Below are 121,896 nucleotides of genomic sequence, written 5' to 3' on the forward strand. Positions count from 1 at the left end.
TCCAAAGCCTGTGATGCAGCCCTGGTTCCCACTGCATGCAGGGTTATGTCCCAGAAGTGTTCTATAATTAGAACTGACCACACAGATGTGCTTCAAGAGACTATGCAGCTGAAAAGCCGAAAATACTCATTAAAAAAAAAAAAAGTTGGTCTCAACTTGCATCATTGCTGCTTTCTGTTGGCAGCTTTCCTCCACGGTATTGCACATCACTCTGCCTCCATTAATTTGAGCAGAGATAATTAATACCTTTTCCATTATTAAAGCCTTGGGAACAGAAGATGAAATCCTGCCTTCGTTAAAGTCAATGGTAGAACTCCTGTGAACTTCAGTTTCTTGAGTACCACGCCAAAAGGGATCATTACATCGTCCTGCATATCATTGATATTGATGTTGTGTTGGACTACTGCCTATCCTCCAGATGGCATCCGAGCTGTGAATCCAAAGGGACAGAAAATCCACCGCTATCCTTGGCGGTGGCATGTTCCCATGATTAGTTACCATCCCACTAAAAAAAAATCCTATCTTTCATCCTATTAAGCTTGCCCAGTTTAAAATTCCAGGCACTGATTTTTTTATAGCTTTCCTTCCCAAATTGAAGAGACTTATCCTACCTATCACATTTTCTCCAGAAAGATGCTGATCCACTGTAATTTAATCTCTTCTTAAAATTCTAGCACCTTTAACTACCTCAAGTAATGACTGCAATTTCTGGCTCTTTGCCAGAAATTCTCTCGTTTCTGTGTCTTTTGCCTGCATTTTTTTCATTCTCCCCTGTCTTCTAAAGATGTTTACAAATGACTCTGTGTTGTGTTTCAATATCCATCTCACCAGCTCCACCTACAGCATTATCTTCCCACACTTCTGCAGGTTGCAACCCCATCCAAGAACATCGTGTGTGGTGCTGGGTTCTCACGGTGAGCTGCTTGTCTGCTGTGGTCCTTACATCCTCTCCTGGACACATCTCCCTTATATAGACACAGTTTGAGTACATTCTTTCCAGATGTGTAAAGACTGCTTTGGGCTATATTAAAATATATTTTGGTGTGGTTAACCAAATAGTGCAGGTCAATGTGTACGATAGCCCAGTCCTCATCATTACCATATTGCCAGTCCTTGTCCTCTGCAGACCAGGAGTGTTATAGATCTCTTACAGATCAGAAAGAGCATTGCATACGCTGCAGCCATGCAGCCCGTGTAAAGCTGCATTAGAAATATTCACATTTGATAGTATTCCCCAAGAATAACTCTGAAATGTTCATTTAGCTTGTTCTCAGTTCTGTTTAAATATTCTTTATTGGTATTTTGCACTGCTTAACTATACTTGGAAAGCCAGGTGAATGTCCTTACAAAAGTCTCTCAGGTGGCAATCACATAGCTACATTTATAAACCAAAGTTAGAGTCTCATAGAAAAATAGAATATGTGGGGCCAGGCTCCTGTAGCCAAGACTCCTACAAAGCTGACGAAGTTAAGGCTATAGCAGTAAATGGAAAAGGTAAAGAATTTGCCAGAACCAGGATATTAAATACCTAAAACTACAACGAAATTCTGTTTGGACTCCGAGTCATCCCAATTAAAGGCAAGCTGTATGTATTTACTTGGTGTTCTGGGTAAATACAGCTCTGAAGCCAGGCAGCGGTGCTGGACATTTTATACTAGCCATCAGAGCCTTGGTACCTAATCATCACGGTCAGGATAAGGAGATATAGTGATATTAATAAAGATATCTTGTACAGCAGGGAAACAATTTATAAAGGCTTTTCTCCTAATACAATTAAACCATTGTTAGTATTTCATAACACCACTTTGTGTTTGACACTTCTATTGCAGCATGCTGTTGTATAATACTTAACACTTTCATAGCACATTCCACCTGAGAATCTGACCCTCTACGAAGAATAATGAGTCGAGCTCCACAAAACTGCCCTGAAGCGGACCTTGTGCTAGTCCCAACCTCAAGATGATGAAAGGGAATGACAGCAAGGATAAGGAGTGCCCAAGGTCACTAAGAAAGTCTATGGCAGAACCAGTTCTGGAACTAAGTTTCCTACTTCCTTGCTTTAGGCTTTCACCACAAGACCGTTCCTCTCCAGAGCATAACACTAACAAAAAAAAAAAAAAAAGGCCTTTTATTAAGAAATAATTTCAATATTTTGCATGGAGATGCCCCCAGGATGTTGGTGCATTGAGGTACTAGAGAAGGCTTAGGTAGCATGCAGTAAAAGAATGTAAAGTTTGCAAAGTCAGGCTCTGAATAGTTGGGAAATGCTAGAATGAAGGTTCATGTGCAACTTGGTCTGTTTGCATTATGGTATTTTTCTGAAGATTGTTCTTTCCCTGTACTGAATAATTGGAAATAACTGGAAAAAAAATCATATACAATCATATAATTAAAGAAGGTTTCAGGGTCATGTAGCTGGTCTAGCTGTTGTCAGTGTGACTCCTGCTTCACTAGCTCCAGAAGTTATAAAATGTGCAGCGAATGAGGCAGGGGACTGCAGGCAATTGAATGCTGCCCTGGAGAGATTGATGCTATCCCTGCCTCTGTCATTTTTCATTTTCTTGTGGCCCGATGGGAGACATCTGGGTCTAAATTAGAAAAGGGCTGAACGTTCACAGCTGCACTTAAAATTGCTAGCTGCAATTTGAACACATGGAAAAAATCAGGCTCTGAGCTTCTAAAATTGGGCACCCAAATTTAGACAATACTTGATAATTCTGGGTTTAACATCTGTTCTTCAGGTCTCTCTGTCTCAGGTCCCTGGGCATAAAATTGAGGGAAGAGTAATCTCAAAACAGAGCTGTAGGGATACATTAATTAATGTTGGTAAACAGTGATGATATTGTAAAGAGATCATCGTAGTAAATCTCATGAGGAGATTAATAATTCAATAGAGGATTTGAATAATTGTGTTAATAATGTGTAAGTAAGGCTTGAGCTTACTGAAAGTGGAATATTTGATTAGCTTGCCCCTCAGTGAGGTCTGTCCATCCTTCAGACAAAACGAGGACGGAGTGCTGTGGGGAAAGGATGTGACTATGTCATTAGGCACAGTATTATTAACTGTATTCACAAGTGAGCTAAATTCGAGTTACTCTCCTAATTTTGATACTCCCTAACTTTTAAGAGGCTGAATAGCTCTTTAAAAACATTAACATTCTTTTATTACATGCCTCTGCATACTGAATTCTATGTATACTGATTTTTTAGTGTAATTTGGGTGTAATTGCCATACACTGCCATACAGTGGCAAATAGCAGCTCCCATGAACTTGCAATTTATGTGACAAGTACAGGGAATTATGTATAGAGAAGGCAAGCCAGATTGCTGTTGTGAGCACACTGAAATATCATGTACAGAAATAATCACTAACGCCCCTTTGTTTTAAATACGTACTTTTTGCACTGCCTTCCTCTGCTCAGGCTTATTTACTATGAAAATCATGTTTCTGCTGCTCCTGAGAAGCCGATACACTTTCCATATGGAAAAATCTTTGGTCTCACAGTGGGAACACAGGCAGTTACACACAACATACAACCTGCTGCCTTCAATTACAGAATCTCCATCAGGTCCTTGACATCCACCAGTGAGTTTTGGCAGACCGCAGCCCAGGAGTGCCATACCAGGCAAAACCAGGACATGCTGATTTTAACGGGATTTTCACTAACCGATGCATGGATATTGTGTTTCAAAATGCACGTGGCGGAGGGATGCTAACAACCGCTGCGCTGCTGTTCCTCCGCCCCAGGAAAAGTCATCGAAAGGCTTTGCCACTGCTGGCTTTGTTTTGCCTCTCCCACGGGCCCTCCCCATCACCAGAGGGAGTTCCCTGGCAGTTTAGGGATGCAGAAACCCTGTCCCACTGTCAGAAAGCACCAATATAATAACGTTGGAATTTTTTTCGCTGATAGTCATCAACCTACCTACCGCATCGCTCTTCAGCTGCTGCTGGAAAACCAGGCTATGCAGACCTGTGGCCACGACAGACCGTGGGGTAATATATCAAAGGGACGATGCAGCTCGATGAAACACCACGTTTCAGGTTTATCTGCTCTCTAGGTGGCAAAATAATCCAAGCTCCATTCGATTCTTTTGATGCCACCAGACAGCTCTCTTCAACTCCTTCGAGGTATCAGCAGCCCCCCTTTCAGTTTGGGGCCAGACCTTGCAGACTGACTTCCACATCACTAGGAAACTGCAGTGGTACTGGTACTGATTTACGTCTAACCAAATAAGAACAGGACTTTTTGCTTCTAAAAATCAGGTTTTTATCCATATGCAAAATTACTCACTGAGAAAACTTAGAACCCTGTTATCTATTCCAACAGCAAAATATATACATAATATAGCTTAATTCTGATGCCAACTTGTAATGAAATAATCTGTTTTATATTATTTCTGGTCTAACTTCATACAACAGATTTTAATAGGTTGTTTGATTTTTTTTGCAGTATGTGTTTTAATTTGGAGAGGAAGGACTTTTTCTTCTAGCTTCAGAGAACTTTTAAGGCAATCAGCCAATACAGAAGGTGTATTTGGAAACTTTCCCTTTGTTCAATTAAGACAGCTGGAAGCAATCCAGATTCAATGCAATGCTTTCTTTAACCAGCTCTCATCGAATTTATTATTCATTTTTTTAGCCTAGCTTTCAAGTAAAACTGATGAGGATATTAAACTATGAAATAACCATTCAGATGAAGGGCTGACTTCATCTCTCAAAAAGCAAGAGAGCTGAGGTTATAACTGTCACTACTAGGAGACCTCTATAATATTAAAGAGACACAATGAGAGCAAGCTAAAAAGGGTATTTCAGGATTAACACCATTTTTTTGTGTGTGTTTGCAGATTTGTTACAGAACCAACTCCTACTTATGTTGGGTGACTAATGTCATTGCAATGTAGTAACTCACATAAGCAAGGCAAATAGGACTTAGATTTAGCGACTGTTAGCCCGCTGAATTAAATTATAGTTTATTTTAATAACTCTTTAAATATATATAACCTTATCTTACCAACTGCACTGATTTATATTTTTGATATTTGGTCCTACCAATGACAGAATGAGTTGGATTTTAGAGGAAAAAAATCAGGAAGAATAACTATGTAAATCATGTTAAACAAGCATTGGTTGGCATGCTCTGAGCGCTGCCATCACAAGTGAGCCAGAAAGCAAGCATATAAAATCAATGTCGTATTTAACTCTGTTCCTTGGTCTTACAGATTTTTACAAAAAAAAAAAGGAAAAAAAAAGATTAGTATCTCCCAAGTGTGCACAGATTGGGCTGAACTCAAGGTTTAGAGTGGTGAATTGTTCCATTATTGTTTTTTGATAGTAGAATTAGTATTATGTCTAGCTGTGACTTCAAAACCTGTAGCAAGAATGCTGGCTAGCTGGTGATCAAATACCAGTTTGTTTTATTGTAGAAACATGACACAGTAATCTGGAATGAAATATGCACCTTATTGGTAACCTGTTAGTATAAAAAAAAAAAGAAAAGGATTTGTCATAAGGTAGGATAATATTTATTACAGTTTATGTCCTGGCAGTGAAAGCATTGCTTTTTTAAACTAAAGAACTAAATACAAGTAGTATATGTATATTTGTCAGCAATCAAATGCATCTTGAAGTCACAGAAAGTACTGGATTGTAGAGAGAAACATTAAATGAAATGAAGACTATTTTCATTTCTGAAAGATTATGCATTAGCTATTTGTTGCAAGAGTGTTGGAGCAGTGTATGTTGTGATGATGTATGTCTGGCACTTCTATGCAAGTTCAAAAATTGGGGAAGGGAAATTAAACATATTCAGGATGCTCACTTAGATTCAAATTCTAAAACTTTTATTCACATCAAAGAATAACTTATTCCCTTTGTAGTCCCATAGTCAGCGCTCACCTTCCACAATGAAGGACTTTTCAGTAGATACACACAGTGACCTGTATCATTCCTGCTAGTTGCTTCCTTGGTGCTTACATATATGCAAATTAAATTCTATTCTCCTTCAAGGAAGGATTTTTTTCCTAAGTTTATATGAGCTTAGAAAAAGCACTGAGGGCTACTGTGTGGGCACATCTTCATATACTTCCCATGTGTTGTGGTGCCTTCTTGGTCTGTGTGGTCGTGATCTCTAAAATCTCCATCGCGTTATGTGTGCATGTTTGCACACTTGTGCACATTCACGCGCGCGCACACACACGTGCAGAATCAGTCAAGAAATTTTCTTCTGACACCCCTGCCAGCTAAAAGGCTCTAGAGCTGCCACCAGGTCTAAGTGTCACTGAACTGGGACAAGGGTACACAGCGTCTTTTCTAAATTTCACAGACACTTCCTTCTCCTAGGATAAAATAACTCTTAATAGCATTGTGCTGATTTACACTGGATGAAGATCTTAGTGTTGTATTTCTAGTAAAATCTGTCATATTGAAGTCAACTTGCTGAAGGAATGGGATGGTAATATTAAGGTTAAACCCTTTTACCCAGCCTATACAGCTGCATGGACAGCGTGGGGATTAGTCTGGGGGGTGCCTAAGCAGTGCGAGAGGGGAGTCCCTGAAACAGGTATGTAGACAGCTGAATAAATCACAGCAACTTTCTCTGCTCTAGTATTACTGGGTCATGTAAGTAGCAGGTGATAAAAGGACATGGCACAAATAGGTCAGAAACCCTCCTGATGGTCTCTTCCAGGGAAGCTGCCACTACTGCTGCCCGCTGGAGGAGCAGATGTCCTGTTCCTCCTCCATCTGCGTCTGCGAAACAGAGGGAATTTCCTTTCCCCTCTCTTTCCTCACCTCTCCCACTCAATTTCAAGGAAGAATATTAAAGCCCATTTACTCAGGATTTCTGGCTCTAATTTCCGCCCCGCTAAAATCTCTTTTCCTTTTAAAAGAGGACTGCAAAGAAGGATGATCTGAAGTATTTCCAGCATCTCAGCAGGTCTCAGGTTTTGTGACCTTTGATACAGCCTGGAGCCTTTATTATTGCTGAAGACCAGGTGTTCAACCAGCACTTCAGCAGCCTCTGAAATTGTCAGCTATAAGGAATTGGTGACACTCTTCAAATCCCTGGCAGAAGCATGCGAAGACACTGGAGAGGTTCCAATATGTTATGTGCTTTCCAGAGCTAATATTCGTCATGTGTCCTATCCCATCGTCTCTGCTTCACATCATTCATTCAGGGATAACAACAGTGTTAACAGGGAAGTAAAGGCCACAGAGTTTAAATTAAATTGGTGAAACTGGGACTAAAATTCATCTTAGGTCACTTTTGATGCCCACACCATGGGTATTTGTGTGTGAGCTCATTACCTGTCTTTCCTTTATTGTCAACAGAGAGAAACACGTGGGATTCATCTGATCTTTATGAAGGCATCTATTTTATAAGATGGATTGTACCTCAGGATTGCCGCTTCTTGGCTAGAAAGCAGATAAATAGCTCAGATAGATGTCCACATTTTAACAAATGAATCACGTTCCTAGAGCTAGACCTCCATCTCTTCAAACTTGTGGTATTGCCAGCGCAATGTACTCTGCTGTAATGATGACAGGAGTGTAAATGAGAACTAAACCCACACATAACTTTGAAGAAGGTTATAGAATATAGAAGCAGCCAAGGACAAGGACATCACCCTTCTGAGTTAGAACTGGACAGCAATGTTTCTGCAATGATTTTGTGCTTCTCCAGTTACAAGTGTCTAGCTTCTTCTCATTTTTTTACCCATTCTGGTCCCCCCCCCCCCCCCCCCCGTGATTATTTTTCTAAGGAAATTTCACATTATTTACTCTTTTCAAGACAATACTTACATGTTAGGTACTGTAAAAAACAACGTGAAAGTATTCCTTGTTTAGGTAACCTCCTCTCAAGAAACTATCCCCAAAGTGTCCTCAGCTGATTTCAAGCTGAGTATGACACATCTTTTTTAGATCATGAAATGTTAAGTAGCAGGTTTTTTACTTGTCCCTTGAGTGGGTGCTTGAAGAAGGTTCACTGCAGTTTTTATTATTGTTTTAAGAATACCTTATTTTATTTTCTCTTTGCTGTGAATTTTTGTAATTTAGTATTGTCCTTTTGGGAGAACAGAAATATAATGACCCAAGCTGGAATACATCCAAAGCCACTAAAAAATATTATCTAATTCTTTTTTTGCTATGTATGTTATGTGGAGAAGAAATGCTTAATTATCCTTGGTTTAAAGAAAACACAACCTGAAGATGTATATGCACTTGAACAGATATCTCAGCTGTATAATTTTCCCCTAAAATACCACAAGAAGTTTCTTCTTGTTGTGGATTGAACATGAGCCAGAACCAAGTTTATGGACTCTCAGTGCTTAGCAGTTGTGAAGAATCCACCTCATCCGATTGTCCAAAATCACGAAACTTCAATGCAAAACTTAAAGATGGCTCAGTGATTTTCAGAGAGAGTTTTTATTTGTATATACCTTTGTGTGCCAGGGTTGACAGCAAAGGTTATAATTAAACCTGACTTCCAGACCCATGAATAGAGAAATTTCTGAAAGTTTTGAGAAACCTCTGCAGCAATGCGAATGACAAAACGGTAATAAAAAAACCATTATTGTATCCAGGTTCTTCAGATTCCTGCATTTGTGAGGGATTTTGAATCATAATGTGCTTGATTTTCATGAAGACTTCTGTCTTCCTTAACCCCACTCTGTCTCAGAAGAATCAGGTCATTCGTACAGAGCCTCTGTGCAAGGTCTTACACTTGTAATTCAGACCATTGGTTGTGAATGAAGCCTGTAAGACCGAGGTTCTTCTTTTACATCTGCATCAAACACATACAGAAAATCTGTCAAATTTTAACATTTTGTATTTTGTATTTTTATACACCCTCCTCTTACATTTCATGCTCTCATAAAGCATCTATATGAAAACTTTCTACAGGAATACTGGGCCAGAGCAGGGCTGAATTGTAAAACAAGGCAATCAGACATTAACTCTTCAAGGCAACTAGTGCAGAGAATTGTAGGTGTGCGAGGGATTCATGGGCAAGGCTGCCTGCATCTGATTTATTTGGGTAAAGAGGTGTTACTTCATCATCTTTTGCTGCTAGCACACAAGAGAAAAGTAAGCTTGAAGAGTTCTGGTTCTGTTTTTCCCAGTTTGTGAGCCAGTGATGCAGGAGCAAAGTTCTTTTTCTTCCTTCAGAATTTTTTGAGGCAGTTCAGTAACATTTCAAGGATGTCTGGGTGCAGTGAAGAACCAACACACTGAAAATCAGAGCATGCAGGGCCACTCCTGCGTTGTCTCATATCATCTAAACAGTCTAAATGCTGTAGTCAGCTCTAAGAGTTTGAATTAACTCTACAAACTGCTTTGGCATTTTAAATAAAGGCTTACGACATAATTTAGGCCTAGCTTCATCAATACGGCTGAGCTATGGTCTATTTGATGCATTGCAGTGACCACTAAAATTCTCTTTGGTGCCTGATATAGGTTAGAAAAACCATGATGAAGGGCTGCAGTGTCTCCATTACTGTCATTCACGGTTGAGATCAGCCATCTTTCCTACCCGAGGGCTGGAAAGAGAGAGTGTGCCATTTATATATTGGTTTTTTGCCAATGGAAATACTTGCAGGATGATCCTGGTAGGTTTCCAGATCCTTTATGGGGCAGGAGTGGCATGAAAGGGTGGCTGCAGACTGGAAATCCAGCCCCACTATTCCTCTCAGTTCTTTGCCAATGTAGATCGTCAACAGCTACTTTTAATCTTCAAAAATGGGTGGTTTAAATTAATAATGATGTTGACAAGATGCAGTCTAAATGAGTTATTCCACTTCATTACATCTATTCCAAAGTCATTATCGGAGATCAGAATTACTATCAAGCATTCTGGATATCAAACTTTCATAACAGATTCAGGGAACCCTCCAACATCAGCCTTGAGAGAGAAAGAACAGTTCATCCCTATCAAAAAATCAATTTCTTTAACGATGATATTACTATTAATGTACATAAAATGCATACATTCCAGGTTTAAAGTAATGGTATGCACCTATTGTCTTTTTCATGAGTAGTTATCAAATAGCTTTATAATCCCAGTGAAATTCAGTGTAAGTAAAAGGCAGTGTCTAATCCAGACATACAGAATAGGCTGTTTATTGCTATGAATGCTTACTAAAGAGACATAAATGCATACCATTAACCATTGAAAAGGCATATAAATATAAATGTTAGCATTATGCAGTGGGTTAGCCTCCCTCTACAATAGTCCCACTCAAACTCATCAAGATGAAACACCCACAAATACTGTGTTCTGCCCTGATCTGCCAAGTCTGACGCTGTAAAAGCAAAAAAGATGCAAAAGCATAAACTTCCATATTCTCCACTGTTAAGTACAGCCGTAAGACTCATTAACTGCCATTTACACAGCTGAAAGCTGCACATATGCATCCATGTGCTTATTCATACTGTTTGTACACCAAAATATAAATGGGGTATAACATGGCATATGTATTTTCTGTATGACATCATTGCTGTGTCTTTTTTAATTCATTTTTTCACTGAGCTGCATTTTCCTGCCCATTTTTAAACTTACTGCTTAGAGATTTACTAGCAGAATTTTTCACACTGAACAAAGATGGCCCTTTAGTGGTTTTTCTCCTTAGTTAGGTCTCTAGCGCTGCAAACAGCTTATTATAGAAGGTCTCTAGCAGTGCCAGCAATGTGGTAAGCACTTCCTCGACATAAAGAGAAGGCAGTCGCTGGGGGTAATAATACTTACCTTCCACACAGTGAAGTCAGGAGGTTAAATTAGCATTTGTGAAGTATTTGGAGTTCTTTGAATGGAGGAAGCCATAGAAATGAAGGCTAAAGCAAAGTACATTGTGATGCAAAAATGTCAACAATCAATGCTATTCGATAACGGCCATAATTTTTCTATTAGCAACACACAGAAATGAGACTCATGCTAGATCTGGATCAGCTATTATTTTAGACTGAAGTCTTCCATATAAGCACTTAATTATATACCCAGGGATATAAGTAGCCCGGTAAACACGGTCAGACAGGCAATCCCTGTCCACACGGTCTTGATCCATATTTGCTTCTAGAGGCTGTTCCTCTCTTTCAGGCATCAGAATTTGTAATCGTCTTTAGCCTCCTGCTCCTGTAGGCTCTACTATGCTTTCTTTTTCTCACCTCACTCTGGGAGAATCTGATTATCAAGCCCCTTGCCTTATTACAGGTCCTCCTAGAGATCATTTTCACCATTCTGCCCATTGGAAGCAGCATTTCTTGATTAAACCATGTATGCTACATATGTAAGTGTGCATGCTTAACAGCATCGCATTTTCTAGTTCTAGTCTTGAATTCCCTACTTCACCCCAAATTTAGCACAATATTAGCTCCCACATATGTCATTTCTAATCTGAGGCAGGGTCAATAACTTGCTCCTGTCAATCTTTGGATCTTAAAAAACCAACACTTTCCAGAGCTGCAAGATACTCATAGTACCACCAGTTCCAAGGAGAGCGCTGCCACTCAGCACTTCTAGAAAACAGGCTGTCTCATCAGATAGCTAAACAAAGGTTGAAAAAACTCAGTAATGTTGGGCTGCTTCTTCTCATAGGCTGAACTCAATGTGGCGTCAGGAAATGTTTGGCTCTCTTTCTGAACACAAAATAATTAATAGGTAATTGTTTTCTTCTTAGAGTGAGTATTCTACAGCAGCAGGATAAACACCGTTTAGCTTAGTTAAAGACGATGTTTAAACACCTCTTTTCATATTTTGTATATTTTTGTATATTTTGAGCAGTCAATATTGTTCTTACCCAACTGGAAAAAACTCGAGGAGAAATTAACTTTGATGCATTTTCTTTAAGTAATATTTTAGTTTACTAACAAAAGTCAGGTCCTGCACCTGCTGTGGAAATTATGCTTTCTTGTGATAGTCTAACAGTGTAGCCTACAAGGAAACATTCCTACCATGGTCTTAAGAATAAAATGAACTCACCTGTCTACCCAGTGGCAAATCCATGCCTCTGTTTTTTATAGTCCTGATTTTCAAGGACTGCTTTTCTGGATTTCTATTCAAGTATAAGCAGCCTTGATGAAATGAAAAAATCATGCCACAACCAGAAGATACAAGAAAAGAAATGGAGAATGCCCCATAGGCAAGCAAACACGGCCGCATTATGTGCACTGGATAGAACTGCTGAAGGAAGAGCAGCAATGAGCATCAGGGTTGCACTGGGCGATCCCTATGCCAAATACTCACCTGCATGGGGTGTGTGCCAACATAGGAGTGGCCAGTTTTCCTCCTGTGCTGGAATATACATTTTTTTCCAAGTAAGTGGTCATTATCAGACTGCACAGTGAGCTAAGGCATGGGCAGGAGAACTTATATTTGTCACCGTTCATTACAGTTCTCTGTGTCAGGACTGGCGACTGCAAACAGCCTGAGTACAGTCCTGCCCCCGTGAAAGCCAGTGGAAAAATCTCTCTTTTGGCTTGGAGGCAGCTTGAACCAACCATCCTGTGCAAAAGGATGTATCTCTCTCTACAGAAATAGTAGCAACCTCTACAGCTGGGCAGAAAAAAACCACCAGAAATAAAATCCTGCCTTTTATAGATGCTCCTGACAAAGAAAAGTATTTGTCCCTTTCTGCTTCCTCTTTTATCAAATGATTTAGCTAATTTGGAGAAGTAGAAAAATTCTTCCCCTTTATGGAAAGCAGCCTACAGCCATGGTCCATATGTCTATCATGAGGGGATATGTGGACCTCTCTATCAAGAGGACAGAAAGAGCCTCCTAACACTCTAGTCCATTTTCTCAAAATTCTTTAAAGGGGACATGAAAATCATAACTTAAGCAGTCTTGTAGTGCCAGTGTCATCCGTGCCATACATAGAAATAAAAATCACACCCTGGTCCTGTTGGTGGTAACTGATTATAAAGTTGTAAGTCTGACCAGGTCTTTCCACCGAGCATCACACTGGAAGTTCAAACATGTTGTTTGCCTGCTATGACCCCTAATCCTTTTTCAGAGTAAAAGCTCTCCAGCAAGTAATCTTATAGGATTTGCTTCTAGATATATGCACTTGACTATATTAAACTGTTGGTAATGATCCCAGTTTACCAAGCAATCCAAAATCAGAAGGGCTTAGTCCTTCATATGGTTGTGACACAGTCAACACTGTGCAAGACCAATTAAATGTATAATGCATAAAGTCAAGAAGAAGGAGTTGACTGACTACGTCCCACCACCAAAATGGCCCTTAGGTTGCCACTGGAGCCCAGTACAATCAAAAGTGTCATCTTGTGGGTGGACAGATTCGGTTAAAGAGCAACTTCAAGCTTGGAAGAGTAGGAAGTGAGAACATACCAAGCCATACCAGTCACACTACTGCTTCAAAAGCATAGCTGGAGAATTTGGTCTTGCATTAGCAGTCTGAGCTTTATGCTCAGAGGCCTTAGCAAAATTATAATGTGCACTAAAAATACCAGAACTATTAAAAGGCTAGGGATTAAGTATTGCTAAAAACATAGAAAGAAATCACTATGATATACATATCTGCATATATAAGTTTTAGCATATATTCATGTGTCTAATTGTCTAATCCAGCTTCTTTTCAAGTGAACAGAGGCTGCATTTGGTCATAAGGTATTACAATTCATAATCTCCCTCCCCTACGAAATACGTGCTTATCTTGTTTTGCTTAAAACTTATTCTACCCTCTGGGTTGAAAATTTTACTCTTATTTGACATGTAACTGACATCTATTGAACCTCTACTGAACAAATCTGTCACTGAAATGATAACTTCAGAGATTTCTTAGCAGACTTTGACAATACTTTGCTGTCACTTTACTGTACAGCTGTGTATTTCTGAGCCTAGAGCAGCAGCAGACGGGACATGGGGTATGTAGTCAAAAGCTCAGTCCTGAGGTTTGGATGGTAACACACTTCTACTGACTGTGAGGAAAATGCATTATGCCGAAGCCCAGCAACCTCCTCCTTGTAGTTCAGCTTCTTTCTACAATACACCCAGTTCTTGTTTGGCTAAAACCTGCTTCCAGGATGCTGAAAAGCTCAAATAAGTGGTTCACATCACCTGGCAGAGCTCTTGAACAGGAGGTGGGTCGTCCTCCCTGGCCTTGACTGAAGGCCCACTGTCTTAATAGCTTTTGCCTAACATTCTCTGTCAGTCAGCTCCTGCAGATACTGGACAACATGTAAAATAAAAACATGCTGTAAATGCACATAATTTACCAAAAAGTATTCAGCACGTTAAAGTTACCATTTAATGGCAGCCCCCCTTCTACAGAAATGGAGAGTTTGCCACCTAGATTTGCGGCCAAGAGCCAGACGAGTAGGTGAGAGACCACCGTTAGGCTTCAGGGCAGCAGCTATGCTTTACTGATTTGGCACAGCAAAGAAACAAAATTGCCTTCTCTTGACAGGCTTTTCTTCTTGCAGGAGTATAGAGAAGCTTTCTCATTTGCAGATTATGGCTAACTGCTTCTCAGCCGTAGTTTCAGCCGCTCGTGCTGCTTGCCCTCGGTGTAAGCTACAGCAGCATAAGGCTTGCACTGGCAGAGCAGACAGAAGCTGGACAAGTGACAGTCAATGAAGCACCCCTGGCCATGATGCCTATAGCCAGAATACAACTGCAATTGTATTAAAATATAATTATTACAATTGTGAAAGTATCGCAACTATTAATACAACAGCAATTCACCACTGACAGCAAAATGTTGGCACCTTGTCCGGATAAATAACAAAATAGCGCACCTTTACCAAAAAAAAGTTACTTTGGCTTGAACAAAAAAATTCAGTGACGACAAAGCCAAGGCAGGTTAAAGGTCTGTTGTCTGCTCCATGGATCATGATTTCTTGTCAAATATGGCACATGGAGAAATGAAATTTGGACTTTATTTTAGGCAGCATCCTTCCCTCTTTGAGGAAATGATGCAGCTGTCATCAATGCCTTCAGAGCTACTTTGTGTTCAAAGACAGGACCGTCAATTAGTCAATGAGTAATAAATTTTAAAAGTTAATTAGTAGTAAATTATCTGTTTCTATATACTCCTGCAAATCTGTTTCACGCTAATGTCTGTGAAGCCTAGCATGACTTCACCTAAATTATTTGACAGATGTTCCCCTTCCCGCTATCAGCAGCTTCAATGGAATATTAAATATTTGCATTTAAGCTGACCTGCGGAGTTTCTTAAATTAGTTCTCACATCTGTCTAATATCAATATAAAGCTGCTATTTCTACACTGAATATATTAGAATACACATTACCTATAAAAGCAGCAAGTTAAGTAGCTTTTGGTACACAGACTTTTTAAATAAATCCGTAGAATAAGACTAGTGTTCAGTATAAAAGTAAAAAAAAATAAAAATTAAGCCTAGCTTGAGTCTGTTGTGTAGAAGTGCAATATACTTCATAGCTCCAGACTTTTGCACTGGAGGCTCTATCAGGATTGTAAAATTAATGACCAAAATCAATACCAAATAGTGAGGAGTTTCATGGGTACTGACTTTCATGATTATAGGACTTTTGTCCCATTTCTGATACATGTGTCCATCTGTCCCACTTCTGGTCTATTGTCCTGGTTTCAGCTGGGATAGAGTTAACTGTCTTCCTAGTAGCTGGTACAGTGCTATGTTTTGAGTTCAGTATGTGAAGAATGTTGGTAACACTGATGTTTTCAGTTGTTGCTCAGTAGTGTTTAGACTAATGTCAAGGATTTTTCAGCTTCTCATGCCCAGCCAGTGAGAAAGCTGGAGGGGCACAAGAAGTTGGCACAGGACACAGCCAGGGCACCTGACCCAAACTGGCCAACGGTGTATTCCATACCATGGGACGTCCCATCTAGTATAGGAACGGGGAAGTGGGGGCAGGGATTCGCTGCTCAGGGACTGGCTGGGTGTCGGTCGGCGGGTGGTGAGCAATTGCACTGCGCATCATTTGTACATGCCAATCCTTTCATTATTGCTGTTGTCATTTTATTAGTGTTATCATTATCATTATTAGTTTCTTCTTTTCTGTTCTATTAAACCGTTCTTATCTCAACCCACGGGTTTTGCTTCTTTTCCCGATTTTCTCCCCCATCCCACTGGGTGGGGGGGAGTGAGTGAGCGGCTGCGTGGTGTTTAGTTGCTGGCTGGGGTTAAACCACAACATCTATTAACCTTGGCATTATTGCCAGACCCAATCCAAAAGCTACTCCAGCAGCAAATGTTATCCTTGTGATGTGGATGACCAGGTCCAGTAATGCATCAGACAAAAGAGGTCTCTAAGATTATACAGATTTTAAGGTTGTCCTTGTGCAAACCAGCATGCTGGAGAAGGGGAAGGGACATAGCTGGTTGCTCCGTACAGAACTGCACAACACATGCCAATTATCACCTTTCTGTAATCATCAACTCTGCAACACTCCAATCGCTCCATGTTCTGCAGAACATGACCTCGGTTTGACATGACTCAGCAACCCATAAAAGAGCCTGTTAGCTATTCTTTGGGTAACTTTCTCTCTCATATTAATTCTCTGCCTTATCTAAATTTTCTTTTTAATTTTTGAAGTTCTTCAAACACCCGAAAAAGGCATTTCCTGTGGGATGTAGAAGATGTACTCACACCTCCTAGCCTGTATCCTTACCACTGTGTATTTTTATTCTCTTAGATTCAGTAATTCAGGTGGTTCCCCAATACTTAATTAATAGCCTACTTGGGATGTATGAACACATTCAGGCTATGTCCTTCTCGGGCCATCATTCTGACTTGAAAATTGACAACCTGCTTTAATTTCTCATTGGTGTTTTTTATCACAGTAACCAAAGGAACTACTGGAACAACTGCCATTGAGGAGGGTGAGTACAGAGGCTGAATGAATTGTCATGGATGGAAACCGCACAAGATCAAGCAATGAGGTTATATTTAACAGCAGAAGCATAGAAACTCCTGGGTATTGAATGATTTGGGTACTTCCTGGTGTTTTGCAACTTCTGCTGCATGTGCCGTAGGAGGAGAACACTGCAGGAGAACCTACCTGGCTCCATCAACCTGATACAAAGTCAGGAGGATGCTCCTCCTTTGAAAAGTCCTTTTCTCCCCCTTCCAAGAGCTAAACAGATCTGTTCAGGACTGCCACTATCACTATGGTTACAGCCAGCCTCTCCAGGAGCTCTGTTTGTACCACTGGCCCTAAGAGCAAGAGGCAGAAGCAAAGCAGCAGCGCTGGGCCTGAAGCTGGCCTGGGCATAGACAGGACGGGGTCTGAACCTCTGCCTGGGCTGGGAGGGCAGGAGGAAAGGGCATCAAAGCTGGCTGAAGAACTGGAAGACCTGGGAGGAAAAACTGGGAAACAAACAAAAAAAGCACAACTATGGTGAGAAAAGCCTAACTTAAAGTGCACGAAATAGTCCTCATCACCTGAGACATGGGCATCTCTGGTACAGAATTCAGGTGTGAGGTGTGATGAATCAGCCTTTAGACATGCCCTCTTCCCTCCACGTGGGTGCCTGAACGTGAGATTAACACAGACCAACTCTTTGTTCTCATTTCAAACTCAGTTAAGAAGTATCTTTCAGCATTTATCTCAAAATGGCTGTTCAGCTTGTCCTTAATACATCTTCTCTCCTTTAGGGTCTTCATTATGAAGTTGAAAGCCCAGTTACTAACAGTCAAGAAAAAACCCCACAATTCTGGGTTATTCTTAACAGCAAGAACCCTTTCCAGCTGCTTATATGGCCCTCTCTAGACGTCCTGGTGCATCCCCACCAGCCAAGCTGTGAACCTGGGTTTCACAGAGCCAGCACACCAAGTGACTTCTCAGGAGCTGAGTCTAAAACTACCTTATCAAATGGTAACCCCAAGCCCCTATCTATTTAGGCCCAGGCAGCTCCCTCCATGGTCTCCCCTTATTCAAGATGGTTCCTATTTCCTGTGTCGCTTTTATTACAAACCTGAATTCCTGTTTTGTGGGGTTGGGTTATTTTTTGGGGAGGTGGTGGTTGTTTTTAAATCCAAAAGCAATACAGCTTCGGTAGATCACATCCCTCCACACTGAATTTTAAGAGTACTGATGTCTTCTTCTTGTCTCACTTGCTTAAAGCATCTTAGGTTTTCAGAAAGATCATCATGCGTCAAAAATTCAGACGACATGCTTCTCGAGAATGAGATTTGTCTGAAATACCTCTTGAACTTCTCATGGTCAAGTGATCCTGGTTTTGCTCAACAAAATCTTTGCAGCAGTCAATGAAAGTCCACCCACTAACTTTAAGAAGAAATAGAGGAGTCCTGTGTAGAGCAGTATTGCCCAAACGTGATACAGATGTAAATAAGACAAATTTTCATAGTGGTTTTTATTCATGACACTGGCTATTTGTTGCTGAATATGCAAGTAATGGCAGATAAATTAACATCTTAAAAATGCTTCTGTAATTGCAATCTTGCAGTTTGGTCCTTTGCCTACTCCAGATCACGACTTGGCCACCTGCTGGCTTATAACCAAAATACTGGAGGATCTCTTTATTCCTTGCATTTAAATTCAGTTTGCAATGCATAAATTTTAAGGCAATAGTACAAAGTGTCCGGCTTATCTTTTGCTTAAATATATTGACAATATGAAGATATAAAATGAGCTGAGCATTAACGATCATAGATTTTGGTGACACAGCCGAGAATCTCAGTGGTAGAAACTGCTGATAACAATGCAGACTAGTTCAGAAAGAATCCAGACCTTCACACTGAAGATGGACACTAGACATTAATAAAAATTTGCATCACCAATTAAATACTTTGCCTAGCGTAAAGTTGAAAACTGTCTTGCTTGTGGCAAGTAAAGCTACTCTAAATTTCTGCTGGGCGGAATCAGCAAACTCCAAAATGGCTTCTGTATTTTTTTTTCTTCTATAATATACCAGTTAAAAAGCAACCTTCTGTCTTTTTTAAAGTGAAGCCATTCTAAACTCCTGTCAGTATTACCAAGAAGAGTTCAGAGTTACTGTTAATGCCAGTAATGGAACATGAAGTATCTGTAGATCCCAACTGTTTCTTTCCTCTGAAATCAATTGGCACTATGACCCCAATAACTGACTGTGAAGTACAGTGGAAAACCTGTGTGTGTGCCTCTGCTAAGACATGCTTCTAGCTGCCCCAAGTCACTCCATTAATGACGAATTTCTAGGAATGGAAGTTAACATTTCTGTGGTAAATGAAACACGATTTCTAAATATTACTCAAATTTGTCTGTACTCAAACAGTAGACTATAGTAATGCTAAAGAACACATATTATGTTATATTACCTTTCTGCGCAACTCCAGCATTTATTCATTTGCTACTCATTACTGAATAGAACTGAGAAGCACGGACACTTTCTCACTACTGGAATACGAGAGTCTTACTTATGGGAACATTCAAAGTTTGCAGACCCCTAACGCTTATTGCTAGCAGTTAGCGACATATGCTTTACATGTTTTTTGAAAAGAAATCCCTCTCTGTATTGAAACACTGCATTTGAGAAAACATTTGAACCTTGACACCCAAACGTCCCTGTCTGCTCTACAAAAACAAAGATTTAACCAATATCAAAAGCCTGAAAATTTGAACACCTTTCTTCAATGGACACAGGCACCATTTGAACAGTTATTGTGGAAGAGATTTTCTGTAGAAATGGTAACCTGAACTTTGGAGCACTGCTTTGACAGGATTCCCAAGCTTTCAAGGTACCTGGGACTTTAAAAGCTCTTGGTTGTTAGGTACAAAAACCAAGAAGTAGTAAAAAAGCTGCTGTTTCATGCTGTCACAGACCACAATCCCTTGTGAGTATTCTGCTCCTGGCGTAACAAATGAAAATGGTGCCGCGCGTCTTTGTATGCAACACAACCTAATTATCACTTCATAAGCACAAATCTTCAATACTGACTGCACATACTGTTTTCTTCAGCTAATTAATAACACTCGCTTACATCGTCTTCTGAAATTTGTTCTAACAGCAGCTCGAAGTAATTGCTACCAGTGCCATTTCATTTAGACCCCACCCACTTAAACCACTTTACTCCAAAACTAAGTTTGGCCAATTTACGGTAATACATGTACGCCACACTTCTCAGGACTCCACAGATCACTCTGTTAGGCTTCAGTTACACAATAAAATTGTGGCGATATATCCTCCCTAGCGTAGCGCTGCATCGTAACCAGGACCTTTAGGATATCTTAGATAACAGAAAAAAACCCCTCCTGGGGAGGCGTTTCGGATATCTTTGATAACAACACCACCATCACAAAAAGGTTCTGGAGAGATCCAGCGCGCGTGCGGTTTTGGGATCCCTGGGTGCGTTATTATTTTAAGCGCTAACAACAGGACCACACCGCAGGCAGGCGAAGAAGCATCAGCAGCTTGGGCTCCCCCGCAACCTCCGGGCCCCGCGGATCCCCACGGGCTGCACCCGCGTGGGAAGCAGCCCCTTCCCCGGGAAGAGGGAGGCGAGGCAGAGGATGGCACGGGCGGCCCGGGCCGCGCCTCACCCCACGCGGCGGCTCCTTTAAGAGGGGCGGCGGGGCCGGCCGCGGGGGGGCTTTTGCCCCTCGGTACCGGTGTGGCCCGGCCGTACCGCACCGCACCGCGTCACCTGACTGCGCCGGGCCACCGACCTGCGGCGGCGGCAGCGCCGGTCCGCTCGGCTCCGTCCCGCCCTCCGCAAGCGGGGTGGGGGGCGGCGCTGCTGCGGCAGTAGCGCGGGGATTAGGCTGCGGGAGGATTAAGCCGCCGGCTGGAAATAGCAGCGGCGGCTGCCGGGCGTGGACGCCCAGCCAGCGCATCCCCTAAGCGGCGGCGGCGGCGGCGGCGGCAGCGGCGGGAGGGGGCAGCCCGCCCCGCACCTGGGGCTACCGGGGCCGGGGGGAGGGAGGGAGGGAGGAAGGAGGGGAGCGGGGGGGTTGCTTGCTGCTGCTGCTGCTGCTGCCGCTGCTGCCGCGCCGCGGGGCGCCTCGCCAGCGGGCAGCGCGGAGGGCCGGGCCGGGGAGCGGTCGAGGCGGGAGGCGGCGGTGCCCTCCCCGGAGCGGCGGCAGGAGGACGGGAGGGAAGGACGCACTGACAGGTCGGCCGCCGCTCGCTTCATCCTCTTCTCTCCGCGCAGCCCCGGCGTTGCTGCGTGGATGGATGGCGCTGGGCACCGCCGCAGCCCGCGGAGCCCACTTTCCCATGCGCGGGGGGTCGGGGGGTTCTCCATCGGGGACGGGGGGGTGGCGGTGGAGGGGGGGGGGGGGCGCACCGGGAGGGCATAACATGGCGCAACGGTGCCATAATCTCCCACCGGGGAGGCGGCGGGGCGGGCGCTGCGGCGGGGCCGGGGCGCGGCGGCGGCTCCTCCGCGGGCCGGAGCGGGGGGCGGGCGCTGCCGGGGCAGGTGGGGGGGGGGGGTGTCCTTTCTCCCCCCTCCCGGGGGCTCGTACGTTATTTGTGTGCAGGCTCCTTCTGCTACCATCGTTATTTCCCCTTCATCCTTTCCCTGCAGCGTCTAAAATACCTTTTTTTTTTTTTTAATTTTTTTTTTTTGCCCCAGGCGGCTTCTAGTGAGGCAAAGGCTTACACAACGGGGCGGGGGGGGGGGGGGGGCTGCGCCTCGGGAGGGGCCGGGCTGCCTGAAGGACCATTGTGCGTGTGGCGTGGCTGTGTGTGTCCGTGTGCGTGTGTCCGTGCGTGTCTCTGCCGTGCCCCCCCTCCCGCCTCCCCTCGACGATAAACCCGGAATCTCCCCTTCCCCTCCCGTGTTTTCCGCCTCTGCAGAGCAGGCAGCAGCAGGCACGCCAGTCGAAGATGTCGGGTCAGACGCTGACAGATCGCATCGCAGCTGCTCAGTACAGCGTTACGGGATCAGCCGTAGCCAGAGCCGTCTGCAAAGCCACCACGCATGAAGTGATGGGGCCCAAGAAAAAGCACCTGGACTGTGAGCATCCCTTTTTGTATCCCCAGCAAAGACCCGGGGCTGAGGAGGCTGCCCGCCGGGCTCTTTAGTGTGCCTTTGGGCTGTCTGGCTGTCACGCTTGCTGTAATCCAGCTTGCCAACCGTAAGGGTTAGGAGAAGTCTCCAGGAGAGGATGACTTATTATTGCATTTCTTCTCTTATTGCATAATACTGGTCTTTCGGCCATTTTTTTTCTTTTTCTTTTTTCCCCTCATGACCTCTTGCATTTTATCCGGGAAGGCAGGGCGAAGCGTGCCTTGGGGAGCATGGGCTCAGAAAGCGGGGAGGGAATTGGGCACAGGGCAAAAGGGACACATGCTGGTCACTACCTGCTTTGGTCAGGATTAAGCTAGGCAGAGACGTAAATGCTGCGCCAGGAGCTGGCCGAGCACCGGTAGGAGTGTGGCCATCTCCACAGAAGAATTCTGAAGAGGTTTAGATGATGGTGTGCTTAAATGGCAAAGGTGCTTGGATGATGCTATGCTGTAGATTGGGACAGCCTTTGGAGAGTTTAAGGGCTGTTGCAGAGGTCCCAAACATCTGACAGCAACTTCACGAGCTGTCCATTAGTTTGCATCATGTTTTCCTGAAGGTGGCTGGTGGCTTTGTCTCATAAATTTACGATCTCTTCTGGACTGGCATTAGCTAGTTAGTGTACGAACAAGGTTGAAGTCAAAACATTTCTTAAAAAACAATGGAGCTAGCGATGTTTTGTCTTGACAATTTTTTTGCTTTTCAACCCACTCAACTGTCAGTCCCTGCTTAGAGACATCAAGGATAGAATGGTGAAAGAATTTAATTACGTGATGTTAATTGGCCTTGTTTACCAGTAGTAACTGTCCGGCATGGAACTCAGAAGATTAACAGCAGGTTTTAATGTCTAAAATAAAGTGGTTTTTCCCTTTTTTTTTTTTTTGGACATGGTAAGAAATACTTTCAAGTAAAGATCGGTAGGCTTTATACCAAGCAGTCTCTTGGCTGCTGGCTGTTACTAAGTAATGCTGGTGCAAGTGCGTGTAAGTACAACTCTGATTATGTTGTATTTCTTAAAAGGAGGTAGTATTAATTCTGGAAAATAATTCCAGATTTCAGTTCTAATGACTTCATAGCTAACCCTTAAAGTGGCAAACAGCATGCCAGTCTTCCGGTGTATCTAAATACTCTCATATATATGCCTAAGAGATGCTGACGTAAGCAACATTGATTGCAGACTAACTTGAGTCTAAACCGTTGTTAAAATAGATCAGCAGTCTTGATATCATGTATTCTCTCTTGTTTTCTTGTATATTTTAAAAAATCATCTTGGTTATTGATGTCTCCTATGTTGCTGTTTGGTAGCTGGTGACACTTTGTAATCTGTAGGTGCTCTCTGGACTGTCCTACTCTATCTGTTACTAGATAGCTTTAAGCTATCTTACGTTTAAGCTTTAGCTTAAAAAAAAGAAAAGAAATCATAACTCGTGTATTTGAAAGCATGCTGTGTCTCTGTGTGCATGTATGTGTATATATGTATGCACACACACATATATGTATATGTGTGTGTGTGTATATATATCAAAAGAAAAGTACTGTCTGGAATAGGCAGGATTAAAGCCAGGTAGAAATAATTTACCAGTGCTATATTAAGGTCTGGAGAGGGTCTGTGTTTGGATATTGGTGCTAATATTACTGCTTCAGAAAATGAGCGTGGGGGAGACTGAAGCCAGTAGCATTTCATGCAATTTCATACCCACCTACATGTAAGACACACAAGAGGAAAAGAAATTATCATTTCCTGGGAAGGTCTATCGCAGTTCATTTTTCCTTCTATTTTCCAAGCTGCATACAACAGTTGAGAGTTTAACTATCTGGTACCATTAAAGACAGAATCTTGTCAGTGGCAGATGCACACATTCAAAATTGTGGACTATGAGTGAAAATCAATTTCATGTTTTAAAAGAAAAAATACTTTCAGGCTCTTAAACCTGAAGCATCTCCCCATAACTATGAATTGATGGGCAGTTCCTTGAACTCTGGTGCATATCTCGTGAATAAGTGTTAAAATGGGCTTGATACGTTCTGATGAGAGAGTACATTACAAGTTCATCCTCTAAAAGAGCAATGCCCCCATGCATGCAGGAGGTACTGCTAGGTGGAGGTAGATCTCAGTCATGTGGCTGACTGCATTTCAAGTTGGATAAGTAGCATCTGGAGACGTGGAGAAGGGAATGAAAGGTAAAACTTGCCAATGCCTTAAAATAAGATAAGTCAAGGTGTGAAGGATTTAGATGATTAAAACTTCAGGTACCAGAGAGAAATGGTTGGAGCGATGCTTTATAAAGAGCTGTAATTCTAGTATTGGTGTGGGGGTTCTGTGTCCTTAGAGAACTCCATAATTTTATTTAGTGTCTTAGTGGCCAGGTGTCATGTCACACAGCCTATCTTCCACTGCCCTGCTTAGCAACTGGGCTTTGTAAATTAAATGGAGAGATCAACTATTTAACATGAGTTAAGTAGCCCTGTGAGGATGGGGCACAATGATGCCTGTCCTCATATGTTTTCTGCAGAAGATATTAGTTCCAGAGGGTTATAGAAAGATGATAGATGACAAGGTGTGGGGTGGGTTTTTTTGTTTGGTTGAGGTTTTTTTTAGTGAGTACTACTTAGAGGGAATTTGCTCTGAGGAATAAAAAGCATGATTTGGGTATGAGTGTATGTGTGTGACGAAGAGAGGAGAGAACAGAATGAATGTCTTCTGTTAACAAAGGCCGAGCTGCTAAGTGTTTACCTTTGTGTGGTTTTCTGTACTTGCATAGCTTTCAAATACAGGCTTTAATACGGACGCCGTGTAGTGGCTATCCTTTGGCATGGACTCCGGGTGCTGCACAGGCTTGTCATGTAAAGAAGTACTGAAGTATGATTAGGTTGCTATCATATACTCATTAGTGAGATTTACCGTTTTCTTGAATTCCAGCTCTTGTACTAGTGAATTTCCAGCAACTGCTGGAAGTAGTGCCAGATGGCATTAAATGAGTTTCCCAAGTCCCCGTGGGGAGAAAAGGAATGTAAATCTAGGATGCTCTGATGGTTTGGGGCAAGCTGTTGCAGTTGGCATGTTAGAGCTCTGACCCTTTCAGACTTACCAAACTGTCGTCATCTTCAAGTTGTCTTAAATTCACTATAATGATATGGATTCATCTCCCTCAGCTAACCATGTTGTGTTAAATAAATTGTGATTAGATACAGCAAATGAGGAAAGTACTCCCATGAAGAAGTGGGGATTAGCAACTTGATTTTGATGCAGTGAGAAGGGCCATTGCAGAGTGGGTGAATGAGATATATGGGCTGTGTTAAGGATATATAAGCTGTGGTAATTCAACTGGGAGGGCAATCTTAGTGCATGGCATTGAAGTTTCATTCTCAGAGTTGTTCTGAAAGATGTGTTAAGGCGTCACTGAGGGTTTAATTAATGTGGGGCAAGTAAAAGGCAGCTTCCAGCCTTGAATGGAGGTGACTGATGGTATCAACAGTGAGAAGCTTTCAGAGAAGGGAAATAACTTGACTTTGAAATGTGAAAACACACAATAGATGAGGGAAAAATAGGTAGATCTGAACTCAGCTTCTTTTATAAAGGATCTCGCTCAGAAACAGACCATCAAGCTTTCATTTAGGGAAGTGAATTGGAGACCAGTGAGGTTGTTGCGTCTGCAGTTGGTTGTAACAAGTTCCTATTTCTGAAAATGATCAAGACGGTTGGGATTTTCCTTGACTTATTTTGTTGAGTGAATTGTTTTGCAGCAGGAGGAAGTTCTGGAGTGTGCATTCGAAAAAGACCACATGGTGCTTCCTTACTTCTTCAAAGTAATTCTCATAAGGTAGAAGGCCTTTCCAGAGGCCTGATCAAGAGCTGGGAGATTTCCATGAAACATGGAAGCAAAGCAGATGATCAGGACTTGATTTTCTGTGGCTGTGGAGGTGACCTGTGTATCTGTAGTAACATCTTTCCATCCCAAGTCTAATTTTGCATATTTGTATGTGGCTGGCAAACAAAGGCTCCAAAAGGAAATTTATAGTTTAATTCATGCTGGTAACTGAACTGCAGGGCTGGTGTCAGTATTTTGCTTATACAGACACTTTTGTTCCTGCAGTGTTTTGCCTTTCTCCTGCAAACTGTGGGGATGACCTAATAAGTTTGAGTCCCTGTGGTCTCTAGTATTGAAACAGAAGTGGCTGTTGACCAAAAGCAATGGGTTAAACTTTTTTCAAAGGCTCAGTAAAGACAAAGTTGCTAGATCCCACAGGTTAGTCTTACAAACCTCTATCTTATTCCTGAGGAATATGTTTGTCTCTATTTTTTGGGAGAGGTGGGGGTGAGTGGAGCTATCTTGAGTCACTAGACCTCAGTGACTGTTAAGGTTAACTTGGATGTGTATTTCAGAAGTTGTTTGCTGTTGAAGTGATTTGGGGAGTGTTCCAAGTCTGTTGGCACTTGGGGCCCTTTCCTAGCAGGAGTAGCGCAGACGTAGGAGTACCGCATTGCTCTGCAGTCCAGGTGACACTTTGTCTTTATGGCCATGGAAGTACTTCAAGAAAACTGCCAAGAATGGAGTCCCTGTACAAACTGGTCTTAATCCTTCACACTTCACTAATTAAACTACTTCTGTATGTCTCGCTCTATCTTGTGTTGCCGTAATTTGTCACAGTTTCCGTGTAGGAGAGAACTGACTTTGTTTAAGTTAGCATTGAAGATCAGCTGCAATACAGTGTCTTGGTTTTTGTTGTCACAGCTGGGCTGTATTCTAAATTGTGAACTCCTCCTTGTCACCCCAATGAATGTCTTTCACACCTGAAAAGAAAAAAATCCAAGCAAGCAATGCTTTTGTTTAATTCACTAATGGATATTGGATTAGCACATTTTTTTTGTGTGTGTGTGTAAGGACTTGTCATCAGTCTCTATTTCTGTGAGCTTCTCCTATGTCCTTTCTCAACACAGTATTGAAGGCTCACTTCATTTGGAGGCATGTAGATCTCTGAATAGGAGCAGAAATGTCTGTCATGGGTAAGGGAGCTAATAAGAAGGCTTTTTGGATTATTTGATCTTGAGTATTACAATGGCATTAACTTTCAATTCCCCCCCGGCCCCATACTGTTTTTAAGGCATGTGTAGTACCAAGAGAAGGCTGCTCTTTTAATTAAGCTAAGACTTGGCGAACTAATAATTTTTCAAAATATGTTTGAAGCTGGGTAGAAGTTTGAATTGATGTTAAGATACAAAGGTCGAAACGTGGGCCCAATCACTTGATCTTGTGCATCTGAACTGTTCTGTGTTTAACTCGTCTTATGGTACAATGCCTAAGGAAAGGAGAGGGAGGATGAGGAAACAGAAGAGTGGGTAGACAGTGTAATATTAAACTTCCTTTCATCCAAACAGTGTAACTTGATAAAGCTAGGTTGACTAGTCCTACCCTCCCTCCCCTTGGCTTTTCCCCAGCTGAAGGCATGTATTCTTAGTCTGTTTTCAGAAGTCACCAAGACCCTTCTGTTAAACATGCTTTGTCAAGGTCATGGATGACAAATTCTGGGACAAGTCAGGTCTTTCTGCTGTACTGACTTCCGTTAGTAGACCTTGATAATGGAGTAGCTATGTCTGTCTTTGAGGCCCCTTGTTCATGAGATGGTCAATATGACAGTGACCAGTCCATAGTTTTAATCGCTTCTATTTAGTAGTTGAATATGTTTCATAATAGTCTCACAGTGTTACTCCCTTAGATCCTGGGTGGCAGCAACTGAATGTCTTTTAAACAAACAAAAAAATTAATCTGAAGTTTGATTTCCTGTGGTTTGATTTGATCTGTGCCTCTGATTTCCCAGCCTGGCTCTCAAACCCTCCATCTTCTGTGTGTGCCTTACCTGGGCCTCTCCCACTAGTGAGGAATTCCGTGAAGTCTCCAAGAAAGTGCTCTGTTGGTGTGGTTGGTCTATGTTTCTGTGTCTCTGCCCCATGAAGGAGCCTTTGAAGTGCTTAAAAGTAGATGACAGTCAGGATAACTCTGAATGGCATAGAGCATTTTGGATGCTATTCATCTTCTCTGCTTCTTGCTGGATGGAGAAATTGGTAGCCAAAGAGGAGAATTTGCTGCCCTCTTAGTCCCCACTTCCGAAGAAATGGTAATATAGCGGAGGCACACCTGCTTCTAGTATTTTTCTGCCTATGCTCAAGATACTCGAGACTACTTCGCTCTTCCTACCCTACTTACCTTTTCCCCTGTACTGGCCGTCCGTGGCAAGGTGCTGGCTGCAGGGGTGGCCTCTGTGAGAAGAGACTAGGGCATGTTCCGTGCCAAACACAGCCGGCTCCACAATAGACCCACCGCAGGACGCAGCTGGCCCCATCCACCAAGCTTGTGGCACCTCCACGAAAACATAGTTAAAGGGCAGAAAACACTGGACAGGCAGAGGAGGAGGAGGGAAAAAGTGAGAAATGGCAGAGGGAACACCAAGGTCGGAGGTGGAGCAGGAGGTACTCCATGGTGCTGGAGCAGATATCCCCCGCAGACTGTGGAAGAGACCCCTATTCTCAGAGGTCACAGCTGCAGCATCCCCCCCTGCTGCCAAAACCTTGCCATGTGCACCCAATATACCCCCTGTCCCTGAAGAAAAGAAAGGGAGAGGTCTTCCTCAGTCAGCTGTGGACACGTGGTATTGCTGAAGGAGCCAGCTCCAGTGTTTTTTGGAGGTGGGGAAAAATTGGGGGTGGGGGGAATGACATTATATCCCTTCCATTAGTCTTACTGTAGTCTAAAGATGAGTCAGTGGTACCAAACAGTATTATTAAGTTAACATGCCCTGTTCCTTTTTGGCACAGGTTCTTTTCAAGGCACAGATCAGGATGCGGGTAAGGGTGGAAAAGCACAAATTCTGATGTGTGCCCAGGGGAAATACAGTAGTCTCAACAATGAGTGTCTGATGAAACTTGAACCTCCAAACTTCAACATGTGGCATGCAGATTAGGAACAATATTCTGCCTGGCTTGGAGAGAGGGGTTTCAAATACCATGAAAACTGAAAAGCAAGGAATAAAGGAAGCCAGGAAATCAGGGTTTGAATCTCAGCGCAGGACGTCTAGTGTGCCGAAAGAACAGGTCATCTAGCACGGGGCTTAACCCTGAACTCCAACTAAATGGTATGATAGAAGAAGCCTTCCTAGTAGATTTGCAGGCAGTGATCTGTAGCAGAGGGTTTGCAGCAGTACTTTTGTTCCCCTGAGTCAGCAGTACCAGCAAGATTGCAGTGTGAAGCTTCATTGGTAAGCTTATTAGAGTATCCCGTCCTGTCAGACTCGGCACGGTTGCTTGATTTTCCTACTGGCCAAAATTTTGCTTGGATGAGAGCTTGGTGGCTTAAATAAAACCTGAATAAACCAGATGTTGGCAATTGCTAGAAGGCAGTTGGAATACTTGGCAGAGGCTAGCTTGTCACTTTGTGGAGTATGGTTAAGTCTGCTTTTTCTGGAGTCTTGCGAACTGCATGCTAGACCCTTAAAACTGTTTTTAATACTTACAATCTTGCCATTTTAATCATGTTTACTTCTGCAGAGCTGCTTGAAAACACTGAAAATCAATACAAAGCAAGTTTTGCAAGGGTGGGCTCAGAGGTGTATTCAACAGTCATAGCTGGTAGCCAGTAAGCTGCTTGGGCTCATAAAAAATTCTTCTCTTGAGGTTGCGAAACACATTTGCTGAAGCAGTTGAGAGTTGTAGCCCACTAGGAGAGGGAATATACCAGCAATCTGGACTAGTGCCACGAATGGTATTGGACATCAGCCTTGAAATGTCACCATGAATGTAGGTGGAATACTGGAACAGTGTTTTCTAGGCTGCTGGCAAATGGTAGCATCCACTGGGCATCTGAGATTGGCAGCTTAGTTGTAGGCATAGTATGGGAAATGGCAGTGCACTGTATTACCACCGACTTCTGGTCGAACCAAGTCTAAATACTCTTCTGTTCCTCCTCCCTGCCCAGGATAATGTGATCCCCTGCTTTGTTCTAGATTATATCTGTATCTTAACTTAGTTTAATGAAAGGGATTGGATGCTGAAAAGTCCTGGTGTCATGCTAATGTTGTGTATTTATGTAATCTGTACTCTGGCCATTTGAGCTTAGGCAGTGTGTCAGTCGGTTGCCTTTCCTAGAGTCTGTTTTTTCTAGCTATTGATAAAACTCAAATGTGTTATGATATTTCTTGTAGAGGAGATTTTGCGAGTACATAGGTGTGATCATGCTTGAAGGCCACCAAGAAAGTACACCCTGCCTCTCGTATGTAGCAAGAACTGCAAGTTGCTGACAGGACACGTCTGCAGCTTGGGTCTGACTCATGGCAATCAACTCTTTTCTTGGTTGTAAGCCAATATGCAAAATTACCACAGGTAGAAAGCAAGTTGGCAGGAACTTCTGTGTTGTAGTTGGGCCATAGGGCTCTAACAAAACAGTTGAGCTGTGTGCTTTGCCAAGGTGGCTTTACTTTCTCAAAGAAAGAATGAAAAAGAAAGCAATGTTCTTTGCTAGTTGTTTCTAGGTATTTAGGTGACTAGGTTATGGCTGAGATGTGAAACACTGGTAAGGGTAGATTGGAGAGTTTAGTGTCCACTTGAGCTAAGATTGTTCTACCATATATTTAAAGGACCAAAGAATATGTCTTGTCAAGAAAGTGTCTTAAACTTTGCTGTCCTAAAGAGGTGGGATGAGACTGTGGCTTGACTACTGACAGTATAGTCGATCACTTCAAACTGAGTCTTAGCTTGGCACGAGCACGGATGACACAATGGCAGCGGGTGCTTCCATAGCAGATGGTCAGCAGTTAGCCTGCAGAGGCTGGCAGGCTCCTAGTGCCTCTGGCATAGTTTTGTTATATCTCTTAAGTCTCTCTGATAGTTTACAGAATGTTCTAAAATGGTCCTCCATAGCAGTGAGAGGAGGACAAGACTGCTCAAAGCATGAATAAAACATGCTGACTTGTCGCCCACATTCTTAAAATGTATGCAAGTTTACAAGTTTAGAGGAAGGTCTTCAAAAAAAGGCAGTGATCGTTATCTTGCCACAGTGCAGGACTGCACTAGCTAGAGCATACATGTTACACATAATTGAAGAGCCCACATAGATGCACTTAAGTGGGAGTTCAAACTGTTTTTGAAAGGACTCTTCCTTTCACTTCTCGTTCAGAGAGTGTAGGACTTGTATGAAAGAGGGAAGCCAGCTGGCCTGTTTCCTGGCTCTGAAGGCTGCTGTTTCTCATTATGTAGAGGTCGAATATAGACAAAAGCTTTAACGTATCATTGCATCAGTTCTTTAGCAACCCTGGAGTTTTAAAACCCAACCTTTTCAAATGGAGGCTTGGGTTTGGATCTTGCTGCATGACTCTGGAATCCAAAGTATGGTTATTGAGCCTGTAGCTCTTAATCTAAGTTTTATTGCTGCATCTAAACCTACTTATAGGAGAACGTACGTTCTGCTAAGGGGCAGCAAGCCAGAGGAAGTCAGCATATCTAGTGTGCCAGTGTTCTGAAAACATGTATATTTTATCATGAGTGATGTTTCGTTACTTCCATCTTTCAGAACACTATTTTTATATGTGAGCCTTGCCTGTGACTTTCTGATCTAATCTTTCATTCTAAGCCACGTAGAGTCTTTCTAGTTTTGCTAAGCTTGATTTAAACTTCAAATTCCTCTGTTATTTGTGAACTGCAAGAGTATTAACAGGCAAAGTTTGCTGTGTTTGGAATAGGTGAGTTTGAAGAACCTCCTCATGTTTATCAGGAAGCTGGAAATTGCTTAGGCAGTATTATGAGAAGCTACCTTTCAAAACTCACCTCCGTATCGTGCTTAGGAGTTTAATTGACACTTCTGGGTGTTCCAGTCTAGAGATCTGACTCTTTGTTAAAGACTCTTTGTGAAGCTTTGCTGCCTGGATATGAGCCTGAGTGATGGATTCCAACTTCCCCACTCATCAATAACTTGATAGGAGACTTCCTCTGCCAGTGGCAAACCCATCTTCCAAAGGTATTGGTGACTTTGATCTGTTAGATAGCAACTTACTACTGTCAGGTTTTTTTAAATGTTAGTAGTCCTAACTGCATCTTCAATGTCTCAGGTGGATGTTCCATTGGATTTAACACAATTTTTTTGCAGTATATGAAAGCCTACAGGCTCATGTTGAAGAATAAAGTCTACTGGTAGTTGATGTTAGTTTCTTCAAAATTTCTGAGACTTAAACTCACCTGTCCGTGTGGCAGAAGCAAAAGGATCTTGTTTAACTGGTGCAGTACAGGGGAATGAACATAAAGGAATGGCACGTTTGGTTTCATTATTTTTTTTTTAGCAACGAGAGAGTAAAGCTCTGTCTAATTGTGAAGGACATCAGTCAGTTTATTAAAAAAACCCAACAAACTAAACCAAAAAAACCCTTTTTTATGGCACAGCATTCATGTATGAGGCAGCAGTCTGGTTTTAGGAACTCTTATGGTCTTTCTGTTGCTTTATAGATACATAGATACAAGACAAAATAGATTGAAATGATTGCACCCATGTTATAAAGTACTTGCTGTTTAGCTGCAACTGCTTCAGTATGCCTCTAGGCATACTGTCCATACTGTTGCACTGACTGCATGGACAGGTTTGCATTACGCTTGGTTTCTTTTTCCTACAGATACGTCCATGTTTTCAACAAGACTGTCTGCATAGCTGTGGGCATTTCGTTCCCAGTTAAGAATTTCAACCCATGCTAAGCTTCCTGTGGCTTGTCAGCTCAACAGAGTGCCTGGGCTCTCTGGCCTTGTTTGCTTATTTTTCAGGCTGACCGTACTGAAGGTTGTGTCATCATGTGGTGTCTACTGACAAAATAGCTGGACTCGCAGAAGAATCCCGCTGAGAGGGTAGGAAAAACATGGACCGGGGTCTGGATATTGGAAGTTAGATGTGTCAGCTGCTGAGCCTGCCTGCTCGACTGACCTGTTTCTAGCATACAGTCTGTAGCTAATTAACATGTCACTGAAATTGCTTGCACATTGTCTCATCCCCACCCTATTTTTTTTTGATGTATTCCCAACGTGTAACTGCTAAGTAGCGCAGGTGAAACATCAGGCTGCTTCCAATATATTTTCGGTCTCATTCAGATTGTAGTGGATTACAAATTGCCCTTCTGGGCAGAGTTGATAGGCTAGTGACAGTTTCACTTCTACAGGTTTATTAAAAAAAAATGGTTTTCTGAGGAAAGTAGATCATTTGAGAGTGGAAAGCACTAACCAGGGTTCATTCTTAGAATAAAAATGACAGCAGCACGGCAAGTCAAATAGTTCATGTACCATGCCTCAGTTGATTACCACTTTGCCAGATGTGGTTGGAGTGTAAGATCAGCCCAACATGTAAAGGCTGATTAGAAAATACTCTAATGCAGAGATTACAGTAAATGACCCCACACTGCTGTGGCAAACATGAAATCCTTACTTTTCTAGTGTAGCTGTGCTGCTCTGGATAAAAGCCACCGTTGATCCTGTTACTGATATTCCAGTAAACAGCCAAGTGATAAGAGTTACGAATTGATATAACCAACAGGTAACGTTAGGGGTTGTTCACCCTCGTGGATGGATAACCACAGGCCACAGCTGGAATCCTGGTATCCAGTTACAGTAGTCAATTAAATAGATCTTATTGACTGTTATCCTCCTAAGCAATAATCTTGGAACAATATGCTCCCTTTAAACTAGTTCTGTTGTTTGCAGCAAGACCTAGGATGCGATGGGACTGTTGCTTTAGTGCTTGCATGGGCGGAGAGAACAATTCTACCTGTTAGAGGAAATTGAATAAATGCTTTGAAGGCTTGGCAGAAGATTCATATTTCTTCCCTAAATTGAAGCGTATGTTGGTTAAGGCAGGTTTGAACTGCTGAAGCAAATGGCTTGTAGCATGAGGTCTGAGATTTGCCATGTGGGATAGAAGTTCCTTTTTATGCAAAGTTATTGGTCAAATGCTTAACACAAATGCTACTTGTAATGTTAGGGTTTTTTCCATGTCCTACTCTCCCCGAGAGTTTGGCATCTAAGATGCTGTATTACAATAAGCTGAGGAATAGCATTTCTCCAAGACAATTGCTTTTAACCTTATAACCATCAGTTGGTGTCCACCAAATGCAAATGGCATTTTGTGTATCTTAAACTATTGAGAACTGTGCAAAAAAGGTAGTACAATGAGGATTTGTGGCGTGGCTGCTATTTGCAGTAAATCAATAAAGTAGAGAAGTGGCTCATCTAGCTCCAGAATTACTTGATGTTTCGTATCGACATAAACAGAACTGCTCAATTCTTCTCTTTGAGCAGAAAAATACATGTTTCTGTTGAGCTAGTTGTGGAGCAGGATTTGGGTAGAGAGAGGGTCTGGAATGGGGTGTCTGGGTGAGAGGAAGGGATCATTTGAGCAGTGATTTCTCCTCTTTCCCCTGCTTTGCTGAACTTGTATTCTTGCCTGAGACAAATTCTTTGGTATTCAAAGTGAGTGAATTCTGTACAAATGAGGTTCCAGACTGAGCTTCTTACTACTTTGGACAGGGGAAAGATTCCATGCCTAATAACTAGGGTTTTTCCTACAGTGAACCTGCTTGGCTGTGGTCAGGAAGAAACCAGCAAGATTCTTTGACCATGGGGCCTTTTCCCCTTTGCTTAGTGTTCTGGCTTCACGTGTGTGAGGCTAAAAAGCTGCTTTCCTTAGTACGTTTGTACTAGGGAGTTTGTGTAGCCCATCTTCTGGGTGACAGCTCTATTGTTCCAGATATTTAATTCCTGAGTAAAACTGAAGCTTTTATTCTTCTGAATAGTTGGATCATGGGTGTCAGTAAGGTCTCAGACTTTGTCCATAAAATATATTCATCACTAAGTAATTAGCAGTCTTAAAGACCGTACTTAAAACCCTAATGGCTGCTGCTTAAACTTGAGCTTCTGCAGCTGGCCTGAATGTCATCTTTCAGTTGTGCTACTCTCAAGGAGAGAACTCCAGTGTAAACACTAAAGGTAATGCACATTATTCTCCCCCTCAGAGGCAGTGGAGCTATAAGTTCTGGGAACTTTTAAGTAAAAAGTATTCATAGTTCATGGAACTTGAGGGAGTTGCTTATGGCAAGAATTTTTTTTAACACAGTATAATCACACTTTTTCCTTATTATTAGTACTTGGGGAGACAGCTGCTTTGGTCGCATCCTTTCGGATCCAGTAGAAGACCACCTGACAGTTGGCTTTTATTTTGCCCTTTCCAAGAGAGCTGCATCTGAACCTCTGAGGAGGAGAAGCCGTATGTATAAATGATTAAGGACCAAAAGGGACACAAACCCAACATAACTAGTTTAATACTGGTAATGAGCTGGGGTGGTTTTTGCAGATGACTGAAAGCCAAATGTCTTGCCTTGATATATGGTGGGGAAGGAGGGGTGCAAACCATATGAAAGTGCACTGGAATAAAATCCAGCAATGTATATGGGCAGTAGATTTTTCAGCTTTGTTTTCAAAACAGGTGTTTGGTGATATAGGAAGTGATACACTGTTGTATTTATAAAGGAGTAGTGTGATAATAAGATGTTTCTAAGGCTAATTAAACTCTCAGTTTGAGAAATTGGAGGAAGCTCCAAGAGAAATTTGCTGGTACTTGAAGTCATCTGCCCTGTCTCTCCGCAGACTCTGCATGTGATTGATAGGGAAGAAGAAACTCTTCTTCTCTTCTGAAAAACACTTAATACTATGGGTGGTATGAGTATGCCTATGAGTAGGCAGAAGGAAGAAATTGTCTATAAAAGGTGGTCTTGGTGTGGGATGCAGTTGTGTGGTTCAAAGACTGACTGCCATGACCTCTCAAACTTCAGGATCTGCAGCAAATATTTATCCTCACAAGAGTCTGAGATGCGTTTGGGAAAAAGCAGGTCCGTGAAGTAAGGCTGGAGAGAGGAGGTAGCAGTTCCCCTAGTTATTTGTAGTCACAAGGCCTATAGCTGCATTACTGGGAAAGTCTGTAGTATCTGGAGAGCATGCGTTCTGTGGAAGATGATTGTGTTTAGGTTTGTTGAATTGACATAGGCATGAAAGTGCATAGGCAGTATCTGGAAGATGCTGGGTTTTGATAAAGGGTAGGCTTGCTGGGGTCAAGAGGTAGTAACTCTTGAGATGATAGATAGACTTTTGGGGAGGGAGGAGGAGACAGCATGAATTGCTGTTCTGCTTGGGGAGATTATTACAAGCCAGATTATGGTGTATGTTTGGAGACGGGGCAAGCTGGGGGTCGAAAGAGTAGATGGTAAACTTTAAGCCCACAGAAAAAATTCCCAACTTTTGTTTGTGGAATTTTTTGATAGTCAAAGCCAACAACATTAAGATCATCTAATGTTCTCATAAGCAATTGTCATAGAAGCAGAAACTGGTAACTTTGTTCTGCTTCCTATTAGTCTTTTGTGGTCTTCAGTAGACCTGGAAGTTCAGCTCTTGCATTGGTTAGCACAGTGATATAGTAGCTTCCTGATATAGTTCTGTGTCTTGCAAGGGAGGACTTGTACTGTTACTTGCCTATTTCACTTTTTTGGTTGAAGCTTGTAAACTCTTACTTTAAGGCGCTTCTTTCTGTTCTTGACTAGCCTGGATTTGGAACAATCCTGCATTTCCCTTTCTATAGGTTCAAGGCATTATTTAAATATAAGCAAGAAAGAAAACTTGTGAAGACTACTGTAGCGTTCAATGTAATAGTGAGGAAGGTCTGTAAGGGAGTTACTGTCAGAGAGATTTGGCAAAGTTTAGGAACTGAGTGTATAACACAGCTCAGATGCTGAGGCAGCTCGCATGTTAATTCAACCTGGAATGACAGCTGCTCTTAAGTTGGCACCAATAATATTCCTCTGAACAGAGAGGTCTTGTGCTCTGCTGCTGGTTCTCTGCATACTGAGATGTAAATTGTGAATAATTAACTTTGAACTGGGGAATCCCAGGTCTGTTTATTAAAGTATTGAGTAAAAAAACAAAACAAACAAAAACAAACAAAATGGGCTAAAACCCCTGCCCAGATCCAGAATACAACCTGAAAAGGTAAAGGAATAAGAGAGATTCATTAAAGTGTTGTATAATCTCTCTCATTTAAAACAAAACAACCTCCCAAACCCAAACCAACCTCAAAACTAGGAAGTAGTTTTTAATGAGACTGAAAAAGTCTGAAGTTCTGAAGATTTTGAAACTTTCTTGCTGTTCTCTTTTTTGCCTTATAAGCTTAACAAACACCAAAACTAGTCACATCTTTTAGTGGTCTCTTTAAAAGGTCATGAAGACCTAAGGTGTCTTAACTTACTTCAGTCTTCCTCACTGAAGCCTCTACCAATCTTCCTCAATTTGGCAGGTTTGCCTTTTTATTCGTGAAGGTGTTGATCATAGTTTAGCTTTGCTTCTCTTCCCTAATTAAGTTGCAGATGTTGTAAGGCTGGGTCAAAAAGTTGGCTAGTCAAAGAGTTCAAAGACTGGTGTTTAGATTTAAGTTATGGTGTCAAAGAACTGACAACTGTTTATTTCTTCTGTGTGCATTGGTTTTGCATCTCAAAACTTAACTAGAAAAAGTGTATGAAAGTCCAAATTATGATTTAAACAAGGATCTCTAGACTGAATAAGTGTTCAGAACAGCAGCTACCAAAATGTGAAGAGAGGAAATAGGAGAAATCATGAACCATGATTTGGCAATTATAATTTAGTCCCACAGTGAACAAATCGATTCAAGTGAAGGGTATGTAGGTCTTCATTCTCCAGCTACTTCATTTCTGTGAAAGTCACGATGAAAGCACTTGCTGCTACTGCCATATGATTCCTCATTTCTCACTCTGCTTGGAATTTGTATTTGAGCTCAGTTTCTGGGTTTGGGCATTAGCTGTCAGTGTACTTGACAGGGATGCCTGCAATAGCAGAAACTTCATCAGTAAGGTACCTTAAATCCTTGTTTGTCCTACTTGTGTGTACCCCAAATGGAATAAACTTTGTAAGGTTGCTTCGTGTGGCTTCTGATGGGCTGTTTTTCATCTGGTACTTCTTAGTATTATCTATTTTGTATTAATAAGTCACCTGTGACTTGCTTGGAACACTGAACTTCATTGTCTCTTTTGAAAACTAAGTTTCTCTCCCACCAGTAAATCATAGAATCTGTATCTTCTGAAAATGTAGTTTCTACATTTTCTTTTTTCTTGTATGTGTTTTCTTTTTCCCTGTACCTATTCTTCCATACCACACTGACGTAAAATTAATTTTGCCAAATCTTATTTTAAAATTTAGCTTAGCCACCAAACTCTGCTGCTCAGGGTTTGTTAAAGTTAGCTAAGCTTGTGAGTTGTTCCAGAAGCTGACAATTGTTGGTTAAGCTGAGACTCTATGGTATTGGGGAAAGAAACCCAGGAAGCTTAAATTCCTTAACTTTGTTGTGTGACTTAACAGGAAACAACTCTGCAAGAATTAAACCCCCATGTCCTTTTTTTTCCCTCAGATGAAGAATAAAATCTTCATGTGTGGTTTAATTCTTTTCTGTGCACTGAAAGTAGTAGGCTTAAATTTAATCATACCTCTCTACTCAGCACACTATAATTACTCGTGTCCTAAAACATTCAGAGCTGCAGACTGAGATGCTGTACCCTCCAGCATTTTGGAGAGGAGGCAGAAATGACTGAGTGACTTTAGAAGCAGTGCTGTGGTAGCGTATAGGAGTAGTGCCTTGTAGCCTCCGTTGCCAGCGTTGCTGTGGGTGGACTCCTCTGAGGTTTCATTATCTAACATCCGCCGATGGAATACACAATTTATAGCACCTCTCTTCCATAGTGAGCTACGTACTGAAATTTAGGACTGAAGGCTTGCAAGTTTGATGCATGTTTCCTTATACTAAGGACAAATGCTTTCATCTGCAGTAAAACCTCTGAACAGGGTAAATGGTGAGGAAGCCATTTGTGACTTGCTTCTAGGCTTTTACAAACCACTGTCTTCTATAAGCATTAATCAGCAGTACAGAATAAAAGATTATTGGCCTGTTTGTACAACAAGATCAAGGAGAATTATTGGAGCTCTGAGCTTGAACTGCTGTCATTCAATAGTATGGCTTTAGTACTGTAATACTTTGTCTGCAGAACTGCCTCCTTCAGGGGTAGTATAACTGACATTATAGAAGTTAAGTTTACATTTCAGAAGGTGTTCTGCAAAAAAAACCCCAACCCAACACCCGTAACCAAACCAAAAAACACCATGACAACAAACATTTTAAAATCAAACTTGGCGAACAGATCACATAATTTTTTGTCTTCTGTCTCATTACAGAAAATCATTCCACTGCCCTGAGACTGAAGACAACTTGCAGTTTTAAGCCCATACAAAAGACAATTTTAAACACAAGCACTGCAGTTTTCACAGGCTTCTGACTCAGAGCTACAGATTTCTTGTATCTTTAAATGAGTCTGTTTACTAGAAGTAAAAAAACCCCATAAAAATCACTTGCCATGCATTAAAAAAAAAACAACTTTGCTAAACTTCTGAATGCTTCTGGTACAGCAGTGTAGGTTTCTGAACACACCAGGTAGTTCTCAATAGCTGATGCAACTCATTGGTCTGTTTAGCCAGACTTGTCCTCTGGACTTGTTCTGCCCTGCAGAGGCAGAATCAGTAGTTTCACAGCAATCTGAACCTTGACTTCCTGCTCTCAGCAGCATTAATGCCCTCCATTACATGGGGCTGTGCTGGGGAGGGAAAGCAAGTCTGTAAGTGGTGACCCTGCTGCCCAGGTGAACTGAACTCCTGTAGAGTGTTTACAGCAGACTCGCATAGTTAAGGTGTGCAAGGATCAGTCACAGAATAGCCTGTCTGCTTCTAGGGTAGAAAAGCTGTCATCACGGAATGTCTTGAATAGTTGGATGAACATTTCTAGTCTGGGGGCGAGGTAGAAAGAAATATGTGGAAAATCATTAACAGTGATTACTGTCCTCTCAGGGAAAGTAAAACATGAGTATTTTCATTAGTAACACAGATAACGCTTAGTCTGTCAGTTTAGCTTTTTAATTTTTAACTTTTTCTACTTAGGTCTTCAAACTTTAAGCCTCAGCCCTACAATTAGGTCTGTATCCTGTGCTCTTTGTGTTGCATGAAGTTGTCTCCTGAAGTCTTGCTAGGGCCCTGTCTGGCATCACGTGTGTTTTGGTCATGCAGCTGCAGTATGCGGTTTCCAGCTGTGTCTCCAAAATAGGTAATGGCTTGTAGAAGGTCATTGCTGGCTGCCTAGCAAGAGTCTGTAGGTAACAGGTGATGTAGTAAATCAGAGATCCTATCAGTAGATGTGGGATATAGATGCTAGTGGAAAGCTTGCTGCCCTATTGTTTATGATTTAAGCACGCACTTACCTTAATTTCATGTACTCTCCTGTGCAAGTCTACACCTTCCTAATGTATAGGACACAAAGCTGTATTTTATTCTTGTTCCCTAAGACAGTCTAATCTCTTATTTCTTCTATGTAAGGTGCAGTTGCTTGCAGAAGACTATTATTCTTCAGTGTAAACTAATGTCTATCCTTGCCTTCTTTCCTACTGTTGAAGAGGTCTTAATGCATGCCTGAATGCACTCTTCTGCTGTCTAGGTCTGCAGAGACTCTAGGAGGTGTGCTGTAGCATGCTGACGAAACTCTAACCTCTCCCATGAGTAGAGTATCTGTTTCTGGTGATACCTCTTTTTGCTGACGTGACTGTGTTCAGTGTGCTTGATGTATTACCTGTAAGTGAAGAATTTCATAATACTCATTCATCTAACCCAGAGGTAGTGAGCTGCCATGATTAATTTGAAAACCCGCAAGCAGTAAAGTCATGTGATGTTGTGCACCCTAACTTCATCTGGGATGAAGATGGAGAAAGGTTGGGACATAGTTCAGGACAGAATTGTTGGAAAGCTAGTACTGTCGGACAAAAGAGTCAAACCAGTGTTGCTGTCAGAATGTACTAATATAATCTCAGGGTTTTGGTTTTTGTTTGTTTTGGTTTTTAAATGTAGAACATAAGCACTGAACTTGCTGTTCGTCACAACCATGGCCTGCAGCCTGGTGGGTTGAGGGCCTGGCCATGCTGCAAACTTTTTTGTCTTATTTGTAGCACCTAACACCTTCCTTTTCTCTCTCTTATAGACTTGATCCAAGCAACTAATGAAACAAATGTGAATATTCCTCAGATGGCCGATACACTTTTTGAGCGAGCAACAAATAGTAGCTGGGTGGTCGTATTCAAAGCCTTAGTTACCACACATCATCTAATGGTTCATGGCAATGAGGTAAGCGTAACCGGCTTTCTCTCGAGACCACATTGGCACTGAGCAGACTGCAAGCCAAAAACATTAGTAGTGCAAAGGCGTCTCTTCTGAACCAGTAAAGACCTGAGAACAAAGGGCAAGAACGATTCTTGATAAGGAGCAAACTTACCTTTAACAGCATGGTTGGAAGCATGCCGATTATTTGTCTCTTCGTTTAAAAAACTGTAGCATAAGAGCAAGCAGCAGCCTGTTCCAGGATGTTGACAATTTATGTGCTGTCTGAAAACAGAGCTATGCAGGATTAAAGACTACCTGGGACTTTTTGACTAGAGTCAAAGTTGATGTTCCGCCACTTGTGTAATGCCATCCAAATAGCTGCCCTTTCCGCATGACAGTTAAAATCTTCCTAGAGCTGTAAATTCAACCTGATAGCCTTTTGGATTGCATTTTCCTTGCCCTTGCTTGTTATTGACCTGTTTAGACTGATATGTCTGCGTGAAAACAAAAGCATGCTTAAAGAGCTTTAGTATGACTGTGAAACAATTCGTCCCTGGCTGTATATAAAGTGTTTTCATGCAATGAACTTCTCCAATGTCACAGTGTAAATTTTTACTCCTGTCCTACTTTTCCATTCCAAGTTTTGGCCAATATTCTGATTTGTGTTCTGTAACTGTTTCAGGCTGTTGGTCCCTGTATTTGATGTGGGGCCTGCTTGTTATTAAAACAGGCTTTCGGCTTGGCTGAAACTGGGGACTGCTGGATTGAAAAGTCTGGGACTAGCCTGGATACGCTGCTTTGTAATCTCTTTGAGAATTAACCATTTTTATTGCTCCTTCCACAATCTGGTTTCTGTTTTGCACAGATTCTATTTTTATGTATACAGTAGGATATTTAGTAGAGATTGAGGCTAAATGTAGTTGATCTGAATGGATGAAAAAAGGTTTGAGGAAGTTATAGCAGACTAAGACAAAACTCTGGGTTTTCACATGTGTATGCTGGAACTAGACTGGTAATCTTCCTGCTAGGAGGTACAAAGCCTTCAGATCCAGCCTGTGATAAGAAAATAACTTTGTGTTGCAGAGATTTATTCAGTACCTGGCATCTAGAAACACATTGTTCAATCTCAGCAATTTTCTGGACAAAAGTGGATCTCATGGTAAGCCTACTCATGTCTATAATCTTAACAAGATTCTAAATAAGATACTATTGTTAATTTGCTCCTTCATTCATAAGATGAAAATAATATAAAAATGTGCTACTGGGGCCTTTTTATAAGTACTTAATGAATACAGGAACTCAAGTGAACTGGGGGACAATTTCAGTACAATGTTTCTTAGTTCCTGCAGAATTTTTACTCACAAGGTGAAGCTATACAACTCCCTTAAAGTGCTGGTTAAAATCAGAACCCAGTCAGCAATCTCCTTAACTATTATGGGAGTTAAGGATGAAATTGATAACTTTCCATTTAGTTTTTTGGTTTTTACTGTCTTAAACAGTAATTTAATTGCTTGGGGACACTGCACTTTTTATGAATTGTCTGTAAGTGTTTAATTGAGTGGGGGGAGGCACCAGAAGAACTACCTGCTTTTGATTTGAGTAGTGAATTTAGAAAAGTCTAGGCAGAAATTAAAGAGTTCTCTCTAAAGCTTACAAAGTCTGTTTTTCTACTTTAACTCTGGAATTATTAGTGTATTTTCCTGTTCCTTCACTTAGCGGAGGAAAAGCTTGTTTCATGGTAGCTCTACTAGAGAAGAGAGAAACCTTATAATTCTGCAGCTGTCAGAGATATTTGTAGACTGTATGCAGAGTGCAGGAATGCTACACTAATGGGCAAGATTGAAGCAATGCCATGTTACTTCACCTCTGGATGGAGACATGTGACACCAAGAATTGAGCATCTTTTAGAAATGGTAACACAGGGCAGGAACAAAGCCAAACAAATATTAAAACTGTATTTGTCTAAGCAAAACATGCTATCCGTGTTCAAAGATACTGGTATTTGGCAACAAGGAATTCTGTTAAATGCATGCTTTTGTGTTCTTTGCCACTTTCTTTAAACTTAAATTGCCATTTCATAGATAATACAACAGTGTGTCAGAGATAATAAGCCATCAGAGTTGGTAGTGTTAAGCCTGAGTTGGCAGAGATACTTAATGTTGAGGGATATTAAGGAAAAATACAGTCAATGACTAAGTCGAGGGGTGTGGATTTTAACAATGGTAGCAAAAAGGGACTTGTACTGAAAAGGAGGAGGAGTTGCCTTCTGCACACATTTCTGTAGCTTAGAAGAAGAAACGTTGAAAGAAATACCTGAAGGATAGACTGTAATACTAACTGTGTAGAAGTCTTATAGGCTTGAAGGTCACTGAAGTTTGAGGCTGCTTCTACAGTATTGTGTGCCGTGAAGATCCCTGGTGTAACAGTTCAAAGAAGGCACTAATCTCGGAACGCCATCATACTTTCTTTGTTCTGGTAAACCTAGTCAGGGGAATTTTGAAGGTCCATGTAAGAGTTGGAGTGATTGACATATGTAAAATAGCAAGAGTGTTTAAGTTGAAATAAGTCTTTATCCCGGAAGTCATGTACCAGTTAAGTATAAACTTTTTGTTAAATTGGAATTTTTCCCTGTTAATAGAAGGGTAACCAATTTCCCCATCAAATAGTGTTACCACATAACTGTGTAGGAGCCACTAGCAGGTTTCCCCAGGAACTCTGCCACTGGTATGTTGGATGAATCTGTTGGAGGAGAGGACGGTGGTAGATTGTTTTGGTGCAGCACTACTGCTTTTTCTTCAGAAGCTGGAAGATGTCTTGTAATGCCTGTTCTGTATGTGGAGTTTAGTGCAACAGAGATCACATAACCTTAGGATCTATTGACTGTATATTATTGTTTACTAAAGAACCTCCAAACAAGCATGAAAATTAAGTGTAAAACATGTAACTGTTTTTTGCAGGTTATGATATGTCCACCTTTATACGGCGTTATAGTAGATACTTGAATGAAAAAGCGTTTTCCTACAGACAAATGGCATTTGACTTTGCAAGAGTGAAGAAAGGGTAAGCAAAGTTTAGATATGTAAACTGATAGGGTTGTCGGACCCATGAAAATCTTGTTTGTGGCATTACACTTAATTTTAGTGTCTCAATGACTTCATTCTTACATTCTTTGTTTAGCCACAATGAAACACCAAAATGGTTGGAGTTCTTAAGTACTTGTAATTGGTTAAAAATTGCACAAGGAGGAGAGGAAAGACTGTAGGTAGTAAGGCAAATACTGAAGACTAAAGCAAGGTGCCTTGCAGAGCTGGGAGCTTTTAGTGCTAGATGTTAAATCTGACTCTTATTAAATAGTGCTGCAGTGAGACCGTGTTTAGGATTTGGAGAAGGAAACACTCTGAACTATATTTAGGATGTTTCATTACACTCCAGACAATTTCCATAAGAAAGATGTCTGAGTACAAAGGAAAACCGAAGTGAACGCCCAAAGTTCTTAGCAGGCAACACAGCCAACGGTTATAAACTGTTCCTGGACAGGCTTTCTATGCATGTTATTTCTGGTACTCAAAACAAGGCACTGCCTCAGAGTATAGCATAAAATAAGAATAGTGGTATGTATTTCCAGAGAGGAGATGCTATACCTGTAAGTGGCCAGAACAGGGCAATACCTAATGGTGGTTGTGCAGGTTGGTGATATTCAGAGATGAAAACAGGCACACGTGAAGACTGCTATAAGGCTACGGGTGGCAATTAAGGAATGCCACACATCCGTCACCGCTGCGTGATCCTGTTGGAGTAATGGTTCAAGACTGATAAGGCAGGTCAAAGTCAGTGGAAGTGCTATGAAGGAGTAGTGGAATTTAGTATGCAGGAATACTGAGGAAAGAAGCTCTAAGCAAAGATTGCCCTGATTTAAATCGTCACTGAATTGGCATGCATATATTGTGGCACCTGAGGGGGGGGGCGGAACAAAACAACCAACCTGTAGCGTTTTTTTGCCTTCAGTGACCACAGACACGTCAGCAATGAGTTGTCATTAGTTATTCATAACAAACTTAGAGAACTGATAGTCTTTGTATATTAAGTACTTCTGTGGCAGTATTTCTGGTCAAGTTATTTAAACTCTCAGTGTTTTATTTACATAAAAGATCAATCTCTTGCATTCGTAACTCTAACACAAAACCTCTCCTCACCTGCTGTCGGGGAGAATGGCTGGATGAAGTATTTTTCAGGCCAGCTCTATTGATGATATGAGAAGCAGGAGAATCAGACAGTGCTTCAAACGTTTGAAATGGATTATAGCTGCTTTAAGCTTAAATTTAGACAACAAATCAGTTTGGGGGAAGGGAGAGAGAAAATGCCATGGCTTCTAATCTGTATTCCCTCTTGCAGAGCTGACGGTGTAATGAGAACAATGGCTCCTGAAAAGCTGCTGAAGAGTATGCCAATATTACAGGAACAAATTGATGCACTACTTGAATTCGATGTATGTATTGTAGCTGACCCAGCATTAATGCTGGGCAGTGACTTATAAATGCTGCGGTGTAATGAACACGTTTCACCTTGTAGGTAATGCTTTACTGATCATCCCATCATGTGGGCCAAAAAATCCCCTTTTCAGTGTCCCACTGAGGTAGTGTGGTGAAGGATGGCCCTTTCCTATATGTATGAAATGTGCAGATTGCACTTATTTTTGTGGACAGGGTAGAGGAACAGCATGGGAAATGGGGGGCATTGAGGAATGCTGATGCAGAGTTTGGAGTTTCATCTCCTGCATCAGTGAGGGGAAGGAATGGACAAAACAAGGAGACTGAAGAATCTTTTTTCTGTCTATTGGCAACTGACTTCTTTTGCAGGGAGGGAAAAAGCCATTAAAATACTACATGTACGTTGTTTGCCTTCCTCCAAATCTTCATCCTGTTTTCAGCTGTAAACTGAATTGGCTAAACTTTAATCTAGACTGTTCATAGAAATAAGAGTCTACAATATATTTATAATGTTTTGAATGTTGGTAGGATTGTTTATCTGCCTTAAGAATAAAAACAGGAGTCAATTGTTGTAGGAGGTACATTGCAAAGAGGACTTTGAAGGAATCAGTCTTGAAGTTCTTCTGTTCTTGGTGGGCAGAAGGACATGCTCTCAGGTGGAAGGCAGGGCCCACTACAGCTTTCAGAGGAAAGCCTTAGAAGTACATGTCTCGCTAATGTGTTTTTCATTCCATAAATGGCATAGGAATTGTGGTCTCAGAAGAGGAGGTATTTATATTAAAAGAAAGAACTTTTAATAAATGAGAACTTATTTTCTGCCCAAGTTAACGTGAGAACTGGAAGGGTCTTGACATCATTAACCCAACTGTATTATCTAGTAGACTACTGAGGTTTTGTCAAACTCTGCTGTGAACTGACATCTTTTGTCCAGTTTCATTAAAGCTTTGTTAATAGCATCTCTGCCTTCCTCCTCTTTGTGATAGGTGAAGGAGTCAAGACTAAGATGTTTACTGTTGATGGGGATATTCCTCTGCTGTAGTGGATTGTTTTGGAGCGGTGAAGAAAGCAATCCTTGATGGGCTAACCGAAACCTTTGTTTGGTTTCCTTGTGTGAAAGCTTGTATTCAGTGCTTGATTCTATCTATAACAGTATCAGATACCTGGTGCAAGCTGAAACTTCTGATTGCATTCAAAACATCTGTTGTAAATAACTGGTATTTTATTTGTAGGTTCATCCAAATGAATTGACAAATGGTGTCATAAATGCTGCATTCATGCTTCTATTTAAAGATCTTATCAAACTTTTTGCTTGCTACAATGATGGGGTTATTAACTTACTAGGTAAGTAACCTGGTGTCTATATCTCACATACCATAAGCGAGTGAAAAACGAGTTTCAGATCTACTTCAGTTTTTTTATTTAACCTTCATTAAAACTACATTTTTCTTGACTGTTCTATTCTGAAGTGAGAGAAAACTTTAAGCCATAACCTCTTACATTAGTGTTCATCTGAGGCTGGATTGTCATATGCCCTTAAAATTGTACAGATGTCTACATAGAGACACTGAGCATCTCTGTGCTTAAAGAAGTGTACAGTGCTGTGTGAGCTTGCATAATATGTCCTGCAAGGTTAGCAAAGCAACTTTTGCTCTTTGATTGCATTTTTAAGATGCCCAGATTCTTCTGTTATATATCCTATGTGGTAGCCTTATATGAAGTAATATACTCCTGAATAACATTCCTGATCTGTCTGAAAGCGTGACTGCCAAAGCTGGATCCCCTCCAGAACCCTTCCTACTATCAGCCTACAAAGTCTATAGGAGGCTGTGAGCATGTTCTGAAGCTCAGACAGCTTGGTGTGATCACCAGCATAACACACCCTAAGCTGTCCCTGCAAAAGGCTTTGTTATGAAGTCTAAAACGAGGAGTTGCCATAAACTGCAGGAAACATAACTGACCCTGTAGAAAATGAGCTTCAACTATTAAAACTTGTGAGCACTTCAGCTGATCTATAGAGACAGCTAAAAACTGAGATTGCTTGGCCAGTACGACTGACCTAAAACTCTGGCTGCAACTAGAACAAGAAGAAACAGAGAGGTTACAGACACTGAACAGGTAAAAAGATGTTCCTGAGCTGTAAAGCTCAGACAATTTTTTTGTACCCATGTTGCAACGCTTTCTGGCAGTTTCATAAAAGTAAGTCCAAGGTGTTTTGACTGAAACTATAGGCATGGGAAGCTTATGCAGCAGATACAAATGTGTTGGGCATAACAATTGGATGTAAATTTCACTGTCTACTTCTACTTAAAGTGTAAGTTCAGGTTGAAATATGTGGCAGTAGTGCTTGCTAATGGACATGAACCAACTTTAGAGAGCTATTCAAGTGGAAAAAGTACTCTTCTTTGGAGAGAAGACAACTTGGGAGAGGACATATATTAATATATGTTTAAGTATCCTTAGTTACTTTGAATTTTAAGTTTGGTAGCTACTTCACCTGCTTACTTTTTATCTTTAAAAACCTGGTTCATATCACACACAATGCTATGGCTGGTTGGGGTGCAATTTTCTGGTGTATATAATTCTTTAGCAGCTCAGCAAGCCCAACTTCTAAATTCTACTACGGACTAGGAACGCCACTAGATTAGTGTCTAAGTAGAAAAATGTTAATAGAGTGCAATACTCTTGAAATGTGATTTTCCTGAAAACTAGAGTTTCTGATGAATGCAGACCTAATGTAAGACATCTTAACTGAAACTTGCCAAATTATTTCTCTAGAGAAATTTTTTGAAATGAAAAAGGGACAATGTAAAGATGCTCTTGAAATCTACAAACGATTTCTTACTCGAATGACCAGAGTATCAGAGTTTCTTAAAGTTGCAGAGGTAAGTGACTTCTAGTCATCTGGAGTCTGGCACTTAAGTATTTTGTGAATTTTTTAGCACCGATATAAAAATATTAATTGCACTTGTTAAGCATCTGACTCACTATGTATAAATGTGAGGCAGTATAGAAGTTCCTGGATCTGCTTGTTCAGCTCTTCTTGAAGTAGTTAAGCCCTGCTTAGGACTTCCACATCTCTACTGTGCAGCCAGCCTCAACTTTCCTGGTAACTTAACAGATGACATGACTTCAACCATATCTATATTTCTTGGAAATGCTGTAACAAATGCATGCTTCTAGGACAGGTTTGAACATTAGAGGAAGATACAGCAATTAGGAATAAAAGCACAATGATTTTGTAAGTCTGCTTTGTAAGTCTTTGCAGCCAACTACAAGTTAACTGGGATGTGAGATTTTCCTGGTTTTGATCCTTGTTATCATCCTCTTATGTGGATAATACAAATATTACATGGTTAGTTAACTCTTTTGCTGGGCCTTCATTTGTGGTAGTTGGTTTCTTGGCACAAGATGCACATTTTCCATGTTTTATGTTTTATTATAATGGACAGCAGTAATGAGCTGAATAAAAAGTTTGTTTCTTTGCTAATTCACTGAACTATTTATGAAGGACTCTGCTAGACTGCTGAATGGCACGTAATGTCTGATATGAATGTTGAGCTTGAGCTTGAGGGAGTGAAGTACTTTATAGACACCTGTAGGTCAGCTTTGCAGGACAGGGATTATGGTGACTATACCTCAGGATTACTAGGTGCAGTGGAGCTTGTTCTTCTGCAAAAGCTAAACCAACAGGCACTCTGAAGAGCCATAGCGAAGCAACAGGACAACTAATAGAAGATTGCAGACTTGGACCTCATCTTGCTGTATTTGAAATGCTAGGAGAGAAGGGTGGAACAACAAAGTGACTTGAGCTTTAGCGTTTTTTTAAGTGATGTCTTCTAGGATTTGCTCACTGGCTGAATTTCAGAGAACTTCATTAGGATAGTCAGGTATCTGTATAATATGTGTTTGGCAGTTCACTAATGCTACCCTCTGAGACAACAGTGTATGACCAAAAAGCCCCACCTGACCTGCAGTATGAAGTTTACCTGGGTGGAATGTAACTCCCCTTTTTTTTTTCCTTTTTTTTTTAAAATGGATATTTAGTTCAAAAAAAAAAAGACTACTGCAGGTTGTTGAAGGTAGCTAGTGGAAAGATGGGCATCTGGACTTGCTAACTTTGTGCTCTTTTTCTAAAGATGAAGCACATTATATGTTGAAGAGTATACCACAGTTCTAGTCAAAATTAGTGCCTGCTGCAGTGGAATAATGCACTTATGCTTTACCTCTTTTATATCCACAGCAAGTTGGAATTGACAAAGGTGATATTCCTGATCTTACACAGGTAAGCTTCTCTTGTAGTCTTTTTGGATCTGTGTAATAACTAAGAGTTATGTAATTAGGAAGCACACCAGGAATGTAAATGTTGGTAGGCAGTCACACCACTTAACGTTTTAAAGCCCTCCCAACTTGCAAATGAGAACTGCCCAAAGCTATTTTTGAAGACTGATATAACTAAAACAACATCTTTCATGATGACTTCTGACCTGTAGTTGAAGGGTAGACTGTTCTGCTCTTTCAGAGCAGCACTAGCACTAGTGCCATGGACTTGAAGTTTAAATGCAGAAGCTGTGATTTGATTGCTGAACTTCTCTGTCAGTATGCATGAAAACTTTTAACATCAAAATTCACTTATGCTGTAGCTGCTTAAATTCTGTTGTGCTGGTCCACTTTCAATATCACTTGCAAATTGGCCTGGGTGCCTGGCTTTGTGTTTAATGTGGAAAGGATATTTACTTGGAGGAAGAGATCTGTGCTGAAGAGTTCACTCGTGGCAGTTTTGATGCCAGTAAAATTGGAACAGAAGAGCAGCCCAAACTGCTTAACAGTTGTAAATCCTATGCGTTCATAACCTATGAATATGTAGTTATTGAAAGCCTCTTGAAAGGCTGGTTTAAATCAGCATCAAAATAGTGGTTCTCTTGGTTAAAAAGCCAGTTAAGTCTGAAAGTGAGATACAATGTGAAGGTGGAGAGTTTTAATCTTTATGGGTTTCAGATGCTACAGGGCTATGAAGTCTGGCCTCTCTTTTAGCAGAGGAAAACTTAGACTTCTAGCAGCGTGTGGAATACCGAGCCTAATTCTGAAATAGCTGAAGCAGTGTGTTAACCTAACTCTGTACCTCAGGAGCTCTTTTTTAACACGGTCCAGTCAGTCATGAACTAAGTCCTTGAACCAGAAGAACTCGCCTTAAACTTAGTTAATGAAATATGCTGTATAAATTCCTGTGGGTTTTATCTCTTTCTGCTTGTGTCGTGTCAGCCTGCAGGAAAGGCTGCCTGCTGGGACTGCACAAGCCCTGTTCTGCATCGTCAGTCAGTGCCGCGCTTGCTCAGCGGCACCTTAGTTACTGCTACCGGAGTGCTGCCTCATGAACCAATGCTTTCGAATATAATAGAATAGTTCCTTGGGAAGGCAGGGATCTACAGTGATCATCTAGTCCAACTGCCTGACCACTTCAGTGGTCTTCTCATGTAGTCCCTCATGGCTGCGTTCTCCCAAAGGCTGCTTGGGACTCACTTGCTAAAGCTCATCTGCAACGTGCTGTAGATTATGTATAAGACCTAAGCAGTGTGTTTCAGTGAGAAATAAATAAAAGGTGAATAATAAAACTGAATTTCAGCTAATAAGTAATATATAATTGTATATAATATCAATGGTATACCTAAATTCCTAAAGCAAGCCATGGCAATAGTCAGCAGTAGTCCACAAGAAGTTGGCTGTGTTGACACTTGATGTGTGTACATACTCTGTAAATACAAACAGGTGGTCACAGTACTGAAATACAAGTTGATAGCTGTCATCTTTGGACTTTCTAGTTTGGCTGCAAGGTTTTGGAGGCTGAAGAGGCATCTTGGCAGCTGAAGAGCTTGGCTTATTTTTATTTATTAGCAATTCCAAAGTACAGCAGTTTTGCCCCAAATAGCTAGTGGGGAAGCCATATCTAAGGTTCCACCACAATGCTGACTGATAGATTAGTCTAATGTTGAAGCAGTATCTAGAAGAAATTAAGCAATGTTCGGTGTTGCAAATTGGATACCAGACAGTATTTAATTTCCAAATCGTTGCATCTGGGTAGAAACTCTTTGAAGCTTTCTCTGTGAATTCTGTTTGATAGATGAGTTTCGTATTAGCTTGTTGGCTTTTAAGAAACCTGTGAATAATGTATTGGAAAGCTATTTAAAGTGTGTAGAAGTAACAGGAGATAATGTGGGGTTTTTTGTTTGTTTTTTTTTTTTTTCCAAAAGTGAGCCTTTACTCATCTTTTTGTTGCTGCTGGAGAATTCTTGTAACTAAGTCACTTGTGTTTAATCAAATTCGTTTCTGTGCTCAAATTAGTTGAAAATGAATAAATATGCCTATAAAAGCAGCAGTAGTTAAGATGTTTCTGCATTGCGTACGTACATGGGACATACTTAAACTCAAGCCATCGTTTAAGGATTTTTTAAGCATTTTAAATTTCTCCATGTGTTAAGTTACCTTACTGCTCAGTTTTAATGCCAAAATTAATATGCGGACACTGTAAGTACACTTAGCTGTGCGTTGGTACTAGCAGGTACTAAGCATTCTGAAACATCTGATTTAGCCAGCCAGCTGGTTTTCAGCATACTGTATGTAGAAGCAGTAGGTAGTCTGTTTTCAAGCATTGCAAACTGACTTTTTTGATGCATATGTGTATCCTGAAATTAAAGACACTATTTATGAAAAACACCATAGGTATCGCTGTCAGGAATTGTGGTTGATTTGAAAAAGACTGATAAAGAGAATTTCCCGTTTAGAGACCGTACCACTGATGAACTGGTAACCCTGATGAAATCCTTGACTATGATATCCTACTGTATCTCTGAAGGGCTTCCTTATAGGAATCAACTTACCTGGACTCTATTTTTATACTGGAGTAGCTAAGCACACTGTTGTTTGCATTTACGACTACTTTTCCTACCTACCATTGTCACAGCAAATGCATGCCTGGGGGTATCGCCTGACCACAAAAAGGTTGCTTCAAATAAAACCTAAGATCAGGGAGGCTTGAAAAAGCTTAGTTTTTGTAGATGTCTAAAATAGTAATCTTTCCAAATTTTGAGTTAGCTGCTGGGCTCAGTAACCTGTGCCTGGCTACCATTTGGAGAAGAAGCAGCTACAAGGTTTTGTGGTGTTGGGAGTCTTGAACCAAAGGTAGCTGCTTTTCGGGGCATTAGAAAGGACTTTCAGTTTGTTTTATTTAGACTGCAAATATTATCTAAGCCCCTGGTCATGAAAGAGCTGTTGGAGGTCTGACTAAAAGCAAAACGGAAAGATGACCTTGAACTTATTACTCTTAAAATTAACCCTGTGGATGCCTGTGCTGTTGTCAATGTTTAATACTGACTCAAAGCATGATGAGCAGCACATCCTGGATTTAGGTTTCAGGCACTGTTTAGTAGAGGTAAAAGTTTTCTCTCTGCAGATTTGGACACAGTATTATCTTTCAAAAGCTGTCTTAATCTGAATACTTCTAGCACGGAAATCCACTATTTTCACAGTGGTGTTAAATAAAATAGCAGCATGAGCATACACATGGTGGATTTCAGGGAAATCGGTGCTGGATTTCAAAGTAGGTCAATGCAATGTGTTTAGAAATGTGTCTTTCTCTTTGCTTTCAAGGCTCCTAGCAGTCTCATGGAGACCCTTGAGCAACATCTAAACTCACTGGAAGGAAAAAAACCTGGCAACAAGTAGGTATATATGTTGTACCATGTATCAGGGCATAATAGTAACAATGTGAGACAAGCTGATGTTTAGGTTTGCCTCCCCCAACCTCCTTTTGTCACTTAGTTGTACAATAAGCTGTGGTAAGACTAGGCTTTTCCTTTCCCTTACAAAGTTGTCTTAATGGCAACTTTTTTTTCTTAGTGGGGGGTGGGGGGAAACAACACACTGAACAGCTAGACACTTTCCAAAATGAAGCAAAATTAACTGTGGAAAACTCCTAGAAGGAACTGTTTTTCCCTGCTGCTGAGGCTTTTATCATCAAAATTTGTTTTCTAATGGCTTTGCATCTTCTTACTAGATACTTGTCATGGCTAAGTCTAGGAAGGATTAAGCTAAACCTGTGTTTTCTCTTTTACTGTTGCTTTCCTTGCAATTTAGCGAAGGGTAAGTGCATATGTTTACATATCGCTTGCATGCAAGCATGGTTATGGTTTTTTTAAGATGGCTTGAACAGTTAGAAATAGATGTCGTCTTGAAATTGTACCTAAACTGTTGCTTTCTTTTGTATATAGTCATTGAGTTATTTTTGGTCATTTCTGTCATAGCTCCAGATCTTTTAATCAGGTCTACAGCTCCTAGGACTCATCTAATTCAAGTAGCCTATAGGATGGATGCTAGTTCAATACTGGTGCAGTTTTAAGTTCAACTCCTCCTTTCATCTCTTAGATCAAAGCAGCTCTAAAAATATGTAGCAGTATTTTCATACCTCATAATGATGAAAGTAAACAAATGTACTGACGTACATTTTAACTTAAGATTAAGGCTCTGCCAGTTAGTTTCAGTGTGATTTTTCTTGCATGTGGGAAAACTTTCAGCTTGGACTTTCCAACCAACTGTTTCCATGCTTTTAAATATCATTATTTTAAAGTAACTCTGACTTTCTTTAAAAGAACAGTAGACTTTGAAAATTTGCTGACACATTCTCAGAAGACTTATGTTAGATAACTGCTTCCATATTGGTGTTATTCTGCTGCTATTGCATGACTTCATAATATGGTGACATCTTGCCCCGGTAACTCTTTCCTACTGGCTCCTGTAGGCCCAAAAGCAAGATATTTGCATGCATCTCTGCCTTTTCTCCATTTAGTAGAGCTTATTTAAAAGGCAGAATAATCTTGTGGTACCAATTAGCTTAAAAGATGCATTTAAGATTTGAAGTAAAAACTTGCATTCCTTGTCTAAAGTGGCACGTGAAAGTTTGAGAAAGGGGGGGGCATGTGATTGTAGAGATCTTCAGAAAGCTGTCATGCTTAGTTTTTGGTCTTTTTGCAGGAGTTTTGATGACCGGAAACATAGTTTCCAAAAGTGTACTTATCTGAAAACCCCCTTTTTTTTCTAGATCTGGGGCTCCTTCTCCTCTGAGCAAGGTAAATACTGCCAATTGCTGTACTAGTTAATTCTTGTTCAGGTGATATGCTTTAGAACATCTTAAGTGCATAAAGAGTTAAATTTCCATCTCCTAATCTGCTTTTTAGACTTTGCCACCTAGGCCCTACCTAAGTGACAAAATTACATCTTTTAATGGCCCCATAAAAGTGCTTCACTGATCTGAAGGGCTATAGTGGTTATACCAGTGCAGGATGCTAAGCAGCTTTGCCAGGATCTGATGATTACACTTTGTGAAAGCATAAAAGATACACATACCTTTATCTCAACTTTTTTTTTTTTTTTCCCTCTTTTTCTTAATCCTCCTGTTAGTGAGAAACTTACTCCATACTGTTCCTCCTCTAAATTCGTCACTCCATTTGCAGCTTTTTAGGAGGAAGTTCTGACTCTTTTAAAACTATGTTCATGTGAAAAGCCAGGAAGAAAACTTTCATCTGATATACCTAGTTTCAGAATTGACCTTTATTAGAGAGACTGCTCACCTTAATTTAAAGCAAGAGTTGCCAGTGAAACTGTCTTGGTTTGAGTGTCAGATAAACTAATGAGCTTTATGGTGTTAGTAACAGCAGTTCCTGTTATCCCTGAAGCATTGCCAGGTGCCATAGTTCTGTGTCTAGTAATGGATGTTGTGCAGGAAAAACTCAAAGAAAACTTCAGAATCTGAGGGAGGTAGTTCAATGGTTGATTCTAGTGAAAGCTCTTAAATTTCCCTCCAAAAAGCCCTTAAAAAAAACCCAAAAAACCACAACCAAAAAACTCTCTTGTTCAATACGTAGCAGTTGGTGAGAACTACATGATGGCTCAGAAAGTGTTCTTACAACTTTAAGTAACCTCATCTTCCATGATTTACATGAAGAATTTGGACCATTCTAGTCTCAAACCTTAGTAAAGTCTTGAGGAGAGTCTAGAAAGCTTATATCCATCTCCTGCTAGAGTTGTGACGATGGGATGGCAGTAACAGAACTCAGAAGAGAATCACTTCAAATTTGCCATTCTTTCTTGGAAGTGGTCAGAACAGCAAACAGTACTAAACATAGTACTTGTTTTCGTTCATTAGAAAAAGGATCTCTCTAGCATGTGAGATGCTGTAACAAAGCTCATAGTACCTTTTAGAATTAAATTGACACTCCTCAAGGTAACTTGAGTCTTCAAGCACACCGAAGAATTGCAATATCCTCTCCTGGGTGTCTGTCTTTGCCGTACTTAAAGTATCTTATCCAGAATCAGAGGAGCTAATGAAGCAAAATCATAGACTGAGCTGTCTTTTATATCTTCCCAAGGACTTAACCGTTAGCACTGTTGATAGCTCTTTAAACTCTCTTCAGTCTGAAGGTTTACAGACACACTTTTAACTTAGTTTCTAACCATTTCTTTTCTCCTATCATTTCTATGGTTAGAGTACTATGGTGCTGTTGTGGATGAACGGATATTTCACTCTGGATGAAATGAAGGGTTTGACACATGTAGAAACAAACCTACAAAAATACTTTGCTCCTCCTATCCTCAGGGTGGTCTTAAAACTGAGAGGAGGGAGTTTGCTGGGGAGCAAACTATTTTCTTGGAACTTGCTGAGAATCCTTTGACACATAGGAACTGTTAGTTACCCTAATTGGGATTTTAAAAGGCAGGTAAGGTAACTCCAGGTCACAAGTCTCTGAGTTAGTTGCCTAGATGTTGGGTGAGTCTTGAACCCAAGGGACTAAAGCTCATACGAGACTGGCTGCTGATGTCTGCAGGCGCTCTGAATGCGGGCAAGAGGCATTTCCTCTTGAGCCAGGCATTGCGAGGTAGAGTAACCTTGGAGCTTCTCAACTCTACCACCCTCTGCAAACTTAGCCCAGTCTTCTTTAAATTCTTTCAAAGGGGGGAACAGCTCATGATAAGAAGACCTGATGTCAAAATTGGGTTTTTAAAGTATGTGAATCTGTGCATGAGTTGTTTGCGGAGAAATGCTGGTATATTGAATTTGTATATTTAAAATATTTCTCCAGTCTTCTCCAGCCACAACTGTTACATCTCCTAGTTCTACTCCAGCAAAAACTATTGATACATCTCCTCCAGTTGATCTTTTTGCAACTTCATCTACAGCTGCTCCAGTCAGGTAAGTTAAAAAGCATATTTGCGCTACTGAGCTTGATGTAGATGCCAAAGTCATGCTTGTAACGGGAGGCTTGCCTGCAGGATTTTGCTTACTTTACAGGTAGTGTACATCAGTACTGAATGGGCTACATTATTCTACCAGTATAGATCACAAACGAGGTCTAACAAAAAAAAAAAAAATTGTGGCTACTCTGATTTGCTTTTGGTGTAGTAGTGATGTTGTACCATTCCCAACATACACTTTTAATTGAATAGACTGAAGTAATGTGCAAATCCAAAGTGGTCTTTGCTGACCTTCAGCATTCTGTTTCTAAAACTGCTGAATTAAGATTCCTTTTTCTTGCTGTTCAAATCAGCTAATGAGGCACAAAAATAATGAACTTCTGGAGGTTAAAATAAAAAAATAAACATTTGACCAATGAGAAAATCTAAACCTTGCTTTCAAGTCAAAACCAGAACAAACTGCTGTTGCTAGTTGTAATGAGCAGAAATGAAAGAACTCTAGACGTGTAAAAGCTCTCAGCTTGAACCAAAAGTCTGAAGACGTGACTAACTTCAGTTGAATGTCAGATGAAGTACTTCACTGAAGAAAGAGCTTCTATTGTTTATTATTTAAATGTTCTAAATGAACAAGACCTTGTTTCCTAAGCAAGTATCTGGCTGGCTTAAGCCACAGAAGTTTTACCAACTGTCATCTACCTAATGCCTATTTATTGCCTGGAAATGTGGGGTTTTTGCTTTCTGACATGGCGCAGTGAAATATTGAAGTAGAATAGAGCTGTTTTCAGTCGCAGCAGTTATTTGCTCTGTTCTTAGGGTCCACCTGGGATTTTGGGTTTTGGTTTGGGGGGTTTTTGTTTGGTTTTTTGTTTTGTTTGTTTGGGGTTTTTAGGACTGTAAAAGTTTCATGGATCTGTTACAATGTCATTATCAAGTAATGGAAGTAAGTTAAGGTCCAGTCCTGGGGTGTACTGTATTCTTGGCACCTACTGCGGTAGAGGTGTTTATGGCCACTGCTCTAATCCTAAGGCCTGAAAAAAATGTGTCTCTCAATCGTTTCATCAGTCATCCAAACTAAGAGTAATTCCTACAATCCAGTCATGATTTTTCTTTTTTTTTTTTTCAAACTTGATTGAAATGGACAAATGCCTCCAGTATTTAATATCTCTCTTCCTTTCCTTGGCAGCTCTTCCAAACCATCCAGCGATCTTCTGGATCTTCAGCCAGATTTTGCTGCTGCTGGGCAGGCGGCTCCAGCCGCCCCTGCCGGAGCCACTTCATGGGGAGGTAGCGAAACCTCACTGTCAGCATCTCTTCTTCCAGTCTCCGTTGTCTTGCCTGGCTGAACTGAAACCTGGCTCTTTCTCTGCTAGCACAGGATGTTCCCAGCTTCTCCCAGGCTTCTGCTGACCTGACAGTCAGGCATCCCTTCGCAGCACAGGCTACTCCTTTTTCCAGGCATATGCATAACAGTATAAGCTGCTTATAAGGGCCTGACTGCAAAGCTGGGGGGAGCCAGGATTAGGTGACTAAAAGTGAGCAGGAGGGGGATGGCTGAAGGTGAACAGGTAGGGTAGGCCCTTTAAAACAGAAGAACGAGAACTGCTCGTGTGCTTATTGGCAAGGCGAGGGCAGAAATCAACCCTTCTGTTCATAAAGCAAAGCTCACAGATCAGTAGGGGGAGGATCGAAAATATCTTTTACAATGAAAATGCATCTAAAGCCAATGGTGGCGAAGTAGTTCTGCTGCAAGTGTGATTACCTCTGACAACTCTTAACATATTTTATTAAAATCTTCCTTGTCTGCTTAGAATAATAATATGAAAATAGAAGTAGAGGGCTAACTGCTTTCAAATAGGAATACCTAACCAGCTCTCTGAAATTTGAGCTGGGTGGTGAGCTGAGCCTGTTCCAGGCAGCGCTAGCAGCTGGTGATCTGAAGAGGACTGAGGTAAATGTAGGCAATGTTCACTCCTGTCCTGTGAAGACAAGGAATTAGGCCAGTAAATGTGATTTAACTTACATAGTTGTAAACCCACTGTGGTGTAATCTTAGAAGATCTTGTGTGGCAGCTTAATGAACTCATCAGCCCTCTCACGGCAGGAATGCTACAGAGTCACGCTGATTCTGCTATGAATGCTAATACTGGGTACTAGTGGCTTCTGCATTCCCTGTTTCTGTCTTAGCTTTAGTTTGTTAAAGATGACATTGTATCTCAGCCACTTCATTATGAGAGGATCATGATGGCTGTCATGTAGACCATGATTTGCATCTTCCTATTTAATCTGTTGAATTGAGTATATATTTTTTTTTTCAGAAGTGTCAATTTTATTAACTGAAATGTAATCTTACCCAGAAAGCAAGACTAGAGTCGTCTATTCTAGGATGCCTGGGACTAATTATTCTGCAATTTTTGATTGCATCCTATTTGTCTTGCTTTGTCATTACCAAGTACTGGAACTCAAGCTTTTGAGATGTTCGAAAGAGCTCAGGCCTCTTAGCTGACTTTTTTAAGCAGTTGCTCATTTATGCAGAGTAAAGAGCCATTAATATTGTAAAATACTGATTCGCATTGCAATTGAAAGCTGATTTACTTGGTCTTTTCTTTGCTCTTTTGGACAAAGCACCTGTAGTTTGGAACTTAAGTGTTTTTATTCTTCTGAATTACTGAAAACTTTAAAAGTTACTAGTAATGCACCTAGTTCTGTTATTCCACAATGGAAAAGGACAGCTAATTTTTTTCCTTTGGCCAGGATTACCTCTAACCTCATCAAATATACTTCAGCCTCATCTTTCAGAATAGCATTTTGGTAACTTAGTAAGCTTCAAGTTTGTCTGCTTTACTGCTGGCAGGAGTCCAGGTATAATGACCTCTTACTGCACTGGAATCTTGCTTTTTTTTTTTTTCTTTCTTAAACTCTCTTACATAATCGCCAAACACCGTGTCAGACATGCATAGATTGAGAACTGGAATGGCTTTGTTGTGAAAATACTGAAGTTTCCATTAATGTTTCATCTGGTAATGAGAAAATCTTTGAGCCTGTGTTAAGGGTTGTTTTTCTATTTACTTATTTAAACTAAATCTGCAGGATGAAGCCAGTAGTCATTATAAATTGTATGATCTCATAGGTAGTATAGAGCCTTCTAATTAATGCAGGTGAGGCCACATTGGGAATACTACATCCAGTTCTGGGCTTCCCTGTTTAAGGGAGAGGGGGTTGGCAGAGGACTACCAGGACTCCAATGATCTCTGATCAGGACTCCACATCTCTTTGGAGAGAAATTGAGGGAGCTGGGCCTCTGTCATCTGGCAAAGAGGAGGCTAAAGGGGACTCTTAGTAGTGGCCTGGAACTACCTGAAGGGGAGTTACAGAGCAGAGCCAAAATTTTCTTGGAAACGATAGTTGATTATAGTGAAGAGTAATAACTACAGGTTGCAGCTTCAGAGGTTGATTGGATATGAGGAAAAATCTTATTTCACCTGGAGGTTAGGGCGGTATTGGAGCAGATCCCCCATTTGAGTTAGTGGACTCTCCATTCCTGGAGATTTTTCAGGACCTGACTAGACAAAGCCGTGACTGCTCTGGTCTGGTGTTGGGCGTAATCTTGTTCTGAGCAGGAGGCTGGACCTTCCTTCCACCCAGGACTTCTGGGAGGATGTGTAACAGATGTGTAACCCTGCTACTTGAGCTTCTTCCACATCTGCAAAACTCTTCTGGCCCACAGCAAGTTAACGTGGGAGCTCATGAGAAAGAAGTAGTAGTAGTAGTAGTAAGCTGGAAGAATTGCTGCAGTTCAGAATAGCTAGGAAAACGTGAATATCAAATACTTCAAGACGCAGCATCAAACTGGCACTTTAAATGTCACATGAACCTCAGGAATACGTCACCAACAAATGACCCTGCTTTCTTAGTCTCACTGGCAGTGTAGATTCTATGCATCCTGGCATATACTGTATATTCAGTATAGTACACTATAGTGGTATATACAGTACATTGTATATTTTGTTGTATACCTAGTATATTCTTGAATACAACATCGGTTATCTAGCAAATGAATTACAACTTGTGAAAACGTACACTTCTGTGCTAACAGGAGATGATCAAGGTAGGGTCATAAGTTGCCTGCAGCATACCGCAAGGTGAATCGATAGGCATTTGGCAGGCAAACTAGACTGTGGTATTACAAAGAATACAGTAGGTCAAATTCTGCATCCTTGCAAGGTCTGGCTCTTGGATATAAAACCAAATTGACTTGAATTTCTGCTCTGAACTACCTTGCAGTGTGCCTTAGAACATGGATTTGCTATTAGTATTGTTACTTTAATATTACTATACAGTAAAGCATTGGTTTGAGTCCTTCCCATATTAAGAGTAAGTATAGATTGCCATGCTGGATAATTGTAATTTCACTGTATTGTGATCTATAACATAACTGGATAACAAAAGTGCGTTGTAGAATAAGCTAGTAGAAGGTAAAAGTTTGCCAACAGTTGCTTATTTCAGGTCTAGCTGTGAGAAGTCTACCTGCTGTGCAGTAATGAGATACCAGAGTGCTGCATTTTTAATATACTGTTACGTTCTTTCAGAATGGTGCTTTGACTTACCTCAGCTTGTGCAGTCAGTCTCAAGGAGAGCTCTTCCAAGGAACCAATTACGAAAATACCTACATGTGGTTTCTTGGTGCCTTTTAACAAGTGTTGTAAAATAAAGACAAACTTGTGAAGATTGAGCTGGGCTTGCTCCAAGCATTTTGCTTCCTACATACTGAACCCATAGCAAAGCATCTGGACTCTCTGCTTGCTGTTCAGTGTGGATCAGATGAACCCATGACCCTGTTACATGTACAATGAATCTAGGAGCAACACTGAGCTACTGGTTAGTAAATAGGTAGTTGCGGAGCTCAGACTATTGTAACTGCAGTATAAAAATGTAATAGGCCAAACTGGTTAGTTTTCACAGGTTTTTATAGCTTATAGTTGTTTTTTGTGTAGGCAAAGCTTCCTCTGTCTTTGAGCGCAATCTGACTGATCTCAGAGGACATCAAATTGTAGGAAAGTCTGTCATTAAAGATGCTTCATTGGCTTCCAGAAAGAGTTGACTAAGGAACCGAAGTTGGAACAGAGCCAGCCTGCTTAGGCTGGCAATCATTCATACTCCTCATAGCAAGTGTTGACAGAGGTGGTTGTTTCTGCATAGTATGCTTTATGCATAGTATTCCTCTATCACAAATGCAGGAAAAGTTTTCAAGGAGGAGCTGCTCACCTCTTTTTTTTTTCTTTTTTTTTTTTTTTTTTTTTTTTTTGTAAACAGTTGTACCAGTTGTCTTAAGTACAACAACCACAGCCTGTCTGTCTCAGAATATGCTTGGGGCAGTAGGGATGCCATGTATTGTATTCTGAAGTAACTTAACACTATATTTGCAAGCTGCTCTCTGCTAGAGTACCCTGGCTTTAGTGTCAGTTTTGTGAAGGGTTCTAGGGCTGATGGGTGGATCACAACAGCTCCCTTTGGCAGAACAGTAAGCTAAATTCTGTCTACTTTTAATGACTCTAATGTTGATTTTGACTGCTTTCTGACTACATTGGTTTAGAAAATATGTGCAACTAAGCAGAATAATCTTGAGATTCTCTTTGGGATCTGAGTATGTTCTGCTAATAGCTCATTGATTTTAAATAAGCTTCAACTATGCCTGTTTACTGTACTTATATGTGAGCATTGGGGTTCATTGGGGCTCACTCCTCCCGTGTATGCTTTTACTTGGTGAAAGTCTTGAATCTGTGTGCTGTTAGGCCCAGGAACTTGCATTTAAAATTTTCAATGTTCTTGGGGGATGTTAGCTGTTCATAAACTTCAAAGAAGTCTACCTACTGCTGGTCTCACTTTCACACTGCTAAGCCAAATGCAAGAGAGAATTAGTATAGTAGTGAATTGAACTTCTAAAGAAGTGATTCTTGGCTTTACCCTGGGGTAGTGAAAGGTAGGAGACCTTCCTGTCAGTGCTTACAGGCCACTACTTGGTTCTCTCTGTTACAGTTTAAGAAAAGAAAATCAGCTGTATAAGACAGAAGTGGTAAATACTACCAGTGTCTGAACATCTTGCTGATTAGATATTAAGGAACTTATCAAATACGTGAAACTTACGTACTGGTTCTGTTTTAAATAGAGCTATTAAACGGAATGAGCTTTGTCACGTAACAATAACTTCTTGAATGTTGGAAAATCGAGTGCAGAAATTATGTTAACATAGATGTGTCACTTAGAGAATGAACATATGGCTAATGAACATCTTCAATCTGGCAGTTCTACTAATTGATCTGTTTCTTTATTCTGCGGTCATTTTAATGGACAATCACTAGACCTCTTGGGAGAGGGTGAGTAATATTTTTGATTTCTAAGACTTTTGAATGTTAAGACTCCTTATTAAAAGCTCCAACCTTCTGGAGTGAAGTGATTGTGGTCTCTCTCCCTCTTCCCCTTACTTTTCCTGTTTGATCTTCATTATATGGTTGCATATAGATAATCTGGCTGCACTTTCCGGTGTTACCTCTGAGCCACAGATTTCAGATCCATTTGCCCCAGAGCCTAGTGCAACTACTGCTGCAACTACTGATACTACAACTACTTCAGCTGCTGCTGCTACAACTACAACTATTACTGCTGCCACTGCTGAAGTGGATCTCTTTGGAGGTTAGTTTGGTTGCTCTAGTGCTCTACACCAGCTCATAAGGTAGATGAAGCAATGTTGCGTTCAGTGTTGTAATAAGGCTTCTGATTTAATCAACTGTACCAGAGGTGCCTGTGTGTTGGATGCTAGATGGAACAGGAAATGTAAACTGTCCAACTACCTCTTTGTTTGCTGTGCTTTTAGCTAATGGCCTCCTCTGCATATATATGGAAATGGAAAACTGTACGCACTTAAGACTGACTTACCTTATGGTTGAACAGCTCAGAACATTAGTTTTCAGGTCCACACTGGGGTGAGCAGGTATTCTTTCCACATTATTCAATAACTATGCACTGTACTACAACTTCTGGGAAAAGCAGTTGTGCTTTCACAGTTGAGGATGGATGCGGCAGCTTCCTGCCCCTTCATTACATGTCACACTTGAGCTGTGTTGTGTTTCTTTTGGATATTTCCTGTAAATATAGTATTGAGCCAGCTGAAATTAGTATATTTCAGCATTCTTGAGTCTGGGTTTTAGTTCACATAGCATAATAGTAAATTAAAGTGGCAATGACCTTGTACTAAATGCCAGCTATACAACTAATGTACAGGTAACATATAGTTTAGTTATGCTCTTTCAGGCTCTAATGTTAGCTGCTAACCTCTTAAGTAAGGATAAATTTCCCCCTGTATGTTGTCAGTTTTCTTATCATTGCCACGGAGCAGGAGGCTTCTCAACAGCATGTCAGAAATTGCCATTTCTTTTCAACACTATACCAGCCCAGGTTAATGGAAAAATCTTCTGATTTACAAACTATTAACTATGTTTAAGATCACCTGACCACTGTATTTTTCTAGTTTTCTCTTCCTCTGTTGCATACTTTCAGCATGACAGTGGATGTCAGGAATTAGTAATAACTTACTGGAATTCAGTTTTGACAGCAAGTATGTTCTTTGTGGAGTGTGTTTATCGCTTCTAGTGACAGGAGTGCTGGAGAGCTCTATACATAAACAGTTGGACTATAAAGGTGTTTCTAAAGACTGAAAGTTCCCATCTAGAAGCTTTGTTTAGGACTGCTTTCAACAGACAGCTCCAAGATACCCCCAATAAAACTGCTGAGAAGCTGTAAGAAAGGAGTACAACTGCTACCTGCTACTTAACCGTTCCTTTTACAAAGATGGATAATAGTCCAAGTGCCACAGGATCAGGCAGTTCAGAAGCAATTTTAAAATAGTCGTGGGCAATGGTTCTGGACACCACTAGAAGCAAGAGAGAGTCTGATGTTGGTTACTCTCAGAAGCCTGTTGCAGAAGCCAAGGCCTGTGCTCATTAACACCCCTGCAGATGCACAGTGTGTGAAACTTCTGGTGTGTAGATGTTGGGGTTGAGCCAGTCTTGGATGCAGCACTTTCAAATTGCATTATTAATTTAGCATAGATATATAACTTTTTAAAAAATTAAACAATAGTTAAATGGCTAGAAATCACTGTAAACTTGCAACGGGATTAGAAAAACACCTACCCTTGCCTATTCTTCCAGTACTACAGCAGCAAGATATACCCTTATTTTTTTCTACCTTTTCCACTGTTCCGTGCCTGGAAAAAATGGCTGCTACCAACTCATGAGTCTACTTACATATTTATCAAGTGGCAAAAGCTGGATGCTTTTAGTTTCTAGAGATGTAACTGATCATTAGATTACTCAGTGGCACACGTTAGAAGTGGAGTTGCCTTCATCCTCCAATGTGGAAAGAATTTTACTTTTGCAGTATCCAGACTTCCGTGACTTGATCTCTTCTTTTAAAAAGAATGTATTTTGTTGCTCAAATACTATAAATCTCAAGTGGATTGTATATTAGACGAATACTGACTTTTTCCTGGAACACTTCAGGACAAAGCAAGGTTTTATTATTTGCAATAGCAGAAAACCTCTAGTTCTCAAGAAGAAACATCGCTAAACACACTCAGCAGTGAAGATACTTCTGCAGTGCGTTCAAGACACCCACAGGGCAGACCCTTTTAAAGTCATGGAGTCCATATTGAACTTCCACCTCTCTACTGGTGGAGTTTTTTTGTTTCTTTTTTGTTTTTTATCTGAAGCTTGTGCTGTAAGTTGTGTCCCATACTAACATTCCTTGTTACTTTAAGACTATGTACAGTGCAAGAAGCAGTAGTTTTTGGGCAGACACTGTTGCTCTCTAGCTTTTTTAGCGCTACGCATGCTTACACTTAATAAGCAGGTATTTGACCTTTGAGGTCTGCTAGAGATACAGTCTTCAAGGTCACCTTAACTTTTTCCAGCTTGCCAGTTCTTAGTGGCTTTACACGGTTCCTTGTGGTGGGGTGTAGTAGGGGAAAGTACAGGAGCAGTGATCTTGGGAGAAAGAATGTAGAGTCTTCAGGGAGTGGCTAGGTAGGGAAAGGAAGCTGAAAGCTGCAGGAAAAAGGCAGCCAAGTTGATGGAAGAAGCAGAAGAGGAGACTTGGCAGGAACGACTGTTGTCTGTTACTCTCTTGCACTTTATCACTAGTACTTTAGCTGATAGGAGCCTGCATGCTGCCTACGACTGGGCTTTGTCTTTAAGAGGAAAAGCAGTTTTGCATTATGTCTTCATCTCTAACATGGTCTTGGAAAGCAGATGAGAAATGCAGGATTGATCCAGCATAACTTTTTTGAAGAATTCAATTTGATTAATGGGCGAGCTTTCAGTTACCTGGGCCAACTTGAACAATTCTTTATCTTGTTTCTAAGATAAACAAGACGAGGTTGTTTTCAAAGTGCAGCTGGAATAATTCCTGAGAGGGAGAAACATAAAGGTAGAAGAAAGGTGAAATATCTTGAAATGCCATGTATCTCAATAATAGAATTTGGACACAGTATTTTTGGATGCTAGTGATGTGCTCTTGAGTTATATTCTGTTGTGTGATTACACTGTAAGCGGTGCAAGTAACAAGCCATGGCAGACACTGTGCAAATGTCAGTTATTAGACATTCAGATGACATGAATTGTAAGCGGGCAGAACTATGGTTTTCCCTTTAAAGAAATTAAAGGCAAAGTGATCAAGACTTTTTGGCACTTGAGGGCTAATGAATGACCTTTATGCTGGAACATGCTGGTATAGCAAACTAGTGCTTATTTTAAAAATTAACAACAACAACAAAAATATCCCATAATTATGATTCTTTCCTAGCACTAAGCCTAGTGGAATATTTCTTGTTAACTCAGGTCAGGTTCTCCATATCAAAAAGTAATGAAGGTTGACTGAACAGGAGAAAATGTGGAAACAGAAAAAAATTCTTTTCACCTGTACACTTTAGTTCTATGATCTTTCCTACACTTGTGACTTTCCATAGGGTTGTTTCACATGTTGCATAATACATTAGATGATTATAAGTCAGCTGCATCATCATGTGTGAGTAACTTTTGTCATGTGTTGATGCCATGGCATCAAATAAAGCCTCAATTTGTGAATTAAACAGATCACTCTTCAGGAACACTTATTTTGCTGCAGACAAGATGTATTGAAGCACTACTTCAGTGTTTCAGAACTGAAAAATGCCCTTGTTTGCACATCATTTCAGTAAAAACTATTTTTATTTAATAATTTAAATGTTATGCAGTACGTAATACATACCTGTCACTCCTAATAGGTGTTCCATGCAGTGTGAACTTGCAAAGGTTTCAGCAACATCTCTTTAAGTTTCCAGGCTGTCTGTAAACCCATGAGGATCATGTGCTACTTGATTCTAGAAGGCAAAAGCTAGATTCACTTTTGAAGCAGAAGATGCACAAATGTAAGGAAGTGGCATAAATTAAGTAAATATAGTAACTGCTTTAAAGGGATAAGATCTCTTACAGTTCTGGGTATGCAAAAGTAGGGTTACTATGCCAACATGGAGGAACAAAAAAGAAAATAAACAGTCCGATTTTTTTTTTTTTTTTTTTACTAATAAAATATGTAGTAGTTAATTGTATCCATTTCTGCATGTCATGCTAGATTTTAGCAGAAGGCATCTGTGCAGGTGCAGCAGAGCCTTTTGAAAGGCTTCAAAGAACTTGATAAACATTTAGTGAAAAAAACAAAACCAAAACAAACCAATGAACCCTTGGTTTGAACTGTGAGTTGTAGGGTCACCTGTTCAGGTTGGTTTGTCTGTATGCTCATGTAGGTTTCTTGAACTTCTCAGAGTAACTAATATTTGAAGTTCTTAATATTGTGTTTTTCCTTTAGATTCCATTAAGACCTTAGGTGTTTATCCCACCTGCCATTTAACCCAAGTATGATGCTAAAGAAAATCATATTGCTTGGCAACAACCTTATTCAGAAGTGGCAATAAATAATAAAGCTGGTGCCAAGCTAGCTGTTCCCTTCCATCTATGGGCTGGAAGGAATTTGGGCTCTCCTGAATTTCTATGGCTGTTGCATGTGGAACTTCAATAGTCTACATCTGGACAGGAATAGTTGTTACTTGGAAGCTGAAGTGGTCCCAACATAGAACTAGTGACTAACTCTATGCATTCTGAAATCCCATTTTATATGAGATCTGGAGTCTATCCTTTCATACTGGGAAATAATTGTAAGTAGTGTTGACTGACTTCTGGGCCTACAAGTTTGTGAGGATAGAAGTGTGCTCTTTTGAAAGAGCCCAGGGTGACCCTCCATCTGAAAGCTGGCCCTGTAGAGCAAAACCCAACACACATGACAATACCCATAGCGTATTCTCAAGTAGTACAATTCAAAACTCTTCAGTCCAGTTCTGTGTTGAATTTCTTCTACGCGGTGTATGCCAGTGTCTGGTATACATACAATACTGTGATGTTTGACTAATTATGATTTTTTTACTTGGACAACTGCCATCCAGTTTTGTTGTTGAACCCTGTTACGTGAAAAATAGAATTATATTTGAAATGGCTTATTAGCAGGCCTTTTTTTGCTACTAACTCATTTTAATTCTATTGTACAAGAGTAATTGGCTTTCACCTCTTCTGTTGAAGTTTCAATGCATGTTCTTTTGAGCTTTTTTAGATTAACTGGCACAAACTTGTTTTTAAAATGGTTGTTTTCATTTTAAAATTGACACTCAAGTTAAAGCATGTTAAGCTTTTTCCTGTACTAGTTTGACAGTGCAATTGCAGTATTCCCCAACAGATTTTTTTTTTTTACTTGCTAACTTTGTAGCAGTAGAAAAATAGCATTTATGAGCATCTTGAAGTATTTAATCTTAATCGTGCAGTCTTTTTGTGAAGAAAATGCTTGCCTATGAGGATAGTCCAAATGGCACTGTCCATTAGGACTACTTCATGGAATTAAGAGCTACAGATGGTGGTTTAAGCCTAGGAATGATGCTGTAAAAGTTCAGAGATTGAAATTTAAACATACCACTTAGCAAGTGGCAAACAAAAAAAACAACAGTCAAAAAAACCTCATGAGCGAGTTGTTCCAAAACCCCTAAACAGTTGTTTTCACTGACTTGACTGATTGGCCTAGAGGTGATCCTAAAAGAACGAGACACAAACTGTGGCTGGCCAGTAGTTAAGATGAACATTCTTGATCTGTCAGAAGGAAGCTGAGTAAATTATAACCTATGCATCAGGTTATGGCTTCAGAAAGATCCGATTGGAATACTGTTAAGAAACAACTAAGTTTGATTTCTCAGATGTTGCATGACTGACTTGGCTCAAAAACTAGAAAAGGTAGATGCAGATCTCTGCCAAAATAATTGGATTGTTATTCGTAGCAGTGCTTAAGTTTGCAAAGCACTATGCAAATAAATTCACAGTTGCAGATTAATCACATGTATTACAGGCTTTGAGCATGCAAGTTTTTAATATCTTTATTAACACCAACTTACTGCCATACCTCTGCTCTTTCTTCATTAGTTAATTTTGGGTAGTACATGAGCATGCTGCTCTGAACCCTTATACAATGAGAATAATGCCTTCTTTTACACTCACTGTACTTCCTGTGGGCAATGCAAGAAGCTCCATCTTCAAACCCTGTCTAGAACCTGCTCGTGTGGGGTTGGGGGAGAGGCAAAGCGTTTTGCGCTGTGTGACTTGTCTTGCTGTCAGAGTAACAACATTCATGTTGTATAAGGGGATCTACCTGTGCAATTTAACTTGGTTCTTTTACTATATTTTTCTTCTCTTTATCCTTTTTCCTTTTAATTTCTGTTCTTACACTGCACCCAAGATGCCTTTGCAGCTTCTCCTGGGGAAGCCCCTGCAGCAGCTGAAGGGGCAGCAGCACCAGCTACCCCAACCCCTGTAGCAGCAGCTCTTGATGCATGTTCAGGAAATGGTGGGTTTTATGTCATTAGATGATAGTCTCTTGTTTTGCTGTTTTTTTGTATAAACTACATGGCAGTGTGTTTTTCTGAAATTTTCATAGTGTTTGCAATTGGTCAAAACAAATCTTAGACTGAAGAGCATGCTTAAAACTGCCTGTTTCCGAGTCCCAGTAACTTTGTGCTTATTCTGTAGTACTAATAAACCATTCTGTCAGTGCTGAGTTTTGTAAGCAGTAACCTGCTAAACTGGATATTCTTTTGTCATATTTCTGTCTTTTTTTGGCCTTGTCAAACAGCCTGTGAAAGTTCTCCCCTTTAGTAACTAGACTGCTCAGCCTTTCGGATGGTCTTTATTTTGGAAAAACATAAGTAACATGTCTGGATAAGTAAGCTAGATGTAGAGCAACCTCCTGTGTGTGCGTGCGTGTATTTGCAGTATGTGCATTGCCTGTAGTTGCTTTGTTCTTGACTTCCTCCCTCACTGATCCTAAGTATGCATACACATATATTTCCCCTCTCCTTTTTACAAGACCCCTTTGCCCCATCCGAAGGTAGCGCAGAGGCTGCTCCTGAGCTGGACCTCTTTGCTATGAAGCCAACAGAGACTGCTGTTCCTGTAGTTACCCCTACAACTAGTGCAGCCACTCCAGTTCCTGCAACAACTCCTTCTCCAGCTGCTGCTGTTGCTGCTGCTGCTACTGCTACTACAGCTACTGCCACTACCACTACTGCCACCACTTCTGCTACCGCCACCACCTCCGCTCCTCCTGCTCTAGATATCTTTGGTGGTAATTTTGTTTTTAACTCTTTGATTCTGGTGGATTGATCTGTCAGGAGTACAGAACAAACAAATCCTTGTTGCATGCATGCTGTGTGCTAGGCTTTCAAACCAGAGAGCCTATTAACTCCAAATACAATGTACAAAACTTGAAAGTTCTGCTTTCAGTACTGCCTTTCAAAAACGAGTTAAAGACGTGTTGTGTTCTTGGCCTTAGATTTATTTGAGTCTGTTCCTGATGTACCTGCAGCACCTAAACCAGATGCTACTCCTAGCATAGATCTCTTTGGTACAGGTAAAGAGAGAATTCTTCTAATACTCTGCTGCTTTGATGCTGTGTGATGGTGTAAACTGACTTGAGTGATACTTACTTCTCCTCGGTTTTTCTTTCATTTCTGAAGATGCTTTTTCATCTCCGCCACATGGAGCTTCCCCTGTGCCTGAGAGTTCTCTCACTGCTGATCTCTTATCTGGTGAGTGCTTGTTTTGGCAGGCCATCCTACAGACTTCCTGGGTTTGGTTTTTTCCCCCAAGATTTAAAAAAAAAAAAAAAAAAAGGACTTATTGCCAATTTACATCTTTAAGCTGAAATACTAAGTTGTGGGTTTGATGCTTTGGTCACAAGATGTGCAGTTGCTGAAGATGCAAACCATGAAGTGGCTGACACTGAAGCTAAGTAAGTACTGTGGTTGTTGAGAGAGTAAATCCTCCTCTAAGCATAAGAAAATTCTTAATAAGCAATGCTTTCTTTAAAGTACTGTGGTTTTCAGTTGCTGTGTGAGAAATGTAACACTTTATGTTTGCAGTTCTGAAGACTGTTACCTGAATTTACCAACCCTGTGGTTCTAACTGGTGGAGCCCATGTGGCTTTGAAATATTTAGCTATCATTGTTGCCTTGCTGATACTAAATATTATTTATCCTATGCTTACTGCAGTGGATGCATTTGCAGCCCCCTCTCCTCTACCCACTGCCTCTCCAGCAAAGGTGGATTCTTCAGGTGTGATTGACCTATTTGGTGGTGGGTATTTTTCTTTCCTCACCACTTCAGAGTTGAATCACTTCATTTCAATTACCTTTGCGCTTTGCTAAAGCTGCAGGTTTCCCATTCTCACAGCTTTTCTGTGTAGCATTACAGCTAAGACTAGCATGTCCAGTTCTTCGTATTGCACAATAACGAACTGCAAATACGCTGTCAGTGTGGTCATTCTGTTGTCATGACACTTGCCATTCTGTCTTCAGTCAATGCATGTATGGCTCTTCCTCAGAGGTCCAATGAAAGTCTGTTGTCTTCTTTTTTTCTTCTTTGCAACTCTCCATGGTCATGTTGTTTTCTCTCAGTTCCGTTTCTCAAAGCAGCTGAAGTTTTGAGGGTGGCTTGTCTCAACCTGGGTATCTGAATCACAGGATCTTTGTTGGATTTGACAAGGTGGAAATTAGGATGGGCACAACCAACTCTAGGAGTGTTGTGGAACAGGAATGTTGCTTAAAGCAGTGAATTTTCAAACATTAGTGAAATATTCCTCTAAAAAGACTTATGTGAGTCAGTAGGTTCTGGCTGGAATTACTCCAAACTCTCATCTGATGCATTCATCTCCAAAGGGCTTAACCCTCTTGTCTAGAACACTGTGGTTCGTATGGGTTTTCTGAAAAGAGGCCCAACTAAAAGAACAGAGATTTCTTTCAAGGGCTGGTTTGTTGCACCTCCTTTTTTCCACCCGAACTTTGTATCCATGGTACTGCTCTGCAATAAAGATGGCCAAGCACTTTCATTTTCTTCTTCTGATGAATGAAGTGGTGATCCTTTTGTCATCTTTTGTTTATAATAAGTGATGAACTGATGCATTTAATATTGAAATTTTTACCTTTTCTTGATGCTTTCTGGAATTCCCTTTAGATGCTTTTGGAAGTAGTGCTTCTGAACCCCAGCCAGCAACCCAGGCTGCTTCTAGTTCCTCAGCTTCTGCAGACCTACTTGCCGGTAATAAAGAACTTCTAAAAACTTGTTGTTTTAATGCAAAAGAAAGAAATGGTCTTTGAAATCTTTTATGTTCCTTGGGTGTATGTGGACTTTTGCAGTGGAATAAAATACTTGTTCACAAGATTTCTTAGTACTTTAGACATCTTAAATTAAAACTACAGTGATTTATAATGGAGGCACTATACTGCAGTACAAGTTAACTTCCTAGATTATCTTCTTCCTATGCTCTTTGTTTTCCTACCTCCTACACAAGCCTTATTTTAATGTACTGTTCACTGAATAGGAGTGTATACCTAAAGTTTCTTTGGCTGACCGTAGCAGTATTTAAGCGGTATTGCAGGCTATGCTGCTTGTTCCTTACTGCTAATTCATCTTCGTTTCTTGGTTGATTTGAGGCAGGTTACACATTTAAATGTTAGGAGCTTGAATAAATAATTTGGCAGCAGTCTTGCATTTAGCCAAGGAGAGTGGGGTGATGAGAAAGAGCTTTTCTGAGCACAAGGGCATAGAAGTGATAGAGACCCTCTCCTTTATACTGGGTGAGATGAGGTCTCTGCTAGTGCTGATTGTGGCATCACTGCCACACCCTATTTCAAAGGTTGAATAACTGTATCGTTGTAGTCTTCATCCTACAGATAAGCAGCTTCAGCCAGATTCTGTTTGTACCATTCTCCAAAATTTGTGCTATACCGTGTATTTTAGTGGCTATAGTGATTGTGCTAAACAGTTGTGACTCCTTCCCATTGCAGTTTGAAGTTTGTAGAGAATGAGATCCCAGCATGTCTTCCTCACTTTTAAAGGAAACTAATGCACTTCTGGTTTGAGGAAGACTTGGCTTAGTTTCCCCCATCTTTCTGAAAGGTGAATTTGTCAGCAGAATTGGTTCGTAGGTTATCCTTCATGAACTCCAAAGATGATTGCTAGCTTCATGTTGTACCTTTGTGGCTTTAATTCTGAGCTGGAGTGATAGTCTGCCTTTTATGGACCTGCTAACCACTCTAGGTATGATGGGCCCTGACGTCAGTTGCTGTCTGTATGTCTGAAGGTCTCTCATGCCAGCTTACACCATATCAAAATCCAGCCCTGTGTATGTTTTGCATGTTTTGCCTTTATATGCTCGTGAGAAGTCCTCCGTTGTATGAGGAATACATACTGCAAGTGAGATACCTTAGTATGTAATCTGCTCTAAGTGCTGTGAGTTGATACAGGTGGGTATTTGCACGCTGAAGCCATCTCAGAAGAGGACACATTTTCTAGTACCTGCTTTAAGTGTGGGCATCGCCTAGTTGTGCTGCAGGAAGGTAGAAGTAATTTAGATAATAATAATGTATATGTCCATTCTCAATTGGTTCCAGTGCTGGCAAGCCAGCTACTTAGAAGTGGAACATAATGCGTAAATGCATGCTAAAGCTTTAGTGCAGGCAGCTTCGGGATTTTAAGGTAGAAGACCACCTTTTGCTTTAATATTGCTTCAGTAGGTCTTTGTATTAGTCTATGGATAGCTTAAGGCCAATCAGGCTTTAACTAGTAGATCCTGAAACATGCCAGTCATTTGCAGTTGTGTGTGTTATCAGGGGACTGGGTGCAAAGATGTTGTTGGGCAGAAACTAATTCTGCTTATGCGAACATTACAATACAAAATATTTTATGTCCTTATCTGTAACTAAGCTTAAATTCCAGTAGGAATTATGCTCCAGATGGCTTAAACTTCAGCAGTGTGCTCTCTGAATCTGATGAGTCACATTAAATCAAAACCTAAATTATAAAAGGGATGTTATAAGTCTAAATACTCAAGCAGACCTGAAGCAGTTGGGGTGAATAGATGATTTTTTAAAATATTATTTTATTTTTGCTTTGAATATACATTCAAAAGGGCTCCAAATAGATTTGAATTTTTTTTTGTCTGATAATAGGGAGTCTGTAAACATCACAGCATATTGCTAAGCATTTGTTCACCCTAGATAATGGCAGATGTATAGCCTGCAGTGTAATCCAGTTTTAAGTTTCAGAGTGTCCAGAACTCATATGGTGGCTGAAGGCTTGTCCTTCATGGTTTGTGAGTATTTGGTTGTACTAAGTGTTTATATGCATAATGTTACGACTGTACTTAAAATGCATCATTGTCTTAAGTGTTCTGCTGTCAGGTAAGTTTCTAGTCTGTTCTTGGCTCACTCCGAAAATATGGTAGAATTTTTTTCATACTCTTCTAAGCCTCTCAGCAGACAAGACTAGAACTATGCTGATAAACACAATAGTCTAGCCATTTTCCCTTCTAGATCTTTCTATCCAATTCAACTGTGTGCATGTGTATACCGGTACATACTCTAATAGCGTGTTCTTATAAGAAATCTTACTTGAATGTGTAAGTAAAAGCAACCTCAAAATTGGGCAGTTGGGGGTGTCCAGACAACACATCTAACTCGGATGCTGCTGTCTCTGCAGACTCACTCTGGGTCTTGCGCAAGCCCTAGACAACTCGGAACTTAATCTGTTAAAGCATTTTTATTGCTTCTGTGCCTGATGTTGCTGTTAAATTGTGCAAGGCTAAAAGCTATGGAATTAGCAAACTTCACCTGAAGCTGGGGAGAACTCTCTTCCATAGCTGGAGAAAGAGACATTTTATGGGGCTTCGCAAAAGCTTACATAACTTTCTAAACAGAATTTTATAAATGGATGTTAGTCATGCCCTGCTGCCAAGCTCCTTGTTCTCACTCAGAAAATGGAAGGGATCTAACTGAGCACAGGATCTTTAGATTGCTCCAGTGCTTTAGGAATTGATGCAGTCAACTGCCTTTGCCATCCCTGTACCTTGTCAACCTGCTTCTGGTCTGAGTCTTTGGAGATTAGTACTTTTTTGCAGAGAGTTGAACGCAGGGAGCTGTGCCTTGGAGCAGATGATAAACTAGGACGGAGCTTGTATGTAAGGATCAGAGGACAGGCCAACATCGGTGATGTTTTAGCAGGGGTCTGCTACAGACCACCCGATCAAGAAGAGGCAGTAGAGGAAGCCTTTTTTAGGCAGCTGGGAAAAACCTCACTATCACAGGCTTTGGCAACTTTAACCACCATAGTATGTGCTGGAAGAGCAATAGGCAATATGGCTGGGTGCAGGTAATCCAGGGGACTTCTGGAATGTATTAGAGGATCTCTTGATGTGGGTGATCAAGACATACCAGAGTGAGTTCCATGGAGGGCCGAGATGGTCACCACCGAGATGGTGACACATGACATATGAGGAGAGGCTGAGAACTGGGTCCATTCAGCCTTAAGAAGGGAGGGCAAAAGGGAAGCCTTATAGGTGTCTAAACTACCTCACTGGAGGATACAGAGAAGACTAGCCAGGTTCTTGGAGGTGCACAGCGGTAGGAAAAAGGGCAATGTGGTTGGGAAATTCCAGTTGAATACTGGAATGTCTTTATTTTTACCATGAGGATGGTCAGATATGACAACAGGTCACCCAGACAGGCAGTGAAATCTTTCCTTTTGGAGGTGTCAAGGCAAATCTCCAGGCAACCTGATTTGGTTAGACTGGCCTTCAGCAAGGTGTTGGGCTGGCTGACCTCCAGAGGTCCCTTCCACCCTAAATTCTCCTGTGACAAACCTGCTTCAAGAACAGACCTTGGAGAGCTGAGAGCAGATCTCTGATCCCAGTGTGTTTGTCCAGATTCAGAGTTAGCGTCTGTGAGCGTGTGACTAGCTGTGGGCTAGGATTTGGGTGGTAAGGGCTTCTTGGTGCCAGAACCCTGAAGTAGGCCTAATAAACACAGAGAAGCTCACAGAAGCTTTTGAAATGCTCTTTACTTTGGAGTGCAGTAAACAGGCTGCTCTGCTTCCCTGGTTCCAGGCAGTGCCCTTGGTCGGTAGCATCTGAAGAGACCAGTTTAAGTTATGATCTGAGTGTTTTCAGTCATTGCCTGCGATCTGGCAAGCTTCAGCTGAAGGACGTAATTTATGAGGTGTTTCTAATCAGGTTGTGTTCTCCTAGACCTGTAGCTCATAGTCAGGTTTGCTGTCCTCTCCCAGCTGTGTCTGGGGCCAATGTATTTGTTGATATAGGCCAGGCATTCCACAACTAAAGCCCGTCTGCTGGTGGTACAGCAAGTTGCTGGCTTGGTGCCCAGGACCCGGTGATGGCACATCATTCTCATTTCCCTACTGAGGGTTTTGGTTTGAATACAATTACCTACTGCTAACTCACTTCTCTTTTAAAATATGCATCTGATGCGTAAATCAGTCTGATGCTTGTGTCAAGTGTGTTTGTATCAATTTCTCTTATTCTTTCAACATTTGTTAAGTGTTTGGTGTTTAGTCTTACCCTGTTCTCTAAGAAAGCAAAGTTTTCAGGGAGAGCATCTGAGATAGCACATTAACATTTGATATAATTCATGCTCACAATTTGAGCACAAGCTCTTTATGTTGAGCTCTAGTCTGTCTTGTAGTTAAATGTCTGGCAGACGCTTGATTTCATAGCTGGGAAATGTGCCGTTGTCACTGTTTGTAAGATGTCTGCATAATGTGCTGTAATCGATATATCCTGTGACCATGAAAAGCGTTTTGGATAAAGAAGTGGTTAGAAAATCTTCAGAATTTTCTTTATTTTCCCATTTTTAAAAAGCTGACTTCCCCACTGAACTGGTAACTAAAGAAGACTGAAGAAAGAAGAGAAAGAAAGGAATTAGTTGACCACTTAAACAAGAGTGGTACAAACTATCTCAGTAAAAAGACAGCAAGTAGTGATAAGGGTTTAGTTTAAATAGATGATCTCTTCTAAATTGGAAAGTTGTATTTGGTACTTAATGTCAACAATGTGACTGTTGGAGTAGCATGCTTAATTTTTCAGATTTCACCCACATGAAAAGATCTGTATTTACTTTGGGTGAGAATAGGACTTAAAATGGTCTCTACAAATTGGAGAAAATTATCTAAAGGAGAAGTTTCAAATGAGTAAATGTTCAAGCTTCTGTCCATAGGCAGCAACGATTAGCTGGACAAATAAGAACAGTAGACCGTAAGGCAGGATGTTCCCTGAGAAGAAACTAAAAGCAGTGGTAGAGCACTGGCTTGTCACTGTCTTGTGCTCAGCTGTGGCAAAATAATACGCTTCCTACTCTGATATAGGGGGGGAGAAAAAGTACAGCCTGCAGGTTGTGCAGAGTGTTCTTCCTGCTGTATTTGCGTAGTCACAGTTGCAGCACTGAGCTCAGATCTGATCCTTTCTGTGCAAGGGCAGCTGGGAAAAAACAAGGCTGAGAGACTGATGATGTAGTACAGAAAGGTCTTGGACATCATGTCAAGAAGAGATTGAATAAGAGGGATGGCTTGTAGACCAAATGTCTGTTCTCATTTTGATGGAGTTTTAGCATATTTAATCAGTTTTCAGAGTCTGTAGGTAATACAAATAAGCTTAAATTGCAAGGGAAATCAAATTATATAGTGGGCAAGGGAGGGATTTTAAGAATAGTAAAGCATGGGAGTGCATTGCTTGTAGGCTAGAGAATCTCCATGAGAAGGGTTTATTTATATAAATATAGGGTTTATAATATATACATTGACCTTAATCGTGGAGATTCTCCAGCCTACAGGCAGTTCAGTTGGGGATGCTGTTGATCCTGCTTTGGCATGGGAGTGGCAGGGGGAAGCAGCTTGAAGCCATCTTGATGAGGGAGACCAGGATGTTTTAAGATGGCGAGAGAGGCTAAACTGGATTAGTAAAACACTGTCTTCTGAATTGAGATTCCAAAGTAGTTGGTGGGTGATCATATGCTTTTCTCAAGTTAGTCCTCTCTTTCTCTTTTTTCTGAACTAATTTTCATTTGTTGCATTCTGCCCATGAGATTACTTACCTAGAAACATAGCATGTAGTACTAGAAGAATTGTGTTCTCTACTCTGTTGGTCTGCCTCTGCAGAAATCTAAATAACAAATATTAAAGTTTTTATTGGTGACTCTCACAAAATCTTAAATTCCCTGGGTCATACCCAGCACACCAAGGAGGCTTGTGTAGTACTGAGTTACTTAAAATGGTCCAGTAAGAATTATCTCTGTCATTCTGCCTTCTATAGATTGAGCTTTTGTTAAACACAGCCCAACAAGACTGACCCTAATGTCCACACCTCTCTTATGTGGCTTTTTCAAGGCTTTGGAGGTTCTTTTATTGCTCCCTCTCCATCACCATCCCCAGTCACTCCGGCTCAAACCAGCTTACTACAGCCTAACTTTGATGCAGCTTTTGGGACAACAGCTCCAACGACTGGCAGTTCGTTTGATGCATCAGGTGAGCCACAGGGTTTCTTCCTGTGAATTTTCTAATGTGTTTTATGTGTTAGATGAGTTAATGACACCATATTTAGGCTCAGTACAGGCAATACCAGTGGTTTCCCTGTTCCTTCTCTACTGGAAGAACTCAGGGTGGTGTTTAGGCTAGTGTGCCCAAGAGCTCGCTGTACCCATTTTTTATTCTACCATGTCAGTAAAAAACAAACTAGTGTGAACATCGTCCTTGCATGTGCTTGATTGCATGAATCAGGAATTACGCAAGGAAAACACTGTCCTGTAAATCAAGTATATAGGGAAATCATCTTGCTGCTACTGCTGAAGCTGTTCATGAGCTTGCATGGCACCCGAAGGTACACAAAACAGAGACTGAGGTCGTGTTCTTTGCCTGACTATAAGCTTAAACTTTCACTGCTATCATTTTGTTTGCATCTCTTCCATTCTATATTTTCCATGCTGGGTCCTTGCTACAAACTTAAAATTGGTGAGTTCTGCAACTGTACAAGAAAAAAAGGTTGAAGTAGTACTGCTGCTTGGTTATTTGGTTGCTTGCCAGTGCACATGCTACCCCTTCCTGTTGACTTAACATTAGCATGTACCTCAAATCCAGATCAGAAGATAGAACGCTGGCATGAGATGTACCAGGCGGTTTGACTTCAAGGGATCTAAAAAATGAACTTCTGAGTTAGATGGCTGGACTAAGGAGGCTAGCTCTCTCAGTGTGGATGGTTCTGGTTCCTTCTGATCTCATAAGATGTTAGTAGGTTTTCCCAATTCCCTGCTGCTTGCAAGTGAATAGTAACATCTTGAGACTTTCAGTCCTGTTGCTGTAAGATGTCAAGGTATAAGACTGCCTTTGCCACAGTAATTCTGACTGGTGTTTGCTGCAAGATGTTCATTTTAAAAACCTTTGAATGAATATCTCCTAACAAATGTGTGTGCATCTGATATCTCTCTAAGGATGGCTGTAAGAAAAATAGTGCCATGTGGAAGTGGTGCCGTATCTATGTAGATTCAACTCTCCAATTAAAGTCCTTTTAGGCATGTCCTCTTGTATTAGTTCTCATTGGTATAGCTCTTTCAGGATTACTGTATATTCAGTGTCTAGTAAAATGACATGCATGCCCTTGTTGGCATTACTTTTAATGTCAAACAGTGTTTTGGTAAGACTTGTGACGTGGTTGTCTGTGCTATATTTGTTGGAGCAACAACAAAGTGGCAGGTAGTGTTTTTCTTACCACAACTGCTGTTCTAACCCACTTTCCTTTCACTTCCAGTGTTTGATGGCTTAGGTGATCTTCTTATGCCAACTATGGTTCCTTCTGGTCAGTCTATAGCACCTTCAGCCACAGCAACAGTCACTGCTACAGCAGCAAGCAAAGGCCTCGGAAGTGATCTGGATTCATCTCTTGCAAACTTAGTAGGCAGTAAGTGACAAAGTTTGGTTTTAAGTGGTGTGGCATACAACTATGTTACTTTTCCATGGAGCCAAATACCTGTCTGTTTTAGCTTGCTTCAATGTCCTCCTGTTTCCCTGGGGAGATCGGGGAACCTATAGGCAGGAATAAGCCTGATTCAGATAGCTGGTAATCTGGGTTCATAACTTGTCCCTCTTTGTGCCCAGGATCTGAGTCAAATAATGGGATCTGTTTGGTAGGTATGATTTGTAATGTGTGAACATCCCAGGTACATCCAGGGGCACATCCATTAAGAGTCTGATACCTACCAAACAGATCCCATCTGTGTAATAACGGATGGAAAGGTGAAACCTGTCCAAAGCATCTGATAGCACCATGGAATTTAAGCAGAAAAGCTGGTGGACACAGATAGCTGACTTCTTGGTTAATGAGAGGAGGAGTAACAGTGGGGTGAGGAGTGCACAACAGCCAAGAACAGACCTTCTCTCAGACAGCGAACTTTCCAAAACATGTTCTTGAAATGCTAAATTAAAAAATGTTCTCTTATCTGTAGTAGGAAAAGGGCTGGAGCCTTTATAACTAGAGATCAGTAGCTGCAGCCCCCCAAAAATCCTAAGAGGCCCACCTAGGCTAAGGTGTAGTACTACTGAAGTTGTACTTTGGAGGATTGTATAAATGGACTACTTTGTTAGTATATGTAAACACACCACAGCAAAGATATAACTGATCTTATGATGTATACTCTTAGGTGTGGGGTGCTTGAAGTCAGCAGGACTCTTAATCACTTGAAAGCTCTTCTGCAAATCATTTGGTATATCCAAGTTTGGGGGAGAAAATCAAACTTAGCAATTTGTGACTTACAGGACCTGTACTGGTCACATGAGAAGAGTATTCTTTAAAACTTAGCTTAAAACTTCTTCCAAAGAGTAATTAAGGAAACTACTTGGAGTTCCCATGTTCCCGTAGAGCAGATAAAACAGTGCAAAACTTCCAGATAACATTCAGATTTATGTGTATGTGAAAACCAGCTTTTTATTTCTGTATGTATAATGAGGAGCAGAAACTAGTGTTGTCATTCATGGTGAATAGTTCGGTGCTCTTAAATAACTTAGCATTCTGTAGACCTAAATATATTGTTACTTTGGTTTACTTATGCAGCAAAAATGGCTTCCTCGAGTATGTGACATCTGCAGGTTCCTCAAAAGTTTATACTGAAGAAGGGGTAGATGTGGCCAGTCCTCTGATGCTGTCTAAATGAAGACAGCCAAAACTTTATTACTCTGTATAGGCCTGTGTGCAATGAAATGTGAGCCGTTGCTTTGACATGCTTTAATTTACTAAACATGTGACTTTTTTTTTCCTTTTTTCTTACAATTTTCAGATCTTGGAATTTCTGGTACCACTTCAAAAAAGTAAGTTCAACTGTTTAAAAAAAAAAAGTTTTCAACTGTGCTGTATAGTCTATATCTATTTCAGTGTTTATTAAGAATCAGTGAATTGGTTATGTGCCCCCTCTCCCCAAAAAATCAGTTCAGAAAAATTCTGGAAATAGTATTCTATTCTATACAGGTTCACTGAATAATTAAGGTTAAATGTTCCTGATGTAGCTTTTAAACTTGCTGGCTTCAATGTGAGTCTTAGAAATTTTTTTCTGTAAATTACTGTCTTCATATTGGACAGCTGATTTCCAAACAACTTAAAATGAACAGGTAGTCCAGATAATAAATTGTCTAGCTCCCCTCAGTAATCTAGGCTAATGTGTAATAGTTTTGTTATCTTTTTACAGACGCTGGATGTGCTTATCATGTAGGCATTGGAATACTTGTAAAATAAAAAAGTTCATCCCATGCAGTGAAAAGCTTCTTTTTGCAAGAAGAAATATTTACAGCATTGCATTTAGTTTTGAGTATGCCTTCTTAATCTAACTGATTGCTTACTTCTGTGCTGAGTCTTCCTCTGTATGCAAGACTAGTTTATGATGTGTGTACTTCAAAATGTTTTGTGCCTCTGTGGAGATGATAGGAGGGATATGTATAAACACATCATGAGGTTTATCCCCGAAACTTAGCTTCCTTCAATCTACTTCATTCAAATGGTGTATGTTATTTTGGATAGAGCAGCCTCTAACAAAACCCGGTTTTGCAACAGCCCTTTTATTCTACGAATGATTTGTTTCTTTTTTATCTATCAGCTTTTTTCAGACGTGAATGCTTTTCTCCTTCAGCTGTCTGAGCAAGATTTCCAGCAACGAAATGACCTTTCAAAGACTTCTAGCAGGCAGCTCTACTGCCTGGCCCCAGTAGAATAGGCCATAGCAGTCCCTCTTCCTACTTTGCAAGGGTATATGCAATAATATGTTACCTTCAGTCAATACTAAGTAAAACTTCTCTTTAATTTTCACCACAAAGACCATAACCATTTAACTGACTTCTGTGTAGAGTGTACTGGTGTCTACTGCTAACAACCCTTGAAACTGAGCAGCACTAAAAGTGTATATTTCTGTTAATAACTTAAACTGCATACACCATAAACTAATGTAGCTGCAAGCCTAATATTAATGTATACTGCAATTTGTTTCCATTTTCACTGTGAGGGTATGTAAATAATAGGTGTCTCTTCTTCTCTATTAGGGGAGACCTTCAGTGGAACGCTGGAGAGAAAAAGTTAACAGGAGGAGCCAACTGGCAGCCAAAAGTAGCACCTGCAACGTGGTCAACTGGTGGTGTCCCAAGTGGTCCATTGGTAGGTGGTTAATCCATCGGTACCACTGGTATTGAAACCTCAATATTTTATGAGACTACGCAAGCCTACGTGTAGGCACTGCTCCTGTCTACTTCAGCTAAAGAGTTTGCTTCTGTATAAATGATATAATTGTTTCAAGTCACATTTTTAAGATCAGATTTACAGCTGGCATAAATAATTGAGTTCAGGTCAACGAAAATACACTAGCCTATGTATCAAGATGTTACTCTACATGTACACTTAATCCCTGTGGACATCTGCAATTGTGTGGTTAGCTGTATAGGTCTTGCCAGCACCAGGCCCAGGTCAATTGCCCAAAAGACAATGATATTGATCCAAAGCTGAAGTACTGGAAGGAGAGAAAATGAATAGGTTTTTCTCAAGGTTTCCTGAATGGAGTAGATCAAAAGCCTACACAGTATTCATACTGATCAGGTGATTGATGTTAGGTTAGAAGTGGGTGGCTTGTTTAGCAGAGTAAAGCAGTCTGTTGGAAAAGTTAAGATTGCCCTGTAAAATGTATCAGAAGGCACTAACTTTGAGAGAAGAGGGTTAAACTGAGCTAAAAATCTAAATTTGGCACAAAAGCAACTTGATCATGAGTAAGTCACAAGAGTAATCTGAAGAGGGGGTCATACCTCATCTCATCAAAGTCACATAGGGCATAAAACAGCCTCCATTTGAAAAAAGTTGGGTTGGGAAGGGAAGGAAAGGACTGTCAAGGGGGAGCATGACCAGTTCATTCCCCTTCTGCCAAAGCCAGATGTTAATGTGACTCTAAGCAGGTTCCAGCTTGTTCCTTAACCTTATGGAAGGTACAAGAATTCCCTGAACTTGGTACTTCATTGAATGTATTAGTTGTAACATCAACTTTTTTTCTTAATAGAAAGGCTGGGCAATACTGTACAGTGTAAGTGAATTTTTTTTGATCTCTTACTGTACTTACTAAACACAAAGATACTAACAGCACTTCACCTGCACCTCAGATATTACCAATGGCTTAAAACTAGCTAGAAGCTACCTAACATGGCTCTTCTTGGACTGTCTGTCCAGCAGGCAATTCTCAGGCAATGTGTTGAATATGGTAGTAGCGATTAACCACTTCTGTGCTGTAAGCTTGAAAATAATGGCTTCAAACTGTCTTTGCTTTACTTGGATGTGAACTGTCTGACGACTTGTACTACTTGAAATTTCTAACTTCTGTAACATTAGCCTGATCTTGTAGTGGTTTTACCATCTGATAAGTAACTAGCCTTTCTGGAAAGCTGGGTGGTTTTGATAGCATTTCATGAAACGTGGGTGCTATATATATTTCTTCAAAATCATGCACTTAGGTATTTTTTGAAACCAAAGAAAAGCAGATCTGCAGGAAAAATAAATGCGGAGATCAAAATGAAGCTTTCTTTCACGTCACTGCTGAACCACTTAAGTTTTGGTCCCATCTTCCCTTCCTTGTCACCTTTTACCTTCTGGATTAAAATCAGCAGAATTTCATAAAAGCTTGTTCCCTCGAGTGACCCTAGTGCTTTGAGGCAAAAGCAGATTCAGTTTGTATGGCCATTTTCTTGGCATCTGCCCAACTGGATTTTGAGCTATGATGTATTCCTGTGGCTGCAGTCAGATCACTGCATCTGATGTCATTAATCTGTGTCTTTCTGTTCCTTGCTTTCCATACCTGAGTGTCCAGATGTTGGTTTTAGTTTGGGGACAGCTGGCCTGCTAGCGCAGTACAGCTTTTAACTGAAATGCTCCCCAGAAAACTTTCAGACTGGAAAACAGGTTCATAATTATTAGCCAGAAACCATAGGGTGTTTGCTGTTTAATGAATCTGGAAGGTTATCTTGACTTATCTTCAGTTTCCTAAGAAACTGGCATATTGTAGTCTGGAAGCAAGGATCAACCAAGGGCACTAAATGCAGCATTCACAGAAGTGGACTGTGCAGTGAGTAATTCCAACATATCTCCAGAGACGCACTGTCCTTTGAACTGAGAGTGTGCTAGCTGCTCTCCAAGTGCGGTGGGATATAACTGACTCGAGGTAGGCAGTAGGGATGTGGAGTCTCAGGCATGGCTCTGCAGCTTCTGTCATAGCCTGAGAAATTGTGCCAATATACTTAGGCCGTATGATAACAGTAATGAAATTCCTAAAAATCCTACTACCATTTTTAAATCCCTTCTTTGAATGCTTCCTGCCTCTCTTCGGAGTTGTTAATAATTTGGATTGTATATACTTCTGTGAAAAGAAGAGACCTGGATGCTTTCAAGGCCATAAGGAGACTCTGTGCATGGGAAGTTACAGACAAGGGAACCAAAAGGGACCATGCATAGGTTCTGCTAGATAAGTGGGGTGGCCTTGTTCAAAGATGCTGTTGTGCTGTATATCCAGTCAGACTACTAAAGTAACAGTTCTCTCTTGCTGGGTCCTAGGGAAAGATCACTTTTTTTTTTCCTTGTGTTATTTGAATGAAAATTGTAACAAGTTAAGCATATGAATGAAAATCATAACAAGATAAACTAAACTCTCCTTAGTAAAGTATGTAATGGTTGTGACAGTGGCTTAAGTGTGTGAACTTATTCTTTAATTTAAATGAATCTCACTGCATAAAAATACTATTTTTGTTTAATTGGAAGCTAATTATAGCAGTTATTTCCCTTAGCTTTACAATCTGCTTAAGCTTTTAGTAAAATACAGTGCTACAACAAGTGCTATAGTGTGTTGGCTATCAATTATGAAATTGGGATGCTTTCTTACACTATGTAGAAGGAAAGTACGTATTTTCTTGGGCCTCTTTTGAGTTGTATTCAGTAAATGGACTCCATTCATGATGAGAATGGAGTCTGTCACCCTTGCTTTCTTATGAAGAAGCAAGCTGAGCATCAACGTAAGGACTCATTCAATTCTCATTCTTTGAAGCATTGTGGTTTTGAGGTGAGGTATTACCTGCTACCTAACAGTCCTACTGTTCAGAACAAATTTGAGAATGCTGGAGACTCTGTACAGTTTCCAGATAGTTGTTGTTAAAGATTCTTGCAGTTCTTAATTTAAAAAAAAAATTTTTTTTAGACAGGAGCCGTGCCTCCAGCAAGTGCTGTTCCTGCCACAGGAGGTACTCCACCCGTCCCACAGCCAGGAGCAGCATTTGGGATGGTGAGTCTCTTTTGTTACATTGCTCTCCTTTCTTCACCCAGAACCCTACTCACACTGCGTTAATTTACAGCCCCCAGCAGGCACAGGCGTACCCATGATGCCCCAGCAGCCAGTTATGTACGGGCAGCCTATGATGAGGCCACCATTTGGAGCTGCCACTGGCCCTGGTGTACAGGTAGGTGTTACTGCTAGATGAATGCTTAATTGCTCTCCATCTCTCTAGAAAGTAGCTTGTGTGCATGCATTATCAGCTCAATTCCAGCTGTAGGTCTGTAAATGAGATTTCTTATAGTATCAGCCTGACTTGCAACAGGTCACATGAACCACCTTAATTTTTTTCAGTTCCTTTGTGTGAGACCAATGGAACAGGTTTGAAAAGTCTCCTACAGCTAACTACATCCAAGATCTGGTTTGGGGGGATATCTGTGTAAAGCTCAAAGTGGAGCTGATGGGCATTCCTATTCTGTTAAGAGCTTGGCAAAATTTACTAGAGCTGCACTCAGCATCTTCCCTCCCAGCCCACCAAGAGATTCCTCAGAAAACTGACCTTCTGCTTATGAACAAGCTGAGGTCTCCAGTTCTTGGATGACAGCTGTTTCTCAGTAAATACAACTTTATCTGTTTCAGGCTGGTAGCTTGCTGGGTTTCTTTTGGTGCAAAGCAATTGCATTCAAGTATGAATTACCATAGTGTATGTAACATTGGAGTGCTCAGGATGCACACTTTTCACAGCAATGTGCAATTTTAAATACTGTGGAGAGGTTTTTCTTCAAACTTACGTTAAGGTGAAGGAATGCAAATGAATAATCTTAATCTTCAGTCACTGTATATTCTTTTGTAAGTGGGAGATACATGACACTGCTTCATTTTTCATGTTTTTAAACTACATTTACCTAGTCTAACTTTGTGAAAATCACATATTTAGCCGTAAAGGGGACACAAGTTTGACCCCCTAAAACCAAAGCAAACCTACTCTTAATTCTATACTAATTAAAAATAACCAGGAAACATTGTGTCACAAGTTACTGGTTGCCAGGGAGATGAGTCCTTTCTTTAATATGATGAAAAAAATCTAATGGAGTAATCAGTGATGAAGTAGGTTGAGTGAATGGAGACATGCCATCCTTCCTGTTCAATTGGGTGGTATCAGCTGCTTCTCGTAGCTTCCTAAGGATCCTTTTTAACTCAAAGCTAATAAGTTTGGCAGTGCAGCACTCTGTACCCACTCTGATGCAAAGCTTTCAGTTCATAGCCCCAAGGTGATGCAATGTTAGCCGTAATACCTGTTCCAGGCTATTTTTTCAAAGTAGAATTTGGTTTGTAGTAACTCTGAAAAAGAAAGGGCCCTTCCAGAGGAGAGGCAGGGAATGACTCAGCTATAGTATTTTGTTGCTTTGTAAGTCAGAAGTCCATCTTGTCTTTCAAATAGGGTGGGAGATGGAAGTTGATGCTGCACCTCTAAAATCTGACTTGTAAACACTTGAAACCAAGCAACTTCCCTTTTTTGCAAATATTAAGCAATCAACCTGTAGCAAACCACAATTTTTAAGTAGGGAACCACATTCCCATCGAAGTTTGACTGAGTTTTCTGTGTAGAAATGGGAAGAACTTGGAAGTGCTCTAAGTGAGAAGGTAGGTTGTAGGTATCGGAGCCTTGCCTTTCATGTATAGCTACTTGGTCTTGCTTTTCCCCCACCTTAAACTGTCTCTGCACTTACATTATCAAGAATAATATTGTAGAAGATGCAAACAATTTTTTCTCACAGAAGGGTAGGCATCAAGGTGCCAGGGCTATAGATAAAATACCTCTAGTGCCCTGAGTAAGGTAGGCATGGGGAGGAGTAAGGACAGGATGGGAGAATCATTGGCTCCCTAGTGAGAAGAGTTGCATGGGACTTGAAAAACTGACATTTTCTGTGGAATAACTGATGATTTTTATAGCTACCAGAGGAGGAACTGAGTATAATATAGTCATGTCTCCAGTACACTTCGGACTCTTATTTAAATTACCAGTGTTGAACAACTTGTACTTAAATGCCAGCTGCCGGGATTTTCAGATATACTCTGCAGCACGCACTCTGCTTATTCTGCACCTTGGTGTTTAACATCTAACAATTGCTTAACTTCTGTCTGGGTTGATGATCCTAACACCATTCTGTCTTACAGGAAGAGAGTGATTTGAAGCTACACTAATTAGAATATGCAGTGTCTATAGCCTTGTCCATTAAACCAGCCAAACATCGTTAACCCTGTAGTAAGGATGGAGTCTAAACAATGCTTGAGCAAAATGGCAACACGCTGAACTTGCAGAAAAAATGAGAACTTTGTATGCTTGCAATGTGCTTGTGTGAGAACCAGCTATATCTACCTAATGCTTGTGTATCCTTGTCTGCTTTATTTTTTTCTGCCTTCCTGGCTGGCGTCTGTTAGCTTTCTCCAAGCCCAACTCCTGCTACTCAGAGTCCCAAGAAACCTCCAACAAAGGACCCATTAGCGGATCTTAACATCAAGGATTTCTTGTAAACGATAAGGTATTCTGTGACTGCCTGCCTAAGCATGTTATGCTGTGATATGTCTGGCACACAGATGTTGATTAGGCTGGTAGATTGACTATGACTGATAAAACTGTAGCTGCAGAGATACGTAGAAACGTGCACTGATAATGTGGCGGTTTGAACAGAAAACCAAATTCTCTGCCCGCACTCTTAATTTTAGCCTGAAAGCTTGACTTTTTTGCCAAAGGTGACTGCCAGGAAAAGTTATCTTTGATCTATAGCTTCCATTTTTGCTTTGTTTTAATTGAACCCAAGAGTAGTTCTTTTGTTTTTTCCTGAAGTTAATACTGAAACAAATAGAATCATAACAGGGTACAAATACTGCGGGCAAAACGGTGCTGAAGAGGCTTGTTCCAGTCTTGTGGGTGTGGAAACAGATTTGGTATCATAGATGTGAAGAGATCAAAAGAGGAAAAACTTACGTATCCTGATCATCAAGGGAAGGTTGTTTGCATCTCTTAACTGCTGCCAGTTAAGGTTCTCCCCCACCATACAATTTTTCAAGGCACTGTTTTTCTGAATGCTAAGGCATGAGGTCCTGAGTAGTGCAATGTAGAACAAGTGTAGGGAGGAACAGAGGAGTAAATAAAAAGAAAAAATGGAGGAGAAGCAAAAAAACAGTACTGCAGAATGGAAGGAAAAAAAGGCAAAAACATTACTGCAGGGATTTTGGAGAAGGATGTGAAGAGGGCCAAGTGGAAACATCAGATTGAATTGAACACTTAAGACAATTAAAAAATAATAATGCAGAAGTAAGGTAGGCATTTTATAATTAAGACTAGAATAACTTGCCAAGTGAGGAGAGGACAATCATTACATATCTTTAAAGCATTCTTTGTAAGTTCCTTTTCTTTCTTCCTATAGCTTAATTCTAAGACTTGTTCTAAGCCCCCTCTGCACTGGTGTTAGCTGCAGTGGATGGGATCAGGCTGCTCTTAGTGGGCACCACCCAGTCCCACTTCCCCCTTCTCCAAATTCCAGCCCTGGGGAGGTGTACCTGGCGCTTGGTGGAGATGGCCGGGAGTGGAGATGCACCTTCATTGCCAGGACTCACTGCTTTCAACTTGGGTTTATAGTAGACAGATTCATAACAGTCTGTGGGAAGACTGCTGCTTTGGGAAAAACTGGTAACAACTGCTTTGAGGTGTGAAGTGATGAGCAGATTTGGTGTTCTTCCTAGAATGTGCTTTATCTAACTCATTATTCTGGTTTTCATCTAATACTTTTGTGTATTCACAGCTGCAGTTTTTCTGACTGGATGATAAAAACGTGAGTTTGGAGTCTACAAACGGATGCTCAGAGTTTCAAAGTGAGCCACCAGTACCAAACCCAGCGCTTACTCAGACTTTCTCTTCCTCCTGAAACGTGTAGCACAGCTGTGAAAGTGAACATTAGGAATGTGTACTACCTTAGCTGTTATCCCTACTCTCTCGAAATTTGTGTACTTGGGTTATTTGTGTTTTACAATTTAAACAATGGATGTATGTTTCTGATGCCTTCTAGTGCTTTTCTGAACCTATCCCATGGGGACAGATTATGCAGCTGTTGTTTGGTGAGCCATTTGGAGCGATGTCTGTGGTTTTTGAAGGTTTCAATGTATATAACTTTTTGAGGACACCTAAAATTTCCCTAGGACTCAATTTCTCCTTTATCTGTTACGAAACATAGTGTGATAATACCAGATAGTAAGGAAAATACTTATGAAATTGTGTGGAATACATTTTTTTTTTCCAGTCACAGGAATCTCAATTGTCGTGAAAAAATGTTTTATTTTTGTGGCACTGTATATGTCAAGATAATTTAAAGTAATATAAAGGTAAACTTCCATAACAAGTACCTTTTTGATGATCTACCAAGAATGAAAAATCATATCTGAAAGAATACCGTATTTATTGCTCTTTTTTTTTTTTAAATCTATTTTAATTATTTAAGTTTCTGCATTTAAAATTGGCATATTTATCAGTTCTTGCTAAATGCACTGAAAATAAGTAAAGGGTCAGTTTCTCTCCATGTAGTTGGAAAAAGCAACCATAGTTGTACTGGCATTAAGGGATTTCAAATACGAGAGCACTCTTTGGTATATCTGTAGTCAAAACATTACAAGTGATGTTACTCATCTCTGTTCAGTTCTTACGTACATCTCTTAATTTAGTGCTTACCTGTGTATGCCTTAGGCTAGTGTTTTCTCCATTGCCCCGAATGCGCTGTGAGTAGCTTTTGTACTATTGGTGATTAGATTTAATTCTGATCCAGAGATCCATGCCCTTTACTGTACATACTGTGTTTCTTTAATTTTTATTTGTTCTCATACTGTTTCTGCTGATGGCTTGGCGTAAGATCTTGACTCTTCAATGAGGTCACTGTTGATCAGTGTTACAAGTGGCTTGGCAGTTCTCTGTAAAAGCATATCGGGTTGGAAAGATATTCACCTAAAGTCTTTCAAATGAACTATTTAATCAATGTATGGTACCATTAAAAGTGGTTGTATCTGAATTTGCTGTGGGGATAACATACACTGTAATGGGAAAGTTCTATAAAAAGCTAATTTCAAAATGGCTCTTCTTTGTATTTCAGTTTAAAAAAAAAAAAACCCAAAACAAAACAAAACAACCAAAACCCAAACAAAAAACCCCAGTGCATGTGTGCCCTCTGAGATGCAATAAACACCTTGATCAAAGTAAGTATCTTGTTGCCAGTTTCATGATCATTGGGATGTTGAGCACAATAATACACTTTGAGAGGGGAAAAATGTGAATAGGTCCTGACACTGATTGCTGAGTCTGCTGTACATGGCAATGACTTTTGCTGATCTTTAAGCAGTATAGGAGAGATCCACACAAAGCCAGACTGAGCACAAAGCCACAAGTAAAATGGGGAGAGGGAGAGGAGAATTGTCTAGTTTGACCTATAACACCTCAGGAGGCTTCATTAAAGCTCTTCATCTCTTTAAACTAGAATAATATCGGAACTGCGAAAGTTTATAATACTGGTCCTGATTTCTTTCCTGTGAGGTATCATTCAACAGCTTATTGAGAGCTAGCACAGCTACAATGCTACAGGAATTGCTTGTGCTATGGTTTGTCTTATGGCAGGTTGAAAGGAGGAGAAAACGTTTCATACAGTTTAATATATTAAAGTCTTTCTGGTATGAAGTGACTAACTAGAGATCTCCTTGGTTTTGTAACAAAATGAAGCAATGAAGCAGTACTTAATGCCAAGGGCTGCTTCGAAACACTTTATAAACAGCAAACACTGAAACAACTCAATCACGCTCTGGTAAGGTTTGAATCGAATTGGATTTCAAAGACATTTCCAATTGTGCAACCAGTAGGGGAATGCTATTGCTTAAAAGGTTTTTTGGTTATTCATTTGGGTTTTTTTTTTACTTGCTACTATGTTGGTAGTACTTGAATCTATCAAATTTGGCCTTGGAAAAGTTGGTTTTATACTTCAGCCTTAGGATGAGTGCCCTGTTGAGTCAAGGTGTTCTGGATTAGAAATCTGTAAGGCTCAGCAAATTGCTGTGTTTTCTCACTATTTGAGCATGAAGACCTGAACAAGGTCAGTAACTGCACCACCAGAAAGGCTCGCCATGGTTTTGCCCATGCTTCCTATGTGCTATGTGTTGCCAAATGCAAGGAGCACTCGACTTCTTACCACCGTGTTGTGCATGTCTTCTCAAAGAAAGGACAGCATTTTCAGAAGATAGTCATAAACAAACATGTAAATATATTCAGACCAGTTTATTAGTGTCTCATTCAAATGAAGGTGATGAACTACTACTCACTGAATTGCAACTGAATGTTTGCAATGTTACATGTTTCAAGGGGCCAAACCTCAGCATGAGGGCTTTTTCTTTGCCAGTTACCTGTCCCTGGCATGCAGTAATTGCCTTTCTGCATCAGCTTCATCCATGCCCACAACCCTTGGTCCTCATTCTTGTTAGTCTTCTATAGATCTCATGGCCAACAGCTCTGTGCAAACCCATGAGGTGTGTGACATTTGATATCCTGTGAGGAACTAGAGGCCTGGACAGAAAGCAAACTTGGTGGAAGAGCAAGAAGCTGGTGCACTGTGGGAAGTAAAACCAGTGTATTTCCCCAGTATGCTGAGTAAGGTTACACAAAAGCGACTCTTATTCTCCCCATCACAAAGGAGTTATAAAATGTGGTTTGCAAGGAAAACAAGTGGTTGTCTCCTGGCCTGTAGACAAGAACATGTTCTTGTTACCATCTGAGTTTCATCATCCAGGCATGAACGCATCTGTGTCCTGCTATGACTAACTGCTTCTCAATACAAGCTATAGAGAAGAGTGGGTGGGGAGGAGGGCTCCCATCTGTGGGAGGAAGAAACTGTCTCCTTCCCCTGCATTATTCATGAGGGGAGGACAGGTTTCAGACAGATGATATGTCCTTTACCCAAGCTCTTGCTGCTCTGTGTGCTGGCTTTAGAAGCTGACACCTCTGACCAGATGAGACTTCTGCAGCTCCCCCTTAAGCCTTGGGTGCCTTAAGGAGTGGTAAATACCCAGAGAACTTGAACTCAGCTTACTGTACAGCTTTGAACAAAAAAACCCAACTTGTTCCTCAGCACTGACTCATTTTTTGAATGTTTGGGGTTAGCAGTGTCTTCTACTCCTCTTCCCCATTCATTTGTCATCAAATTTAATTGGCTTTATTTGAGATTTTTAGCTGTGTTTTTGTAATGCATGCCTTTCAAAATGTACTGTAGCTTGAGTTGAGGGCTTCTGGATTGATGCTGCTGTTCCCCCAGGTGAAAGCCTGGATGGTGAGAACTAAATTGCTGTCTTCTAGGATCCTGGGGACCACCTTAGCATTTCAGGCTGGTTGCAAAATCAGGCTGCTACCTGAACTTCCATTCTTAAGATTTAATAAGGCAATGGCAAAGGCTAGAGACTTGCCTTAAAAACCAAGCAGGAAAGTCTGGAGCAAAAACTGTAGCTGGGGCTGGGGGGAGAAGGGGCAGATTTACTTTGTAAATGCATTTGAGACTTTGGTAATATGAGGTGCTACTTACCTGTGGGTGACAGCATGTAGTTCATTAAATGTTCAGTAGCCCCAGCTGACATTGTTTTGTCTTTCTGGCACGAGTCTTTGCTCCTGCTCTTCCTTCCCTATCTCTCGCACCAGAATAGGAGTTGCCTGCTGAGGCAACTTATTCTGCATGGGGAAAAAAAGTCCCAATAACTCTAAATGCCTAGAAAAGCCAACTGAAACTTCCTGTGGTAGAAGTAGTGGCAGTGACGCAAAGATGATACACTGAGTTAGTGATCCATCTCTTCTAGAACACGAAATGTATTAGAAATTTTATTAAAAGAGAAAAACTTTTTTCCATGTATTGTATATTGCTAGTGCTGTGAGCAGTGTGGGAAGTGGCAGACGCTGAGTGGTAACGAGGGGATGAAATAAGAATTTCAGAGATGGGATTACAGAAGGAGAGAGGCTATACATATTTTAAAGCAGACAGCACTGCCATTTTTTCTGTTCCAGATCTTGGCTCCTAAAGCTTCACCACCTCTTCCTTTTCCCTTAATTAAACTCTGCAAATAATGTGGGTAGCAAAAGCCTGATGCTTGTTCAGTTGCCCAAGACATCTCTGAATGCAATTATAGGTGTAAGAATAGTTGCCTTTGGGAGTTAGCAAAGGTGGTAGAGCAGAAGAGAAACTGAAGCGAGTGAAGAAACGTGTGTGGGGGTGTGACATCCACTGCAAGGACTAAGGAGAGCAAACCTCTTCTTCTCTGGTGCTGTAGGGGAACCTGTGATGGGTCTGATGGATATCCACCTTGCAACAGCACTGTAAGTCATCTACATCCAAATGTTCATCGTTGAACATGGTGAAGTTTGACCCATGTTTTTGAAATATGGTTTAGTAGGATGGAAGAGATTTGTCAGTTTACCTCGATATCGTAATCTGTGAAGTAGCCATCTTTTTTGAAGGTCTTGTCAAAGCACTGACCTACGCTGCTGGAAGCAGAGATTTCATACCACTAAGCACAATAGCAGGTACGTTGAAGGCACATGCTACATGAAGCTACTCTAAAGATGCAATGATCCAAGGAACTGTGATCTCAGATGAGAGGGAAAGCCGAGTCAATGTTAAAGCCGAGTTAAACCGGTAGTTGGAGACAGGTTAGTTGTTATCAATGATAACTATGCAGAGGCTGGCAGGACCTCTGTCACACAGGGTAGGAGAGATCCTCCCCTGCCCTCTTAAGAACATCAGGTTGCTCCTTCCCATGGTCCATGTCTGTACTTTTGCCCACCCAGGCCTGGAAAGAGGCCGCCTGCATGAGGGTGGGGATAGTATTGCACTAAGGAAGGGAAAGAGAACTGGGCTAGGATGGATGCACTTAGGGAATGGTGTGTGGGATAGATGGTGTCTTCTTTGGGCTGCAGGTTGTCCGTAATTGAGGGAGGGGGTGGGCGAAGAAGCAGTGGGGGTACAGAGTGACCCAAGGGAGCGGGCGGCTCTGTGCCCTCAGCCTTGTAAACTGCTGTAGGCCTGCAGCATATGTATTAAATGTCAGCAAACAGATTTTGGGCACAAGAGAAAGGTACAGGTGCAAGCAGACACCAGGCTTTAAAAGAAGCAGTATTTCACACTCCGAGTGTGTCTGTGTATAAAAAAAGGGGATTTTTTTGAAACGCTACTCAAATGCAAAAGCAGGATGAGTTGGATTCTAAAATTAATTGTAAGACCATGCTTTATGTATCTATGATGTGTCTATAATTACACCCTGTCAATCTGGGTTGATCAATCAAGAGGGTGGTTAGTGATTCCTCCTCACTGGAATAATCCCACACTGGCTCCAGCCAACAGAAAGAGAGTTTCAAAAGCTTGAAATTTGGCTTTATTTTGAAAAATCAAGGAGGACAATAGACCACTTCTCTTTTGAAGCATGGAAAAACCAAGTTTAGTAGATTAGCAAGAGAAGAAATGGGGAAAAATTAGTAATATTGAGACCAGCATACTGTATAAATAAGATTGTCGTACTATACAAATTCTGGCTTAGGTATTAGAGCATCTTTGAATCTACTGATCTCTTCTGAACCTTTGCACAAACTATCTTCTGTTGTTCACGAGGCTTCAGTCACTTTGAGATTTTGGTCCTTCTGCTTTTATAGGAGAACCAGATTTTATGAGCTATTTCTGCGGACACGACTTTGGGATAGAGCACGATGCCCTTTGTGCTTGGAAGAAGAGGTTTCCAGCAGCATATTGAAATCACCACTTCCCAGCTCACCTCCACCCCATCATGACAGTATCTAGCACCTGCCTGGCATCGCTGCTACTCAGGGATGAAGAAACACATTGGGCCTTGCTCAGCCCTGCACTTTGTGGGACATAAGCTGTCTTGATTTTAAACATATATTTAAATATACAAATCAATTTATATAATTAAATATATATATATATAAAAATTTGCAGGCAGCTAGCGACTCTGCCTTGCTGCCTGGGTCCTGTGCCACCAGCATCACAGTTCGCTTTGTGTTTCTTCCTGCGAACCTTTGCAGCAGCATGACCAAAATGTTTCCCGTAGCTCGATACAGCCCTCTTGTTTCAGAAATGGTATTGATGGAAATCCAGCTGCTTACCTCATTATGCTTTCTTGAAGATCTGGTTGTGCAGAATTTGCTTATAGAGCCCTTGGCTCCAAGGCAAGTCATGCTAGAAATTTGCTTTGCTCTCCAAATATTTGACCACCTGTGATGCCTGTAGGATGGCTAAAAAAATGTTTTACTTTCTAAGGCATGGTCCAGGCCCAGACTCAGAGATAGGCAAAGCAGCATTCAATACATTGTAGCTAATTTTAAATTGACACAAACCCACTATTAACTCCAGTTGCATACACATCACCCAGCAGTGCCTCTGGTTCTGTGCATGGGCTGTTTTTAAGCATCCTCCTAAACTTATATGGAATTAACTTAGGCTAGTTATTTGGCTAATAATTCATTCTGTTTTTTTTTTCTCTCTAAATCTTCCCTTTATATTTTAAAACCCAACATATGCAGATGAAATCACCTTCTTATTACCATAGTCCTCGTACAGACTAGAGAGGGAGTTGATTCCCATTTATTAACAAAGAGACCATACAAAAGATACTGTTCTTTTACAAAGCAATGTAAATAAATTACATAGTGACAGTAGGCAGATTTTCTATTTAAATGCTCAGCTATTCTTTAGGATTGTAAGTAGTAATTATAAAACTAACATGGGTGTGTATATAGTCTGTAATGCTCCGCACGCTTTTTAGTCTGAGACACTACTAAGTAAACCTATTTCTCCCGAGCAGCTCTATAACCATGTTGCTGGAGGACAGCTAATACCTCTTTCCATGTTTGCTTAAGCCTTCCTGGTTTCTTCAGAATCTGATATCGTCAGTTGTCTAGAAAAAGTGCACCTTGTGGGTCTTAAGTGAAGTATTTATCTTCTGAAGATTCTAAAATATAGCCTGGCAGATTATGTTCTTGATGGTTACTAAGATGTAACAGTAGCTTTTGGTATATACATCTTGCATATATGTAATCAGTACAGTTAAATTTAATTCAGAAAAGTGTTACACTGTTCCGTCCACCCAAAATATGATATTTTGCATCCAGGAATGATTTCCCAAGCATTTCAGGATCCTGGCAAACATTTATGGTAATAGAGTAGCTTATGTGTATCTGCTAAAATATTTTGCTTCTTTAGACCTTTGGCTTCATGACTGATCATCAAGATTGACTCTAATCCCACTCTGTCATTTAGCCTGGCTTGTGGATTTTTCAGACAACTCCTTTTTTTTTTTTCTTTTCTTTTTTTCTTTCTTTTTTTTTTTTTTTCCTCCAACAGATGTTCAGTTCAGGGCTGGATTTGGGTTGTTTGTGCTTGTAACAGCTTTTAGAAATACCTCAAAGAATTTGCTAACATATCACTTACAACCTCCATCTCTCTTTAGATGAGGAGTATATACTGAGAAATGGGCAAATCATCTGTATTTCATTCAAATGCAAATTTTAGAGGAACAGAGAACTGCAAAAGAATTGCAAGCCCTGGGATCTGCAGTGATACCTACACCAGGCTGCATCCCACAGACACTTTCTGTTGTTAGCAAGGAAAATCACCCATCTCAAACCTGCAATGTTGTCTTTGCTGTACCTTTACCCCTTTGGGGCTAACACAGGAATAGCCCTCACTTACATTTTAACTAAAACCCTTTATGCCCATGTAGTATTGCAAGTGGTTGGTCTTGAAATCTCAAAATGAAGTAGCTGGTCTCATGTATGAACTGTTTACAGTCCAGTTCAGCACAGAAGAGCCTGTCGTGGATGCACTTCTCTCATTTAATGAACTTTAAAATAGCTGGCAGGCTTACAGAATATTATTTTTCTAGTTGTACAGTTCAGCTTGCACAGGCAGGATTTGCCATTTGAGACTGAACTTACAGTGGCTGGAAACTTTAACTGATAAGTCCAGTATTTTGATAGATCTGTTGGAGATGGAGGAGAGATGCAACTAAAATGAAATCATTTTCCCCTAGCCAGACTTGAAAGCTAGGCTGATTCAGTCTGTGCTGTACTGGAACAGACTCTTGTGTGAAATACAGTATTTTTCTCTTGGCCAAAGCATTTTATTGCCAATATAAAAGTTTTGTATAACTATGCGTGCTGTTTCACTTAAAAGTTGGCTCTCTGCTACAGATAAATAAGACCAACGCAGCTCGCTGCACTCCACTGCAAAGGCAATGCATTCAGAGCAGGTGAAGTTTTCACTTTAAGACTGCTGGGCAGGATCCTAAGATGGAAATCACAGAAAATAGAGAGCCATCTACTCTATTCCTCTGCTCTAAAGTCAAAATTGTATAATTCCCAACAGATTTTTCTAAAAGACCTCCATCGTACCACAGCCTTTCCAACACCACTGCAGGACATCACCACTTTCACCCTGAGAAAGCTGCTGTTACTGTTATTACCTGATCCCTCTTTGCTGTGTATTGAACTGTCATTTCTTCTGTCCATGGGGATACTCCCTTTGTTCCTTGCAGCAGCAAAGATGATATTTGGACAGTTACCACGGTCATTCTTCTGTCTTATGCCCTCTGTCTTCAATCTTTCCTTGCCAGTCAAATTTTCTAGATATCTGATCAATCTTGGTATTCTCTGCACTCTCTTCAACCGGTCCGCGCCGTGAAGTGCAGCATCCAAAACGGGACACAGCAGAGTGAAGGCACGCCTGTGCTGTGTGTAACAAAAATACCATGTCCCAGGGCTTGTGAGCCAGGTGCCCAGTTACAGATCCAAGCGTGGCATCTGTGCTTTCCCCAGTGGGATCGCGCTTTTGGGCCATGGTCAGCCTACACTCCTCCATGCTCTTAAAGCCTTTCCTGAAGAGCTGTGGCTTAAGCAACTGCAAGTTTGTGCATAGTGTGTAGCCATTTGGGGAAATAGAGGAAAAACAGGAATAAAAATTTAAAAAGGAAATAATTTTTAAAAGGAAGAAATTTGACAGTTTAAAGAATTTCAGTATTGAGCATAACGATTTGGCTTTTTGTGACATTAATAAGACTCAGCACACTGCTAAATCTTTTCAGCAAGGGAAGAAATCTGGGGAGGAGGAGGAGGGAGGCTGTGGGCTGAATGTCTCTCCGCACCCTGCTTTTCAGCTGGTTGGATCTCTTTGTGCATGGGCAGTTGTCCTGGGAGAATTTAGCAGATGGCAAAGAGGGCAGGGCAGAGTGGCTCTGTAGGAGACGGGACTGTCCATCCTCCCTCAGCCCTTTGACTGCAGGATCCTCAAACTCCGTTTCTCCCACATGCTTGGCAGGAGAGACAGAAAAAAGAAGTATCTGCAAGTCTCTGGAGGGTGATGGACGAGGTGAGGGAAGAAACAGTGCAGTGTGTGGACACAAGATTAGGGTCTCAGACACTGTGACAGCATCACTAGCTCCTTTTCAGATACTGCATGAGTATCCCATTTACAATCACACTGCCATGTATGTATTGTACATAGTTATATATACATATAGTGTATTCACTGATGTACCACATATAGGTATACATATACGTGATACACTTGGTATCTAATTTTCAGTGGGGACTCTGAAATCTTCAACTGCACATTCTTTGTAACAAAGCTGCTATGTACAGGCTGGAAAACATAAAATACTTTGGTGTGCTGGTTTTGGCTGGGATAGAGTTTATTTTCTTCATAGTAGCTAGTAGGGGGCTGTGTTTTGGATTTGTGCTGAAAACAGTGTTGATAACCCAGGGATGTTTTCGTCCCTGCTGAGCAGTGCTTACCCAGAGCCAAGGGCTGTTCTGCTCCTCACCCCACCCCACCAGCGAGGAGGCTGGGGGGGCACAAGGAGTTGGAGGGGACACAGCCGGGACAGCTGACCCCAACTGACCCGAGGGATATTCCAGACCACAGGACGTCATGCTCGGCATATAAAGCTGGGGAAGAAGGAGGAAGAGGGGACGTTGGGAGTGATGGCGTTTGTCTTCCCAAGTCACTGTTAGGCGTGATGGAGCCCTGCTGTCCTGGAGATGGCTGAACACCTGCCTGCCCGTGGGAAGTGGGGAATGGATTCCTTGGTTTGCTTTGCTTGCATGCGCGGGTTTTGCTTTACCTATTAAACCGTCTTTATCTCAACCCATGAGTTTTCTCACTTTTACCCTTCTGATTCTCTCTCCCATCCCACCGGTGGGGAGTGAGCGAGTGGCTGTGTGGGGCTTAGTTGCCAGCTGGGGTTAAACCATGACATTTGATAACCCTGGTTTTTTCCAGAGTAGTGCCAGTATATTGGCAGCATCTCTGGCTTGCAAGCTTGAGGTTGCCCCTGATACAAAAGCATATGGAGCAGCGCATTTGGTGTGAGAAGCCCCGCTGTGCAGGTGGGGGTCAGCAGCAGGGTCCTTGCTTGCAGGGTGATGAACGTGCCTGTCGGGGGGAATCTCCTAATGAATGTAATCATGCAAGTAGCTGGAAATAGCAGAAGGGAGGGGTATAGGTGCATCTCAAATAAGGATGGTGGTAGCATTAACAGATCCAGTGCACAGGTTTCTTTTCCATGCCAGCTGCACCGCATTCATATGCCGTGAATGTGTAAGGGGCAATATGGAGAGGCAGAATACAGCTACCAGCTGTAATCTGGCCATGACACAGGTCTGAACTGCTCTGCTCTCATGGAAAATTTTGTGGGTTTTAATAACGATAATACCGGGATGTTGTTTCGATATCTGCCAAAAGACTCTTTCATCAGTAGAAGGTTGATCATCATCACCAACAGGACCTGCTGCCTTTGGATTGCCCCAGGGCATGTAGCACTACCTGCTGAACCCCTAATTCTGTAATTGGTGGAGCTGCCTAAAAAAAAACCCTGCTGAGAGGAGAATTACGTTGGCATCCCACTTAAATAAAAACAAAACAAACTCCTTAAAAAACCCTAATTGCTTGAAAATTTTCTTTCCATGCACTTAGTCAATAGGTAGTAGAAAAAAAATCATATCAAGTCTTCTTTTTAAGAATGGTTGGGAATCTTGCAGTTATTTTAGCAATTATCTGCCTCATAGGTAACCTGGTTTCCCACCAGTCTTCTGTCTCTGAGCTGTGTCTTTATCATGTTTCTACCAGGATATACTTGGTTCCACAGTGATGTTGCCAGGCAAGCCTAAAAACTTACAAAAAGTTTGCTTTCAAATTAGGAGGAGGGAGCCAGCTTCTAGTTCTAGAAATGTGACTTTTTGTATGTCTAAAAATACTTGCCTTGAAGCTCAGCCTTTGCCAAATAAAAAAAAAAAGCTGTGCTGTGGCCTGGAAAAGTACGTGGCTGCACCCCTCTGTCCCAGGACCGTGTAATTTTGGCTCTGCATGTGGGCTCTGGCTGATGTGGCAAGAGACAAGCACACAAGGCCAGCATGGGCTCGGCAAACAGGCTGTGCTTACAGCCCTGGCTCCACCGTGCATGTTAAAAAAAAGGGCTGGTACAGGGATATAACAAAGCATGGAGTTTCCTAAGTTCTTTGCAATATTTACAGTGTTTTAAATTTATGTTGTTTAATGGTACAGGGGCAAAAAAGGCAGGTGTTCCTCACTTCCTCACTGTACATACTGCAACATGAAGGTTTTACCCCTTCCATACAGTTGTGATTTTCTCTTTCACAAATGGTACATGAAGAGGTGCTGCAGATAAGACCTGTCTGCAACATCTATAGCTTTGCTTTTCCAGGCTTAGTCCTTGGATTAGTCCTAGAAGGCTGTGCTGCTGCAACGAGACATTACCTTGGCAGCAGGCTTAAATAACTGATGTGATAAACCTCACCCGCAGCCGGCTACTGAGAAGGTCCCTGCCGAATTTCTCCAGGTGCTGAGCAGATGTGGCTTCCACACAGGCACATCCCCCTGCCGGGGATTATTCGCTTTTTGCTTGAAACTGTTATTCCAGTGGATCTTGCGAGGCTATGGGAGCCGTTTAGAGCCCAGTTAGTATAATCTGATTAATAGCATCAAATTATTGTTATTTTTGCAGTCAGTTAAATCAGCGCAATTAAATAAAGCTTCCCCTGGAGAGTAGGATGTGTCCAGGAGATTAAACCCCATGCTTTCTGCTGGGGTCCAGAGCCTGTGACCTCTCCCTCAGTCAGCATCCGTGGCAGGAGGAGCTGTCAGGGCAGCCCGGAGCTGTTTTGTAAGGGACGTCACAAGATCGCTCCTTCAGCTGGCAGCCTGTGTTCACGTTGAGTCAGAGCTTATGAAAGCATTTCCCAAGGCTGGCTCCAGATTTGATGTGTTGTTTTGGAGCTGATTTGCTTGCAGTGATTTTGCCTTTAGTTCTCTGTTTGCAGCTGTTACCTTGATAGTGCTTTGAAGTGGTTTCTCTTGGACAGAAAGCCAAGTTCCTCACTGTATAGGACCAGTGGTCAGGCATTGTTTATTTAATTTAATTTTAGATGTTTGGTATTTAAGTAGGAAATGAGGTGAAAACCCAAAGCAGGCACAATTAAAAAAATTAAAAGGTAGAATTAGCAACAGAGAGAACCCAAGACGGGCAGGGAGGCATGAGAGAAAGTTGCAAACAGCACATTAAAAATAGCTGAAGTACAGAGAGAGACAGTAGCTCCGCTGTGAAGGGCAGGACCTCGAGGAAGCGCGGGCACAGTGGGACTGCGAAGACGGTCCAGTCAACCGAGGTGCTGAAGGAGAGGCTGGAGCAAGGGGAGCCAGGGTGAGCCCTGCAGGGAGACCCCCCACCACTGCAGCTCCTGGCTGGGGCCCTGGCTGGGGCCCTGGCTGGCGCCCTGGCTGGCACTGTCCCACTCAGTTGAGGACCTTCCTCTTCTGGAGGGAGTTGGGATGGGATGGGATGGGATGGGATGGGATGGGGTGGTGGGAGAGGCACGGCATGAGATTCGCAGGACAAGGGACACCTGAGCCTGTACATCAGTGACAGGGATATTGGGACGAGGGGGTCTGGGCCTCTCCCTGCTGCGTTTCATCCAAGGTCTCTGCAGCGGGGCAGGGGACGGGTTCCCCAGCCACCTTCGTCCCTCGGCTGTCCACATGCCTGATGTAAAGCTGTTTGGAGCCTAAGGAAAGCAGTCTGAAGCAGCACCCAGAAGTTACCAGGGAACTGATGAAGTTTGTTGCTTGTAGGACTGAGGCACATGTTTCCCAGCTGTCCTGGTGGGGAGCAGCAGCAGCAGCAAGTCCATACATTACAGGAGCAGGGAGAGCCAGGACTTTTCCCCACTACAAAAATAGTTGCTGTAAGATAAGAGTCAAAAAGGCATGAAAAACAATTCCTAGGGATAGGATTAAGGTGAAAAAAGCACATCAGCAAGTTCAGAAGTGGCCTGTATGTAAACTTTCCAATATGCAAAAAAAAAAAAAAAATCAAGAAAAGGTGCTTCACTAGCCTGATGATAAATGGGTAGAGCATACGGCAGGGGCAAAGTTGATGTCATTAATGTGAAGGATGCAAAGGTGAAGGCTGAACTGAGAAGCAATACACAAATTTTGTATGGCATTTCTTTTATGCTTGTAGCTGGAGATAGTTAATGCAATCTCTATGGAGCCTTCAAGCTGAAGACAAGTTTAAAGCTGCCCCTCCTTGTGTGTGTGCATGTGGTGTACTATGGATTTGTACATCAGAATAACCGAGCAAAAACTGTTTTCAAAGTCATAACCCCATAAAGACAATTCTCTGTCAGTTTAAAGGTAATAAAATACCACTAGTGGCAGCTGTATTATTTTTTTTTAAGCTTGTAGACACTGTTTTCACAATATGGACAGAAAACTAACCTGACATTGGTCATTGCACAGATGCCTGATTTTATTTAGTCCCAAAAGGTGAGGAAAAAAAATCAATAAGCAAGAAGCGAAGGACTCAAGCACGTCAGTCATGTAAGCAGCATTGCTTGGTCACAGATCACTGTTGTAACAGGTTAATTTACAAGCAATAAAGTATCATATCTAAATTGAAACCTGTCAAAGCTACTTTCCCTTTTGAGTGTTGCTTCCTTTTTATATCTTTCTAAAAAAAAATAAACCTGTTTACAGATCATAAATACCTAGTGTATAATGCTCTATAACAAGTAAATACATATAATATGCGGTGGGTCAAATTTCCCTCTGAGGTTCACCATTGTAAATGAGAGGAGAATGCGATGCAGTGTTTGTTTGGTTACTGGAGCTTACTGTTTCAACCCACCATTACTAAAAATGACTTCATACATCCTCCATGGATACAAACAAAATGTATAAAAAAACGTCAGTGGCCATGTGCCTGGAAGCCTCTGGTCATGTCCACCATTTAAGAAGACCAGGTCTGAGCCCAAACTGACAATAAGCAGCAAGAGTTTGGTAGCGCAATAAATCCCTGCCCCTCTGTGGGAATGGTGGGATAGACAACCAGCAACTGGCTGTTCTTTCGCCGTGTAACTCACCGCAGCTCTGGAACGCATCCACGTCCTGTACAGACGAGTGTGTCAGAAAAACCCATATGCCGCACCTATCTATAAAGTCTCCCTTGCCTTTTTGCATTCACATTTTTCAAAATATCCCTGTTTTACTTAAATAAAAATATGGTTCTTGTCTCAGAGATTACTTTTCAATTTTTTTTTTTTTTCCTTTGTATTACTAGTAAATCCCCTTTGGGGTAACTTAGCATTCTCTTTTTTCTGTGTTGGGGAGGGGAAGCCCCTGCTGGCATTCGAGGGCACGTTGTATCCCTACCACTGAGCGGGTTGGTTTGCTCCTGTACAGGAGCCAACAATATTTAGCTGGAGAGTTAGTCATTCAAGAGAAGGCAAAGGAATGTAAAAACTAGAATTGCCTTTCTCTGTAGGAAAAATAGAAATCACGTTTTCTTCCCTTCAGTAAGGCACTGTGCTTTTTTTTGCTGTCCATCACTGTCTTCACCTTTGCTTTCTCTTGTCCTCTACTCCCTCTGGGGCCTGCCCTGCTTCAAAATGCCCACAGAGAGGTACAGCCAGAAAGGGTCCTTTGCTGCGTGCTGTCTCCTGGCTGCTTTCGCCTTTAATTAAGCAAAGCTGAAACCAGCATTTAATCCATAAAGTTGGAAGTTAAACTGGAAGGGGGGGGGGGGGTAGAATGCTGCAACTGCAGCCAAAGGGCAGCTGAGTAATTTGTCTGAAAACCAGCCCAACTTAGTTTCATCCAATGTTTTCAAACTCTTTCGCATGGAAAAGAAGTAGAGCCATAGCAACTGCAATAACTATGGTGCATACATAATTGCCAAGAGGCACAATCTTTGTAAAATATTTGTGTAGCTTCTCCAGTATATCTGATCTTTTTTCTTAGCAATAACAGCTATTATCAAGGCTTAGAGACATATTCCAAGTAGGAGGAATGAACAGTTCATCAGGAATACCTGCATAATAACCGGCATAAGAAGATGCTTCTTCGGTGGATTTGAGATGCCGTTATTTGGTGAAGGCCTTTTGAGCATTTGTTAAAGACGATGGCAACTGGAAGTACGACAGGCAAATACCTGCACAAGGAACTGGGCTGTATCGGAATGTTTTAGGGCTGAATAGTTGTTTGGATAGGATGCCAGTTCAAGCCCCCCAGGGCCCATGGGAACGTGAGACCAACAGCACATCTTGGAACGTATCTTGCATCGGAGCAACCACATCCCTGCCAGTGGCTTGGCAGTGGCCTGCAGAGGAGACAGCTGTCATCCCTGGGTCTCTGTTGTATTCCCTGGAGAGGGGCAGAGAAACACTTCTTGGGCACCAAGACATTCTCCCAGAAGGTGGCAAAAAGTAGACTCCGGCAATGAAAAGATTTAGATCCTGTTACCAGCCCCAAATGGACTTTGGTCCAGGTAACGAAGATGTCGATCCTATTTATTCCCCTATGGCCCTTACTCCTCCCCCATGTAAGGACCACCAGAGCTGGCAGGGAAGCCCTTGCCAGACCCCTGTTAAATATTTCTTGTATTAGACACACTGTTAATCACTGCTGTAATCATTTCTAAATTTTCCATTAAATATTTCCAGCAGCTCTCATCCTTGCCAAAAATCTCTCCTTTTACTGTCAGTGACTAAATCAGCACCAGTTGCAAGGGCACAGAGTTAAGATAAAGCTGAGAACCGAGATTATAATATTTTATGCACTTTGAATTTGGCCTGGTTCAACAGCTCTCTGGGGTAGAAAATACAATAGCTAATAGCAGGAACAGAACTAATTACTTATTTCAGAATTAATAAGTTGTGGCATAGTCTGTGAGTCATTTCCTTGCTGAACCAATTTTTTTTTACTCATCACATTTACTCATGGAGTAATTATCTTGAAGACAGGAGTAGACAGGGAGTTTTTTTCCCCGAACAAATTTAAAGAGACATTAATATCTTGTAAGACCATGTCCCAGATGATTCACTGATAACCTATTACAAACATTTACAGAATGGAGTTTGTGTAACACCACCATAGCTAACAAACTACATCATGACAGAGGAAAATAAAAACAATAGAAAATATTTATTGACATAGTATGTGCATTGTATAATATCTTAATATAGCAAAGGTTTGCACTTTTTTTCCCAAATGAGTTGTCAAGTTGTGCAGTTAAAAAGATTATAAACACACATTTTTTGAAGTTTGTTGTCAGTCTTTAAAAAGTTAAGAACATTAAAGAATCATCAAAGTTACCTCTGGAGGTTTTTAACCTAAATGCTATCTCACACTCGGAGAAAAAGGCTGGTGGAACAGAGACTCAAATATACTTCCAAATCCTTTGAGATTAGTGTGCAATTTTAAGCTTTCAATTTAACTATATTGCATTTTTTTTCCCCATTCATTCTTTAATCCAGGAATTTGTAGATGGAAGTATCTGCAACATCCTGTGCTTTAAAATTAGAAGCAGTTGATTAAATTTCTACAAAGATACCAAACACAAACGGAAGGTATTTGAAAAATTTATTGGCTAGAATTTGTAGGTACATGCAAAAAATGGAGACGACATTTAAATGCTTCAAGTCTTAGATTTTTTGTTTGTTGGGTTTTTTTGTTTGGTTTTTTTGTGGGTTTTTTTGTTTTTTTTTTGTTTTTTGTGTTTTGTTTTGTGTTGGTTTTTTTTTTTTTCCAATGGGGAACAGCTTTTACAGGAATCCCAGCAAAATTTCAGGTTTGAGAAACTTTCAGGTGAAAGAAACTGCCTTTAGTCACTACACTCTTGGTGACCCGGTGTGCTGGGAAGTTCATGCTGCTGCGCCTTTTGGCCAGGACATGGATCTGTTGCTTCCCAAGGACCCTAAACAAGCACAGGTGTAATCCCTGCAGCTTCGGGCAGGGATTGTAGCTCAGGGTCAAAAACCCCTGCCTGCTAGTGGTCCCTGCCAGAACCTGAGCCCTCTCACAGCCCTTTCCTTGGTACTGTTGGCTGGGAAGAACAGCCTCATCTTTAACAGCGAAAGGGGATTGTTCATGCAACTTGCGATTTTTACAGCTTAATTTATACTGTTATGCTTTTACCAGCTGCCTACTCTTTCTTACAATAGGTCCCCCTACTACCTTGCAGCCATTTCATCTGTTACTTTTCACACTTTCTTTATCCCTTGCATACCACCTCCGTCTTCATGGTCTTCTGTACCATCTACTTCTCTTGCTCTCTCTTTCTGTATTAATTGCTGTTTGCTGCCAGGTCATCCCTTATCAGCAGAATAGGAGGAACTCCACAGCTGCTTCTCTCCTCCACATGTAGATGAATTATTTTTTTACTTAAGCCATATTCTGTGTTGATTCATACTCCATACAGGCTCATAAATCTGTGCAATTTGTATGGTAAATTATAAACTGAGTCAAGGGGTTTCTTTAAGCAATTTTTAAAGCATCGGGTACTCTATACCTCATATAACAGAAATAATTTTGCTACCTAGCATTGTGGTTTTCTTTTGTTAAGATAATACAAACTTAAACTTAATTTTTCACGTTGCAGATAATCCCCTTGACTTCCATCATATGTCTCAGAGCCCCAAATTAAACACATGCACAAATGCCTTGCAGAAGCTGGTCTGGGTGTGTTAACAGTTTGTGTATGAGGTTTATCTTTGGCCTGAGAAAAACTTGTTAACTTTACAAATTGCCAGTAACCTCCTAGAAGAAAAGGGATTTGACTGACTTTGCTTTTTCCTAAAGCCAGGAATACAGTTAAAGAAAAAGATCTACTATAGCAACTCTTATGGAAAAGCATTAGTACTGATGAAAACAAGTAATGTACAGCCTGGTACGTGAAAGATGGAAAAATCCTTTGGGGAAACATCACAAGGACTCTGTCCCCTTCTGGGCTGGGAACCCAGCCTTGATGCTGGTGTCCTAGACAACAGCAGATCTGATCTACTAAGAACACCCCCTCCTCATATTTTCTTATTGATAACTAGATACTAACTGCAGGTTTTTTAAGGAAATCTGAGATGATCACAGCTCAGAAATTCTTGTCCCATTTGCAGTGGCTGGTACCAAGAGCTCTATGTGGGACACTGACCTCCTGGGGTTGTGTGTAAGTACTCCATTTATGAACTATTTCAGAAGTCCCTGTAGTAAGCAGTCACAATGCCTGCATAAAGCATTCCCTTCCCTATTAGGCCAAGTGGCAGACTGAAATGTTGCCCAGCGTGCACATACAACAGGAATAACATTTTGTCCATGACTTCTTGTGCCTGCGTTCCCTTGCCTGAAGGCGCTGATCCAGTCAAAACGGCACATGTTCTGCAAGCCCATATATTTGCATGTGTTTGTGCATGTGCACTCAGACACAGAGGCTTGAATATATATATAGATTTGATTAATTTTTATGTCACTCTGGCCAGCCTCTTTAATCTCTTAGTACCATAAAATGAGGCACTGAGCATCTAATGATTATCCTCTGAGGATAAACATTTGTTATCAGCCTGGTATGAGAACTTCAGGTCGTGGCTGAGGTATTTATAGCAGATGATTATTATAACAAGACCATTTGAAAGCTGACATCAACGTTTTTCATTCTTACCTTGTCCCTGATTCCCAAACTAAAAAAGAAATAATTTATATTTCTGCTCCTAAGGAGTACATCTAAATAAGACTCACCAAAACAAGGAATTTACTAAGCCACCTTATCTTGATCAGTTTTGGACCCAAATCAACAATGAGAATAACTGTAACGAAACCCATGGACCTAGGTTGACTTGTATTAGATTAATGATGTGGTACCTTATTTGTCACAATTACTATGGAAAAAGGCACTTAAGAAAAACATTACAGAGCCAACTAAAGAATATTGTAGGCCCATTGCATAGAGCAAGAGTATTAAATACTGGACTGAGGTGATTTATAATTACTGTCAGCGAAGCCATATGTCTTAATAGAGATGTTAACAACAATAAAAAATAATTAACCTTAAAATCTTAGATACTAATTTCTAAACTTTAAAAATTATTATTAGTTTTCTGCAAACAATCACACAAAATAAAATAAAAAAAGAAAGGTTAAGTGTTCCCTGGAAAGGCTGACATTAAAAGAACTAGTTTCTTTTAAAGTGAGATCTCTTCCAATTAAAGAAATATTGCTAGAGTTATGGTATGAAAGCAAGTCTTAAATTTTTATGCTTTGGCAATAACTTGACAAAGAAAGTTGCCTGCACATTCAAAGTGTCAGGTTTTATACTTTCAATCATCTACAAAAAAGTGGGTTATTAAAAATGATCTTATTTCATCAAAAGATATTACAAGCATATTTTTAAAGATACCAATAAACAAATAGTATTTTTAAATCTTGTTATATTTTTTCTTCTGCATAGGAAGAAAATGTATTTTTGTCAGCATAAACTTATGATCAAAAAAATGAAATATTATGGTGGTGAATAATCTTAAAAATATCAAAACTCAAAGGATATCATTGGAAATACACAGTATCATTTTATGTTATTAGATTAACATAGCACCATAACAATCCTGTGTGCTTCAAAATCTTGATATAAAATAAAAGATATAGACTTGTGTAGCAATCAACAACAATTTTTAAAAAGGTGATTTGTGTTTAAAGGTATGTAAAAGTCAAGCTCACTTTGTGTTTTCATTAAACATATGGTTCAGCAAACATATTGAATCAAATTATTTGCTAACTACTGCTGCTACCTAGCAGGATATCTGTTATAATGTACAGGATAGTTCTTCTACCATTCAGAAGGTGATATAATTTAGTTGGGAGAAATTTTTAGTTTAACCTTGTAACTCATGTTGAGGTGGAGTCTGAATATAACATGATTAGAACTACCCATTTTGCAAAACCATATAAAGCCAAACTAAAATATTGCTTTCCAGCTCCCAATCTAATACATACTATCCTACCTATGAAGCTGAACTTGTATAAAAGTAATTTATAAAAACTGCAAAAATGGTTAGCACCCAAAAAATCTATCATCATCTGTGAAGCTCTAAATGATTGTCAAATAGCCACTTCAGAAGTCAGTGACTTCTCCCAATTGTAAAGCTAAACGGTTGACTAGAAACTAAACCTACAGCTCACCAAATACTAATTGGAATGCAAATGCATGTGTTTAAGGCTTCTGTAGCTTCTCAAAGAAGATTTAAAGGCATTCAATTATGTCCTGATGTTTCTTCTTCTTCCAAACATGGAAACTTCTATATTCATTGATTTCTTTTTGCTGTTTTTATTGAGCAATGAGGTGAAACTTGTCTTTAAAGTCTAACCCTCAGCTACAGAAATTTGGGATTTCCATGGAAGTGTTCCTGCAGCAACCAGAGGAGGAAGTTTTCCAAACTAACAAGCATGAACTAGACGGCTGCTTCTCAACATGGAGCTGTGGTCTTTAGAGAATGCCAAAATAATGTCTTGGTCTCGTGCAGTTCTCTGGATCATTCTGTACACACAGTAATGTGCTGCATGCACAACTTGCATTTGAAGAATTGGAACAGAACCCTGAGAAAAGCAAATCCATTGGAAAAATAGATATTGTTTAATAATACCAGCTTGAGACGTTTCAATCCTTCCCTTGGAAAAAAATGACAAACAGGGGTAGCCATTTTTTTCTGATGTGAATTATTTGAATTTATCACAATTGCAAACATAAATATAGTTTGGGATTTTAAGTGCATATCTAGGGTTGATTACAATTAGAAATATTCTGTTTGACAATTCTACCCATCCCCCAGCAATTCAGCATTTCTCAAGTCACCATAACATTACTTGTGAGCTTTGAGTTCAAAAACATCCTGATGTGGAGTGATGTTCTTCCAGCAACTGCTGCAGCAATCTTTCACTCTATGGTAATACGGGTGCTAAGTGAGTCACGTTCAGTTCTCTTCAGCCTCGTGTGCAATTCTCATCATTCCCATGTATCCAGAAGCAAATCTGGGCATATTTGAGAGGAGTAATTCTTACTGCTACATTGTAATCCTGCTGTTCACCATTGACATCCACCCACTGATGGCCTGAGTAAACAGCAATGATCTTGCGTTTCCACTTCTTTTTGTTTGGCTCCTTAAGACGGAGATAGACACCAGATCCAGTGGAGCCGGACTCAGCATCACAGTACTGATAAAAGAGATCATTGGATTCATCAGAAATGCTACAAAATCTATAGACCAGCTGCCCAGATCGATCATTGTCAAAACCCGAGAAATGGATCATGCTCCCAGGCATCATTTTGATTGTTGGGCTGATTCCCAGCTCCATGTATTTCCTTTTGTGGGGACGCTTGAGCTCAAGAACAGCATAATCATAATCCAGGGCAATATCCCCAGAGACACCCTTAAACCAGCCTTTTGGGATGTGGGTACTCTTCACCCTCGTCCACTGGAAGGAGGGCACGCCATCTGAGCCCCCCTGCTTCCTCCCAGATCTCCTCTGCTTTCTCCCACCACCCTTGGATTGTCGCCTTAGTTCTGTGGCAACGTCGGGATCCTCTTGGGCCGCAGAAACTTCTCTCCTGCTTCTTCTAGTGCCTTTGCGTTTCCTGCCGTCGCCTCTGGATTTTGTCTTCATCAGGCCCACCCTCAGTCTTTTGCTGCCCTTAACGTAATCCTTGCCGTTGTGCAGACAGTGGGCAGCTGTTAGCACGTGCTTGGGGGAAACGAGAATGCCACTGCAGCCGGTGGAGATCTTCACAGCTGTGTTGAACGGAAAGTTGGTCATAAACCGCTTGTCATAGATGCTGAACCTACTGTCTGTTCCATAGATCTGCCTCTTCTTTCTCAAAGACCTTCGTGTTGTTGTGTTTCCAGCTGGGTCAAGCACTAGTCCGAGGACATTCACTTCAGTCAGGGTCCGTGTGCCGTTTTCAAAGATGGTCTCATAGGATAAGAGGTCCTTCAAGTCAGACAGGCTTGGCACTGGCAATTTTCTTTGACATTCAATTCCACATACACTGTTCAGCTCTAATTTGGTTTTTGCTTCAAATTTAGGGCTGTCAAGGGAGAAAGTTCTTTCGCTCACAATCTGGGGGATCTTCTTTAAGTGCCAAGTAAAATCTTCTTCAGTTTCTGTTCCATTAGTGAGACCCAATATAGGTACGAAAAATATGAAGAGCAGTAACATGTGCTCCATTTTATCTATTTTTTTCTACAACAAGAAAGAGAGATTTGAAAATACGCGTTGGAAATATACACAATTATCTTAGTATCTTCAAAGTACAGTCATGCAATATTAGCAGTGACATCAGTGGAACAGAATTTCACACTCCGCTCAAACTAGAAATGCCTCAGATATTCCCTGTATTGCCTCTGATGTTTCCAATGGTCTCTAGCAAGATGGGTGTGGACGAGTCAGCCAGCATCCATGCTGAGCTACCTACTGGAAGGTGGCAACAACTGAGTTTTACCTGCTTTTCCCTCAGTGGGGCAGTAGTTGGAGTCATTCCACTCTGTGCAGTGCCCTGTTTTTATTTGTGCCGTAGGAATGCAATTATGTTTTACGCTTCTGCTTCTTTCCTCTATAGCTACTGGTTGTAGGTAGAACATGGTTGAAAACCACCAATGTATTCAAAAGTCACATTCAAAAGTTGGAATCCAGGCAGAGATGGACAGACAGACTACACTAAAGAGACTTGGGAACCCTTAGGAAAACAGACCAGTTGTGATCTTGCATGTAATGCCCAAAAAGTGGCAACTTCAAGTGACCTAAAAGTCACCAATGGTTCTGCATTACCCACCCAGCTGAGACCTGTGAGTCTGCCTGCTATGGAGAATGGCACTTTGCTAACTGCTCTCCCAAGGAACCAACTTAGAAAGATCTGCTTTCCCCTTTCAAAGTTTATGTTGTCTGGATGTGACAAATGGAGCAATTTAGGTACCTAAACAAGGTGGCAAGTCCCATTTTAAATGTTTTCAGCTTCCGCTGCTCTGACAGGCATGGGTCTCCTGCAGATCCTGCATTGTATCTCCCTGTGTGCTGTGGCCACCAAAACCTCATTCACTTCCTATGCATGGCTATCTGTATCTCTCTCAGGATGTCAGAGAATTTCAAAATCCATGGTTGGAAGGGACAGATGATTGAGGAAAGGAGAAGGTTGCTGGTCTAGAGGAGTCTTCTGGTTATATACAGGCAGGAAAGCCTGGCCAAGTAGGAGGGACAAGTCTGCTGACTCATCACATGCCTTTTTCGTGCAGGATCCCACAACGGCTGCAGGAACTGTGCTGTCTGTGCCTTACGGTCACATGTGGAAAGCCCCACCTAGATGGGGTGATGCACCACACAAAGAGCTAATACTTTAAATGGGAAAGACAAAAAGCAGTATTATTCCCATCTGTAGTTGGGAAACATGCAGAAAGAATGTAAAATTGTTAGAAGTCTGTGGCAGAGCCAGAAACTGAACCCAGAAGTCTTGATTCTGAGCTCAAAACATTACTGAAAAGACCATTTTTCTCCTTTGGCAGCAGTGATGTCAGTGGCATTAACCAACTACTGGCTGCTGCCATTGGGAAAGCTGCGCTCATATCCTTCATTCCAATTACATGGAAACCTCAGCTGTGCAGAAAGAAAGGGCCTATGATTAAACTTTAAAAGCCAAGCAATTCAAGGGTATGTATGTGGTTAAGCTCTCTGGTTTACATTGTAATGGAAGTGTAAGCCAGGGCAAAGATAACTGCTTTCCTTCTCTTGAGCTTAGTTTACAATAATATGAGTACTGCTATCCAGTGAAACAGCCTGGTCACAAGCTAGCTAAAGATCTGGCATGAAAAAAAGAGAAGTATGTGCGCAACATGGTAAAAGAAGTGGTAACATCACTTTAAAAACTGTTTAATGGGCCAATGACTCCTATAATTTTGAGGCATCTTCACCATATAGACATAGTTCTTACCTATAAGAGGTAACAGTTATCACTTTTTAGCTAACTAAGCACTACAACTCAAACACAGCTTGTTGCTTCTGATGCCAAATTCAGAGGGTGGTTTTGTTTCAGCATAATTTTTGATGCTTTTCAGCTTCGCCTGCATGGAACGCCAACTTTGACTGGAGTTTACTTACTAGGATATGCGTAAAACACATTTTACAACACAGTATAAAGATACCCACCCTGGCTTTAAAGTAGCTAACTCAGGTTTTGGAGAAGATGTGTGGACTTTTTCATAAGACATCTGGAGATTACAGTGACTCACAGGCCTAAGCTCTGGGGTGTATGCAGTCATACTAAAAGATATCTGAAGGTCTTGAAAGCAGAGCAGAGTCAACCCAGGCGCGAGATTTTGCAGAGAGACACCAGCTGACCATACCAGTCAGGTATACAGGTTATTGGTATAGCAGAAATGCACATATTTAAACATTAACTTTTATATACAAAGTTACCTTCAAAGTATTGTTTTGGTTATTGCTCAATTAGTACTACATTTGACAAGGAACGATAATTTTACACATGTATGGATAAATGATAAAGTGTCAAAATAAAGAAATACTATGATGAGAACATAAGTAAGCTTTCCTGGCCTGACCAGAAGTCCACTTTGCCTAAAATCCTGTTTCTGACACTGGCCACGTGAGATGCCTGCAGTAGAGCCCAAGAATAGGGCAACCATGTATGTCCCTTCTCCCTCATAGTCTCAGCTTACAACCAGTTGCACCTCATGGACTTTAAACCACAGGTAGTTTCTGTAGTGTGAGGAAACCTTGGTGGGTTTCTTTTCCATAGTTGCCCAGTCTTCCCTTGAACCCATATAAAATTTTATATCCGCAATGTTCTGCATCAAGGAGTTCCACAGCTTAACTACATGTTGTATGAGGAAGCATCTCCTTTTCTTTATTTTCAGCCTGTCACAAACTAGCATGGTTTGATGATAAGTAATGCGATATTAATGCGGAAAAGCTGGTTTTAATTTGCTTTGCCCTAATACAGCTGTTGAACAGATACAAGGTATTAAGAAACCCAGTTGTTCTGTCAGGCTCGAGAATGCCTTTTCTATGTTCTTTCCTAGAATACTCTTCCCCTTCTCAGCCCTTCCTCAGGGTCTGGGTATTTGGTATTTCTCTGTAGCTGAATTTTGTGAGACCTAAGGAAAGTTCATTCACTAACTGCTAGTTCATATACAAAGTCTTAGAGGTGCCTGGGTTGATGTCATTCCACTGCGGTGGCTGAAGTCTTCCCAGCTGGACCCATAACTAACTTCACTTTATAGAGAGACTTTCTGCAAGCAAATGGGTGGAGTACCATGGCTCCCTTCCGCCACTCTTTAAAAAGAAAAAAACCAAAACACACAACCCTCAATAGATGCATTGGAGCCTCCCATTTGAAATACTATACTCAAGTGCTCACTGCTTACAAAGGCAGTCTTGGAAGCCAAGATTTTCATCATTTATAATGAACCACTTGTTGCTCATAATGAACTAACTACACTTCAGTAGAACTGGAAGAAGTCCAAGCCGAGGAACTTGATGAAAATGGTAATTCTCATTACAGATCAGAGCAGTGGTCCTACTAGGCAGCATTGTCATTTACACCCATGCACTTAAGCTCTGTTTACTAACCCGATCTCTACCATTTAAGCAAGGCCAACCTCAAGCATAGGCAACGTCAGCAGTTGCCATGGCCCAGTACAGGTTGCCAGCAAGGGGGGAACACAGGGGTTCCTCTTGCCAGACAATGGGGATGGAAATGTGTAGATGGCTGCAAAGGCACTTTTGCAGGGTGAGAGAAGGGCAGAGAGAATACAGCCTCCAGAGGACAGAGGAAAGGCCCTGAGAAGGCTACAAGCTAGATGCAAGAAAAAACCCTCAACATCTTACTCACACTTTCTGCCACGCTGTTCTCCACTCTTCCTCCAAACCCCAAGCTGCTCTGCCCTGTCCTTTCCTTCGTTCCTTTCGCATACAAATTTTGGGTTGGCTTACAGTAATTAGAAGCCTTGAGTCAGCTGTCTTTATGGTAGGATGAATTGCTTCAGAGAATACAAAAGTAGATGGAAACTAGAAAGTGAGAGAGAGATCACCAGCTCCATGAAAATGTTAAAATTCTTCCTCCAGTTTCCAAACCCAGCTGATAACAGTGAGGATTCCCTGCTTGGTGGCATTCCAGCTGCCAGGCGTATGTATACAACTAAAAGTATTTTCAGTTCTTCTCACTTTCTGCTTCTAACATCAAATCTTTCTCCATTCACAGGACAAAACCTACCCATGTCCTAACTTTTCAGGATATTCTTCAAATATTTTGTCAGTATAACCTATCTTACTCCAGCAGAATGCAACTCAAATGCTCAGGGGTAGGCTTGTAGTCAAGCAGAACTAGAGTATCTTTCTTTTCAGGCTACCCCAGCGTGAATTTGCATGTCAGTGTAGCTCAGACAGAAGAAAAGTTGCGTCCAGCTACCTGGTAGTGTTTTATCTTGGTCTGTTCAGTGCAGCCTCTGCTCTGGGGTTTCCTTCTTATTGTAGGAAAGTCAGCACATTTCAAACTAAGCTTACATAATTTTAAACACAATTTTCAGACCATAAAATATTAGAGGCTGCTACACTAACCAGCTCCTTTAACTGCTTTTGGCCTTATTCTTGAAATGGCCTGAAAGTTGGAATTCACAGTTCTGCTCTGACAAAGCAAAACAGAGAACAAATACTGGAAATCTCACGCTCCCTGGAAGAAACCATTACCCTAACCTTATCCGCCACTGCCCCCTTCACTCCTCCGGGTGTGCTCACTCTATATATTGGTGCACAGATTTCGTCCTCCACTCCGACTTACGGAGAAAACCCCACCGCGACTCCTGGCTCTTAGAAAATTTAAGCAGCTTCAGTAGGCATCAGACGAACTAATTGTACACGGCAGGCGTGACAGCTCGTTTCTGAAATCCCACACGCAGGGGGAAATAAAGAAAGGGGGGATGAACGGCCACGGGGAGAGGGGCTTCACCTCCAACGGGGTTTTCCCTTTCCCGGCCGCCCCCGCCGCGGCCGCGGGGCGGCGCGCCCGGACAGCCGGCGGCCGGCCCGGCTTAATTAACCCTCTGCCTGCGATCCCCCGGGTCCCGGGCTGGCCCGCCGGTAGCCCCCGCTCCTCCCAACCCTCCCCGCCGCCGGGCTCTTCTCCCCGCTCCTCCGGGCCGGTGGAGAGGGGAGCGGGGGGGGGGGGGAAGGTCGCGTCCCGGCCGCTGCTCCGCCGCGGAGGGGCTGCGGGGGGTCGAGCCCTGCCAACCGGGGCGGCCCCGGGCAGCGGGCCCCGGGGCGGGAGCGGGCGGGCACCGGCCGGGAACCTAGCCGGAGGAACGGCGGGGACGGGAGGGGGGGCTTTGCTGGGATGACCGCTTTTCCACTGCCCGCTCCGCTTCTGCCGGCCGCTCCTACTACGCATTAGCATGTTAAAGCCCAGGGTTTTCCTGGAAGAAGCCGAGGGTTTGGAGAGGAAGGCTTTAACTCGACAGCTCTCTAGCCATCCCCTGGTCCTGCTTTCCGTGGGAGGCTCTGCTTTTCCGCGTCTCATCCAAAGGAGTTCCCTTTCTCCAGAGCCTGCAAGTTAAATACCTTGGCACGGCTTTTTTTGCCATTCCAAGATAAATCTGCTTCTAGCAGTGATGAATCTGGATGAAATTAGTGTCAATTCCAGAAGAGCGCGGGGATGGTAGCGCGAATACTGAGGGGATGAATCAGAATTAAAGGAGAGGTTGTTTTGAAGGGTGAAGAAGCTGCTTGCCTGCTCCCCGCGGAAGACACAGCGCAGAGGGGAAACCCCTGAAAGCCCAATAAATACGCCCCTTGCATCCGTTCCGTTAGCCGTCTTGTGAAACCAGCTTCAAATAAATAATAATAATTAAAAAAACAAAAGGACCGAAGAAACGTGTCACGTTTTAGCCCTATCAAAAATATATCCGCCAGGCTAAAGAGGCAGGAGCTTTATACAAAACCCTTCAGCTGCCCAGCCCGAGGTACTGACATCGCCCAGCTTCATCATTTTTTTAAACGACCCGTGTAGGAAGAACGACATCGCAAAAAACCGATCACCTTACGGACGTTACCTCGGACTGCCCCGGTTCCCGGCCCCGAGCCTCCCTGTTCCCGGCCCCGGGCAGCCCCGGCCCGGGGCAGCCCCCCCCCCTCAGCCCCCATCCCCAGCTCCCAGCCTGCCCGCCCGGCGCTGCCCCGACCAGGTCTCTCGGGGCAGTCTCTCCTCCCCGCGGCCGGCGTCGGGAAGGGTTTACTTTCATACCTGGCACCCCCGCAGGAGGAACGGAGGGGAAGGCGGCCGCAGACCCCGGGGCGCAGGCTCCCCGCTCCGCGCCGCGCCGCCCGCCCGCCGCCCAGCGCCCACGGCTACTGAGGACGGGGCGGGGGGAGCGGCCAGGTCTTCCCAGGCGGGGGAGGGGATGGAAAAAGGGAAAAAAAAAAAGAAAAGAAAAAGGAGGCGAGAGGGAGGAGGCCGGGAGGGCGAGAGGGGGAGGGCCGAGGGGAGCAGAGCGGAGGCAGATCCCGGTATCTCCTCGGATGGGATGGGAAGGGAAGAAGGGGCTCTGCCTGCGGGGCGGGGAGGCGCATCGCCCCGGGAGAGGCTTCCTCCCGGCGCCGGGCGGAGAGCCGGGGTGACCCGCGCAGGGCCGGGGCGGGGGGAGGCGGAGACAAGCGGGGAGGCGGAGGGACCCCGTCCCGGGGGGAATGGCGGGAGGACGCCGCACCGCCCGCACCTGCGTGGGGCCGGGGCTGCCGGGCACGATGAGGGAGGGCCGCTCCGCCCCGACCCGCCGTAGGGCTCCTGGGGAAGGCGAGGAGCGGCTGCCGGCTCCGCAGGAGGCTCCTCGGGCCGGGATGGGGCTTGCGGCTGCGGGACGTGGCGTTCCGCTGACCCACCGTGGCCTGACCGCGCCTCCCTGCCCTCGCCCCCTCAGGGACCCTCCTGGCCCCGCTCCTCAGGGGTGCCCTTCTCCTCAGGGGTGCCTTTCTCCTCAGGGACCCTCCTGGCCCTGCTCCTCAGGGGTGCCCTTCTCCTCAGGGGTGCCCTTCTCCTCAGGGACCCTCCTGGCCCCGCTCCTCAGGGGTGCTCTTCTCCTCAGGGGTGCCTTTCTCCTCAGGGACCCTCCTGGCCCTTCTCCTCAGGGGTGCCCTTCTCCTCAGGGGTGCCCTTCTCCTCAGGGACCCTCCTGGCCCCGCTCCTCAGGGCACCCTTCTCCTCCCCAGCCCTCGGGGCCTCAGAGGCCAGGTGAGAAGCACCTCCCTCCTTTTCTCATCACTTCACCCCTCTCTTTCTGCCTTCCCCTTCCCTTGGTGTCCCTTTTGTCTCCCCTCCCAAGGCAGCAAGCTTTGGGTGGTCGTCTCCGCTCCATGGATCGGCCCCTGCGCTACAAGAAGTTCCTCCCCAAAGCTTTCCACTGCTGCATAGATGCGCGATGTGAAAAGCTCATTCACTAGGCGCTTTTGCAAGTGCTTAACCTGAGTAGTTGCAATGAGCTCATCTGCTGAAAACTCGGTTTACGCTAGACGAGGGTTCACTGATTTGCCAAAACCAGCAGGAAATTTGTGGCATTGCTAGAGATCAGACTGAGATCTCTAGAGTGCTGTTCCATCGTCTTAATCGTAGGCATATCCTTCCTTTAAAAGACTTAACTTCTGAGATTTAGTGGACCCAATTAATATATAACCAATATATAATTAGGTTGGAAATAAGGCTTTGGCCAGCAACTGCACCCTGCAGTTTCATTTTGCAGACTGAGGTTGATTTCTTCAAAATGTAAATTTTGCTCGCAGTTCTGTTTTTGTTGTTGTTATTTGTGTGTACAACTTAAAACCAAAGTGTAATAATAATTATTCATGTGCCTGAGAAAATGAGCTGAAGAATTCCCAGTTTAATTAACAAGGCAAGACAGAAATGAGTATAAGGTAGTTAAGTTTTACAAGCAATTTCTTGAACATAAGAGCTTCCATACTGGGCCAGACCAAGGGCTTTGCTGGGCCAATATCGTGTTGCATTAGTAAAGGGCAAGGTCATGCCTCTCCAGCACTTCCCTGCTACCAATATTTCAAACTCAGAGATTTTCTGAAGCAGATGTAGTTTCCACGATCTTAGTAACCTTCACTGGATTTCTCAGTCAGGCACTTGCCCATCTTCCCTTAAACCTACATAGATCTGTAGCATCTACAATCTGCTGTGGTGACAGGTTCCACAGGTCAGCCATGTGTCTGCAAAAACCTGCGTCCTCTTGTGTATTTTCAACCTGGCTACTGCTTTTGTTTCATGCTCACTAGTTCTTTATCATACGCCCTGTAGGCCCTCTCCCACCCTGAAGGATTCTAGCTAAGTTGGCTGTGCTTTACATGAAAGACACTCCTGTTTTCCATCCTACTGCTGACATACAGGGACCAGAACAGCATCCGAAGGATGATGTGGCCAAACACTTCTTGGCAGTGGCAAGTAGAAAACAAGGAGCGGCAGCTACTTGCGTTGGGTAGCTGTGTTGAGCAACAACTGCAGCTTGGGAGGTTCAGACTGGACATCGGGAAAAATTTCTTCACCAAAAGGAACATGCAACACTGGAACAAATTGCCCAGACGAGTTGTGGAATCGCCGTCCTTCGTAGTTTCCAACACTCAGCTAGATGAAGCCACAGCTGACCTGATCTAGTGTTGGCAATAGTCCTGCTTCAACGGGAAGGTTAGACTGGGTTACCTGCAGAGGTCCCTCTCAACCAATATTTCTATTATTCTTTACCTATACAGAAGATGCAAGCAAAATACGGATTTCTGTGGCAGCAAAAAGATATTCTTTGTTTAGTTCTCTACTGATTTCTTAACACTTCCTAGTATTTTTTGGCAGCTGTTGAACACCAGGCTGGTGTTCCCATGGAGCCATTTTCATAACTCCAGGATTCTCTCTCCTAAGAAGTAATGACCAGATCAGAACCTGCCTTTTCATACCTGAAGTAAAGACCATTTTCCCCCTTGTGCACCACTTTGCATTTATCTACATTGAACTCCATCTGACATCTTATTGCTCAGTCACTCCCTTCCATAAACTTGTCTGCAGATCTTCAAGGTTGTCTCGTCTTTATTAACCTAAATAACCTGATAGCCTCATCAGACTTTGTGACCTGACCACTTATCCTCTTTCCAGATCATTTATGAATATTTATGAATATGCTGAATAGTGCAGGGCACAGCAGATTGTTACTGGTAA

The 121,896-nt window shown here is 41.6% G+C and overlaps 2 protein-coding genes and 1 long non-coding RNA gene across 17 annotated transcripts; 1 reads left to right on the plus strand and 2 right to left on the minus strand.

Moving 5' to 3' along the window:
* Positions 1-8,171: 8,171 nt before the first annotated feature.
* On the minus strand, positions 8,172-14,724 carry LOC128140213 (uncharacterized). Its single transcript, XR_008234645.1, has 3 exons — positions 14,073-14,724; positions 10,743-10,828; positions 8,172-8,783 (listed from the first exon to the last, which is right to left on the minus strand). It is a non-coding gene; the product is annotated as an uncharacterized LOC128140213 (long non-coding RNA).
* Positions 14,725-20,929: 6,205 nt separating this feature from the next.
* SNAP91 (synaptosome associated protein 91) lies at positions 20,930-91,406 on the plus strand. Of its 15 annotated transcripts, none has more exons than XM_052781608.1 (29): positions 20,931-21,069; positions 21,759-21,918; positions 41,109-41,251; positions 42,311-42,386; positions 44,185-44,287; positions 45,620-45,713; positions 46,944-47,055; positions 48,490-48,596; positions 49,955-49,996; positions 53,356-53,426; positions 54,803-54,830; positions 56,841-56,950; positions 58,136-58,236; positions 63,308-63,322; positions 63,468-63,638; positions 69,810-69,917; positions 70,437-70,694; positions 70,902-70,979; positions 71,086-71,157; positions 71,621-71,704; positions 72,581-72,664; positions 78,800-78,937; positions 80,229-80,363; positions 81,736-81,766; positions 82,985-83,096; positions 86,161-86,244; positions 86,315-86,419; positions 88,675-88,775; positions 90,039-91,406. In XM_052781608.1, exons 2-28 carry the CDS (start codon positions 21,789-21,791, stop codon positions 88,765-88,767), a joined length of 2,685 nt encoding a protein of 894 aa, XP_052637568.1. In that variant the 5' UTR covers positions 20,931-21,069; positions 21,759-21,788; the 3' UTR covers positions 88,768-88,775; positions 90,039-91,406. The 15 variants fall into 15 exon arrangements, with proteins under 15 accessions (XP_052637570.1, XP_052637568.1, XP_052637569.1 ...); XM_052781609.1 differs by having other exon boundaries at positions 70,458-70,694; positions 80,214-80,363; XM_052781607.1 differs by having other exon boundaries at positions 21,764-21,918; positions 80,214-80,363.
* Positions 91,407-111,253: 19,847 nt separating this feature from the next.
* PRSS35 (serine protease 35) lies at positions 111,254-119,289 on the minus strand. Its single transcript, XM_052781622.1, has 2 exons — positions 118,942-119,289; positions 111,254-112,880 (listed from the first exon to the last, which is right to left on the minus strand). The coding sequence occupies exon 2, from the start codon at positions 112,863-112,865 to the stop codon at positions 111,624-111,626; it is 1,242 nt and encodes a 413-aa protein (XP_052637582.1). The 5' UTR covers positions 112,866-112,880; positions 118,942-119,289; the 3' UTR covers positions 111,254-111,623.
* Between the last annotated feature and the right edge of the window lie 2,607 nt (positions 119,290-121,896).

Source organism: Harpia harpyja, chromosome 3, assembly GCF_026419915.1.
Source record: "Harpia harpyja isolate bHarHar1 chromosome 3, bHarHar1 primary haplotype, whole genome shotgun sequence".
NCBI classification, from domain to species: Eukaryota; Metazoa; Chordata; class Aves; order Accipitriformes; family Accipitridae; genus Harpia; species Harpia harpyja.

Excerpts from the sequence above, each read along its gene's own strand:
- PRSS35 (XM_052781622.1), bottom strand. The coding sequence starts at position 112,865 with ATGGAGCACATGTTACTGCTCTTCATATTTTTCGTACCTATATTGGGT.
- SNAP91 (XM_052781607.1), top strand. The coding sequence starts at position 21,789 with ATGTCGGGTCAGACGCTGACAGATCGCATCGCAGCTGCTCAGTACAGC. Across the intron at positions 44,288-45,619 it reads TTTGCAAGAGTGAAGAAAGG|AGCTGACGGTGTAATGAGAA; the intron begins GTAAGCAAAGTT and ends TCCCTCTTGCAG. Across the intron at positions 45,714-46,943 it reads ATGCACTACTTGAATTCGAT|GTTCATCCAAATGAATTGAC; the intron begins GTATGTATTGTA and ends TTTTATTTGTAG.